General features: G+C 44.0%; 1 protein-coding gene across 3 annotated transcripts; it reads left to right on the top strand.

Annotated features, from left to right (window-relative positions):
* Positions 1-30,040: 30,040 nt before the first annotated feature.
* On the top strand, positions 30,041-139,876 carry epc1a (enhancer of polycomb homolog 1 a). 3 transcript variants are annotated; one of them, XM_084326659.1, is made up of 15 exons: positions 30,041-30,153; positions 32,862-32,915; positions 63,431-63,590; positions 66,538-66,683; positions 67,302-67,511; positions 68,269-68,417; positions 70,146-70,299; positions 73,468-73,626; positions 75,212-75,301; positions 75,592-75,740; positions 77,142-77,548; positions 123,737-123,858; positions 124,368-124,509; positions 135,740-136,121; positions 138,305-139,876. In XM_084326659.1, the coding sequence occupies exons 3-15, from the start codon at positions 63,491-63,493 to the stop codon at positions 138,375-138,377; spliced, it is 2,283 nt and encodes a 760-aa protein (XP_084182785.1). In that variant the 5' UTR covers positions 30,041-30,153; positions 32,862-32,915; positions 63,431-63,490; the 3' UTR covers positions 138,378-139,876. The 3 variants fall into 3 exon arrangements, with proteins under 3 accessions (XP_084182785.1, XP_084182784.1, XP_084182786.1); XM_084326658.1 differs by lacking the exons at positions 30,041-30,153; positions 32,862-32,915 and adding an exon at positions 55,190-55,595; XM_084326660.1 differs by lacking the exons at positions 30,041-30,153; positions 32,862-32,915 and adding an exon at positions 58,796-58,912.
* The last annotated feature ends 4,303 nt before the right edge of the window (positions 139,877-144,179 follow it).

The following is a 144,179-nucleotide window of genomic DNA, read 5'->3' as shown; positions in this document are numbered from 1 at the left end:
TAGTGTTATCAAGTGTTCTGGCCTAGAACACACGCTGAACATTATATGTGATGTCGGGGAATTGTGCATGTTAGATAGGCATGCCTAATCAATTGCTCCACATTGGACTGGGTCTTGAGGCTAGCTGGCTAAGCTAGGTAAACAGTAGCAGGGCCCGGATAGCTAACCCGGAAACCCACTACATTCAAGAACAGGATAAGCGGTCTGTGCTACCAGGGCCTGTACAGACTTCGAGAACAGGATAAGCGGTCTGTGCTACCAGGGCCTGTACAGATTTCGGGAACCAGATAGCAGTCTGTGCTACCAAGGCCTGTACAGACTTCCTCTGGCAGCGTGGGAGGCCCACCAGGACTTCACATTGCATCGTGCTCAATCTCCACTTTCTCCTTTCCCCCCACCTGAACACTGACTCCGGACCGTGAGTACTTTGGCTCATTAGAGCTGAAGATTAAATGGGATTGTGAGTTTCCCATCAATCAGGCCTGCAACGGGGGTTTTTGTTTGTTTGTTTTTGTTTATTAGATGCCGGCTTAGGTATATTAGTATATTGTATTATTGTACAGGATATTTCATTTGTAATTAGCTGTATCATTAATGCCATTTTGGATATAGGTTTTCATTTATATTTCCTTTTTTGATATTGAGCACATGGTGCCTTTGAGTTTGAACCTGAGTACAGAGTAACAGCTCTGTTATTTTGTTTTCCTTTTTTGATAGTGAGCACACGGTGCCTTTGAGAGACAATACTCTATTTATTAACTAACTAACATTTTCTTTATTCGGTAATGTGTATATATATACACACGGTGTATGTAATATATAACACTATGTTCAATACAGATTATTTTTATATTTAAAGTTAAGTGTCTGGCTTGATCATTTCTATTTCAAAGGTATTGATGTTATATACCAAACAGATATTCGTATATTTCTATTATTAGATTAGTAAGAGCTAGGTGTTACGAACCTAGGGCCCTGCCCTCTAAGTCAACTGGGGTAAAAGGGGCTACATGTTGTTAAAAGTTAACTATGACAGATTCTACTCTTTGCACACCAAAAAGCTAGGTGTCCTGCCATTGCCCTTGACCCAGGTGCTGGCATCACAACTGGAGTCGGTCCCTGGGCACCCCACTGGCTGCCTGCCCCACTGCTCCTAAATAGTTGGGATGGGTCAAAATGCAGAGGACGAATTTCCCCAAGGGGATTAATAAAGGTACAAATTAACTTAACTTAACTTCAGATGGATTTTGTGGTGGTACTATATAACATAAAAGTGCTTTTATGTTTTGGTAATGGGAAAACGATAGTACTACTGTACCACCAGTGACCTGGTTAAAATTGGATTATACTAGTATACTAACTGGTATTAGTATGGTGTTATTTAAGTACCATGGTGAGCCACACTAAAAACCAATACCCCACTATCATCTGGACAATTTAAAAACATGATCACCAACCTCCCTACCTCAGTATGTAACTTTTTAATTTAAAACATGATCACCAACCTCCCTACCTCAGTATGTAACTTTTTAATTTAAAACATGATCACCAACCTCCCTACCTCAGTGTGTAACTGTTTTTAATTAGATCTTTCTTAGTTTTCTTCTCTTTGTTTTTGTCCTATTTATACAAGTGTATTTTATCCCTTTTATATGTATTCAGAAGTGTTTGTATTTGTGATCTCGATGGCGTTGCGAATGAGGGTAAAACCTTGATGTCCTTTTTGAGAATAAATAAAGGTTTCAATCAATACTACCATGATACCTTTCTCCTAAACTGATTTGGTAAGGTCAAAGGTCATTATCTTGCTGTATAGTTTTCAATCTCCAGGCGAGAACATAGTAGATATGTTGGACAAACAACTGAGTCTGCAGAGAGTATGAAAAAAACATAATGTGTGTGTGTGTGTGTGTGTGTGTGTGTGTGTGTGTGGGCAGTATTGTTAAATGGAGGAGAGAGACTAAATGCACCCATGGTGCCTTAGTTTGCAGGCCCCATGGGTGCATTTAGTCCCCCCCTTAAATAGCGAGTCCGGGGATACCTGTTCCTCAGTGGAAAACAGAGGAGTTATGCCCTTTCTCTTTTCCTTAAAGAGATCATTTAGAGCTCAGCACAACTTAAACATGACAGACCCACTAGCGGCCGGTATTAGAGCAGGGGGAAGATCAAAGTGAGGGAGAGAAAGGCATTCTCCGGGCCCCGTCCATGGCGGGTGGGACAGCGCGGTAACTCCCCCAGAGAGGGGGAGACCGACCATGGCTTGGACTGACTTATATTTGATCAACTCCCCTTCCCTACCCAGTTTCCACATGGTTGAACACCTCGGGCACAACTGCAGCCTCTCATCCTGAAGGTAAAGTGCTCTTCCTCTTGTTCGAAAAAAAAAAAGCCACCTGCTTAGTTCATTTGGAGATTATTTTCCTCCGACCTCAATTACCACTTGGCTCCACCGCAATGATTTGAAATGGGGGGGAAAAGAAAGAATCCACATTTTCAGTCAGTAAATTGCTTTCTCTCTCTTCAGGATGAGTGTAGTATTATTAGCCGCCGTCCTATTATGGTGCAACGGGGACAATGCGGCCGGAACTCGAGGTAGGTCAATACTTTCCTCGTTGAGGATGCGATAAAAGTAAAGTGCCTCATTATTCTTCCCTATTCGTAAATTCTCATTTAGATCGTCCACTAGATTATACCAAGTTTGTTTTGATGCTGTTCCACGTTTTTCAAAACGACCACAATGTTAGAGTCGTTAGATTAACACGTGCCTTTCGGGGGCCTGCAATGCCAACGCGTACTCCACGCGCCACTTCGGTAGGCCTTCGCTATACAGCAGCAGGGCTGTGCCGTCGTCATATTGCTGAAATAAAACACGTAGGATCCAAATACTGTTGAATGAAATATTTATAGGATGGCTGTCGTAGTGGGTGGCCCCTGAGAGGCAGTGTTGGGTTTCTATTCCATTTCTAGACCATTCACATCACGAGTGCCACAGTCAAGGGGTCAGGAGCTGCCGGGAGTGCCTGGCATCCGGCCCACATTGTGCTTGGTGTACCGATGAGGTAAGAGCCCTTGCAAAATATGATCCTCCGCCTGAATGATTTCATTATTTTTCCAGTAACATTACATTTCCCCACACCCTCAATATGGAACGGAGAGATGAGGGAATTACTTAAACATGTACACGAGGTGGATTTCGGGGACTATATTGCTTCCCCTGTGTTAAGAGTTTTATAGAGGTGGGCCAGCACACTTGGGAACGTTGTGACACAGCCGGGGCACTGCTGGGGAGGGGCTGTCCCTCGGAACGCCTGGAGGACCCCAGGGGTTCCGCTGTTCTTTTGAAAAACCAGCAGGTCACCTCCCATCCAGCCCAGGACCAGCGGCCCCAGCCATGCCGGCATGTCGCCCAACTCCAGCCACAGACCGTGCAGCTGCACCTCAGACCAGATCATGTTTACTAAGGGGAGGTATAAATGCGGTGTAGTATCGTGATTATTATTATATATATTATTATATAATATTCATATTATATTATGCGTCATTACATTTTCTTTGGTAAATGGTAATTTATTATATAATTTATTCTATCCAAAGCGCTTTACAACTTATGCCTCACATTCACACATTCACACACTGACAGTGGGGTAGTGCGACCTACTCTTCGGGAGCAGTTAGGGGGTTAAGCTCTATGGGGAGGAGCTGGAATAGAACCAGGAACCTTCTGATTAATCAGACAACCGCTCTACCTCCTGAGCCACTTGTGTTTTATGGAGTAAAATGCATGACTTTGTCTTTTTTGTAGGTGAGCCGCAGACATTTGAGATGAGGTTCAAGCGTGTGGAGGACTATCCTAGTACCTGACCTGTACTACCTGATGGACCTGTCCTTCTCCATGGAGGACGACCTGCCCAACGTCAAGAGGCTCAGGGCCGACCTGATGGAAGAGATGAGGAATACTACCAGTGACTTCAGAATGGGTATGTCTGCCTGTAACAGCCTCTTCTCCTTCTTCTTTCTTCTTCTTCAAGATATTACCACCGTCATCATCACCAGCTTTCCTATCATATCACTCCTAAACTGGTCAAACTAGAGGTGGTGGCAGAGAGGAGGATGAGAAGGAAGCTGGCTGCTATCCTGTAGAACTCCTCCCACCCCCTTTATGAGGAGCTAGCCAAGATGAGGAGCACGTTCAGCCATAGACTCATACCCCCCCCCCCCCCCCCCGACACACAACCACAACTAACCGCCTCGGCCAGTCCTTCATACCAGCGGCCATCAGGCTCCACAACAGTGGGCAGTGACCGCTGCCAGCAGCCGGAGAACTAACAGCAGCAGAACTCGAGAACTACTAGGAATGTCTGATCACTGAGTTTGTCTGACTCTTACCACCTAAACTGCATGGACTACAACGTATAGGCTAACGTATGACGTATATCATGCCAGTTAGGGTACCTTGTGACCTTGTGTCAGTGTTGTAGTCGAGTCACTAAATCTTGAGTCCGAGTCGAGTCTCGAGCCCCCAGTGTTCGAGTCCAAATCCGAGTCACCAAAGAAGAGCCCGAGTCGAGTCGAACTATATTTATCAATTAACAAGTCTGAGTCCTCGTCTGCACCTTCCGAGTCCGAATGCAGTCAATGCTCGAGTCCAAGATCACACTAACATATTGTTTTTGGAGTCAAAGACATTGAAGTTAAATGATCTTGTGGAATTTAAAACGGCACAATTAATGTATAAAGCAAAAAGTCATGCACTTCCAAGAAACATTCAAGAATTGTTCTTTGATAGGGAGGGGGGTTATAATCTGAGGGGAGAACACAATTTAAAAGTGCTAAACGTACGCACTACCATGAGAAGACACTGCATCTCGATATGTGGAGTGAAACTGTGGAACAGTCTAAATGTGGTGCTAAAGCAATGTCCAAACATGAGACAATTCAAACTGATGTATAAGGAAATTATGTTCACAAGGTACAGGGATGAGGAAGGGACTTGATATTCACGGGTGTTTACATTTTTATTACATTTTTATTTAGTTTTCTATTTTATTTCTTTCATGTTTTACATATATAGTTTTTGTTTTTTGTTTTGCATATATATATTTTTTTTTTCTTCTTTTTTATGTTTTAAAATAGTACACTCATTTGAGTAGTGGAAAAGGGGTAGGATTAAATAAGTGTATACTTCTTCCTACTCCTTTTCGAACATGTAGATTGAGTTGTTTTGCTTTTGTTATTGTTTGTTTGTATTCATTGCATGTTCGAAATAAAGATTTCAAATACAAAAATAAAAAATAAAATCAAAATCAAGTCGAGTGAAAATAATAAAGGAATATCTTATATTATCTTAAACAAAGGATTCGGCGCATTCGTGGACAAGACTGTGATGCCGTACATCAGCACCACAGAGGACATGCTCCGGAACCCGTGTCCGACCCGGTCCCAGCCCCGGCGCTGCTCCCCTCCCTTCACCTACCACCACATCCTGGGCCTCAACGCCAATGGAAGCCTGTTCACGGAGCTGGTGGGGAGGCAGCGGATCTCCGGCAACTTGGACTCGCCGGAGGGAGGGCTGGACACCCTGATGCAGGCCGCTGTGTGTGAGGTAACATGACGACGCACAGCATGGGAGCAGGAGACGCTCTGTTGTTTTTACTCGGGTGAAACACAGGCTGGAGGAAGTGGAAGCATAGACAATGGTCACAATGGATGGTTGATTTCAAAATAGCTTGATATTATGTGAACAGGTGTTGTGCCGAATTCGGACTCCCTGCCAGAATCCAACTCCCCTTCGCGTGAACGCGCATACACTCTATTAGCCTACCCAGCATGTAATACGGCAATGACCAGTTTAGTTTAGTGGCCAGCTTTGGGCTGTTTGACTTGAATGTTTTCTTTACAATATGTGGCCATTGTTTTTAAATGTACACTTAGTATCATAAAAGAACATAACTCCACTGTACTCCTTGTGATATTGACTGTCCAAGGCTCTCAATTCACTGCCAATGACTTCCTTATTATATCTTGGAACGATGGTTTCATTATCGACTATAACCAAGTTCTGTTAATAGTGGTGACGCTCGGCGTCACTCATGCACTATCCTCGCATATGTGCACGCGCACTGAATAAAATTCCACAATGTACCTTTATCCCAGTATTCGTCTGACCACACCCCTCGTTAGCTTACCTTCATAAGCAGGTGTGTGGTCACCTGCTCTCCTCCTTCCCAAGCTTTCACCACAAGGTGAGATCAAGGGCTGCAGCGGCGTCGGACGCCGAGCGTCACCACTATTAACAGAACTTGGTTATAGTCATAACCTATCGTTCTGTATTCATAGTGGCTCCGCTCGGCGTCACTCATGCACAAGGGAGGCCGAGCGGGAGCCACCGGCCGACAAATACACCCCGCTGAAGGCCCCCCACAACCATCAGAACAGGGAGGGCCGAGCCCCCCCGACCCCCCCTAATGGAGGGCACCCCCCCTATTGGAGGTTTCCCGGGAGGGCGACGGACCCGACCGTGCGAAGAGGCACTCAAGCAACTCAACGCACAGGGTGAGCAGACCGTGGCCTGACCCCACGACTACACACACGCACAACCCGCATGCCACCCGGGAACGAACGGAGGGAACAACCTCGTTACTGCCCCCAGAATCACGGGGTCAAGGGCAAACCCAACCCCGTGGCAAGGCCATAGCAGCGAAGCGCGAAGGAAGGCCCAGACCCACCAAAGGGACTGGACCCCCTGGAACGGGGGCCCAGAGAAGTCCATGATGCCAGCATCAAGACCCCACCAGGTGGGCACTTAGTGACCCCGCCCCCCACATCGCCAGCGTATTCGGACAAAGGCCCCTCAGCCGAGCGGGCCCTGTCCCCCCAATAGTACACCGCCTGGCACACTGACCCTGCAGTACAGACAGTCAGCACGGCCGCAATAACAAGACTTACCACGGAAGCAGGCAGCGCACCGGGGAAAAAACCAGGCAACAGGCTGTTAACCCGAGCCTGGAGACTGCGGACGAGACAGGCGCCAGAGGGGACAGCTGAACACAGCCGCCCCGGCGGAAGGGGCGTATGCTGGCGTTGTCGTCACCATGACAAACCTCCCTCAAAGCGAAGGCTGACACAATTGGCAGATGTCACGAACGTGCAGGGGCACACTCAACCGGGCAACCCGGGAGTTGACACCGCACCGACACACCAGAGAACCAACCACCCAGGCATTACCCTATGCGGCGGTCGGTCCCATAACCCCTCAGGAAAAAAACTCCACAACGTACCTGCGGCACCACCGCAGTACCCGTGTTTCAGTTTCCAACAGGGTTATCCCGGGCCTACGGGTCAACGAAAACATTACTTCGGACCGGGCCCGGTGATATGGGGAGCACAGGGTCCCCCGAGGAGGTCAAAGACCACCCCAACAGGCCCCTCTTCGCCACGCGTAAGAGAAGAGCGAAAGAAATGGAGAACCAGCCCCAAACACCCCGTACTTGGTATTCCCAGGAGGTCACCCAACCAAGTACTAACCAAGACCAACCTGCGTGGCGGCCGAGATCTGACGAGATCGGGCGTGTACAGGTTGGCACGGCCGTAAGCCATTACGACAGTGTAGAATACAATGTACCCAACAAGGGCTCCATAGCGCTTAACCCTGTGACACCCGGACCGACCTGGCATTTTTCCCCCTGAAAAAAGCCCAAGTCCCTCAGGGTACCAGAACAGCAGATCTGCATCCCCGGCGGACAACGGGTGCAACTGATCCGGACCAGCGTGTCCAGAACCAGTCCCGTGCCCTAACCACGCTGATCTGCCAACTCCAGGAGAAGGGGCAGACATGCGTGTTGATCTTAGACATGAAAAGAAGGCGCCACCCAGACGTTCGGTGCAAACCGCGCCCGGCGGCCCACCCCCAGGGCGTGAAACCCTTCTACGTATGTTCAGATCCATTCTGTCATCATCCCCCGATATGAACGAGAATCCTTCGGCAACCACACAGGTCGTCGGAAGAGGAAAACCCCCATCCCAGTTGCTTTATAAAAACGCTGTTTTAACCCCAAGCAACCAAGGCGCGCCAGTCAGTTGCTTAATGTCCAACAGAACATCCCGAACTAGCACTATGTGTGCGTCGGGTATATCCACATCAATAAATAGGCTATTTAGACCTTTCATTGAATCCCCAAGGCGCCCAGGGGAACGACAAGAGGGGTGAGATGCAACCAACTCCAACTCTTTATAATAATAAAGAAGAAGCATCAACAGTATAAACCCAACTGCACAGCTGGGAGTAAAAACTGTTTACATTTTTACATCCAGTCACTCCTTTTGTCAAAGAGTATAGACCGAACTTCCCCAGAAGCCTTCCCACATGAGTCGCAGTTATGAAAAAGACATGTCAACTGTGAGTCACGTGACCAACTGACTCAAGTTTACACATAAAATCGAGCGTAGCAGACCCGTAAGCCCTACGCTCTAACCCGACACTTTAACACCACAAACCTTACGTAAAGATCTTAACTCATGGAAGCCGTCGCCATAGCAACGTATATGCTATGACGGGGGAAACCCTGTACACGACTCCTGTTTGTAATAGGAGTCGTGTCAGGAGTCTCTCCTCCTGGCCTTCTTGGAGGGGCCAGCAGTGGCGGCGGAGGCAGTGGTAGGCACGGCGGAGGGAGCTCGACGTCGTGGAAGCCTTCTGACTCCACCGGCAAAAACGGGAGGCGGAAAATGGGGCTGGAGCATGGACCGCTCCTCTGCCATCTCTCTGCACGTTGAGGTCATCAGCTGCAGGGCCTTCCCGAATAATCCAGCATCGGAGAGGTCGGCCGTCAGAAGAGGGGCTCTCTTCCTCTCCGGCACTCGAGCCTGCTCCAGCCAAAGGTGGCGCTGGGTCAGGGTGGCCAGGGCGCGCATCTTCCCCGAGGCTATGGCCTGCACCTGGGTAAGATGCAGGACAGCTCCTGCCGCCTGGGTGATCTGATCGCATTTTACCTCGGTCAGACCCGTGCCGCCCGTCATTATCCCCGATACAAATCTAGCCAGGTGCGCGATGTTAGAAGCCGCAGCCAGCGATTGTGTACCAGCGATAAATGACTGGTCACCCCAATATGCCAATCGCCTAGCCGATCTTCCATGGAGAACCGGCTTGCATAATGGTTCCCACACCACATCCGGACAGAGAGCGGCCATCGGCCTATCAAGCCGTGGCACGCCCTTTCTCATACCTTTGACCAACCCCGACACCCGCGTAACTGGTACATAGGCGGGGGTAAGTCCCATGATGTGAGACACCGCCTGGCCCTGACGAACATAGGCCCCCATTGAGGGGAAAAATGGGTAGACAACGTCCACCCCTCTCACCGGGCGACGCTGCCAGAGATCATCGGGGGCAGGAGCAGGCAATGGCTGCGGCAGCGGCACGCCGTTTGCAGTGGCAGCTACCGCCATGAGCTCGGGAAACAAAGCCTGCAGTTCCCCCTGCTGACTTTCCTCCACCGAACCCGCATCCCTCACATGCAGCAGGCTTCGACCAGTTGAGGAGCGACAGTCTGATGTGGCTGATAGCAGGGCATCCTGCCGAAGAGGCCGAGGTGGTTCCCCGACATCCTCGAACAAGGCGCCCCCAAGGTGACATTTCTCCCCCCTCCGGTGTTTCCTGGACAGGAAGGATTCTCGCCTCCACAGGGCCTTCAAACAAGAATCCGTCCGACTCTTCCATGAAATCCTCAGTTTCCATCGGACATGCAGAGACCGACGCATCCTCGCTGGTCTCCAGCAATTCCCCAAACCCAGGCCGTTCGCGTCTGCAGGCCACCATCTTGCGACGTGAACGGGCAGACGCGAAAAGCTTGCGTCGCAAATCCTCCAGAACCAAAAGAACCGTCCGCTCAACAACGGACGATTCCCTGGAACCAGAGGAACCAGAGTCGAGATCATGCCACCGCCGGGGCGACGGCACCGATGCATCGGCTCCTCGGAGAGGCAAACTATCCATCGGCTGTCTCCTGGGCTGGGTCGGCAACCACGAAAGTGGCAGCAGCCCCGCACCAGTACGCACGACAGAGGCGGGAATGGAGAACCTCTGGTGAAGAGTGGGTCTACTCTCCGAAGTAGACATTATGACTTAGCTTTTTCCTTTTGAATAGTTATGAGAGAAGAAAAAACTAAGCACAATGTAAACACGTCTCAACTCTTTTCAACTAACAACACGTCAAGTGGGATCTACCGAAGGCACTTCCTTGTGGTGAAAGCGAGAAGGAGGAGAGCAGGTGACCACACACCTGCTTATGAAGGTAAGCTAACGAGGGGTGTGGTCAGACGAATACTGGGATAAAGGTACATTGTGGAATTTTATTCAGTGCGTGTGCACATATGCGAGGATAGTGCATGAGTGACGCCGAGCGGAGCCACTATGAATACAGAACGGGGATGATATCATCCTGACTGCCAGGTCCTCCACAGCGGATCCCTGTGTGAATGCGATAACTTGAATAGAATCAGAATCTTTTCAAATTTACTGTGAACATTCATGAAGAACCCCTGTGATTCTAGTGTCCCCATTACCTTGCCTCTAGCGCCACCATGAGGTCATACTTTACATTTTCAAATGAGCATACTGTATCTCCTGACCTGTTAGTCATACCGTCATGCAAATGATATCCAGAAATGTGGCAACAAATAACAAATTAACTATTTGTTGGATCCAGGAAGTTTGCCATATTGGAAAAACACTTTTTTCCCTACTCCCCCTAGCTTTTTCACATGATTATCACCAAACTTGCTGTGTAGCATCTGGGTATTTTCTACAATATCTCTTTAATGAGTGTAGGCCAGGAGGGTCTATTTTATTTTGAACATTATTATTTACTAATAAAAACATAAACATGTGTCTTACATTCCTATTGCCATAGCCTACTTGGTAACCGTTTTATAAAAGCAATAGCGCACTTCAGGCCGTGGCATATGTTTTTTTTTTTTCTTTTTACAATTTTTTTACAATTTTTTTCCCTCCTCTTTTTCCGATTTTTCTCCCATCCCACTGTTAGTCGTTATGCCAATTCCCAAATCCCTTCCTGGTTGTTGCGCACCCCCCCTACTGTTGGTCCGGGAGGCCGGAGACTATCACATGCTATCCTCCGACACATGCGCAGCCAGCCGGCAGCCAGCCTGGCAGCTCAGATTCTCACCGGGAGAGTGTAACGTGTGGAAGGTCACACTACCTCCCTCCAGATCCTTCCTTCGCTGAGCAGGCGCCCCGACCGAACTGTAGGAGTATTTTTCTGTTTACAACGCCCAGGACCCACCCATCAGCTTTCCCACCCTCTAATACTGCCAATTGTATTAGTATGGACGACCAGCCAAACTGAAAACAATGTGGAGAGCTGGGATCGAACACGCGAACCCAACGTCTCCAGCATTAGTGGTGAGTGCCTTGCCCACTGCACCACCTGGCCGCCCATATGGTTATTATAATATCACAGCTAAGGGACGTACGTAGTTCAGCCAGACGCGAAGCGGATAACCATATACCATGGCCTACCATGGCTATTGCTTAAGTATACAATAGGTTCTCTCTTCTCCACTTCCAGGAGCAGATTGGCTGGAGAAACGTCACTCGTCTGCTGGTGTTCTCCACTGACGCCGGCTTCCACTTCGCCGGAGACAGCAAGCTGGGCGGCATCATCCTGCCCAACGACGGAAAATGTCACCTGGAGAACAACATTTACACTGGAGGAAATTCCCAGATATATTATTTATCTTGAGTTATCAGATAATTATCAGTAATTGTGCTGCCGCATGCTGGCATTCAAAAGAGAAATATCAAAGCTTGAATTCAGCTGAAGCAGCCATTACATTGTGCGCTTTCGGCCTCTGTTAGCTTACTGGTCGAAGCTGGAGCTGAAGAGCAGATAAATGCTTATCCTATGGCGTGTAGATATTGCGGTAGCGTGTAAAATTGATTCCCGTCCGCGATGCTAGCAATGGAACGGAGGCCCGGGCTTGCAGCAGACGGAAGTCAAAGGGAGTGATTTAAAGGTCGGCGCAAACAGTGCAGTTCTCCGAGGAAAAGGGGGATGCTGACAGGCAACACCCCGACCGGGATTCAGCTGGAGAGGTTGTGGCGAAATAATCCCAGCCGAGTCTTTCATCTCCTTAATCTGTGTGTGTGTGTGTGTGTGTGTGTGTGTGTGTGTGTGTGTGTGTGTGTGTGTGTGTGTGTGTGTGTGTGTGTGTGTGTGTGTGTGTGTGTGTGTGTGTGTGTGTGTGTGTGTGTGTGTGTGTGTGTGTGTGTGTGAATGTGCCCGCGATGTGTTACACATCCCGTCCAGCCTTTTTCTGTGTGTTTATCCAGTGTGTTTCCGCGTCTATGACCAATACTAGAGAGGCCCGGGAAGTCTGTGGTGGTGGGAGTGAATGTATATGGATTGTTGTTCATCTATTTCTGTGTGGATAAATGGCCACCCTGAAGGGCTGGGGGGGTGGATGTGTGTGGCAGACGTGCATGTTTCTGCCTTCTAAATGGTATTTATTTATCTCCTGAGGAGGAAATGGAATGTCAGTCGGCGAGAGTGATGGGGATGCGACAGGGGGAAAGAGATGGGAGGGGACGGAGGGAGGACAGAGATTGAGCTAGGAGGAGAAGAGCATGCATAAATGCTGATTGCATATCGTCTGTTTTGAGTTCTTTGCATTAGGGGACGCACTGATAACTTTTTCCACTGCCGATACCGAGTCCTAAATGTTGGGTGTCGTCCGATGTGAGGTCTGATCCTTTACATTTACATAATATGGACTTATATTGTTATGTTGGGGCCATTGGACAAAAGAGATGTCCAAAAGAGATTTGCTCTGATTTCTGACATGTTACAAATGGCTCTTGGTATCAGATTTGAGTGTTGTTAGTGGAAATTCTACAATACAGCTACAGATCCAGGATGCGTCTAGTTTTGTACCAACGGATTTCCAGTTTCGTGTTCTGCGATCTGATTGGCCACTGACGTTTCTGGTGCGATCTGATTGGCCACTGACGTTTCTGGTCATGTGACATGTGCGCCCAATCGCGTGACGCGCCCATTTCCGCCTCGAACAGCTGCAAACTACCTAACGCCTAGTTTATCACTGGTTAAAGGTCAACCTCCACGTTGTATTTTTGTTCAATAAACAATGTGGACTAGGCCAACAGTGGCTTTCATGAAGAAGGGGAAAAAAAAGTATTGAAATTGACCCAGTTTTAGTGTTTTTATCAAACATTTTGTCTGCCCAACACAATCACCACGCACGTGCATATTTTATTCAATGGTTCATAACGTGCGTGTGTAATCGTCACAACAGGTGCAGGACAACAGGGGGCTCACCAGGGGGCGCTGAGAGTCACACAGCTAGTGGCAGGCAGAGAGCCTTGCTACCATAGATATATGCTTGCTACTACTAGCCGAATGGAAATGTATCTGTTTCACCTCACTATTGCTCCGTGATTATAGCCATCCATCCATCTCTAAAGCTAACCACTATTTGTAAAAGCCACAACCACGTTACCATATTTGTAATAATGTAAATCATTGTGTCGTTGTACACATATTGTGTTTATAACATTAGTAGATAACATAGCTTAGCTTGGTAGCTATTGTGCTAACAACATATCCCGACATCCGGCTCGCTGGCCGGCATGAACGGCCGACCCAAAATGGTTCTCTCCTCTCTGTACACCCCGACCCGTCCCCACGGGTGCCCTGCCGGGGGGGCCCATGGACGCGACGGCGGCGGCAGCCGCAGGGCGCCCGAGCCCGCAAAGGCTAGTATTACACGATAGCTATGAGCTAACTAGCGCTGCGGGCTCCGCCGCCGCCGCCGTCGAGTCCACAAGCTCCTCCGCGGGGACGGGGGCACACAAAGAGGAGAGAACCACCCGCAGGGACGGCGGGCTATAGGCTAACGTCAGTGAGTGTAGTGGTCCCGACTGCGTGTAGCAGGGACGGCGGAGATATAGGCTAACTGTGATGCACCGAGTGAGCCACCATTGATCTAGTACTATGACCCGGACGGACATAAGGCATACGTTTCCTGAAGTGACGTCACGGCCGTGCTAGGTGCTAGCGTCTGATAAGCTTTTAGATTCGGCTCATTAATATGCACCTGTTGTCCTGTTGACCTGTTGTGACGTCGGCGTTTGATAAGCTTTTTTGATTTGCGCGTGCATGTTATTCGTGCGTGGACCTTTTTAACTCTTTCAGAGTGGCATTTCCGGTGTCAAATGGAAAAAAATAAATAATGAAATTATATACCAATGATGTAAACTACCCATAATTGATCAGTAGGGTTTAACCTGGAGGTTGGGCTTTAAGCTTAGGCGACTCTTTCGAAGTTGGTTAAGGTTAGAGTTTGGAATCAGGGCTGGTGTTCTATCGCCCTGCTCTAAGACAAACTCTAACCTTAACCAACTTTGAAAGAGTGCCTAAGCTTAAAGGATAACGCCAACATTTTGGGAAATTAGCTTATTTAACATCTTCCCTGGAGTTAGACAAGAAGATACATACCTTTTTTGTCTCTGTGCATGCATTAGGCTTAGGGAACAGACGCTCCGTTAGCATAGCTTAGCTTCATCACTGGAAGTGAGGTGGGACAGTACCCTGACGTTCCCTACAGGTTTTTTGATATTCTCATTCCTTCAAAGGATCTGAACCGATTGAAGTTTATGGATACCATGACTTAAAATCCTCTTACCTTGACGATTAAAAGCCTCCCCAATTTAGAAAACAGTAATCCAATGGCTGGTATTGATAATATACTACTACCTACTGGACGCTCTGAGCTTACCGGAGCTAACGCAGAACAGGATGTGTAAAGCAAATATAATGACTTCCTTTCTGGGGTTTTCAAAATAAAAGTGCAACGTTTATAGCAGCGGAAAGCGTTTATTTTGTACATTATCTAACGTTAACACGAACCTACAGTCCAGGAGCGTGTGCGGGGCAGGAGAGTCAGACAGGCAGGGGTCGATACATGGGTACGGAATAGTCAGCCAGACAGGGGTCAAAACGGGTACAGGGTAGTCAGCCAGGCAGAGATCAAAAGGGTGCAAGTCCTCATACCTTCCGGGAAAAGGCAAGGAGAGTTTGTCAGGCAGGCAGGGATCAGAGCACGTCTTGTCGAGAGCCAGAGAACAGGGTGAAGAGCCAGGAAGGACTGCAGGGAAGGAGGACAACAAGGGTTAGACACGGTCGAAGAACAATAGGCTAGAGAACATTACGAGAGAGCAAAATAACACGACTAACTGGGAAATAAAGTGTTGCCAAATTTCTATCAGCATGTGACTTGTTCCACCAGAGGCGGGAATATCCTAGACCAGTGGTTATCAAACTGTGGTACGCCTACCACTAGTGGTACTTGGTGGTACTGCTGGTGGTACTTGAAAACATTTACAAAAAAGCACCAATTTTTTATTTTCTTTTTTTTTGCAGTCAGGCCACTGAACTTAGAAGCAGGCCAGGCCAGTGTTTCTGGTTGCGGCGGTGCGATAGTTAGATAACCTAAGTGGGGAACAACCAGGAGATCACTGTGACAGAGAGTAATGCAGTCTAAACAGTCATAAATCTTTAATTCAACTTCAGCCCTGATCATAACCATTTATTTTTAGATTTTTTGTAATGTCAGATAAAAAATGAAATAGAATAGAATAGACTTTTAATTGTCATTGCACAGTATACAATGAAATTTCAGGGGAGCTCCCACAGACTGTAGTACATATATACATACATGAACACATAACACATATAACACTGTACATAACAGAATATTTTAAATAATAAAGTGCATAATGGGTGGTAATCAGAGATTATCAAGTGCAGTGGTAAGTGCATGGTGCACGTGAGGGGACAGTCAATGAGTATTTAACAGTCTAACTGCTTGGGGGAAAAAGCTGTTCTTAAATCTTGTACTCTTGGCATGTATGGACCGGTATCTCCTTCCTGAAGGAAGGAGTTGGAAGAGGTGATGTGCTGGGTGCGACTGGTCCTTGATGATACATTTGGAGCGGTGGAGGCAGCGGGAGGTGAAGACGGAGGTGATGTTTGGTAGAGGAGTCCCGACGATCCTGCCTGCCGCCTTCACCACCCTCTGTAGAGCCTCTTGCTCTGCCTTTGTGCAGCTGGAGAACCACACAGACACACCGTAGGTCAGCACACTCTCAACCGCACAATGGTAAAAGTTGACAAGGAGATTTCGTGGCAGGTCAGCCTGCTTCAGCTTCCTTAGATAGTATAGGCGTTGCTGGGCTTTCCCGTACTCCCACTTTTCTGCGTTGCTGGTACTCCCACTTTTCTGAAAAGAGTTGGTGTTAAATCTGACATTACAAAAAATCCATCAAAATCTGTGTTGGTGCTAATCATTGACACATGCCTAGCCTGTAATAATCCCCCCCAGAAAAATGTACTTTGCATTTAATATATTGAAAATATTTAACTTTTTGTGTTTTTTTTAACAATAATTTGTGATGCCATCACACAAACTGGCATTTCATTTCATTTCATTTCAAACCTTTATTTATACTCGTGAAAGCACTGAGGTTTCCCTCATTTACAGTGATGACGAGTTAACAAAGGACACAAATATCATAACAGTTAATAATTACAATGAATTACAATTACTACAATGATGGATTAAAAACAATTACATGATTCAGTACATAGGTCAAGTGCAATGCCTTTAAACTCCATGAATGACGGGAATGTTCCGAGCTTTAGAGTCTTTTGCAGGGTATTCCATGTGTATGGAGCATCGTAGGAGAAGGCAGATTTTCCAAGCTCAGACCGAACTCGAGGCACCCTGAGCACAAGCCGATCATTCGAACGAGTTTGGTAGGTGACAGCACTCCAGACCAACAAAGATGTAATATAAGGTGGAAGTTTGCCAATAATTGCTTTGTAGATAAAAAGATACCCATGATAACTACGTCGCAACGAGAGAGATGGCCAGCCTACCCTCTCATACAAAAGACAATGGTGAGTATCATATTTGTCACCCGTAATAAATCTTAGGGCGGAGTGGTAGGCAGAATCCAAAGGCCTTAATGTAGACGCAGACGCATGCCTGTAAATGACATCACCATAGTCCAATATTGACAAAAAAACAGCCTGTATAATTCTTTTCCTACAGAACATAGGAAAACTAGCGCGGTTACGGTACAAGAAACCAATCTTTTGCCGTAATTTTGTAGCTAGGTTATCTATATGGAATTTAAAAGAAAGTTTATCATCCAGCCATATACCAAGATATTTATACTCACTAACTCTTTCAATATACAAACCATTTGCTGTTGTTAGGTGTAGCATGTCATAATCTATAACCCTGGCTCTAGAAAACATCATAGACTTGGTTTTACTAGCATTAAGCACTAACTTGAGCTTAGCTAGAGCATTTTGGAGAGTGTCAAACGCAAGCTGCAGGTTCACAATAGCTTCCTGAACAGTATCCGCAATGCAGTAGACAACTGTATCATCCGCATAAAGATGAGCCTGACAACCTGCTAGTGCTGAAAGACTAGAAACAATATCATTAATATAGATTGTAAAGAGGACCGGCCCCAATACCGAACCCTGTGGTACACCCTTAGACAATGGCAGGAAATCAGATTGAAAGTTACCTGAATTCACAGATTGACACCTTGAAGATAAATAGTCCTGAAACCAAGCACAAGCGGCTTTATCCAGGCCAATGCTAGCTAGACTATTCAAAAGCAAGTGGATGGTCTACTGTATCAAACGCCTTTGAGAGGTCTACAAAGAGAACTGCACAATGCTTCCCATTGTCCAGGGCTGAAATAATGTCATTAGTGACCAAAGTAACAGCTGTAATAGTACTATGATTTGCTCTGAAACCTGATTGGTGAGTACTTAGCACTGAGCAACTTGAGAAAAAGGTTTTTAATTGGTTGTTTACCAAGGTCTCCAGTGCTTTGGCTAGGCATGATAGTTTGGAGATAGGACGATAGTTATCCATCTTATCCCTATCCCCCCCTTTATGCAAGGGGAGCACCTTGGCAGATTTCCACACTTGCGGGACTATGCCAGATGCAATAGAAAGGTTAAAGATGTGGGACAATGGCTCACAAATGACAGGGGCTGCCAGTTTTATAGAAAAATTGTCTAAATTGTCCACACCAGTAGAACACTTAGGGTCTATGGATTGCAAGATATTGAGAGTTTCACTAGATGAAAATGGCTGGAAGGAAAATGTAGGTACACACGAGGCATGATCGAAGATTGGGCTAGGGTCAGAGTCGACATCCAGTGGAGCCAGCCCAGTAGACAACCTGTCAAATAAGGACCCAGCCTCAATGAAGTGTTTATTGAAAGCAAGACAAATTTCCTGAGGATCCGAGATTTTACAATCAGCCACATTAATACACAATGGCAATGTAGCAGGGTTATTTTTTGACAGGTTTACTGCACCCCAGAATTTAGCTGGGTTAGAGTAGGAATTCGAGACTAAGTCTAAAAAGTAATCAGATTTAGCCTTCCTCACAGCTGCAGTAGTTCTATTTCTAAGTTGTCTGAAGGAAAGCCAGTCTTGCGTATCCCCAGTGCGTCTAGCTTTTTAAAGCTTTAAAGGGTAAACATTCAAAAATTTATTGAATATGTGTTTTATTTTATTTTTTACAATAATTTGTGATGCCCATCACAAACACTGGCATTTAAAGGGTAAAATTTCAAAGATTCCTGCACCAGAATGCAGGAAATTAAGTTTTTGTAACAAAATAATTGTGTGTGTGTGTGTGTGTGTGTGTGTGTGTGTGTGTGTGTGTGTGTGTGTGTGTGTGTGTGTGTGTGTGTGTGTGTGTGTGTGTGTGTGTGTGTGTGTGTGTGTGTGTGTGTGTGTGTGTGTGTGTGTGAGAGAATGACGGACAATTGCTTGCTGTGTGAGAGAGAGAGAGAGAGAGAGAGAGAGAGAGAGAGAGAGAGAGAGAGAGAGAGAGAGAGAATTAAGTACATTTGCTGAAATTCAGTTAATTTTCTCACTTGCTATGTGAGAATGTTAGTTATTATGTTCTCAATGCCCCTTGCATTGTATGAGTTGTGTGGAAGCGTTTGCTAGTTCTAGTGCTATCCCTTTGTACATTGTGGCTGTGTCTGACAAAAGTTAACAATAAATAATGGTATTAGGAATACATTTGCCTCCTGCGTGAACTGTCCATAGCTGAATAGACTGTATTTTAACGCCGGTCATATGGTGGTACTTGGAGAGCCAGCTACGTTCTCATGTGGTACTTGGTGTAAAAAGTTTGAGAACCACTGTCCTAGACCATTGCTACTCGCTATTTAAGAGCGGGTATAAGTCTTGGGTAGACAAATTCGTCCACGAAGCTCTGAAAGCGTGCACCTCAGCATACAACGCCGGGCTTGTGACAGGCAACATGAATGACCACAAGGTGGCGAGATACAACGTAAAGAGGACAGTAATAGAGGCAAAACGGCGCTACAGGGATAACATTTTACTTCAATATGAACAGGCTGACTCTAGAGGTATGTGGCAGGGCCTCAGAACGATGACAGATTACAAAGGCACCTCCCTCAAGCTGAACAGTGACATCCAATTGGCAAATTATCTCAATACCTTCTATGCGAGGTTTGAGGCTGTGAATAACAACACCAGCCTACAAACCACTGCAATGGAGGGGGGGGCACTGCCGATGGAGACTCAGTGTTCAGGATAACAGAACATGAGGTGAGGAGGACCTTTAAGAAAGTGAATATCAGGAAGGCAGCAGGACCGGACGGTATCCCGGCCGCATCCTAAAAGTCTGTGCCGACCAACTGGCCCCGGTATTCACTGACATATTTAACCTGTCCTTAGAACAGACTGTCATCCCCACCTGTCTGAAGAAGTCCACCATTATCCCTGTACCCAAAAAATCCAAGACCGCTTGCCTCAACGACTACCGCCCTGTAGCTCTCACCTCCATAGCCATGAAGTGCTTTGAGAAGCTAGTGAAGGGCTACATCTGTTCCTCCCTCCCCATCAACCTGGACCCCCTGCAATTTGCATACCGCCCCAACAGGTCCACGGAGGACGCCATAGCCCATGTGCTGCACACAGCAGCATCACACCTGGACAAGAGGAAGGGGAACTATGTGAGAATGCTATTCATCGACTACAGCTCAGCATTCAATACCATTGTCCCCTCCAAACTCATAGCCAAGCTCAGGGACCTGGGCTTGAACTATGACCTCTGCCAGTGGGTCTTGGACTTCCTGACGGGCAGACCCCAGGTGGTGAGAGCAGGCAACTGCACCTCCTCATCCATCACTCTCAACATAGGGGCCCCCCAGGGCTGTGTTCTGAGTCCCCTCCTCTACTCCCTGTACACTAGGGGTGGGAATCACCAGAGGCCTCACGATACGATACTATCACAATACTTGAGTCACGATACGATAGTATTGCGTTACTAAATATATTGCGATATGCTAAGTATTGCGATATTAATATTGCGATATATTGCGATTTATTACCTTTTTTCAACTGCAAAGTAAAACTTTAGACTCACCACATGCCTCCTCCGATACACGTAGAGTCGCTAGCCGCTTCTTTTCACCTGACGGCTAGGAGTTTCACTGGGAGAGCGTAACGCGTGCGGAGGTTCATGCTATCTCCCTGCTGAACAGGCGACCTGACCGACCAGTAGGAGTCGCTATTGCAACAACCAGGACTACCCCACCCGCTTCCCACCCACGAACACCCACCCGCTTCCCACCCGTGAACACTGCCAATTGTGTTTGTAGGGATGACTGACCAAGCCGGGGGTAACCTCAATCTCTTTTAATTGGATTGCCACTTCTGTTTGTTGGATTGTTTGATAGTATGTCAAAGACAATTACCCAAAGGTACAGATTTACATACTAATAACGAGGGGGGAAACATTTCAGTTTGGACCATTATTTCCTTGGCAGGGCCTGAAAAGCATCTTCCCGAAATGTGCTGTTGGAATGCTCTCCAATGACTCCAACAACATCCTGCAGATAACAGTCCAGGCGTATAATGTGAGTGAAGCTTAAGAGTCCCTTCCTTCCTACACGGGTCTTTAGCCTTATACGATTGAAGCGGCCGACATTAAAGGGTTAACTATGCTGCTGACCCCAGGCGCTGACCTCTGAGGTTGTTATGGAGAACAGCGAGCTGCCTCCGGGCTATCACATCTCCTACGTTTCACACTGCAAGGACGGCGAGCCCAGAGCCGGGGAGCAGGGGAGGAAGTGCTCCGACATCTCTATCGGTGATGAGGTTTGTGTGTGTGTGTGCGTGCGTGCGCGCACGCGTGTGTGTGTGTGTGTGTGTGCGTGTGCGTGTGTGTGCGTGCGTATACATTCCTGTGCGTCTGTTGGAGTGCATCACTCTGTGTGTGGTAAATTGTGTATTAGCATGTGGTTAACAGTCATCTCTGGTGAAATGAATAGCAATAATGATAATTATGATTGCCTCCTTAGTACTACAAAGGGTTTGTACTAAAGGCATATTTCTCTCCACACCTCCTTCCTAGGTGAGCTTTGACGTAACCATAACTGCACCACAGTGTGGGACTGGTTCATAGAAACCGCACAGTGTCATTATTAAGCCCCAAGGCTACAGTGATGAGCTGAAGGTTCTGCTGAGCCCTGTATGCGACTGTTCGTGTCAAAAGGACATGGTCCCACACAGCCCCTTGTGTAGCCATGGCAACGGAACTCTGGAGTGCGGAACCTGCAGGTGAATCATCCTGATGTCATCATCAACTATTCTAAGAAATCTTCCTCCTGGTTATTCAAATGTCCCCTTCACAGGTGTAAAGAGGGGCGAATTGGCACATTTTGTGAATGTGATCGAGAGGAGTCGAACTTGGCAGTTGGCTCACACCTCTGTCGCCGTGACAACACATCAGAACAGTGCAGCGGACACGGCGAGTGTGTTTGTGGGAAGTGCGTTTGTCACAAGAGCAGCCGAAAGACCAGTCATGCTTATTATGCGGGCCACACTGTGAATGCAATGATTTCCACTGTGATCCGTACCAGGGATTGCAATGTGGAGGTAGGCAGACCTCACACACACACACGCACTCTCATTGCATGGTCATATTATTGTTGTGATTTTATATGCTGTGTGATTTTATATGCTTTATTTAATTTTTTTCTGTATGTACACTCAACGTGACTGTAAATAAGGGAAATCTCAGTTGCCTTTCGAGTTAAAATAAAGGTTTGAAACAAAATATGATCAGTATGTTTAACATCTGACAGAAGTTGGGTGGTTGTAGAGGTAGGAAACGTGTGGTAATCTCTTTCAGTACACCTAAAATGGCTTCCTTAGAATATTGGTAATGGTGTCATGGCAGTGAGCATTGTTTTATGTGTGGACAGTGTATGACAGTAGCATCTGGGGCCCGTCATATGAAGGGACTGGATAAGGGATAGGTTGATAAACACATTTTTGGGTGAAAATGATGTATGACTATGTCTATTTTCTGTCAACGCTGTGAAGCACTTTGGACTGCAATTCTTGTATGAAATATGCTATACAAATAAAGTTTATAAGTCGGGGTTGTTCATCACACAGCTGCAACTGAATCTCATGCACCAAACCAACATTGATTTCCATGAAAAGTTCTATGGCAGCCATTTAGTGCCAAATTACCATTTGTGGAATGTACAGTACGTTTGAGTGGGAATGGATCAATTCAAGTTCAACAGACCTGCCCCAGCGCCTGCACCTTGCACAGGTACATGGAACATTCCAGTTCAATTAGTTCACAGTTCAAAGGGGTCACATGGTAAGCAAACAATACAGGTGCCTTTCTTTACTGCACATTTAAATTAGCATTCTATATTTTCAAAGGACCATACCAGTCTAAATTGGACTTCTCACCATTAGCAGAGATTGTCCCCGTCTTTGTGCATAGGTGTATATAAAGTGTATGTTTTGGTAGATCTCATCCTACCTTCCACACTGCCATTGATGTTGAAAAGGATTGAAAATATCCTCTGTGAAGCTTGAAAGTCGCCAGGCGTAGGTAATTGACCCGTGTGAAAATCACTGTCATTTATTTCCACTAATGTTACTGTATTACTCTACCACAAGCTACTCAGATTTGCGCAGCAACGAGGAGCACCCGGGAGTTAATAAGAAGCACACCCGACTGAATGAGGAAGTTTGCCATGTGGAAAAGGGAAGAAATGACACAATTGTTTTCAGAAGAAACAAATGTCAAGTCTCAAGTCAACAACAAAAGACCACAACCTATTCAGGCCTAGTTGTTGTGATGTCCTTCACTTTCAGATACTTTTGAGCTGCAGCCAGTGCAGTTAATTACCATAGTAATAAATGCCAATAACTGTTTTCCCCCCCCAACCAGATACATCCCTCTTGTTCCCCTCTTCCAAACTGTTTAACCTGACTAGGCTCCCTGTCCTCCACCTTCGGCACTGCCTCAGCATATGACATGATCAGTTACCCTGATGTTGTTCCCCTCAATCTCCTGGACTGTCCTTGGGCATTCAAGAGACCATCACCTCCAACATTCACAAATGTAACCATCTCTTCACACAACTCAGAATTGCATGCCACCCAGCTGCATCTAACGCACCTCGACACACGTTTCCTACACACTGAAGCCATGTGCCCAAATGTTTTGCACCTTCTGCATTGTAGTGGAAGGGGGAACAAAGGGTCTTTGAACTCTGAATCTGAACTCTCTCCTCTCCAGTGGTGGAAAGTAACTAAGTATTTTTACTCAAGTACTGTACTTAAGTACAGCTTTGAGCTACTAGTATTTTCATTTTAGGGAACTTTATACTTTTACTCCACTACATTTATCTGAACCCATCAGTTACTAGATACTTTGAAGAAAATTATTTTGCATAGAAAACATGGCAATAATGTATGAAGATTATATACTTGCACATTTGAAGCCTGTCAACCTAACGTAATCAGAGCAGCATAACTGGACCACATACCACTTTAACATCACCTTTAATCAGAGCAGCATAACTGGACCACATACCACTTTAACATCACCTTTAATCAGAGCAGTATAACTGGACCACATACCACTTTAACATCACCTTTAATCAGAGCAGCATAACTGGACCACATACCACTTTAACATAACCTTAAAAAAAGAGGTCAATGGATGGAGGCTTGAATGTTCTCAATCACTGGAATACACAAACGTCATGTAGAACGCATACCTTTACCTTAGGTGCTTAAAGGATAACTCCACTATTTTGGGAAATTAGCTTATTTAACATCTTCCCTGGAGTTAGACAAGAAGATGCATACCTTTTTTGTCTCTGTGCGTGCATTTTAGCTTTGGGAATAGATGCTCCGTTAGCATAGCTTAGCTTCATCACTGGAAGTGAGGCAGGACAGTAGCCTTACAGTGCCTTACAGTGTATTGCAAGGTCTGACATTGACCAAACTTGATATGCATGACCTTGGTGGGCTCTAGGTCAACTCCTGAAAAGGGGGTCAATGTCAGACTTTGCAATCAAAAGTTAGGGGGCTAATAACCCTTGCCATAATTTCAGTGCGCCCCTAACTTTTGATTGCAAGGTCTGACATTGACCCCCTTTTCAGGAGTTGACCTAGAGCCCACCAAGGTCATGCATATCAAGTTTGGTCAATGTCAGACCTTGCAATACACTGTAAGGCACTGTAAGGCTACTGTCCTGCCTCACTTCCAGTGATGAAGCTAAGCTATGCTAACGGAGCATCTATTCCCAAAGCTAAAATGCACGCACAGAGACAAAAAAGGTATGCATCTTCTTGTCTAACTCCAGGGAAGATGTTAAATAAGCTAATTTCCCAAAATAGTGGAGTTATCCTTTAAGTACATTCCACCACTGCTCCTCTCATCCTGCACTAGTACTTCTCTCGGTAATTCATCCCGTTCAAAACTCTGCAACACTGACGAGTTCTGCGCTCTCTGTCGATTATTGTTCCATGTCAGACTCCTCGCTTCACATGCGCTTCCGGGATTCCTGAACTTCTCAACATCCCAATCGACATCCCACACCTTTTCAACAGTGCTTTTCCACTTAAGGCAAGAGTCTGCCCCCGATGCTTCCCCAGCCTCGTTCATATCAATGTACAGTATGACTCTCTTGACACGTAGACACGCACTCTGCAATTATCAAACCACTCCTTGCAGTTCTCGTTTCTTTCACTTACTTTAACCTTTCACTACCACACTACAAGGGGTTAACCCGTGCACTACCACACTACAAAGGGTTACCCTTTCACTACCACACTACGAAGGGTTAACCATTTCACTACCCCACTACAAAGGGTTAACCCTTTCACTACCACACTACAAAGGGTTAACCCGTTCACTACCACACTACAAAGGGTTAACCCTTTCACTACCACACTGCAAATGGTTAACCCGTTCACTACCACACTATGAAGGGTTAACCCTTTCACTACCACACTACAAAGGGTTACCCCTTTCACTACCACACTACAGAAGGTGAACCCTTTCACTACCACACTACAAGGGGTTAACCCTTTCACTACCACACTACAGAAAGTTAACCCTTTCACTACCACACTACAAGGGGTTAACCCTTTCACTACCACACTACAGAAGGTTAACCTTTCACTACCACACTACAGAAAGTTAACCCTTTCACTACCACACTACAAGGGGTTAACACTTTCACTACCACACTACAGAAGGTTAACCCTTTCACTACCACACTACAAGGGGTTAACCCTTTCACTACCACACTACATGAGGTTAACCCTTTCACTACCACACTGCAAGGGGTTAACCCTTTCACGACCACACTACAGAAGGTTAGCCCTTTCACTACCACACTACAAGGGGTTAACCCTTTCACTACCACACTACATGAGGTTAACCCTTTCACTACCACACTACAATGGGTTAACCCTTTCACTACCACACTACAGAAGGTTAACCTTTCACTACCACACTACAGAAGGTTAACCCTTTCACTACCACACTACAAGGGGTTAACCCTTTCACTACCACACTACATGAGGTTAACCCTTTCACTACCACACAATGGGTTAACCCTTTCACTACCACACTACAGAAGGTTAACCTTTCACTACCGTCTGTAGTGTGGTAGTGAAAGGTAACCTTCTGTAGTTTGGTAGTGAAAGGGTTAACTTCCAGCCACTCCTGTACTTCAACAGAATCTCGTAGAACACCGTCCTCTTGAGTTGCCAACTGGTTTCACGCCAACCCGCATGCACTCATCTGTTTTATTATTTGATTGTTCATCAGCACTTTCTGAGTTGCTGTCACAATTATTCGTCTACCTTACTGCGTGATATTCCCCAGTGGGGCTGTCTTCCAGGCGTCTTGAGTTCCTTTCCTCTAACCAGTGGTGGACCTGAGCCCAACCAAACCCCACTAACCCATATGGTAAATGGACTGCATTTATAGAAGCTTTTATCGAAGGCGCTTTACAACTTATGCCTCACATTCAACCATTCACTCACATATTTACACACTGACAGTGGAGGCAACCATGCCTCCAGGAGCTGGAATCGAACCGGGAACCTTCTGATTACTAGATGATCGCTCTCCCTCCTGAGCCATTGTCGCCCCCTTATAACCATATAACCTTTCAATTCCTCTCTGTGATATGGATGGATCCCCAGCAATGGCTCTTTGCTCTATATTCAGGGCTTACTGTACTGACATCCAGACGTTTATCATAGATTTTTCAAAAACTTCTTCTGTTTCCTTCCCACTGTTCCACCCTCCAAAATCCTCCCTTCCGACGCACACTCCCCTGCCCTCTGAGCTACGTCCCCTGGCAGCTCTCTCACCTACTGTGTGAACCCTCACCGAATGTCTGGAGTTAGTGCATCTTTAAAGTACCGGCTTCCTTCCTGTAGGGAATGCGTCCTGTGCAGGGCCTTCTCACAGGGCTCGGCGGAGAGAGGCAGTGTGAGGTGAGATGTGCCCAATGTGAACCTCTCCTTAGTGCTGGAGCCTGGCACGTTAGCCCTGACCCCGCCCTCAGCCGGGCTCCACGCGTGTAGGGTGAGGGACTTAGAGGGCTGCTGGGTCCACTTCCTGCTTTGGAGAGTGGGACAGAGGAATGGCTCAGCCCTCATTCATGCATCTCTTAAACGAGGTAGGCAACACCCAAATACAGTACCCCACATACTGTATTTGATCACTAACACATCAATCAGTCAATCAATCAATCAATTGCTAAATGGAACATGTGTAACACTGATTAAATCAACTTCGGTGTACTGGTATGTCATCTGAAATACATGAGATTAGATTCAAATGTATTGTTGTCATTATACGAAAAGAAGTTTGGCATCCAACCAGAGTGCAAATGTAGCAGTAAAGTGCAAAAGCAATATACAAAAGTACAGGTGATTAAACTGGGTACAAAATATACAAATTAGTACTACTGAGTGTAGTGCTAATCAGATGTATGTACAGAGTTGTAGTATAATATGTACAGTGATACAGGTGTAAAGACAGTATGGTAGTAGTCATACTGTCTACGTAACTAGTAAGAGTAGGATATGTACAGATATACAGGAGATATAGTATCTACAGATATGTAAACGGTTATGTGCAGGTAAATACAGACAGGTGTGAATAGATATATATATGCAGTGAGAATAAATATACATATATGGTATATACAGCATTTGTATCATACAGAGCTAATTGTTATATGCAGGTGTATATAAGTAAGTATATAGAGGGGTTATATGCAGGTATGTTCAGACAAATAGATGTTCCCTCTTACAGCCACCTCCTCCCGTTCATGACATCCGTCTGTTACTCAGAGTGTCCAGCAGGCCCTGATGTGGTCCTGATCACCGTTGTGGTGTCGGCGTCCGTCGTGGTGCTGGGTGTGGCCTCCCTGCTGCTATGGAAACTAGTCACCAGCGTCCACGACTACAGGGAGTTTGCCCGCTTCCAGGGAGAGCTGCAGAAGAGATGCTGGAACAGGGTGAGTCTCGCTTCTGCACCCAAGACGCTCCTCCTTTTCAACACAGATCTATTAAAAAAAAAGATCTTAAAATGTCTGAGATCAATCCCGTGTGACGAGACCTGCTTTTGTCTCATTGCAGCGGGACAACCCGATCTACAAGAGTGCCGTCACAACTGTTGTCAACCCGAAGCATAAAGAGCAGTGACAAAGAGATGTGTACAGATCTGACCTTTTTTTCTTCTTCTTCTTTTCCTTCAATAAAGACTCCTGCTGTGCAACACAATGTCGACAATGAAACAACATCCTTTACCTGAACTGGACTCAGCAGTAGGTCTGAGTAGGATGTTGGTTGATGTCTGACTCGCTCAGTCGCTCTCCTTTTGATCTTCATGCTATTCTGGGCCTCCTTGTTTCCAACCCTTCCCTTACATACGTGCAGGGCCCAAACACACACACACAAATTCAAACTGCATACAACTGCCTCTTTCACAAGGTTAGTTGTCTCAGAATATGTCAAAATAGCATGCCCCTACCCCGACATCATTTTACCGCTCATCTGATAGAGTGTAATATTTTGTCAACCATCTTGGAAGAAATCTCCATATTCATGCCGACACGTGGTCGGATTGTCTTACTCAGGTCTAGGAAGGCTGGAGATAGCCAGGGTGAACGTTATGCATTATGTATTATGGCGCTAGTGGATCTCGCTCCGTGAGATGGGTCTCCACTGCCCTCTAGATGAGAAAAGAGGAAAATGTCATTCTCCTGGAAATGATAAGACAGCCTCTCAGTTTATACAGTTAATTACAGTAGTCATAGAAGAAGCACACAAAAGAACACCCAGTGCACCCACACCCACACCCCCTGGTGCTTTCACCGTCCATCACAATGCCTTTGAACCTATACAGTGAAGATCTAAGTGGGGAACACTGGATTTAGCCAAATACAACACCGATTTATATGGGGTTCTGAAGAAAGGATAACCTATTGGCTGTTCAATAGTGCATTGGACTGAATCATGTCCGCATAGGCACAAAGGAACAACGGGGCAGTCAAATCTAGATGGATATTATTTGGGTTTTTCTCACAGCCTACAAATGGCTGCTGCTGACCTTGCTTTGGGGAGTTTAGTAAAGCAGTATTAATCACAGCTATATGCCCGTCAATCTCCTCCACCCCCAATATCACTGGGCAGACGTGCGTATACAACTTGAGCAGCCGGTGGGTAGGTAATGGCGCATCAGAGAAGATGATTTAATGCCTCCTCCATGCAGCATTCTCTCTCATCTGTGTCTGATGAAAAATGTAGCAGACGGCGGCTTGTGCCGAGGGACGGAGATGTGGCCGGGGGGGGGGTAAGCCTTACATAACAAACACTGCAGCAGTTTTGTGTCCGTCTCATCAACTTCACCTGTGGCCAATGATGAGTGACTTGAATAAGCCTCCCCAGTTGTAATGTTTAATTTCTTGAATATTTGGAGACATGCATACTTTTCTCTTGCAATAAAGCATTTGTCCTGATACTAAGGAAACAATTGACTGTAGCCAACATAAAATGATCTGATGATGATTGATTGTTATTATTGTCTTCATCGTCATTATAATCATCAGTAGCAGCAGCACTTCACTGGAATTCTGTTGCTAGGGAACAGTTTGGACCCACATGTATTTCCTGTACAGTTATTGCATTAGGAAACATTGCAACAGGAAATAAACGTGGGTCTTATTTTGAATGTGATTGTTGTCACTTTGAAATGGTCTATAACAGAGACAGGAGACCTCTCTAATCTATTTATAGGGAGGGAGGAGGGCGGTGCTCTAACCCACCATCGCCACAGGTGATTGGTGGCATTCACCGTCCAATCACAAATCGTCTCCAAAGTAGCTCGGTGGTCAGTTTGAAGCTTCTTTTTTGTGTCGAAGTTAACGACGTAACTTAAACGAGCAAAGCGACCTAACTTTGTAACGAGGATAACATTTTGTATATACCCAAGACCGTTTGTTTTTTGATCAAGCGGTTCGACTTAACGCGTCGTTATTTTAAAGCAACATACAAGCGTTTCCCCTCAGAAACGTCCTAAATGTAGCTTAGCTAACTATCGATAGCCTTCGCTAGCATGACAACCAGACGAACTGCCATCATCACCACCACCACCATCACCCACCTCCCCTGTGGTTTTACTAGCAGCAGGTAAGTTACGATTCCCCGCAAACATTCCGTTTTCTCACTATTTTGTCTATCGGAGTTCACGTGGACTGGACGTCGTTTGATTCTCGAAACGTTTGTGGTCAGTCCGACTCCGAATCGAACTATTGGTCGCCCCTCTCTGTAAACTGTTAGCTCGCCGGGCTAATGGCGCAGGGTCAGGCTAATGGAGTGGGGTCCAGCAGCAGCGCCGGAGAATCCTCTCACTGGGCAAGCCTGTGGCAGCAACGAACCTACTTTCTTTCTATAGAAGCAGCTCGGAGATGTGCTGTTTTAAGTTAGCTGTGTTAAATTGGAATGATTGATTGATTGAACATTTTATTAATGTCCGCCTTGTTTCGAACTGGTTATGCTTAGCCTTAGGCCCTCTTTCGAAGTGTAGTTATGCTTAGAGTTTGGAATCAGGGCTGGTGGTATCGCCCTGCTCTAAAGATAAGGGATGTGATTTTTGGGTGGATATATTGATCAGATGGTTTGCAAACAAGGAAACTCACAATTGGGTTGAAAATAATGTTAGTGTCCTCTTACCGTGTGCCAATGAGACTGGCGGTGAAAGATCCCAGGTATACGACGCCGATCGCCTAGGTCCATTTCCGGTTTGTATGTCGCAATAAACGCCGAAATCATATCGATTATTACGTTTAGAAAGCGATCCATTATGTACATTTTGTCTGTCTGGAGCCTTGCAACGATATCTGACGGCCGGATGAATTTAATTGACGCACAGCAGCCATATCCTGTTTGCCAGTGTAACTCGCCCGACAATCCACCAGGCGGCGGTATTGAGCCGTCGTTGCCGTCACCTATAGGGTCCAGCTGGAGCGTCGCGGGTGTATATATGAATGCCATGGCGAAAAAATGAAATATTGATCTCAATAACACTGTACAGGGGCGCCCTCGTGGCGCATACCATAGTGCCTCTCGCACCTACGCGGCCGACCCGGTTTCGATCCCAGCTCCCGTCGTTATTTGTCGCATGTCCTCCCCACCTCTCCTCCTGTTAGCCCTCTCCTCTGTCGGTCCTGCGTGGCCAATAAAAGCTGTAAAAATGCTAAAAAAATTATATAAAAAAGAAAAATAACGCTGTACAGCGAGGTCTGGCGCTCAACGCATGGCGGTTAAATTGGAATGATTGATTGATTGAACATTTTATTAATGTCCGCCTTGTTTCGAACTGGTTATGCTTCGCCTTAGGCCCTCTTTCGAAGTTGGTTATGATTAGAGTTTGGAATCAGGGCTGGTGGTCTATCGCCCTGCTCTAAAGATCAGGGATGTGATTTTCCCGTTTTAACCGGATTTCCGGTTTTTCAGACCTAAAATCATGATAAAAAAAAATTAGTCAAAAAAAATATGTATGTTTTTATTATTTTTCCACCTGGGAAGTGAAACGCGAAAGCAACATTTTTCAGACCTGCTATTCTTGCATAACAGATTTTCATTGGCTATCGATAATGTTAGCAGTTTTGTTGAGTGGCGTGAGATGCTGTAAAGAGTAAAGACGTCAACACACTAGGAAACACACTAACACTGGATTGCTTTTGTAAAACTGACCAACCAGGGAAGGTTACTTGCAAGCAGTGCAGCAGTCTGCCACTCAACACTACTCAAGGAAGAGCAAGCATTGTCCAGTTAATGTGAAGCTCTGTAGAAACATCAAACTCTCAAGCATGAGGTACAGAAGCCAACCTAGACATAACCAAGAAGCTGAGATGGAGAAATGTCACCACCTTCATTCTCAAAATCGACCTGAGAGCAAAAGAGTCCATTAGTCCAACTGCAGCCCTTCGCAGTAGGCAAGACTTCGAGAGGAGGCGGTTACAGGTGTTGCACAATCTGGTTGCAAAGAAGAAAAGATAAGGTCCTAACGTTAGTGTTTGAGCCAGGATGACTTGGGAGGGGTCAAGATGACTCCTTTAAATTTTTTAGGGGGACACTGATATATTAGATTCATTTTCTTTGTCCCTTTCCTCTCCCACCTTCCTCTTCCCTGTGAACAGTTCAATATATACAAATAGAATTTGTTCATTCATTCAAATGGAGTGTTTATAAAAATTAAAAAAAAGAAAAGATCGTTTAGAAAATGTTCAGGTTTTTTTCTTAAGGCGCAATCAGATCCCTGAAAGAAACTAAGCATAACCGACTTCGAAAGAGGGCGGACATTAATACAATTTTCAATCAATCAATCAATCAATCATTCCAATAACACAGCTCACTTAAAACAGTGCACGTCCGAAAGTAGAAAGTAGGTTTGTGGCTGCCACAGGCTTGCCCAGTGAGAGGATTCTTCGGCGCTGCAGCTGGACCCTACTCGGCTAGTGTGTGTAGTCTAGCCGCGGTGGCGCTGTTTCCTGTGCAGACGGAGCTGTGCACGAGTTTTCAGCCAGAGCTTCAGACGAGTTTAATCTAAAAAAGAAAAAACAGCAACGTTCCTCTTTGCTGCTTTTAGTTTGGATAGAGCCCCTAGACTCGGCAGTTTTGAATTCGAGCCCTTATCTTTCTATGTGTTGTTGACTTGTTATTATTATGTGTTGTACACTCGTTGTTGCAGCAGCAACAACAACAACAACTTGAGACTGCTAAATACCCTACTACCCACTTTTCTTTTGGAATAGCCGTAATATGCATTTAGTTGGGGTTTAAGTTTGTTTACTTATTCGTGCCTAACGTTAATTAATGTCTTCATTGTTTTACAGACCTCCTCAGTGCCCCGCGGTGGTAGAAGATGTCGCCCAGCACCATGCTCACAGGTTATTTGGATTTCTATATTTGTTCGCCTACTACGGCTAAATATTTTAAGCTTGGATATTATTGGGAGTGGTCAATGTAAATGTGCCGATCACCGTGACTGGGGTCACTTGATAGAAAAAAGTAATGTGCATGTGTAAATCTGTATGCGCAGAAAACTATGTGCATGGTCATTTAACCAGTGCCCTCGGATTCATAATAGGTACTGTAACTGAGGGGTTACAATACCCTGACTGTATTAAAGATTGTGATATATTAAACCACTACTAGTTATGTACTTTAATTACTGGCCATACAGTACATGAATATATATGGTGAACACCCACACAAGAATACGGCATTGACACATAAAGTTCTATTGGAGGGTTATTTATTATTATTAAGCAACGTTAGGTTACAGATTGAGAATTAGGCTCGCGCTTGTATGGCGAAGAACATACGTAAAGTCAGTCAAGAGCATAAGTCAATGAGAATAGTATGAATACTATGATGGGTCTAAGCTGACGCCACCTGTGGTATAGCAATTATATGGGCCACACCGGTACCAGCTGGAGACACTGGGGGGTTCCCTCCGGGGTGTAAGGCCGGTAGGGGTAGAGGAATGTTGGGGTACAAAGTCTGGGTCAACGAGGAATAACGAGGCTCCAGATACAGGAGCCGGTGCATGTACTCCCTTGATCAGCAGACAAAGCAACAGTTGTAATCCAATATGCTCGATAGCATTGACGACAGCTAGCCAGCCCCTTCCAAGAGGCGGGCCCGAGTGATGATCCTCACGGGGGTAAATCCCAAACGACAGTGGAATCAACGGTGCTCTTCTCCAGTGGTCACGGTCCCAAAGCAATATAATCCAACCAGAAATGGTTCTGCAATCGCCGGTGTAGATTCTCCTGTGTACATATCCAACGGTTCTCGCCTAGGACTCCTCGGGTGTGGGCACGGATTTAGGCCGCACAGCCTGGATAAGTGCACTAGCTAAATACACAACGAACCGGTGGTAATGCTGGTCACTGAAGAACTGTAGCCGCACGATACACTATAAATGATCGACTATTACTTCACATTAGATTAAGTCGAACTCAACGTTACTGCGTTAAACTCTGACACTTTAGCATTCTATTCGCACGCGGTTCTCAATGCTCTATTTAGATGCAAGGTTGCTCACTTCACTGCACGTTGACTCGTGGTGAAGGCATTAAGGTTTTGGTAAGACTACTGCTGTTTACACCTGCGCCGTATTTATACGTAAGGTGAATATCTAGTGCCAACCTCAGTTCTTGTCTCGTATTACTGCGCAGACTCTGGGCATGTACCGACATGCCCGGAGTTGCCTTTGAACTTGCCGTTGGGGGCTTGGTCGTTGGCGCCTGGGGTCGCTGTCCAATAGGAGAGCGAATATTACTCTGGTTTGTACACAGGTAAAGGGATATTCCGTGTATATATACAAACAATATACAAGGTATATCAAAACAATAAATATATATATTCAGTTTAATCTGACCCTTTGCAACAGGTACCATTATAATAGGTACGAATCCATGCCCTGGGATTTTAATACTATACCCTCAAATTCATAAACCGTTCCCTCAGATGTTCAATTGTTGAATTTTACAAGAGCAAAATTACAAATGTTTTGTTGGGTGACGTGACTACTTAATTATCTCCTTCTCCACACATGACAAGTGATAGTTTGATCACAACACAAACCGCCAGTCTCCTGGCATTGATAATCGCCCGTCTCTCCACTCATCACAATCCCAATTAGCACTTTGACTGCCATGAAACGTCTTTTCACGTCATTGCTGGCCATGCTCAAGTTGCCGGGGGACGCTGTACAGCGTCCTTATATCAATATTTCAAAAATCTGCGATCGGATTCATATGTCCCCTCCGCTGGCCTGAGATCCACCAGCAGGACCCACTGAGCTCTCTGGCGGTTCAGGAGCGCCATCTGGTGGCCGATCGGCGCAATCGCCAAACAGGATGTTGAATAGAGGTTGTCCTAGACGACCGTAGTACTTCCGGCGCTCGCTATAGGTCCCGCGACTCTGGCTCGTCACACTACACAGTGATCGATTGCCAATAACTCGATAAACAACATGATTTGGACGTATATACCATTATACAAGCTGGAGATGGACCGGGTAAATTTACATCCCATAATGATAAGATTTCAACTCGACGATGATCGCCCAACGGCGCGCGGAGACTGGGGTGAGTTTCAGCGTGTAACGTTACCGTCTTCGATACTAACTGCTATTATCAACATTTGACCCACATTAGATGATTGGTATAACGCTGCCCACGGAATTATAAACGCCCCCTAGCCCATCCGGTCAACATCAGATGACGTGTAGTAACTTCTAGAAGTACGTCTAGTTGGAATTTTTTATATCGCGCTGATTGCCATAAAACTGTATTGCATCATCAATATAATGCATTTGGGGCTATAGATCACGTTCTGGAGAAAGCTGCAGAAAGAGATGAAAACATACTTATACATTAGACCATACTTTACTATGAATATGTGAATGAAAAAGTTTAACGTTGCTACACAATGAACAATACATATAGGACTTTGAATGGGCCCTAATAATGGCAATGTAGCAATAGAATTTAAAAAGTTATAGCCATGCAAAGAAGGGGTACTTCTCCATAGACAAATAGAGCCGGCAACCTATGGTATATCATTAATTTAACCCAAGGCAACCAAAGTGTTAGACATCCCAATACCCCCCCCCCATAAAAAAAGATTTTGGTCACATATTATTAAAAGCATCATACTTAAGTGCTATAAGGACATTAGGGATGGGTACCTTTCACATTTAAACCGGTACCGGTACCTGTGAATCGATACCGGTACCCAACGGTACCTTTTTTCGGTACTTTAGTCTCAAGAAAATCCAAACTTCAAATAACTACAATTTCGACAGTTTTCGGCTTGTCATTGCTCCAACTGCTTTGTTGTTGAATCAAGTAAAATCCTAGGTAAGCATATATTGTGCGTGTGAACGTTGACACGAAAAGAAAAAAGTAAAAAAAAAAAATGTATAAAAAATATTTTTTTTTCTTTTCTTTTTCTTTTTTTTTCGGTTTCTCACTTGATTCGATACTCGGTAGTACCGACGTGTTTCGGTTCGGTACCTCAAAAGTATCGAATTCGGTACCCATCCCTAAAGGACATTCACAATTAATCATAATGTGTTACAAGCATGGATGCATCTATGGTTTCATGGATGCATCTGTTTTTTACACGAACAGATAGAACCACAATGACATCGTCGCCCATTGTGTTGTCTCACAGTATTTTAGCTAAAAGTAGCTTATTTTCAACACACGTCCTTGGAGCAGGATGATACATGTGTGGTTAGGTGCCCATTCTTGTCCAACAAGGTGAGACTGAGCATGTCGACCCCTGCCCCGTGTCGAGAGGTGCTCTCCCCCTGGAGCGGTGTACTCGAGGCTGTCCGCCGACGGTGCGGGCTCCCGAATGTATCTGCGCTAAACCGCCAGTCTCCTGGCATTGATAATCGCTCCTCTCTCTCCCCTCTCATCACAATCCTAATTAAACATTCCAAACCATATCCTGGTGGCACATGTCTTACGGTGTAAAGCCAGCTCACTCCCAAGCAAAACACGTGTTATTTTTAATGTGCTGTTTACCGCGCCTCATTGCCCAGTCACTCCGTGCCAAATGCTGCGTAATGGATGTGATGAAGTAGCCCGGTTTACTAAAAGCTCTAATTTATCAAATATATAAAGTGTTTCGATTTGTGTGATGTTTCCAATTCCCTCCCCTCCCTCCAATTTTCCTGGTGGCTCATGCGTACCGTAATCATGTCACCATGTATGCTTCTTTGACCTAGGTGTTCACTTGAGGCTGTGCTACAGTACCAGCTGGATTTCTTGTAACGCCCTTGATGAACTTGTAACCCAGCAACACCTTTTGTCACAGACACATTCTTCCGTCCATTAGCTTAACGGACAAAATAAGCGCTATTCATACAATTGTCAATACACTTGTTTTAATAATTAAGCAACCATCAGCCCTGCCCTTATGCCTGCAATCGCAGCACCAAAATCTCGCAGTGTAGCACTCCCTCTCGTTCATTATTGTTTGAATAAATCCTCCCAGTGTAGCACTCCCTCTCGTTCATTATTGTTAGGGCTGACCTTCGAAGCTTTTTTTGGCAATCGAAGCTTCGGGGCCGAGCTTCGATTTTTAATTCGAAGCTTCAGGGATCCTTTTTTTTTTTTTTTTTTTTATCTTATGTTGTGGGACTTGTACAGCACTTTGGTAAACGTTGTTGTTTTTAAATGTGCTCTATAAATAAAGTGGATTGGATTAATTAATTAAGTAGCCCCTTTCGTGACTGTGACGCAGCCAATAAGGTTTCACTCGGCTGTGTGATTTAATTCAAGGTGGATCGCTGTTGTCGTTTGAACAACTTCAGATTTCATGGGAACTACCAATCCCCCAAATCAAGAATGTTTAAGATGAATGAAGTAAGATTTTGATTATTTGAAATATGGCCTGTGTAGACTAAACTATGCACAGAATTACCGGTATGTCAGTCTACAAGGTCCGGATTCTACATGGTCCGGCAATGTAGACCTTATAGACTCTACTACAGACCAATTATCAGTTAATGTTCATGCATTTTTAAGAAGGGCTACTTCCACAAAAAAACAAAGAACTCACAAACATCTCAGTAGCACCTTATCTAAATGTTCTATTTCATATATGGAGATTCATATTTATTTATGTATTGCATGCATTTCTACTTTTTATTTCCTATTTTGTTTATTCATCCCAGTATCTTTCTTTCTTATGTGTGGAATTCTACAAGGCATGTAGGTGTATATGTGTTTGAGGATGATATCCTTCAAACAGGCAATAGTGATGATATAATTTGGGCAGTGCTGAGCTGGGTTACTTTCCTCCAGTGTATTTGTCCCCCGGCCCCACCCAATGGCCCCATGCACACACGCACACACACACGCACACACACACACATCGAAGTAAAAAAAAATAATAATAATATATACACAGATTTGTAATTCGAGGGTATGTTTTACAAATCCAAGGGTACAGGTTTGTAATTCGAGGGTATGTTTTACAAATCTGAGGGTACGGATTTATGACTCGAGTCTAGGGGTGGGACGATACATCGATCCAGATCGATACATCGATGTAATTATCAACAATCGAATCGGATCGATGCGATGTAATAAGATCGATTCATATCGATACTCTTATTTTGAAAATCCTGTGGCGAGTCTCATATCCGCCCAAGAACAACAGCAGTAGCTCCGTGTGTGTAGATGTTACAGCATAGCATTCTCCCTTTCTGTGTGTGTGTGTGTGCGCGCGTCTTTGGAAAGACCAGATGAGGTCAGAGGAGTTTGATGTTTAAATGTTATTTAAACATAAACAATATAATACATAATAAATGTAGGCCTATACATGATCATGCAACATCAACAAATTGTTGTAGGAACGGTTTGGGAGAGGGAGGTTGTGAGTTTTGAGTTCCAAAAAATGTAGCTTAAAGTTTAAAGCTCAATATATAAAAAACGTGGCACTTTACAGTGAACAGGAGGTCTATTTGTATTAAAAACAATAGATTGATTTTCCTTTAAATGTCTGGAAGAGCTCAAAAATACAAATGTCAAATGATATTTTCATTACCTTTTTTTTGTTGATCTAAATGTTACTGATTGTGTTAAATGGGCATATGATATCATCTCATATCGATCGCAGGCACCTGAATCTAATCGTATTGTATCGTGAGAGACTTTGTGATATCGGCAAATATCGTATCGTTGTCCAAAGAATCGATATCGTATCGTATCATGATGAAACTGGTGATTCCCACCCCTACTCGAGTCTAGGGTACGGTTTATAAAATCCGAGGGCATGGATTCGTAATATGATACTGATTATTTATTAGTCCCTTAGGTGGGCTCTGTAAACATTTGTTTTCAATGGCACTACAGATATTTTTTTTATCTTATTAGTTATTACCCATGCTCCAGTGTTTAAACTTCCCATTTAAACAACATGTTCCAACCAGTGGTGCAGTCGTAATATGGGAACTGTTCAAACGCCATGTGCACTCCTGTGCACGTGCGCGCGCATACATGTTCCCTCGGTTGCGCACAGAACAGATGATTATTATGCATAAATGTTTTAAATGTAATTGTAGTTACAATTTCTTTAATTGAATTAACTTAAACTAGAAAAGTAAATACAAACTAAATTAACAATGTAACTTAGAGTTAGTTTACAGAAGGACAGTTTCCTTCAGAGACTGAAGCACAACTTAATGTCTCATCCTTCCAGTCGGGACCACAGATCAAGCAACCCCCCACCAGCTCTTCTCGTTGTTATGCTATCGGTATCCTATTATTATGCAAAATCTAGGTGATAAGTGCCGGCCGGAGCGACGAGTCCAGTGACAATTGTGAACGCATTTTTGTGTGCGTGCGTGCACATCCGCGCGCACTTCTGCCTCAGTGATTTACTACAACGCCGTGTAACCGTGTGTGTGCACGACTGCATCGCTGGTTCCAACTAGGGCTATCAAAGACGAATTTGGAATGAATCCAAAGTCAAATGGAATTGGTTTGATGGAACATTCACATTATCTAGATCAGGGGTGTCAAACTCATTTTCACAGAGGGCCACATCAGCATTATGGTTGCCCTCAAAGGGCCAAAGACCGTATAAATGTTAATGTAATGTAAAATAAATGTAGCTACTCATTTACATATTGTTAAACATGTTGTTTCTGTATTTATTACTTATTCAAGTTATACATATTGCATATGCATTTGCATAGATGTAAAAATATGTTAGCTTGTGTTATTTTAACATAATTTTCGTTTATCAGAACCCCATATTACTCCATTAATCAATGATCAAACCATTCAAGTAAATAACAAAGAAGAAGATCATCAAATACAAGCTATGACATTAAGTTTGTTCAAAAACTTTTTGTCAGTCAAGAGGGGCAGAACTAACAACTGAGCTGCAAAGAACATGTGGGACAGATGTAGCAGATGTTACAAAAACAAATGGCTGCACACAACCTTGCAGAGGCCATACATCCAACTAATGGAAGATAGTTTAATTAACTTTAATTAACAGATTGCAGAATGGGTACAGTACAGTACAGCTCAATACACACAATTGTTAAGGGGATGCAGACCAGAGAAAGACTTTCGACTTGTTTACATCAGGGTCCACCATTTTCAATTCGTAATGAAATTGCTATTATGTGTCTGCATGAACACACAACTGTAACTGTACTAAAAAATAACAAAATAAGGGTTGTCTCAGTTCACAACTATATTGGTAAAGTTTTGGGTGGGACTTGTTTGCGTCCCTACAGCTTCTTATTCTTTGAATTGAGCGAGATGCTCGGTTATGTCACACAGCCAGTTTGCATCCGACAGTTCAGACAATATTTCTTCAACCCTTTGTTAGGGATGCACGATAATTATGACGTCATCCCGATAAACTCGATAACGTTATTGATAGCTCCGATAACATATAATACATTTTTTGGTTAAAAGAAATCCGGTGTGGGTGGATTTGGATGAAGGGCGCTTGTTTTTATTATAGCCTCCTCCCGTTTTGCCAGTACTGTGGTAAAACTGATAGCGTGTGGTTTAGGAACAGGGAGTTTTTCACAAATCGAGCGCTCCCTTTCTTGGCTGGCAGGGCTGTACACTGCGATGATATCATCGCGAATTGCCCCTTTAATTGGCCGTTGCGATTGGTAAATATTATCTGGGGGCGGGCTTGCGAGTAGTGCTTTCAAGCCTTGGATTCGCATTTCACTCCTAAATTATCCAAGGCGTGTGATGACGCCACTCACGCGAGCTGAGCAGTGAGCACTCAGCAGGTATGATCAGCGAGAACAATCGACTGAGCACTCACTCTGATAGGGCAAGTGTACCGGTGGAATAAGTCCCCGCGTCGGCAAAATGTCAGGCTGAACTCGCGATGCATCTTGTTGTAGCGTCTTTGCATCATCAAAAACCGATGCATTGATATAATTTCCTCTCATCCACTTGTCAGCAGTGCACTGTGACTGCACACACACACAGCAGATACTATTGCTTCGCTACTACATATAAGGCGAGAGCCGCGTCACAGTTATCAACAAACAGTGGAAGTCGAGGAGACATGAATAGAATTGCTCAACATGCTAACGCCAGTAGCCTCTGGCTAACGCCAGTTAGCCGTTCAGCTAACGCTAAACTAGTGTCTTCTAACTAAAGTGACTCTGCAACACCAGTACCATTAGTGAGGAGGGGGGGGTATATTGAAGACGCTTGACAACAGGGGTTCAAAGATAACTTCACATTTATTGGTTATTCATTTCTTAATTATATCGCTTCATGCAATCCATCCAGGCTGGCTGCCTCCGTGTTGTTGACATAATGGAGCTACGGTCGTCGGAAAGTATAGACGACGCATCCTAGTGACCTAGTCTAGTGTGTGACATCATCAACTGTCGACGACAGCTCAGACGGGGACTCTCTCTCTCTCTCTCTCTCTCTCTCTCTCTCTCTCTCTCGATATAGATATAGATATAGATATAGATATAGATATAGATATAGATATAGATATAGATATGTATATATCTATCTATAATGGCTTTATTGGCATGACGTACTTCTACATGTTGCCAAAGCAATATTAAACATGGATTACAAACAGATATAAGTACATACAAAATATCATTGTAAAATATAGTATATACAAAAATGTTCATCATAAAATAGAACATAAAATATTACGGCATATCTCTCTCTCTCTCGTGTGTTTTTAGCTAAAGTGGATAGAAAAGACAGTTTATGCAAAAGTCTTCTTAGGCACCCAAGAGTTTTTATATAAATTGTCTTACAGTAGATTATTATTTTTAATAATAATATAAGCTGCATATAAGGAATACAACCAAATCCTCTGTCATACCATAAAATTGTATTATTTATTATTATTATTATTTTGCATCGTGTTGAATCGCATCGTATCGCCCCGAATCGCATTATGTTGAATCAAATCGTATCGAATCGTATCGTATCTCAACAGGGGGTGAATCATATCGCATCGCCCGGTGCTTCAAATGTATCGATAATGTATCGTATCGTTGGCACCGTATCGAGATGCACATCGCATCGGCCTCAGTGAGGAGATGCACATCCCTACAGTATAGGGCCCAGCTGCAGCTCCGGAGAATCCTGGCCGTAGCTGGAGGCTACTCAGTCAGTACACACAGACAGTGGAGCTGGTTGCATATAGCGAGCATTTAGACTTGTTGCGTGGTGGCGATGTCTCGCAGATAATACAACTACAAGTATGATTATATAATATATATATTTTATTAAAAAAAAATTATATACAAAATTTGCCCCTAAAAAATATTTTTTGCCCCTAAATTTCTCATTTAGGGGCAAGTGTGCCCCTAGTGAAAAAGCTTAGCGTACAGCCCTGGGCTGTGACGTAGTCACGTTACATTCGGAGACAGACAGTCGATCTGCCAATTACGTCCCACGGCTTGCACCCACCTCTTCTTCTTACCACCAATCAGAAGCTCTCGTTTGTTTATTTACCTCCGGATTGTCAGCCATTACTCTACTCGGAGCTAACGTTATCTCCCCGCCAGCCACATTGACAAGTACGAGCGCTTATACATTACTGGCAAATGTCTTGTTGCACTTGTGGCAACGAGTGTTGTCAGCATCGACTTTAGTAAAATAGACCCAGACTTTTGAACATTTCGTTCTCTCCGCCATTATGAGAGCAGAGCTGTCTGTACTGAGTCGGCAGCGCAGCACCCGTGTGTGTGAGTGAGTGTGTGTGTGAGTGTGTGTGTGTGTGTGGGAGGGAGCCCGCTCGCAGGCAGAGACAGAGGCAGGAGAGATAATAGACAACGGCCAACAAGATTAGTTTGCGACGTTTAAATTCCAAAAAAAAAAACTCCATAATTTCTCGAGTACCGATAGCAGTACCGATGACGTCGGAGCTTATAAATACTAAAAAAGAAAAAAAAAAATTGATAAAAAAAAATATATATATACAGTTAAAACAAATATTATAATACAATAAATATCGGGTATCGGTATCGGCTTGAGGAGCATAAAGTTATCGGTATCGGTGTCAAAAAATCAATATCGTGCATCCCTACCCTTTGTTACCTATTCCGCCTGGATCTTTTTTGTATTTTGGGCTCTAAAATTGTCAAAGAATGTCTGAGGAGTAAGTGCTTTTGGCTTTTTTCCTTTGTTACTTCATCAATACCTCAGATGTTCAACATACATGTATGTGTAATAACTAAGGCTGTCAAAGTTAAAGCTTTATTAACGCATTAACCCACAATTATTTTAACACCGCTATTTTTGAACCCAAGATTAATGTTTAAAAAAAAACTTTTTCAGAGCTCTTGGGGGGCCACTTCAAATGACGTGGCGGGCCACATTTGGCCCGCGGGCCATGAGTTTGACACTTATGATCTAGATCCTCTCTTATGTGCTCTTGTCCCCCCCTGCAGCCTTGTGCCAAAAAAAGGGCTGCCAAAAAAAGGGCTGCCGCGGTATTGATTTTTTCCTTGCCGCACAAATTTGCGAAATATTTCCTACCGCCGCGGTTACCACAAAAAAAAATATTAAAAAAAAAGTTTGAATGCATTTTTTTTTTAAGTAGTAGTAGTATACTCTTTATAGCATATAGCCTGCCTCTAGTCTAAATGTCTATCTTTAGAGGATGACTTTGCAGCATGAATATTGTTTGGGATTCGGCAAGCACGCATTCGTTATTGAAAGTGAAACACGGATTCGAAGTCTTCCCTCTGGTCGTGCGCCGTTCACTCGGTGTCGCGGGCAGCGGTGGTAGTGCCCGGCGGTTACCCCCCCGACCCTTTCTTCTTCTTATTATTATAAAGTTACTACTTATGATTAACAAAGGCATTTGATGTGTGTTCTATTATGATATGTGTGTAGTGTTCTGATAACGACTATTGGTGAAGCGATGTCGAGATTCATTTGGTTTGGCAGCGGGAGCTAGATTTGCGAGAAGCATGCAACTGCAGAGCAGCAGAGCTGACAGTTGTGCGCGCACAGTGCAATACTCCAATTCAGCCATTGGCAATTCAGCTGTTGGGTGGGTGGCGCTGCTGAGCGGTCTCCAGACCGGACCTGAGAGCGCCGCTGGCTCTATGGCTCTGCAGTTGCATACTATTGGTATGTTCTTCATTGGGAGGCGGAGATATAATAGTCATCACACAACGTTTATATTTCACGATAATGTTGCTGTCTCTCTCTGCCAAATTTCTCAGTTCTTCGCTTAATTTAATTAATACAAATGTCCAATATAACGGAATTCGTTAGCTCATAAAAATTTGATTATAACACACTGCTGTATTTAATGTCGGGCCGACTGCCGCGCATTGCTTTGGTTGAGAGTATTATTATAAATAACAGCGGTGATGCGGTATTCAGCTAAACTCTGCGGTGGGCGTGATGTAATCGCGGCAGCTCTAGCCAAAACGTATATGTTTTTTAAACTTTCTAGAAAATGATATAACAAAGATAGCCTGCATGCAGAATATTACTTAACACATTTTACTTAATCCACTACAGACAGGGGTTGGGAGGCAGACCAGCCCCTAGCAAACGGTACAAGCTACAAATAAATATGAATGCATTGATTTTTGGTGAAGTGATGTTAAGATTGATCAAATAATCGCTAATTTAACCTTCCATTTATTAATAATGGTCGATTACGCCTGTCTGGAAAGTTCTGTGTCCATACTAGTATACGTTTTGGGTTGGAAAGTTTTAAGTCTCACATCAATCTGTGCTTTGCCTACAGCAGGTGCATATTGGCTCTCTCTATTGGGCAGGGGAGAGGTACCCTATGGAGCTGGGCAGCACACAAGGCGCCTTATGACTATTACACCTTCCAAATGAAAGGAACCTTAGAACTTTAAAGGAACACAAACATGTTTTATAACCGCCAATTTGCAAGTTGTAATCTATAGATTAACCGACTACCGGCAGGGCTCCAGACTAACTTTTTTCACCACCGTCCCAGAACCGTCCCGAAATACAATTTTAACCGTCCCAAAGTGAATGTAACCATCCCAAAAATCGAATGTCGTTTCTTTACTTTGGTTTTGTCGTCTATAGTTGTTATTGCCATAAGAAACACCATTCAGAGAAGGGGAGAATACATTGATTTAGTCAACTCAAAAGGCTCCCAGGTGGAAAGATTTCACAAGAATAATTATGATTAAAAAATAAATAAATATATATATATATAAAGAAAAGTGTTTAACAAGGTGCTAGTATAGGGATATTTGGTCACGGTGCTGTTATAGTCAACCAATTGGAGCCATGTTGATTATTCCTTCCATAGGAAAATATATTTAAATGTATTTGTATTTTATTTCGTTTTAGTTTTTTTGGTTATTACAAATGTGTGTGTTTATGGTTGAAAATGTTAGAGATAAATAAAGATCAAATCAAATCTAACTGAATCCCTCTTCTAACAAGAAAGAAAAACGTAGTTTAGCTTTAAACTATATAATGTCATTGTGTCCAGAGATTCCACCTTTGATAACTAAAGTAATGACACTTGACTAGTAATGAAACATGTCCCTTAGATCGCGCTGTCCTCCTGGTCGATATTGATAACTGCTGCTAAAATAAAATAAAATAAGTCCCGAGTCGAGACTCCGTGCTGCTTCCAACGAATCCCAATAGTATGCAACTGCAGAGCCGCAGAGCCAGGGGCGCTTTCAGATCCGGTCACAGGCCCGCTCAACAGCGCCCCCCACCCAACGGCTGAATTGCCAATGGCTGAATTGGAGTATTGCACTGTATAGTATTGCATGCTATTCGCAAATCCAGCATGAGCCAGCTCCTGCTGCAGCCGTCGTTATCAGAACACTACACACATATCATAATGTTTACAGCAAACTGTAGTTGATCACCAGGTATGTTTTATTAACGTAGAATATATATGCGCGCACTGACAGTCGGCTAATTGACATTTCCTGTGAACAAAATAAAATCCTCTCCGTCCCGTTTGCGTCCCAAAAAAGATTTCTGTTCGTCCCAAATCAATATTTGATCGTCCCCGGGACGACGGGACATCGTTAGTCTCGAGCCCTGACTACCGGTAGTCATTAGTTGCATCCCTACTCGACATCTGAGAAGCACTTTTTGGAAAATATTTGCACTTCAGCCGAATGTCACTTCTAGACTTTGCAAAGAGCAACAAAGTATAAATAAAGGCTAATATGAGGATCCATGTTCAAGTCATAGCTTACAATTACAGGTTACAGCTTGCCCAGCTGCAAACCAAGTTGGGACGGGCATCTGCAGCTTATAAAACACGATTCTTTTCTGCTTCGGATGAAAAGCATTGCATAATCTTTGTTGATATGTTTACTCTGTCAGTGAGTTTAGAGATAACTGCCTGTTAGGGTTGCTGCGGTGATGTGGAATTTCCCATGACTAATAAACTCCTGACAACACCGGTTACACCAGATATTTTACAAAATGCAGCCCAATATCTGTAGAGACTAGAGCTTACTATGATCTGTAACGTTATGTGGCTACATTGCTCCGCTGTGTCTGTCCATCTACATCTGTTTTTAATACATTTTCAATTGGACAGACTGAGTTGAAGTTGGGTTCTAATTTAGAAATAAACCAACAGATGGTAATACCTTCCGTCACTTTTCGATCTGTTCATTGACTGATGGATCAATGTAACGTATTGATCACATACTACTGCGTAAACATACTGTTGCTGGTCTGAACTGGTCCTCTGAGCTTGTCTCCAATCGAGCTTTCACTACTGTGGGGTTTAATCCAAAATATTTCCAAACCCTCCGCTCGTGTCATCTCCGAGAGCCTTCTTTCTCTCCTTCGTGTGAAGTTAAAAGTAAAACTACTCAAGTGAAAGTGAAATAAAAAAAATAGCTGTGGTCTACACAGACACGTTCAGTTTATGTTTTTATTTTAATGTGGGCACTGATATAAAAAAAATTACTAAAAGGGTTTATTTATATATATATAGTTCCTTAGTACAAATATGTTAGTTCATTCGTACAAAAATTTACTTAATTGGTTTATTTATATATATATATCAGTGCCCACATTCAAATAAAAAGTAACTCGGACTACCGCAGCACAGCATATATTGCCAGTTTGTTGCAAAATGCACAACCTATTGATTATTTCCTGTTGGCAGGCCTACTAATGTTGCTGTCATAGCAGATAAAACACACTATTACCTTGTTAGTTCTAAACGCTCCATGCCCTGCTTTCTTGTGGCAATATGTACATTTTATCTTTTAATATTATAATGTTTGAATTTGCCCCATTTGATTACATGTCTAGTCGAATGGTATTCTCGTGGGACAGTTGACAGCCCTAACTCCAGACGACTTTCACAAGACGGAACAGAGTGGTGTGAGTTGTCCTCTAGTCTACAGGCTACGGTGTCATAGAGGTCAAGCGGTTTATTTGTTTCAGGTGCTGATAGATGGCTTTATAAACGAGAAGGGCACTCGAATAGACGCCTTTATTACCTGCGTGCGAGCGGGGAAAGCCGGCAAGCACTTCTGTCCCCCACCTCAACATCGATTTCAATGGACAATGGTGGAAATTAATTCAAATAAAATACTTGTCATCTAGCGATTTGAAAACGATTTAGAGAATTATTCAGGTCCTTGCCCTTCTGTCAACCTATGTGCAATGTTTTAACCAAATTGGATCTGAACTGTATAGGAACTATGGCTGCTGCAGACATACAGGGCGATCACAATACTCTATATGAGTGCTGATGGAAGCTGGCTGTGTGCAGTGCGCTCTGGGGTTCAACATAAATACTCCCCCCCCCCCCCCCCCCCCCCCCCCCCCCCCCCCCTCCTCCATGTATGCTGGACCTCTGTCTCAACATTTGCATCGAGGCTCCACATTGTCAGGGTTTGTATGTCCTAGATATTGTAAATGCTAATTACAACAAGGGGCTTTTAATCCACTCACTTGTTTGCCAGGAAAAATGCTGCTTGCTCGTCATTCAGTGTCATAAAACAGTAGGAAGCCTAGCCAACTGGTGTTATAAATATTATTCTAATCGCGGCTATCCTACACAAAAGAGAATGGCACAACTGCCTCATGTTTTGGGGCAATTAAACACCATATCAACCTATTTTTATTGGCCAATTGACATAACATTGCCCACTAATATATTCCTGGCATACCCTCATAGATGCACACACTACAACCCCATTAATATACAGGGAGGGGGAAATGTTTGAAGTAGAGTTGTCCTTTCATCTGTCGAAGAATCATCTGGTCTCCCAACCATCAATTTGTCAAAAGATAATTTCCTATGTTTTCCCCATAAAATGGATTAGTCTGTTGGCTAATTTCCAAACCTTTTTGGTACCAGAGAGGTAGCTAGAGACAACATAACAGAAAGACTTAAGTATAAGTACATGAGCACATTTGTATGAAAACACATGTAGGCTTTATATCAGATGTGGGGAGGGGGGGTGCTTGCCGTGACGTGACACGACTCCCACAGCTGGACAGCAGATTAATTAAGCCATTTTAATTTGTTGGAACACTGAAGTGTGGACACGCTAAATGATAGCTTGTATAGTGCCATTTGAAGACGAAACGAGGTAAGGTCAATTAACAGGACTCCGAAATGAATGAGCAGCAATCGTTAATTGTGGCATGCTGCAGACATTCACAATGCAGGACTCTGGCTTCCAGTGAAACCTTTTGCTGTTGTTTTTTCGGCTCTGTACTCCAGCATGGATTTGAAATTAAACAATAGCTATGAGGTTAAAGTGCAGACTTTCAGCTTTAATTTGATGGTGTACCTTTTGGGAATACGGTGCAAAAGGGTGCTTGGTTTTGGAAAAGATTACCATCAGAGATGTGCGTAGTACCAAATAGGCTGTCTTGTTTCCAGCATATTTATGGGACCTCCCTGCTTTTTACCTTTTTTATTATGAATCTAAGCACATTAATCTCTCTTATGTCGTAAAGTATTGATATGCATCAGACCCATAATTTGTGAAATTACGTTGTCTTTCGAACAAAGCTGAGGCCTTGCAATACATTTGAATGAGACTTAATTGGATTTAGGTGTACAGTCAGACCCTCCGGGTTTCTGCGATTGCAAGAATTAACGCATATGCAACCGATCCTGGCAATATTTCGGACGGCTTGCTAATTTAGTCAATCCTGGCAATATTTCTACATAAAATGGTCAGGCTGATCGCAATATTCTGGTTCGCCCGCAATATTTCTGCATAAAATGGTCAGGCTGCTCGCAATATTCTGGTTTGCCCGCAATATTTTTGCATAAATAGTCAAGCTGCTCGCAATTATCTGTTTCTGGTTCTGGTTCTCATTACCAGTTTAATTTTCCTAAACAAAAATCAAAAGCTTTTTCATGGACTAAATTTCACAATTTACTGCAATTATCTCGCAATAAAACACTGATGTTGCAAATGGCATGCAGGATGTTATATGTTATGTTACAATAAATACGGTCAATAGCACTTAGAATCTGAATATATGCTATGAGTAAGTAAAGTATGCTATGAGTAAGTAAAGTATGCTGTATACATAAGGTACCCTAACTGGCATGATATAAGTCATACATTATACATTGTAGTCTATGCATTTTACAGACACACTTGGTGATCAGACACTCCTAGTAGTTCTCAGGTATTGCTGTCATTAGTTCTCTGGGTTGCTGGCAGTGGTCCCTGTCAGGGTTGCAGTCGTAATATCAGAAGTGCCTGTACTCCGTTTAAATGACGCCACACGCTAGGGATGGGTACCGAATTCGGTACTTTTGAGGTACCGAACCGAAACACGTCGGTACTACCGAGTATCGAATCAAGTGAGAAAGAGAAACCGAATTTTTTTTTTCATGTCAACGTTCACACGCACAATATATGCTTACCTAGGATTTGACTTGATTCAACAACAAAGCAGTCGGAGCAATGACAAGCCGAAAACTGTCGAAATTGTAGTTATTTGAAGTTTTGATTTTTTTTTTACGACTGAGGTAGGTAAATTACATTTCTTGAGACTAAAGTACTGAAAAAAGGTACCGTTGGGTACTGGTATCGATTCACAGGTACCGGTATCGGTTCAAATGTGAAAGGTACCCATCCCTACCACACGCGCATACATGTTCCCTCGCGTGCACACAGAACAGATGATTATTATGCACAGTAGGAAACATGTTTGTATAGGAAATTACTAGTTTTAGTTTAGTTTTTGTAAATATTGCCTTGAGGATGTAGCCTTCAATATATAAAGAAATTATATTGTCAAACAAACAATGTTTTAAATGTAATTGTAGATACAATATTGTAGTTACAATTTCTTTAATTGAATTAACTGAAACTAGAAAAGTAAATACAAACTAAATTAACAATGTAACTTACAGTTTACAGAAGGACAGTTTCCTTCTGAAGCACAAGAAATGTCTCATCCTTCCAGTCGGGACCATTGTCACACTGAGAGGTTCCACAGCTCAAGCAAACCCCCACCAATTGGTACAGGGCTTGTATTTTGGTTTTGCACTTCTCGTTCTTTGTTATGCTATTGTTATGCAAAGACTAGGTGATAGCTGAGTACCGATACTTGGCGCACGGATGACTAGTTGAGTGAAAGTTGTGAACGCATTTTTGTGTGCGCGCGTGCACATCTGTGCCCGTACTTCTGCTCAGAAAAGTGCTGGGAAGGCGTGGTACCGCGTGGCATGACCACTGCACCCCTGCTCCCTGCCGACTGTTGTGGAGCCTGATGGCCGCTGGTACAAAGGACTGGCCGAGGCGGTTAGTGGTGTGTCTGCAGGCCGGGTATGAGTGTGGCTGAACGTGCTTCTCATCTTGGCTAATGGGGGGTGGCAGGGGTTCTCTGACCAGCCTTCCTCACCAGCTTGTTCAGTTTGTTGGTGTCCCTTGAGATGATGTAGCCCCCCCAGCATACAACAGCAAAGAAGAGGATGCTGGCTACTACAGACTGGTCAAATGACTGCAGCAGTCTATTGCACACATTGAAGGACCTGAGTCTCCTCAGGAAGAACAGGCTGCTCTGTCCCTTCCTAATAGCTATTGGAGACAAGACAATAGTATGGGATAGTTGAGTGTTATTGTAACTGAGGGGTACAATTCCCTGACTGTATTGTTAGATATGGTATTTAATACCACTACCTCTTGTACTTTAACTTCTGGCCATCCAGTACATGATATAAGTATGATGAACACTTTCCCACCTGATGAAACGAATCCACACAAATGTACAAATCGAAGGTTTAATATAGCAAAAGGTATATACAACGTTCACTTGTTTACACTTATGATTTGAAATATGCACTTTTATGGCAAATGAGTATTCGTAGGTAAATCAACATTGAATGTCCAATCTCTGGTTACGCAGGGAGTAAGTATACAACCTGGATATTTAGGAAACTATAGCGATGGTACTTAAATGATTATAGCTGGATACACTAAGGGGGGGGGGGGGGTCCCGCTGGTTGTAAGACAGTAGGAGGGGGGGGTTAGAGAAGCCGCTGGCGGTATCCCATCTGGCCGACGGTGTCTTGGGAGAATTCAAAGTCTTGAACACGGTGCCCACAGAACCTCGGTCCGCAGACGAACACAGCTGGACCTTCTGGTGGACGGTAGCTGCCGGTCCACAACGGAGAGACGTGAGGCGACCTCACTGGTGTAGAGCGCCGTCTCACCTGGAGTCCTCTCCGGGGGGTAGTTCCAACACTCCGCAGTGTTGGCCTTTATCCATGGAATAATCAAAGCATAATCCAAGCCGTGGAAGGCTCGCCGTCGTCCGGGTAGAGTAATCCAATATACAGGTCCAGTCGCCCTGGCCCGGAGCTCCTCGGATGCAAGCACCACTAGGGGTCTGCCCAGCCTGCATAAGCGTCCAGATAACGTCAGGAACGATGGGGGTACTGATAACTTTAGAACTCTAACCGAACGATGCACCATACATAAATAGACTATTATTAGCTTAATAGAATACGTCCAACTCGACGGTATAGTGCCAAACTATGACTATTCAACTATTAATCTACACGATATCTCAATGCCTATTCTGGGGCCAAGTAGGCCTTACTACACCACACGTGCGTCGTGGGGAGGCTTCGCGTCTGTCACTCTGTTGGAGGGTAAAGAACTGGACTAAAAGAAAATTCTACTTTACTTGCGCCATATATATATGCGCTATGAACAAATAGTACCATTCGTATTTCGCCCGACATATTCCTGCGCGGAACCGGGGCTTGCCACGACATGTTGGGCGGCACGATTGAACTTGGACCTAGGGGTATGGCAACCTGGCGCCAGGTTCTCGTCCAATGGTAGAATGAAACTATTATGGGCTGTTTAGTAGACTAAAGGGATATTCAGTGCATATTGTACAAGGAATATACAGGGGATATCAAACGATATACAAATACAATTAAATATATATATATAAATAAATATATATATTCGGTTTAATCTGATCCTTCACAACAGTTATGTTGTCCAGTCAAAGAAAATAGAAATCATCACCCCTCTGTCACTATATGTGAAACTACAGAATCAATTTGACTTTTTCCTGTCCAATTTTACTATGGAAGTCAATAAAGGAATTAGTATGTGTTCTGTTTTTGTTTTGGTCAGAGAAAGCACAAGGCAAGGTTTTAGCGCTTTCCATTTTTCTGAGATAAAAAGCTGCCGGAGAACAACACCAACCTGTCAAGCACACTCTGCTAATGAAATGAATGAATAATGACTAGAGACGGTAATAACACGGCAGGGACATGGGACGTTACAATAGGACAATTGGAACAGTTCAATAATTTTCTTGTTCTGATTTGGACAACGCAGCTTTTAAATTCACAGCTTTTCGAGACTGAGTTTCTGTTCACGGTCCCTCACTAGTTCAAAGTCAGTGCAACTCAACCACAGCAGAATGGTCTCTTTTTATCTCTCTCTTGTGTCTTGCACTCTTCTCAGCTGCAGCCCATTGCTTGTCCCCGACAGGGTCTAGATTATATCTATTGTTGATATTATCTATAAAATCTAATATTATTTAACATGCTAGATATCTGCTGGGCATCTGAGACCCATCGGCAAGTCACTCGGGTTTGCGTCTTGGAACAATTCACACATGGCGATTGAGCGCCGACACGAATGTGCAGAGCGAACACAGGGGCTTTATGTTGGCCATCTCCTTTTTGGACTGGTGGTGAGTGCAAATCGGGGCTAAAATCCTGTAGTGTGAACTTTGCATTAGTGGCCCCAGGTTAATGGGCAATCTTTAAGTATAAGTCTTTATTTGTCAGATTAACACACATGCACTGAGTCGCTGACGAAATGTTCTCTGCACTTCCCATTTATTGTCCCCTCTAATCAATATCTGCGTTTACATGGACCCTAATATTCCACTAATGATTGGAAATACAGCTAACTGCTGTCTAACTCATTGCAAGGTTTTGCAATCGGAAAGAAGACTATTTTGATTGAACAGACAACACCCAGACAACACGGCCCCCAGGGTGCTGAAAGGCATCCAGCTGGCAGCGCCATTCCAATACCTCTTCAACCTCTCCCTGAAGAGACTGAAGAGGGTGCCCCAGCTCTGAAAGACTCCCTTCATTGTCCCGGTGCCCAAGAAGGGATGCCTGTGATCTCTGCAAGGCCAACACACCAAATTGGAACTATTGAGAGGTACATAGATTACGTAGAGGGCCCATCTAACTTCATTCCAATGCAGAACTGGATTATTTGCAGGTTGCAGCAATAGTATATAGCTGCAGAGCGGTGCTCTCAGGACCGGCGAGCACGAGCGCAGCGCTCTCAGGGCCGGCGCCGGCGAGCACGAGCGGCGCTCTCAGGACCGCGTCCCAGTGCCACCCACCCAATGGCTGAGAGTATTGCACTGTGCACTGTATTGCACTGTGCACTACAAACAGGCCAGAGGACAGGACTGTACAAACTACTTCGAAGTGGTTATGCTTTGGCCCTCTTTTGAAGTGGGTTATGCTTAGAGTTATGGTTAGGGTTAGGTCTTAGCGGAAAAAATCACGCCTCACAGCAGGGCCGTCAGAGCGCCGGTCCTCAGAGCGCTGGTCCTGAGAGCACCGCTCTGCAGCTGCAGGCCCAGCTGCCCCACCACACACACACACTTTTGCATGTAATTCTTAGTATTATTTCATGTCACCATAACAAATGTATTTGGAGGCGATGTGAACCAAAAGCCCCTTAGAAAGATACTGACCCGAAGTCTTGATAATAATTTGATATCTGTTTCATCTCTTAGTCTAGCACAACGACTGGAAGGGGTATTTCCCAAAACAGTATTTTCTCTTTTTTTTTTATCTTTAAAGAGTGTTCCAAGGACCGAATTTTCCCCTTTGTAAATTCAGTTAATGAAAATATAGGTAGCTATATTTATTTGACTTCATCTGCGTTTAAAATGTCCCTACTCAAACTTCATACTGTACCCTTTTAAACCTCTAACCATCCCTTTTGTATTTTATTGAACCCATTTTTTCCCCCGTTTACCGGAAAGCAGAAACGGTCTAGTGACTGCAATGATGAATTGTAGTTGAATCATGATTTTGTTTTACCCCTTATTTTCGAGCAGTCTATGTTTATACCACAGGGTGGCAACATTTTCAAACAGTTCAGTCTAATTGACTGTAGGCCTGCACATGACCAACAATTTTACTACTTTTGATTGAATTGTAATTCAGACAAACATCAGGGCTCCAGATTCAGTGAGTTCACTTCTAAGGTACTGAAAATAAATGGGGCCACGGCATACTTAACATTTTGATTATGTATGCCTGGCTCTTTTAACAATGATATTGACATCCCATCATCACGTATGCATTTATGCATTGCTTGTTGGTTTACCCGCATAGCCAATGGACCAAAATCTACAAATTTGTAATGTAGTTTTTATTTCATTCTCTCTTGTCAGCATCAACTTTGTACATCATGCATGTTGTCAGCATCCAGAGTTCACACACACCTTTACCACAATCTTGCCTCCTCCGTTGATGCCCCCTCCCTTTCACCACCCCCCCCCCCCTCGAGAGCCGTACGAGCGCGCACGCGCGCGACACCGTGTGGGAATGGTTGTTGTGCGATCGAGGGGGTTGGGCCGCTAGGAACGAGCGGAGAGCTGCAAGAGTTTGTAATGTCCGCCATGTTGGCCATGGCGTATTGAACCGGAGAGGAACAGCGGAGTCTAGGGGAAAAAGAGACCGACCGAGAGAGACCGAGACCCGGGCCTGCCCGGCGCCGTTAGCACCGCTGCAGACCTACCCAGCTATCTATCGACCGGCCGGCTCCTAGAGGACGTTAACAGATCCATCCATGAGAGCTCGAAACGTAACTGTTGTTGTTCTTAGCAGATCGGATAGATTTATGCTGCATCTTATAATATAAAATGAGTAAATTGTCGTTTCGGGCTCGGGCGCTGGACGCTACCAAGCCTCTGCCAGTCTTCCGCTGCGAGGACTTGCCCGACCTGCACGAATATGCCTCCATCAACCGGGCGGTGCCGCAAATGCCAACTGGGATGGAGAAGGAGGAGGAATCGGTATGTTTTTTTCCTATGCTGCTTCACTTGAGATGGATCATTTTTTACATTATTCTCATATTGAGTGGCGCCACAGTCTCGCCTGCGCCAGCTTGTGCAAAATGGCCGCCATAGCTGCTTTTTTTGTGCACACGACGGATCGGTGCGAATAGCCCATATCGCCCCTTCATTCTTCCGTTAATGTTGTCGCAAGGATCCGGCCATTTGATATTTGTTTCATAAGCCGTGTTGTGCTCATTCGTATCGCTTGAAATTGCACCCGAAAGCACAAAGGGAGTCACGTGACCCGCGTCTCACCCACCATTTTGTTGACTTTTTTCTCGGTAAAGACAACTGGGGATGGGCCTTGGAAGTGGTGCGTTTGCCGTGAACCAACGCACGGGGGCGACACTGAGTCCCGGCAGGGTTTGACAGCTCGCCGCTGCGAGATGACAGCTCCGGGACCGCCATGTGTCCCGTTACGTAGGAGCTGACGTTCTGTAGAATTAACGTTTGCCGCCCGGTGCAAAGAAAACATTGGTATTATTCGTGTTACTTAAAATTGTAACGCATCTTAGGCGGACCTCTCTTGGTCCCTGTTTGTAAACGAGCTACTACTGCAGTGTATTTGAAAGGCCTTTTTGGAAGCTTGTATTGTTCAAGATGCCATGGCCATAACTACCTGTGCTATCATGCTCGTGACACAATTTTACATGTCTCACCTATTCCCGGTTCAGGGATTTTAACCCAGAGGACAGCCTATAATACATAATGACAGACACTGATACCTGCATCGCCACTTTAATTAGCCTGCTAGTTTTATTTCTGATCGTTGGGGTAGTGCCCAGAATGTGGTCAAGTATTTGCATGTGAATGGTGTGTAATAATCGATTTGGGTCTTAAGTTGGCCATTTGAACTCAAACGTATGGTCCAGTCTCTTTTAATAGTTGTTGCGCCTCGTTTTCTGCAGCAGGCCAGGATTGTGTTGCTCCCATTCAAATTATAATTCTCAATTTTAGACGTGATTTGTGTAGCAAAGGACGAGTCGGCAAAAAACAACCAGAACATAGCAACACGGCTCCTCATGTCCGATATAGCCTGGTCAAATCTGTGGTCGACTTGGCATGCACACAGGTCCCTGCTGCTGCTGCTGCTGCTGCTGCTCTCTCTCACACGGGGAGGAAACACACTGGACAGGACAGTGAAGTCAGCAGAATTCCTCCCTTCCCGCTCTTTTGCCAACGCCCCCCCCCCATCCCCTCCAGTGACTGTACATAGCTTATACACACAGTGTTACATAACACAGTGACAGGAGAGATAAAGAGGGCAGTTTTACTACAGGGCTGTGTGGCTTAGCTCCCTGACCCACATTCACTAGACTGTAGCCGTACCAGACAAGCGGAACGACCACATGCCTGCCCGCTCGACATGTCCACCCGAGCTATAGAAAACATGCTTGTTCAATGATATGCGTTTTATTGCATATTGCTTTGATACTTTAGTTTCATTCAGTTATTTATTGAGCCTTTAATATTCATTCAGAACACTTGACAGATAGTGTTTTATTGCATATTGTTTTGATACTTTAGTATCAACTAAATGTATTGAGCATTTTTTTATATTCATTCAGAACACTTGACAGATTGTGAACAACTTTGTTAAACGCATGGTACAAAGCCTTTCACCCTGCCGGTGTTCAGTTTGACTGTAACGCTCCGGCGGCGTCTTCCAGATGCAGCCTACATCTACCGACTGGAGCACACTGCCTCCCTCAGTCCTCCTCTGATCGGCACAGACCCAAACACCTGCTGGAGGCCACACTTTGGTTGCCATGGCAACTTTTATTCGAGTCATCTGTTCTTCTAGGGAACATTTAAATGGAAGGGAATGCATGGTGGTGTGAAAAATGGATTTTCTTCTTTCTTTTTTGTCTGTGGCTATGAAGTAGCCATGATGCGAGGCTCAGACCGCTCTATATAGAGGGCTTTTCATTGGCTTTTAGAGATTCTACACTCTTTAACTAGCCATGTTGTGTGTGTACTATGATCAAAATGGTACCAGAATAACCGTTTCCTATCTCCTTGTGCCTTTCACAAAAGCCGTTTTATCCCCCCCACACCCCCATTATCCTAAGCAGAGGAAGTCCTGGGCTCTGTGACCCGTGGTTCTGAATCTTGCAGATGTGAATGCTTCAGGATGTCCTCAGGTCAGAGCCAGTTCAGGGTAGTCTGTTGAATACCGACAAACTTTTAAAGTCTTCCAGATAAATGTGCCTGGGCCTAATTGGTTTCTTATGCATGTTCCGAATTGACACAGACCAGAGTTCAACAGTGCGTTACGAGAGCGTGTGGTGCCCTCGGCTGGTGGTATTGCGGTAGGCGGCGTATGACGGGTTACACATGTGCGCACAGCTGCACGCACACCATGTGGCCTCAGGTTAAACATACAGCTCATAGTTTTACTTTTGTTTGCTTAATGCAGTCATATCTGATAGGGGTGTCACGTTTGGCATTATCGCATTGCTGAAGCAATAAACTAATGTCCCCGTGTTGCTCGGTGTCTAATGTCTCTGGGTGTGGGTTTACTGGGTTATCTTTCCTAATGTCCTTGAAGTTGTTCAGATTTTTTATTTGAACAAATCAAATGAGCCACAGCCTCACACCAACAAAGCACACGTTTTGTCAGTTTAACCTACAGTGCTGTGTGATGTATTGCTCTTCTGTAGGACTCTTGTAATCCAGACACTCACCGGACACCGCCGGAGTCCTCACGGACCAAAAATGACGTGTTAGCGGACCTCTGCCTACCTCCACACAGGCATCAATTAACTCATAAAAGGGCTGTAGTGTGTGTGTGTGCCATGTTCTTTGAAACTTGTGCGACAACCTTAACTCTTTAATACTTAATAATTCAAAGGGGTTTAAAATGAAAACCCCAACTATTTTTCGTGGGTTCGAGGCAGTATCAAATCGTTACTCTGACTGTGACCACGCGGGCGATCAAAAGATCCCTTCCCGCCATGTCCACATCGCTCCCGTCGAGGCAGTAGACTCAGCTTTTTTTTATAATTCAACAGCATTGGGGTTGAGTAGCTTTCACCGGGGGGCAGATGGCTTGGTCCCTGCACACACCCTAAGGCCATTTACGCCGGCTCACAGCCCTGCCACCGCGGTCCTCGTGGCCCCGGGGTCCTCCGAGGTGGGAACCGTGCCTGCGCTACTTGAATCACTCGTTAGCAGCGGGTCGGGACCCAGTCGCAATTTGTGTTGGGATTGGACCATCTGCCGCATCAACACCGAAGAGCAGAGCCGCTGAATCATGACGCCGACACAGTGGAGTGAGTCACCGGCGGTTGTGCCCATTTCTATGGCCATGAGTGTTTTTTTCTTTTTGTTTTGGGGAAATTGCCAGCAAATTATGCACTAGTTTTTTCTTTTAATGCCTGTGTAAAATCTGTAATTCTCTATCAAGCCTGAAGTCTAATATCTGGCTAATGAGATTTTGGGTTTGTAGTTTGATCTGGATCCTTCACATAAAGTGGCCCAGAATTAATGTTTTTATTCTCTGCTCGACTCACTTGACTTCAAGGGTTCTGCTAGAAAATAATTGGTGCTGGTCGCCTGGTCCACATGTCGAGAAATGGGATACATTGTGGTCAAATATCTGCATTTATTGAACGTCATAACCGATGCTTAATACTTTTTGTCCGTCAAAAAGGTCAGTTACCATTTGTAATAATTAACAACTCATTACTGCAGCAGCACTCTCCACTCATGGAGCGGCGGATTTCTTGATGGGGGGGGGAAAGGTGTTTTCGTGCAGCCAGGACAGCGGCAGTGTTTGGGTCCATGTAGCACAAGCTAGCCACAACTTAAGCATGTCGGTCCGTATCAATAGTATAGTATATTATCAATGCTATGTGACATATTGTTGGCACAATTTGAAAATGCACAAACGCAAACCATTGTTTTTATCTTTTAGATAACGCTATGGTAGCTGTATTCCAACACAACAAATGTTTTGTGGTAACGTTTTAGCACTTTTTGTGGACGTACATTACTTGGTGATACAATAATTATTTTCACAGGAGGTTGTGACTGGATAAATATGTTGGACTTCACACAGATTTTCCCGGTAAAAAGCCAGGAAACCCTTGACTTACTGTTGTCTTAAATTCAGCCACAGCAGGCCCATTATGCAAACATGCACTTATTTCATTGTAAGTTGCTCTGAATAAAGTAGGGATGCACCACTGGTATTGGATATCAAGCTGATAATACACCCCCATAGTAATGTATATAGTTCATGTAGCTCCTAGGTCTGCGTATCATCTTGAGTAACTGGGTCATGTTTTTTGGAATGAGACATTGCTTTTGAGTTTTACAAAAGTATTTTTGGTGCCTTGAGCGCCACAAGCAGTGTGCCACGGATCGATGGCAGATATCTCCAAAACTAAGTGGGTCACGTCAAAATTATCTGGATGGATAGAAAGCACTCTAGGTAGGGGGGGGGGGGGGAGTACGTTTTTCAGAAATCAAAGGGAGCTTGTTTGAATGGATTTCTAAATTATTAGGGCATAGAATAGGGCTGGGCGATATGGAAAAAAATCATATCGCGATAACGATATGATAATTTTATTTTATTTCTCGATATCGATAATTATCGAATTGTTATAAGTATAAAAAAAATTAAATTTTTTTTTTTTTTTTTAAACAACATATGTATGTTTATTTTGCAGCAATTCTTTGTCGTTGCCGCCATCTTTAGTGTTACAGCCCCTCACACTCCAGTTCTCAGGCTGCAGCTGGTTTAAAAGCTAAAGTAAACCGGCTTCTCTGCTGGCTGTGGCTCCAGAGGAGTTGAACAGTTCTGGCTCTGCTAGTTTATTTTCGATCTTTTGGCGCTTTTTTGGTGGACAAACCACCGCACATGTGCACTGTGACTCGTGACTGGAGTCTAGTTCTGCTAGCACACATAGCCTACTGTGTACAGACGGTTTCAAAATGTATTTTAAATTAGAAAGCAAACAAAATAAATGGACAAGAGAAAAAGAAATCTGAATTTGGTCAGTATTGTCATTTGGACAAGCAAAGCCATTACTTTAAGTTGCAGGCAAGAAAGACAAGTCTGTCCACTGTCTCTGGTTTTAAAACTGCCCTGTTGCAGGTAAAAAAAAAAAAAAAAAAAACGATTTTTCGATTTTCTTTTTAATTTCGATATTCGATATCGATTATTAAAATATATCGCGATATTTATCGTTATCGTTATATCGCCCAGCCCTAGCATAGAATCATACCTGCTCTAACCTGGCATAGAATCATACCGGCTTTAACCTGGCATAGAATCATACCGGCTCTAACCTGGCATAGAATCATACCGGCTTTAACCTGGCATAGAATGTACCGGCTCTACCCTGGCATAGAATCATACCGGCTTTAACCTGGCATAGGGCTGGGCGATATGGCCAAAAATTATATCACGATAACGATATGATAATGTTATCATATCACTCGATATCGATAATTATCGATATTGTTATACGTATTTAAACTTTTTTTAAATAATTTAACAGATGTATGTTTATTTTGCAGCAATTTTGTCGTTGCCGCCATCTTTAGTGTTACAGCCCCTCACGCTCCAGTTCTCAGGCTGCAACTGGTTTGAAAGCGAAAGTAAACGGGCTTCTCTGCTGGCTGTGGCTCCAGGGGAGTTGAATAGTTCTGGCTCTGCTAGTTTCTTTTCTATCTTTTGGCGCTTTTTTGATGGACAAACCACCATGGAGTGCACCGTGACTTGCGACTGGAGACTAGCTCTGCTAGCACACATAGCCTACTGTGTACAGACTGTTTCAAACTGTATTTTAAATTAGAAAGCAAACAAAATAAATGGACAAGAGAAAAAGAAATCTCAATTTGGTCAGTATTGTCATTTGGACAAGCAAAGCCATTACTTTAAGTTGCAGGCAAGAAAGACAACTCTGGTTGTCTCTGGTTTTAGAACTACCCTGTTGCAGGTCACAAAAAAAATGTATATATTTTTTTTATTATCGAACGATATAGATTATTAAAATATATCGTGCAAATTATCGTTTATCGCCCCGCCCTAACCTGGCATAGAAGGAATCATACCAGCTTTAACCTGGCATAGAATCACACCAGCTTTAACCTGGCTCAAGCTGTGGCGAAAGGGCCTGGAAATGGCCCCTTTGATTTGTCTGCAAATTCACAATAATGAGGTGGCTATTAATAATAATAATAATGGATTGGATTTATATAGCGCTCTTCGTGACACCCCAGTGACCCCAGAGCGCTTACAGAGTCCATTATTCGTTCATACAGTCATACCGGTGGTGGTAAGCTACAATTGCAGCCAGAGCTGCCCTGAGGCAGACTCACGGAAACGTGGCGAATAATCATCGCCTACGGCCCCTCCGACCACCACCAACATTCATTCACATGCATACACATTCATACGAGGCAAGTAGGTTAAGTGTCTTGCCCAAGGACACAACGGCAGTGGGATGGACATGGGCTTGAGCGGGATTCGAACCACCAACCCTTCGATCATTGGACGACCCCCTCTACCCCTGAGCCACGCCGCCCCACAATGGTCACATCTTCAACCTAACCAACTTTGGCCACGTGCTACTGAAGCTCCAGAGTAAAATCACTATTCTCGCCCAATATTTCGGCAATTATTCAGTATCTGTGTAGCCGCCTAACGGAGTCGTAAGCCAAGCGGTGGAGCGTTTCTTATCAATGCAAGCCGGGGAATGTTGGATCTCTTAACAGAGAAAAGTTGATGACACTTCATTTTGGTCCACTGTGACCCCGAGCTAATAGTGTAAGTTCATACTGATGAGGATTGGGTTTTGATTTGAGAGTACGGATTTGTGCGTGAATGTGGACTCGGGAACGCGTTGTTTGGGTAAGTATGTTATGGTTAAGCGTATGGAAGATGAACATATGAGGGTCCGGATATCTTTTCTTAGAACGCGGGACGTTCGTATGGATAATTGTCAGAGTTATGAATGCCGGGAGTGTATGGTTGGTAAACCGTTCCAGTTCGACTGATTGTGTGTGCGTATTGGCTTTGGTGATTAGCTACAGGGGTTTAATGGCTTCAGCTGGGTTTTAATTATAAGTTAATCAATGCAGATTCAATTCTGTGCATCTGTATGTGTACTGTCGTGAGTTTGTGAGTCACGTTGGTCTCATTTTAGCGGCCTCCGTTATGTTATTTGTTCCGTATGTTTATATGTGTGTGTGCGCTGTGCAGTTTGTTTACATTGGTAACACGGGTTGCTACGGAATTTAGGTTTGAGGTTGAAGAAAGTCCACGTTCAGGTTGAAAGAACAGCCCTAATGTCAAAGCGTTTCAATATAAGCACCTTGTATCAGTCTTAAAATTATGTTGTGGATGTAAATTAACGTGTACTTGCTTATGTAGAAACAATGCATAAGATAAGATAACGAGTCCTTTTCATTATAACGTCTTGCAACTATGGTTATGATTAAAATATCAAGTATTTACTCCTGGAAAATCTTTAATATGTATGGTGATAACGAGTATTATTGTTAACTTAGCTCAACATTAAAGATAAAATTAATTGGTTGTAAAATATCTAAAAGGGTAACTGAAATTGATTAAAATACAAAAATAAATTAAAACAATACGGTAGTTAATCACATCTTGCTACATCAGTCTCATTTACATCATGTCTAGTTTCGACAGTTGAAATTGAATGCCCATTGTCAATTTCAATCTCACTGGTTTATCGTTATCCACAAGAGAATATCTGAATACCCATGTTATTAATGTATCTCTCTCTCTCTTTCTCCTTCCTCCCTCCCAGGAGCACCATCTCCAGCGGGCCATCTCGGCACAGCAGGTTTACGGCGAGAAACGGGACAACATGGTCATCCCCGTCCCCGAGGCAGAAAGCAACATCGCCTACTACGAGTCCCTCTACCCCGGGGAGTTCAAGATGCCAAAGCAGCTTATTCACATACAGCGTGAGTAGTCAGCTGTGTTTTGGCTGTTGCAAAACCTAGGCTGTCTGGTCCGTGTCCGTTGGGTTTTGAATCCTCCCGTTCCCCTGGCACCCGTTTGAACTTTGTGTATTTGTGAAGGTGGGAGGTGTTAATTTGCAAACACAATTTACGGGCAAAGTGTGCATGCTTGTGTGTGTCTGAGAGAGAGATGAGTAAGTGATTGTGGCAGCCCCTGGGGTGTGTTGATAGCAGCTGTGTGGTCCCAGAGGTGTCCTTCTGTCTGAAAGCATTTGAACAAACTCGTGGTGGGGGGGGGGGGGGGCTGCAGGCATTATTGAGAGTAGTGGAATGAGGACGGGAGGAGGGTCACTCCATCAGTGTGAACACGCAGCTTGTTCAAAATTCTGCAGCCAGTAATGCCGGGATCAAACCATCTTTTTTGTCTTTCACGATGGTCACTCACTACCGCATCAGATTTGGTTATTGCAGCATCGTAAAATCTCGTCGCGCCTTGGCCGATTTGTCCCAGACTAATCCAATATGAATTTCACCAGGGATCGGGAGGAAGGGTTTTGTTTTGGAATTTCTTTTCAGGAATAGTCACAGAAATGGTCACTAGAAGAGGGGGGGGGAAAGGCAAAATAATTAGAACATACGGGAGAACGTTATCGTCGTGGGATGTCCCAGATCCCTCATCTTTCTTTGATTATGTCGCACTACAAGGTAGGGCTGGGCGATAAAACGATAACTACCGCGATAAATTATTTCATCAAAATAAACATGAAACGTGGTCGAAAAGTTTCGATATATCGATTTTCCAAGCTTGGATATGAGCACACGCACTAACAACCAATCAGTGAAGGAGATGGCCGAGAGCGAAGGAGACCCGCGCTGCACCTCTGGGTAGAGCGGTAGTAAACAAGGCTGGCTAGGATAATTAGCTTGCACGGCGCTATTTTATAGTTTACGTGCTGAGTTGGTGTGTGGCGTGAATTCTGATGCCACGGTTATAGTAGTGTGGGGTATACGGTGGACGTTGTTGCAATGTATTGGGGCGGAGCAGAGTATTTTAGGGATATTTAGTACATTGGAAACATGGCTGGCTAGGATAATTAGCTTGCACGGCGCTATTTTATAGTTTGGCTGGCTAGGATAATTAGCTTGCACGTAGGGCTGGGCGATATGACGATATTATATAAATATCGGGTACAGTTCATTAACGATACACTTTTTCAACGTATCGTGGATATCGTGATGTTTTGCCCAAGAGGATTGTGTCGCGTCAATCTGTCCACACGTTACTCGTTCATATCTCAGCCCGTGCTGAGATATGCCCATTCCGCGGTCTGTTAATAAAGTTTTCAATCAGACAGATGTATGGAAAGGCTTTTATTATAACATTCGTTGTAGTAAAATCATTATGCCTCATTTAGTCATCGTGTTGAGCACTGGTCTCCTACTCGACGGCCGCGGGGAGCTAACGTTAGTAGCTTTGTTGACGTTGTTCAGCCACAGGACATTCAGGAAGTAAAAAACTAGGAGCTTGCCGATTGGTGCTAAGAACAGCAGGGCGGGTGCAAGCGCTGTGACGTAATTGGCAGACTCGACTGTCAATCAAAATGATATGTTTCCGTCAGAATGAATGAGTGAAGACTTTGTTAAAGGGTTGCAGAATGGGTACAATACAGTACAGGAGGATGAAGACCAGAAAAAGACTTTCGACTTTTTTACATAAGGGTCCTCCATTTTCAATTCATCAAAACATTTAGAGACATACATATATACAGTAGTTTCATTAAAATGCTATTGATTGATTGATTGATTGATTGATTTAAAACTTTATTAACATATTGCAGAATGGGTACAGTACAGCTCAATACATACAATTGTTAAGGGGATGCAGACCAGAGAAAGACTTTAGTCTTGTTTACATCAGGGTCCCCCATTTTCAATTCATCATATTTCATATCTAAATCATATAATATCTCATTGCTAAATATATGCAATATATAATCTAATAATCTAAATCTAATATATAATATAAAAATGCTAAATGCATGGGTATTTTATTTTGTCTTTAATGTTAGCTTGCAAAATCAAATACTGTCTTGGTAAGCCTCATAATGAATTGTTTGGGGTAAAAAAGAAAAACATCGTGATGTGTATCGTGTATCGCCGAAAGGTCAGAAAATATCGTGATATCATATTTAGGCCATATCGCCCAGCCCTACTTGCACGGCGCTATTTTATAGTTTACGTGCCGAGTTGGTGTGTGGCGTGAATTCTGATGCCACGGTTATAGTAGTGTGTGGTATACGGTGGACGTTGTTGTAATGTATTGGGGCGGAACAGAGTATTTTAGGTATATTTAGTACATTGGAAACATGGCTGGCTAGGATAATTAGCTTGCACGGCGCTGTTTTATAGTTTGGCTGGCTAGGATAATTAGCTTGCACGGCGCTATTTTATAGTTTACGTGCCGAGTTGGTGTGTGGCGTGAATTCTGATGCCACGGTTATAGTAGTGTGTGGTATACGGTGGACGTCGTTGCAATGTATTGGGGCGGAACAGATTATTTTAGGGATATTTAGTACATTGTCATGGGATACACTGCTTGCTCTGGCTAACTGCTAACGTGCGCCGACTGATGACGACATCAACTCGAGACATTCGCAGTAGCAAAACAAGTCTATTAATAGCCCGTCCATCGGCGCCGGGCATAAGAAGTTAATTAAACTTGACAGACATTATATCGACGATAATTATCGATATAGAGTTATATGAAAATAATTTTATAATTTTATCGCGATAACGTTTTTGGCCATATCGCCCAGCCCTACTACAAGGGATAAAGACGTTTTTGCATAATGTTTTGTTGGGTTTGTGCAAATCCATTACTGATTCCTGACACTTCATGCAGTATTTGTGTATTGATAATCTCAAGTGAGCCTTCTTTTCTACCTCCCAGCTTTCAGCTTGGATACGGAGCAGCCGGACTTTGACCTTGAGTCTGAGGATGAGACGTTTGTGAATAAGCTGAAGAAAAAGATGGAGATCACCGCCCTGCAGTTTGAGGAGATGATCGACCGTCTGGAGAAGGGCAGCGGACAGCAGGTACTTCACACATCCTCACATGAAATAAACCCTTTTATCCACTCGTCTGGTACTGATTATAAACCCTGATATCCACTCGTTGGGTACTGATTATAAACCCTGATATCCACTCCTTTGGTACTGATTATAAACCCTTTTATCCACTCCTTTGGTGCTGATGATGTCCTTCCTGTGTAGCCACTGCTGCAGAAGTCCATATGCCCAGTAGTTTGTTACTGACAATGTCCTGGCTCTGTTGCCCTTGCTGCAGAAGTCCATATGTCCAGTAGTTTGTTACTGACCAAGTCCTGGCTCTGTTGCCCTTGCTGCAGAAGTCCATATGTCCAGTAGTTTGTTACTGACCACGTCCTGGCTCTGTTGCCCTTGCTGTAGAAGTCCATATGGCTCTGTTGCCCTTGCTGTAGAAGTCCATATGGCTCTGTTGCCCTTGCTGTAGAAGTCCATATGGCTCTGTTGCCCTTGCTGTAGAATAGGTTGGTACTGACTATGTCCTGGCTCTGTTGCCCTTGCTGTAGAAGACCCATATGCCCAGTAGGTTGGTACTGACTATTTCCTGGCTCTGTTGCCCTTGCTGTAGAATAGGTTGGTACTGACTATGTCCTGGCTCTGTTGCCGTAGCTGGTTAGCCTCCAGGAGGCGAAGCTGCTACTGAAGGAGGACGACGAGCTGATCAAGGAGGTCTTTGACTACTGGAGCCGCCGGAGGAAAGGATGCAAGAGCGGCTGCTGCCTCATCCCCAACGTCAAGCAGGAGAAGAGGGACGGCTCCAGCACCAGTGACCCCTACGTGGCCTTCCGCCGACGGACGGAGAAGATGCAGACCAGGAAGGTATGTCAATGCCAACGCAACATTGTGTTATATGCCAACACAATGGCAAAGAAGTTCAGTCGTGTTTGTGAAGCCGATGTTGCGCTGATGCCTCTCTGTGGTGAAGTCTCAAATGCATAGGGCTGCATGATAAATTGCAGTTTTTAAGTTTTAATCTTCAATTTCAAATTCACATACGTTTCCTCTTGGTGTTGCTTAGGGAGAAACCCTGTCACTAGTGACCACAGCAGTGTAGGAATTACATTCACCTACTACGCTGCTATACTGTGCTGATTCTTGTACATAAATACCACCTAAACCACCATAACCTGCACCAACTACAACGTATGACTTATATCGTGCCAGTTGGGGTACTTTGTGTATATGGTCTACTTCACTCTTACTCATAGTATATATTCAGATTATAATTCTTTATTGCCTTTTGTTAAGTAGGGCATACAGACCCTCATCTGCACCTTTATTTACACTGTTTATTTCTATCATATTATAATGTTAATTATATTGTTTACACCGTTTCTTTTCCCCCTCATATTCAGATAAAATGTATTGCCTATATTTATGTCTCTATTACCCTGCCCATACCTGTACCCCCCCCCCCCCCCCCCCCCCATGCTGTGATGTTGCTTGAATTTCCCCAAGGGGATCAAAAAGGGATATCTTATCTTACCTAAGCAGGGCCACACGGTTTGCACAAAATAACTTGTGATCACTTTGTCAAGCTTTGCTTCTCTAACCGTGGCTGTGATCCCGTCCTCAGAACCGTAAGAACGACGAGGCGTCGTACGAGAAGATGCTGAAGCTCCGGAGGGACCTGAGCCGAGCCGTCACCATCCTGGAGATGATCAAGAGGAGGGAGAAGAGCAAGCGAGAGCTGCTGCACCTCACACTGGAGATCGTGGAGAAGAGGTGAGGTCCTTATTACAGGGTTTCTGCAGGGTTATTGATAAGTCTGGAATGCGCAAGAATTTAAATTGCTGTGCAAGTTATTATTTTCTTTGCTAGTATGGTCCTGAAATTTGTATTACATTTTGTGCTAAGTGGTATTAGCACTAAATTTAACTTGCGACTGGATGAGAAGGTTACTGTGATTGCTGCTGTTGTTGGATTTCAGGCTGATTGCACATACCAGGCCTGACGCCAGTGTATGGCAGCCATTGAGCCTGCGTAGCCCAAGGTTGGGTGCTACCAGTGGTGGTGAAGGAGGCAATTTCCACCCTACATTGTGGGGAGCACTTTGAGTATCTAGAAAATCACTATATAAATGCAATGATCATTCATTCAGGCCGTTGCTTAGCTGTGGCTTACTTACCTAACCCTATACGGTTGGCAAAACGTGTGCTTATTCGTCCACAGCCCAAGGACACCGCCTCTATGGTGGATATTATCTGAGAAAGCCGACCATTGTATCCTTTATGGAGTCGGGCTCCGCTGCACATGTTAATTGGGGGCCTCAGTCTGTACACTGTTTTGCATTCATTATCAATTTAAGTTATCCTTATTTGTGCAGTAAGGTCGAAAAGAAATTGGCTTGTTGACTTTCACTGCCCATTTCAAACGTGCGTCTGTAGACGATGCGTCGGGTGTGTTGTTATTATTTATTTATTTTTCTAGATGTAGTCTACCTTGAATTGTTCTCTCCCCCCATGGGGCCCCGGCGATCCATCTAAACATGACATCCGAACGGAATGGATTTCCTCTGAAAGTAGCTGTCAGTGAGAGCTTTAAATTGGAGCCCTCTCCTTGAAGTGCTTTTGATTTGTAGTGACATTTCAATTTCCTCCTGTTCTCGTGCCGGTTTCTGCTTTGCACATCGCCACCAGTTTCTACTCTCTCTTGGCGATGGATAAACGGCTCCTGTGCTGATCTTCATGATACCATGCTGTAGAGGAGAGTAGGGCTGGGCAATTAATCGGAAAAAAATCGATCTCGATTCATAGACCTATGCAATCTCATTTCTAAATAATGACTTATTTTATTTTTATAATGGGCGCTCCAGGGCCCATTTCATGTATGCACGAGGAGACATAATAATGATAATCTAGCGTTGATTTCAGGAAGATTCGATAATCAGGCGAAAAATGACTAAACACTAAAACGCTATTATCGCGTCTTTTTCCTAGAATTACTCAGAAGCACCCAAACTATATTCAAAACGGAAATGTACGGATGAAAAAATAATCAGTTTTTTGCACGTTGACTGGAAGCAACTCACTGACAATCGACAGCGTTATTAGACCCATAGCTATAATATAAAATATAGGTTTAGCTCTATAAACAAGGTGAGCGTTTACATGGGGTTAATGGACGGCAAGGCCAGATGCACTTCCCGGAAGGGGCGTGGCACTCAATGTGTTAAGAGTGCAATAAATGATTTTATTGAAAAAATAAGAATCGTGTGAGAGAATTGTGATCTCAATTCTTAGAGGGAAAAATCGTGTTCACATTTTAGCAAGAATCGCCCAGCCCTAGAGGAGAGTCCCAGGTGGCCTTCATTTGACCAAAACCTTCTGTATAATGTCTCCTATAAGGCAGATAATTTCATAAATATGCCCTTTCTCTCTCTCTCCCCCTCTCTTTCCCTCTCTCTCCCTCCCTCCCCCTCATCTCTTCCCTGTCCTGCCTCAAATCTCTCAGGAACACGATGCCAGACTTTGGCAGTGAGGTGATGGCGGAGGCTCTGGCCCAGCGGGCGCTGGTCAAGCCTGTCTACACCATCCCCATCATTCCCCTGTCCAGCAACAACCAGTACAGACACCAGGACCACCTGGACATGAAGGACTACAAGAAGGTGAGACCATGCTGCGCTACAACACCGAGACCGACACAATCAACAGGGCGCTATATGGCAGAGTAGGGCCATCACTTTTCGGAGTTTGAATTGTATTGAGTTTGTATCGAGTACTGTGCAGATGAAGCTTGCTTCATTAACAATTTAGTAATCCGCTTTCCAGAGTCCCAGAATCACATTTAAAGTACCGTACTTTTCGGACTATAAGCCGCGGCTTTTCCCCCCATTTTTCGACCCTGCGGCTTATATAACGGTGCGGCTTATGTGACTCGACGTGACCAAACCCGAAAATGTTAAAATCAAAATATTGCTTTTTTGACTGTATTGAAATGTTATTTATCTGTTCCCTAATTATTTGCTAAACTTAATACAACTTGTAAATGAGTTAATTCTTGTTATTTGTCCGACAGTATTGTGTCCCAATGCTAATTACATATGGTAATTAAACATTAAAACACCTGCGGCTTATAGTCCAGTGCGGCTTATATATGTACACATCATTCAATTTAGCTGCTGCGGCTTATAGTCAGGTGCGGCTTATAGTGCGAAAAGTACGGTAGTGTATTCCAACAGATGGCATCTTACGCTGCCTGGCTGCTGAATCACGTTGGAACGTGAGACGTATGTTTATGGGGAAACCGTGACCTTTCCCTCTAGGGCCACGCTTTCAGTTTTAAAATTGGTGTACTTCATCATGACCCGTCGGTCGTAGTCCCAAAATCTGCTGTGAATATTCGAGTCCCAGAATCACATTTAAAGTAGTGTATTCTAACCGATGGAACAGCACGCTGCCTGGCTGCTGCACACTGGAACTATTGCATGCCATAGGGCTACATTAGAGGGATCACAATGGAGGAAACTAGCCAGCCAAGTCGTGCTGCTGAACGGACCATCTCAACAACGCAGTAGGCCTGTTCCCCACTAAGGATTTGTATAGTCGACTTTGATTGACCAAAATTTGCAGATAGTCGACTGGTAGAATGCACATTTTTGGATCATTCCATTTGGGCTGTGGGGTGGTACTTAATGTCTGAAGGAGTCGACTGAAGGCTTCTTGTCCTCTGCGAAAGCATGCAATTGGTCCACTGATGGATACATCTTGATATTTGTCTAGTGTGTTCATTAGACGAGTGAAATCCTCTTTCTGTGCCCTTTTTCTTATGCAATTAGCCTCTCTGGTATGCACGCCATTAGTGTTAGCCGCGATTCTAGGCTTCTTTGCTTTTGGAAAGAATGATAAATAAAAAAAAATCGACTAGTCGAGGTCAGCCCTACAACGCAGTAAAGTATACTATTAGTATCTGTTGATCCCCCATTGCTCTTTCGAATGGCGACTAGTGGCCGCAAACCACTTTGGAGTGTCTACCGATGCAGCCTACATATGAAGCATCTCTCTCTGGTGCCTGTCCAGAGGCAATACGCAATTACAACTATCCAAACCCATGACAATAATTGTTTTGGGATTGGGAAGGGAGGGGGTATATAATAAGAGGATTCTGATTGCATAAAAGGTCCATATACCTTCTTTTTTTTATCCACTTTTTCTCCTTTTTTCTATTTTTCTCCCATCCCATTTCCACTGTGCCAATTCTCCCCTCCCCTGTCTTGAACGTTGCTCGCATATGCCCCCCACTGGCCGGTTGTAGGGAGGATGGAAGCCTTGCATCACGTCACGTGTCCCCTCCGATACACGAGGAGGCAGCCTGTCACATCTTTTCACCTGCCAGCGCGGACTCTCATTGGCGAGGTGTAACGTGTGGGAGGCTCACACTACCCCCGCCATTTCCTGTCTCTGCTGTGCAGGCGTCCCCAACCGACCTGTAGGAGTCGCTGTCCACAACGTCCAGATTACCACCCATCGACTTCCACCCGCTACCTCTGCCAATTAAGTTAGTATGACGGCTGGCCCAAGCCGGAGGCAACGCCAACAGCCGGAGTCGAGCCCGGTGTCTCTTGCGTTGGTGACGAGCGCAATGTCCGCTGCGCCACCCAGCCGCCGTCCATATACCTTTTTATAACTTTTGAATTCGTTCAAACTTTATTTTTGGGGAAAAGTGACAGCTCTATGGCCGGGAGACCCACACACAGCTGTCACTGATGCTCGTTATCACTACATAATGACAGCTGTTTCACAGAGGGGTGGCGGGGGTGCTCACTTCCTCAGAACTCGGAGCAGTTTTAAGAGGGCAGTGTTTGAGATTGGTCCATTGTGATTCTACCACCCATAGGCGAAGGACTAAAATGTGGGATATCCCAGCAAACGCGCAACATGATTTCAACTTTGAAAAATGCGGTGAAACTGTCATACCCCCCCCCTTTCACTGGCGATATCGGATATCACTCCGGGGTCCATAAAGAACAGGCCTGTACGTTAGCTGCTGCCGCCGTCACTGTGTCTGATCAAGTGTCACACAGAGGGGGTCATGCACGTGCGCCTCTGCATGGAAAACCGAGGACGTGGGCAAAGGACAACCTAGTGCTCAACCCCACCGAACTATTCGGACAGTAATTTGTCCTTCATGCTCGCCCCTTGGTTCGCGGCCCGAGTCGCCATATGTCTCTGCAGTGGAGCGGCTCATTATGGGGCTGGTGGCTTTAGCTAACTACCGTGTCATTTCCACCCTGTTATAACTTTATTAACTCCCAGCCCTTGTCCCAACTCCCAAACCTGCGGCGGGGCAGCTACCCTTCCCCCATCATCTCCCCTGGGCCCCCCCTCTCCTTTATTTGACGCTCTACCAGCTGGTTTACTCTCTCTTCCTTCCATTGATTTGACACACACACATATACACACACACCACTCAGTCACTGTGGCTTTGCCCCCTAGGGCTAAGGGTTGAATAGCAGTTTACTAACCCCAGTAGTGTTGGAGTGCATTCAGTCCAGGCAGGCATTGGCTCATTAGGGAGGCTGGGCTGGGGGGGTGGGGGGGAGGGGAGGGAGAGTAGCCATCTGCCATGGCAGTGGCATCTGGCGCGTGCCTCCATCTGCATATCAATGACTCTTTACTCACTGTTCTTCCTACACACATACTCTCACCCCGTGCCCCCAGTACCAACTACACAGGAACCACTCCGGGGCTTGAAATGCCTTTTTCATTGTTGCAACGCTGTGGAGTAAACACACATCTATCTCTCCCTCTCCTTCCCCTCCCTCCCTCCCTTCCAGCCGGAGAAGACCGAGGTGGTCCGAACGAAGAGGAAATACGAGAAGAAGCCCAAGGTCCCCCCACTGTCTGCTCCGCAGCACTTGGGCCCCTCCGTGTTCAACCCCAAGGACCTGAACCAGTACGACTTCCCCAGCTCAGACGACGAGCCCTTCTCTCAGGTACGACTTCCCCAGCTCAGACGACGAGCCCTTCTCTCGGGTACGACTTCCCCAGCTCAGACGACGAGCCCTTCTCTCAGGTACGACTTCCCCAGCTCAGACGACGAGCCCTTCTCTCAGGTACGACTTCCCCAGCTCAGACGACGAGCCCTTCTCTCAGGTAGAGACTCGGATGACAAGCCCTTCTCTCAGGTAGAAACACTCAGACGACGAGCCCTTCTCTCAGGTAGAAACACTCAGACGACGAGCCCTTCTCTCAGGTAGAAACACAGGGTCACTTCCCCAGCTCAGACTGCGAACCCTTCTCTCAGGTAGAGACTCAGGGTCACTTCCCCAGCTCAGACGACGAACCCTTCTCTCAGGTAGAGACACAGGGTCACTTCCCCAGCTCAGACGACGAACCCTTCTCTCAGGTAGAGACACAGGGTCACTTCCCCAGCTCAGACGATGAACCCTTCTCTCAGGTAGAGACACAGGGTCACTTCCCCAGCTCAGACGACGAACCCTTCTCTCAGGTAGAGACACAGGGTCACTTCCCCAGCTCAGACGACGAACCCTTCTCTCAGGTAGAGACACAGGGTCACTTCCCCAGCTCAGACGACGAACCCTTCTCTCAGGTAGAGACACAGGGTCACTTCCCCAGCTCAGACGACGAACCCTTCTCTCAGGTAGAGACACAGGGTCACTTCCCCAGCTCAGACGACGAGCCCTTCTCTCAGGTAGAGACACAGGGTCACTTCCCCAGCTCAGACGACGAGCCCTTCTCTCAGGTAGAGACTCAGGGTCACTTCCCCAGCGCAGATGACGAACCCTTCTCTCAGGTAGAAACACAGGGTCACTGCGTCATTGCCAGGGCCTGAGGGCCGTCCCGGTGGCCAGTTTTTGTGGTCTGTGCTATAATAATGAATAAAACACCCCAACTCCCACACCTTGTGTCCAACTGACTCGAGACACACCGACGTGCTCTACAGCTCTGCCTCTGGGCCCACCATGTCTGCTGTATTGAATTGCTGGCATTTCATGCAAAAGAGTTCTTTCCCCTAATGGTTCTTTCAATTGTCCTATCGACACCAACGTTGTCAAGATGGCATAAGGAGCTTGAGATACACAAACGGAAGTAAAGAATAATTATATTAATAGATGGTCAGAACAAACTTATGTTTATGGTGAACCCGTGACCTTTCCCTCTAGGGCCGCGCTTTCGGTTTTCAAATGTGGCAATAAAGGAATCTTGTATCTTGTATTTATCTTTCTGCCTGCATAGTACCTCATCTGTTCCATCTATGTTGTTCTTAGTATTGTTTATCTTTCTGCCTGCATAGTACCTCATCTGTTCCATCTATGTTGTTCTTGGTATTGTTTATATTTCTGCCTGCATAGTACCTCATCTGTTCCATCTATGTTGTTCTTGGTATTGTTTATCTTTGTGCCTGCATAGTACCTCATCTGTTCCATCTATGTTGTTCTTGGTATTGTTTATATTTCTGCCTGCATAGTACCTCATCTGTTCCCTCTGTTATTCTTGGTATTGTTTATCTTTCGGCCAGTGTAGTATCTCATCTGTCCCCTCTGTGTTGTTGTTTAGATCCTTTCCGGTTCCTCTGAGGCAGAGGAGGAGAATGACCCAGATGGCTGCTATGCGTTCCGGAGGAAGGCCGGCTGTCAGTACTACGCGGTGAGTGCCCTCCTGTGACTCTGCACACTGCTATTTATAGAGCCCAGGGCCGGCTGGCCAGTCTGACCGGCCCAGGCTGTTACTCTTCCGCGCTCGGCTGGTTCAGATCAATGCAATGACGGATACTCCCTTTCTTCCTCCTTTTCTCTCACTTCCTCTCTCCCTCTCTCTCTCTCTCTTCCATACTTTCCTCCATGCTTTTTTTTCCTCCTCTTTTTGTCAACACTCCGCTCATCTCTCGTCACATTGTCCTCCTCTTATCTCTCGATTGCTCATTCCCCCCCTCCCAGTCTCGCCTGGACCAGAGCGGCAACTGGCCCTGGGTGAGCGCATCGGAGGGCGGGCTGGGCGACCCGCGCTTCCGCTACTGTCTCACCTCATTGACCGTGCCACGACGCTGCCTAGGCTTGGCACGGCGCCGCATGGGCAGAGGGGGCAGGTGAGTTCACGGGCTCTCTCTCTCTCTCTCTCTCTCTCTCTCTCTCTCTCTCTCTCTCTCTGATGTATAGAAACTATATAGAGACTTAGGGCGGCTGGGTGGCGCAGCAAGAGACACCGGGTTCGACTCCGGCTGTCTGCGTTTCCTCCAGCTTGGGCCGGCCGTCATACTAACTCATTGGCAGAGTTAGCGGGTGGAAGTCGATGGGTGGTAATCTGGACGTTGTGGACAGCGACTCCTAGAGGTCGGTTGGGGGACGCCTGCACAGCAGAGACAGGAAATGGCGGGGGTAGTGTGAGCCTCCCACACATTACACCTCGCCAATGAGAGTCCGCGCTGGCAGGTGAAAAGATGTGACAGGCTGCCTTCACGTGTATCGGAGGGGACACGTGATGCAAGGCTTCTATCCTCCCTACAACCGACCAGTGGGGGGCATATGCGAGCAACGTTCAAGACAGGGGAGGGAGGGGGCGGCTAGGTGGTGCAGTGGGCAAGGCGCTCACCACCAATGTAGGAGACGCTGGGTTCGAGCCCAGCTCTCCGCATTGCTATCAGCTTGGCTGGTCGTTCATACTAATACAATTGGCAGTATTAGGGGGTGGGAAGCTGATGGGTGGGGATCGGACGTTGTGGACCGACTCCTACAGGTCGGTTGGTGCGCCTGCGCAGGAGAATCAGGAAGCGACGGGGGCGGCCTGCCCTCCAAACGCAGACCCCCGACGCTGAGAGATCGCGCTGTGCAGGTGAGAAGATGCGACTGCTGCTTCCTCGAGTACCGGAGGGGACACGTGATGTAAGGCTTAGTCCACATTGCAGCCGGCTTGTGGGAGGCATGGCCTAACAACGTTCGATACAGGGGAGGGTAGAATTGGACGATACGAAATTGGGATGGGAGAAAAATAGAAAAATGGGAGAAAAAGTAGAGAAAAAAAAGACAGGGGAGGGAGAATTGGCACGAGAGGTAAAATTGGGATGGGGAGAAAAATCACAGAAAAAGGAGAAAAAAGTGAAAAAAACTAAATAAACTATATAGAGACTCGACCCACCCCACCTCTATACCCACTCAGACGGGGACGGTTGTGCGCACTGCCTGTTATATTAACGGAAATTACATTGTAGATTGAATAAAGCGCGTTGTGACTTGAGGCGAGCGCCTCGGTGCCGCAGTTGTTTGTTGAGATGAAATTGGTCAGCCGGTGTGTTTTGCGCAGCCAGGCACACATGAGATTGGACTCACTGGGCCTCCCGGGAGCCCGTATTAGAATACTGTCTGCACCAGATGACATGGAGTTATTGTTATCTTATCAAGTGTACCACCTCCAGCCTGCCTCACGGAGTCGTGTAGAGAAAATGACTTGTGTCCCTATACGTGTTTGTAACGCTTCATGGGTTGTGTTACAGGGTCCTGCTGGACAGAGCGCACACGGACCTGGACAGCGTCTTTCACAGTCTGGACTCGGACCCGGAGCCCGAGCCCCTCGCCTCGTCGTCTCCCAGCTCTCCGCTCCGCGGCTCGAACGCCAGTACCTCAGAAACCAATACCTCGGACCCGATCGGCGCCCAGCTTCCTTCCTCCTCCTCCTCCTCGTCGCCGTCCGTGGACGTCGGTCGGATTCTGTTGAACATTAAGTCATGCCGCTGGAGGCACTTTAGACCACGGACGCTGTCCCAGCACCCCTCGGGTGGAGGAGACGTGTCCCGCAGAGGTTTCAGGGGATTTAACCGCACAACGTCGGGACTAACTCGGACCCCCGGCTCGGGGGCCAACTCTCAGGGCCGCAGTGGACCTGCGGCCGCGCCCGTAAAAGGTGAGTCAGTGCTCCATGGGAGGCTTAAAAGTTATCCAGGTCGTACCTTTCAGAAAGCAGCCGGTTGAAAATCCGGAGGAGACGGGGCCGTTTGCTGCGACCTCGTCTGAGCACTGTCTCTCTCCTCTCTCCTTGGCACCCCTTCTAAAGCTTCCTGTTTTGAAAGCTGAATTGAGTAGTCTTCACAGAATGTGTGTGTACCGGCGGCGTGTGTGGCCTTTTTACAACGCATCCGCTTTCCGGCGCTCTGATTGGCCAGGTCATGTGACATGTGCGCCCAATAGCGTGTTTGCCCATTTCCGCGTCGAACAGCCTGCAAACTACCTGCCGTTCTATCGCCATGCTCTAAGACAAACTCTAACCTTAACCAACTTCGAAAGAGTGCCTAAGCTTAACCGGCGAAAGAACTTGCCGTCACGCTCTAAGACAAACTCTAACCGTAACCAACTTCGAAGAGTGCCTAAGCTTAAAGGATAACTCCACTATTTTGGGAAATTAGCTTATTTAACATCTTCCCTGGAGTTAGACAAGAAGATACATACCTTTTTTGTCTCTGTGCGTGCATTTTAGCTTTGGGAATAGATGCTCCGTTAGCATAGCTTAGCTTCATCACTGGAAGTGAGGCAGGACAGTAGCCTTACAGTGCCTTACAGTGTATTGCAAGGTCTGACATTGACCAAACTTGATATGCATGACCTTGGTGGGCTCTAGGTCAACTCCTGAAAAGGGGGTCAATGTCAGACTTTGCAATCAAAAGTTAGGGGGCTAATAACCCTTGCCATAATTTCAGTGCGCCCCTAACTTTTGATTGCAAGGTCTGACATTGACCCCCTTTTCAGGAGTTGACCTAGAGCCCACCAAGGTCATGCATATCAAGTTTGGTCAATGTCAGACCTTGCAATACACTGTAAGGCACTGTAAGGCTACTGTCCTGCCTCACTTCCAGTGATGAAGCTAAGCTATGCTAACGGAGCATCTATTCCCAAAGCTAAAATGCACGCACAGAGACAAAAAAGGTATGCATCTTCTTGTCTAACTCCAGGGAAGATGTTAAATAAGCTAATTTCCCAAAATAGTGGAGTTATCCTTTAACCAGTGTAGAAACTTGCCGTCCCACGATTGGCACTCATGTCACATGACCTGGCCAATCAGAGCGCAAAACGGGAACCCGGAAACGCGGATGCGTTGTAAAAAGGCTTCAAGCGTACCGGCGGGGAGGACCTAATTGGAAAATGTCTCCATGCATGAAATGATGTGAGCTGCCATTGTTTCATTGATTTTGCGCATGCTTGCATGTGCCTCATTCGAAGAAGGTGAGACAATTTTTGACTTTTAAGAAGCCATCCGAGGCCACCATGTCTCCCATTCCAATGGGGGCATTTCAGAATGCGGGGTGGCTCTCCTTCAGACTGAGCCCCCCCTCCCCATGCTGCTGCTAAATCAAACGAGCCCTCTGCATTCAGACCCACTTTCCTTATTAGAATACATTAATTCCCGTTCTCGCGGCTTGGGGGAGTCGATTAGAAATGGTGTTGTATAAATGGATTCATGAGCGCTCCAGGACTGAGTCGGTGGCTGTTGTGTCAGTGCAGAATATTAACAAGAAGCTGAGCGGAAAAGTCTAGCTTGTTTTGCAATGACAAAACATTCTGCGCCAAGAACGAGTTAACTCGTTATTGCCCGCCAATCGAATAACGGCAATAACGAGTTCACTCGTTTTTATGATCGTTATTTCTTTTATTAGCTATCAGGGCTGTACAGTGCGAGATATATATTGCACGTGCTACAGCAACATCGGTCTGTGCGATAAATGGATTTACTTCAGGCAGGCATTCTCCCTTCTTTGTGTGTGTGTGCGTTTGGAAAGATCAGATGAAGTCAGAGTATATTATATTGATAGTAAATGTACTGAGGGTGGGCAGATAATGTTGATATTTAAACATAAAAAATACAATACATAATAAATGTGTTCATGATCATCATGCAACATAAAACAATTGCAGGAACGGTTTGGGAGATGAAGGGGTTTTAGGTTGCGTGTTGTGAGTTCCAAAAAAATATACTTAATCGGGGCTCTACGCTAACCTTTTTCACTAGGGGCACAGGTGCTCCTAAATGAGAAAAGTTAGGAGCACACAAAGAAATTTAGGAGCACCCAAAAATATTTAGGAGCAGTGAAAATATTTCAAGTAAAAGATTTTTTTTTTTTTTTTTTTTTTTTTTTTTTTTTTTAATGTATATTTATACTGTGCGTGCATGTGTGTAAATTAGCTCTTGCTACAACCCTGCATGTTTACATTTTGTATTTTGTACTTGATGTTCATTAACATGTGCTGTCCCTATCAAATAAACTATCAAATCAAACTACTGCTACAAAAGTAACAGTCACTTAACTTTAGCTTTTGCCCCTTTTATGCATACAATGCCTATGTTTTGGCTAGTGTTGCTCTTCTAGATAAATAATCCTTTCAGGGTTGCCTATTGAAATACTGTACACCTCCACTATTGAAATACTGTACACCTCCAGTACAGAAACATTGTTTTTGAGTTTGCGTGTCAGGTAGACCATTGATTGACAGTCGAGTCTGCCAATTACGTCACACCGCTTGCACTCCGGCCGTCCGGTGCTGCAGCTGGACCCTATTGCCCACCTCTGCTGTTCATAACGCTAGCCAAGTTAGCTGTACACACTAGGCATGGGCGGTATGACGGTATTAATGTATACCGGGGTATTTAGAGATACCGACGGTATTGAAAATCAATACCGTCAAAATCACAGATCCATTTCAGTTTATATTACAGTGAAACGTTGTTTTAATAGTGGTTGGTTGTAGTGCACTGCACACACGCGCCAGCAGACGGCGAGACCAGTCCTCGAGTCACTAGTGGAGCGAGGCAGCTGGTTCTCTATACACAGGAGGAGTACACAGGAGTCGAGACACGCTTACCGTTGCTGCGGGCTAACTGGCTGTTCTGAGAGCTAACTGTTGTGTATGTGTATCACAACGGTGGTCACGCTTTACGGTAATGTTGCGACAGTGCTGTGAAAATACCGTAAAACGTTGTGGTAACGACTCGAGTGTGTGTTGTTGTGGACTGGTGGAACAAGCAAATAAACGGTAAAACGTTACGTCGCAGTCCGGTGCGTTTTTGAATACACAATACTAACGTTACTAGTACTAGGGTGTTGCGGGGCTCCTGGCTACCATTCTGAGAGCTAATGATAGTAGCACTCGGATGCTGCGGGCTAGCTGGCCATCTCCGCGACTTGTTTACTTGGTAACACGGGTTGCCACGGGTTGCCCCCCCCCCCCCCCGCTGATGAAAATGAAAGTCATACCGTTCAATACCGTACACCGCGGTATTATATAATCAAGGTATAACGGTATGAAAAAAGTGATACCGCCCAAGCCTAGTACACACACAGTGGGCCAGTTACTTTGGTGTAGGGGTGTAACAATGCATCGATCCTAAGGGGGAAATTCAACTGCATCGATTTGAAAATGTTAGAATCGATTAACGCAATTTGAATGTGTACACAGTGTTATGTTGTTATCATGTCCGTTACAGTCAACACAACGGCATACGCTACTGCATCAACGTTATGATTAACAAAGCAAGGCATTCGTTTTGTTGCATTAACGTTATATTACTATTGCTAAATCTAGGTGTTCTAAAATATATTTGTATTTGATAAGACTAGGGATGGGAATTGATAGGATTTTATCGATACGATTCCATTATCGATTCTGCTTATCGATTCGATTCTTTATCGATTCCCTTATCGATACCTGATCAATTTATAATTTAAATAAATAAATTGGAAATGCAACAGAACTACATTTAGTCATTTAGCTGACGCTTTTATCCAAAGCGACTTACAAGTTCTGTACGACAAGCCATCAGGAAGGGCACAACTCTATCAGCTGAGCAACAATGTTCATCAAAGTGTTGAGTGCTACAGTGTAGGTTAGTTTATTAGGACAAGTGCATGACAGTACGGTTAGTTAGGGTTAGATATATTTTTTTTTATTCAGATAATGGTTGAAGAAGTGCGTCTTTAGTCGACGGCGAAAGATTGGACGTGATTCGGCTGTCCTAACTGGGGTGGGTAGTTCATTCCACCATTGTGGGGCAAGGACTGAGAATAGGCGACTTTTCTTTGATGACCCTCCCGGAGCTCGGATAGGAGTAGGTCTGAGGCGGCCAGAAGATGCAGAGCGTCGGGTTTTAACTGGTTAGAATAACAACATGCAACTTGACATTTCTGATTGTCATTTATTGTTGAGCCCCCATGTCAGAAAAATACAAAAACTGTAAAAAATAAAACATTAACTATAGCCTACACTTAAATAAAATAATGTATTTGAGATTCTCTTAAAATGTATTTATTTTTTTATTATTATTATTATTACGAATTTAATCTATTGAATAACAGGTTGTTATTCCTCTGACTTCTGTCTCTCACTCACACTCTCTCTCTCACACACACACACACACACACACACACACACACACACACACACACACACACACACACACACACACACACACACACACACACACAGAGAGAGAGCTCCCTCCCCGGGCCCCTGTCCTTTAAAGTATTGGCTTGTGTTGCTACACGGACACATTTGTATGTTGCACCACTCTTCCTGGCTTACAGAGACTAGTAAACAAGCACTCACGTCTCTCAATATATGTGAACTAAAGAGTACAAGGTTTACACAACAGCCCCCACCTGCTGTTTTATTGTATTTGTACCTGTACTATCCGCTGTCAGCTGTTTATCTCTCTTTGTGAGCTTGATTAAATAGCGTTAGCTCACGTTAGCTCCGCGGCTAATTTTAGCTCACACTGATCTAAATCAATGACTAGATTCTAAAGCATTCAAGTAGTTTTCACTGCACATAGAAGTAGCCAAACAGCGGGAGCATTTCGGGAGCATATTACCAAAACCCAGGCAATTTCGAGCCCTTAAGGAATCAAATAGAGTCTGCCATGGCTACATGCTAACGTAACGTTATTGCGCAACTGTAGGCAGCGATAAGGGAATCGAAAGTCACAGGAGCCACACGGTTCCAGGCATCGGCCAATTAGGAACCGGTTCCCAACGGAACTGGTATATCCCTAGATAAGACTAGAAGTTACATGTCTCGGGGAAACTCTTGCATATCGCAATGGTGGCGTTTCAGGAAGTAAACAAGCCAAATGAGAGCTTCCGATTGGTCATTTGCTTTCTTTCTCATGAAACCAGTCACGTCACTCTACTGTGATTGGACCGTTGGCTTGAGTGCAATGTGGGACTTGTAGTTTTTTAACAATCTTGCGGCGGAGGAAAAAAAAGACGAGAGGCTATAATCTGTACTCGCACAGCGTGCGCGTAATTGATTTTTACGGTTCGCACACACATATTTTTAGGGGCATATGCGAGCAATTTGGTCGCACTGTAGAGCCCTGTTAATTAAAGTTTAAAGTAGGGATGCACCGAATGGGAAATTCTTGGCCGAAACCGATGCCGGAAACCGAATGCCGAAAATGATTAATATAAATATATATGTTTCTTTTTTTTTCCAGCTACCTGATTATGGCAAAAGACGTGATTATGGCAAAACTTAACTTAAATAATATTAATAATCACTATTATGGGCCCATAAAACATTTATTCAGCACTTTTGAATGCATACATTAATTCCAGACTGACTGCTGAAAGATTGTACAATTTAAACATTTTCTCTTTGCATACAACAAAATGTGCATTAAAGTCAAGTGCATTTTCTTTTCTCTGTAGGATAACTACAACAAAGTGCATTCAGAACAAAACCAAGGTGCTTTAAAACTGCATAACGATCTGCATAAAGACACACACACAGGACTGTTGTATTTACTACATCTCCCATGACTCTTAGCGGGGGATGACATGGCTTACGAGAGACGGGTCAACGAGGAATGGAAGCGTTAGCTAGCTTAACGCTAACGTTAGTTAAAAAAAATTAAACCGTGACAGGCATATAGTAATGGCGAGGATATAAAGCGTGTTAAAGACTCATTTATTGGATGCGTTGCTCGCGGTCGCGGAGTTTACATAGAAACAGCGCAACTCCCAAGAGGAGTTAGTTATCACAGGCTGCAGAATGCAGGAAGAGTTGCCAAGCTGCTCACGTTACACGTTTTGATTACGTCATCACAACAACACTTTCGGTTACGAACGTTACGTATCCCTGTTCTTTGACATTCTGTGATATATTTTCGGTGCTAAAACCCTTTCGGCCGAAAGAGCTGTTTTAACCATTTTCGGCCGATAATATCCGGTGGCCGAATGTTGGGTGCATCCCTAGTTTAAAGCTCAATATATCAAAACTACGAGGGCCCCGCTACGAGGGCCATTTCATGTATGCACAAGGAGACATAATGATGATGCTCAAGCGTTGATTTCAGGATTAGATAATCAGCCGAAAAATTACAACGTGATAACTGGATTACACTAAAATGCCTTTTTCTCGTCTTTTCCTGGAATTACTCAGAATAGTGATGCACGATATAATATCGGCCGATATGGCAGTTTTTTTTTTACACATCGGTATCGGCCCGATATCAAGATTGGGCAGATATTTAAAAAATATATATATATTTTTTTTAATACATGTTTTGGCCTTAAATAGTTTCAAAATATCAGTAATTTCTGAAAATAAGTTACAAAAGTAGAAAAAAAAGTATGCGTTTTTGGAAAATAGCTCTTTATCTGATTATCATAAAAAAGTGTTTTCTATACAGAGATATCGACATTGGTAAATATGGTTATCGGCCAGAACAGCAATATTAATATCGGTATCGGCTAGGCTTGGGCGGTATGACGGTATTAAGGTATACCGGGGTATTTAGAAATACCGACGGTATTGATTTTCAATACCGTCCGTCACCGTCAAAATCACAGATGCACTTCAGTTTCTATAACAGTGAAACGGGAGTTTTGAGTGTAGTGCACACACGCGCCAGCAGAGGGCGATACCGCTCTAGTGGAGCGAGTGGGTCACAACGGTGTTCACGTTTTACGGTAATGTTGCGACAGTGCTGTGAAAATACCGTAAAGCGTTGTGGCGAGAGTTGGTGTGTTGTTGTGGAATAACTGGTGGAGCAAGCAAATAATCCGTCTCTTATTATATGTGAGCTAAAGAGTACAAGGTTTACACAACAGCCCCCACCCGCATTTTTATTGTATTTGTACCGTCCTGTACTATCCGCTGTCAGCTGTTTATCTCTCTCTGTGAGCTACTGAGCTTGAATAACTAGCGTTAGCTCACGTTAACTAGCGTTAGCTCTGCGGCTAATCTTAGATTACCCTGAACTAAATCAATGACTAGGTTATAAAGCATTCGAGTAGTTTTCACTGCACATAGAAGTAGGCAAACAACGGGAGCATTTCGGGAGCTGTCGTACAGAACTTGTAAGTCGATTTGGATAAAAGCGTCAGCTAAATGACTAAATGTAAATGTAAATGTATATCACCAAAACCCAGGCAATTTCTAGCTCTTAAGGAATCAAATAGTCTGCCATGGCTAGATGCTAACGCTAAAACGGTGCAGGCTTCTACCGGTGCGGGACTATCATTCTGAGAGCTGACAATGATTTGTTTACTTGGTAACAACGGGTCCCCCCCCCCCCCGCTGATGAAAATGAAAGTCATACCATCAAATACCGTGCACCGGGGTATTATATCATAAAGGTTTGCCGGTGTCAAGTTCAAGTTCTTTAATAGTTGTCATACAGAAGTACAGAATACTTTCATACAAAATGCTTCTTACTGTTACGCTCCAGAGACTGTGCTAGACAAGATAGTATATAATAACATAATATAGCATGAATTTAGAAGAAGAAAAATGAGGTCACAGTGTTCGGTATAGACATATGTACAATGTTCTGAGTTACCATATAATATACAATACACAATACTATGCAGTGTACTAATGTACAGTACTATCTAGTGCAAAGCAGAAATGGGATGAGGTACAATTTTAGGTACAATTTACAGTAAGGTGTACGAGTTGTAGTGCAATCCTTCATCCATAAATATAAAGTGTGGGGAGTGGGTGCTACAGTGTGTTTGTTTAAAGTGGGTGTGTGCTATAAAGTGTGTGGAGTGGGTGCTACAGTGTGTTTGTTTAAAGTGAGTGTGTGCGTGTGGATGTGTGTGCTATGTGCGTTTGGTGGTTGTTGTTGTGTAGTGTTCATTCATTGTTCGTTTAGCAGCCTGATGGCCTGGGGATAGAAGCTTCTTCTGAGTCTTTCTGTGCTCGCCTTGAGACTCCGGTATCGCTTGCCTGACCGCAGCAGTTCAAAGAGGCAGTTGTTCGGGTGACTGGAGTCTTTAATGATTCTCTTAGCCTTGCCCTTGCAACGCTTGTAGTAAATGTTCTGGAGGGTGGGGAGCCCCCCTCCAATTGTGCGTTCGGCTGAACGTGTCACTCTTTGTAGTCTGCTTCGGTCTTGTGCAGTGCTATTCCCAAACCAGGAGGTGATGTTGCCGGTCAAGATGCTCTCTATTGTACATGAGTAGAAGTTCTTAAGGATCTTCTGGCTGACTTGGAACTTCCTTAGGCGCCTGAGGAAGTAGAGGCGTTGTCGTGCCTTCTTCACAACACTGTCAATGTGTGTGGTCCATGTCAAGTCCTCGGATATGTAGGCTCCGAGGTACTTAAAGCTGTTGACTCTCTCAACCGGTGCCCCGTCGATGCTGAGGGGGCTGTAGTCCTTGACCCCGACCTCCTGAAGTCCACAATCATCTCCTTTGTTTTGCTGACGTTCAGGGAGAGGCTGTTTTCCTGGCACCATCCCGCCAGGACCTTGACCTCTTCCAGGTAGGCCCTCTCGTCGTTGGCAGAGATCAGGCCCACCACCACTGTGTCGTCAGCAAATTTGATGATTGTATTGCTACTCCGCTGAGCCACACAGTCGTGTGTGTACAGGGAGTAGAGGAGGGGACTCAGAACACAGCCCTGGGGGGCCCCTATGTTGAGGGTGATGGATGAGGAGGTGCAGTTGCCTGCTCTCACCACCTGGGGTCTGCCAGTCAGGAAGTCCAAGACCCACTGGCAGAGGTCATAGCCCAAGCCCAGGTCCCTGAGCTTGGCTATGAGTATGGAGGGGACTATGGTATTGAATGCCGAGCTGTAGTCGATGAATAGCATTCTCACATAGTTCCCCTGCCTCTTGTCCAGGTGTGATGCTGCTGTGTGCAGCACATGGGATATGGCGTCCTCCGTGGACCTGTTGGGGCGGTATGCAAATTGCAGGGGGTCCATGTTGATGGGGAGGGAGGAGCAGATGTAGCCCTTTACTAGCTTCTCAAAGCACTTCATGGCTATGGAGGTGAGAGCTACAGGGCGGTAGTCGTTGAGGCAAGCAGGCTTGGATTTTTTGGGTACAGGGATAATAGTGGACTTCTTCAGGCAGGTGGGGATGACAGCCTGTTCTAAGGACAGGTTAAATATGTCAGTGAATACTGTGGCCAGTTGGTCGGCACAGACTTTTAGGACGCGGCCGGGGATGCCGTCCGGACCTGCTGCCTTCCTGATATTCACTTTTTTAAAGGTCCGCCTCACCTCATGCTCTGTTACCCTGAACACTGCGCCTCCATCAGCAGCCGACCCCCCCCCCCCCCATTGCCGAGGCTTGTGAGCTGGTGTTGTTATTACCAGCATCAAACCTTGCATAGAAGGTATTGAGGTCATTTGCTAAGGAGATGTCACTGTTCAGTTTGAGGGAGGCGCCTTTGTAGTCTGTCATCGTTTTGAGCCCCTGCCACATAGCTCTAGAGTCAGCTTGTTCAAACTGGAGTTCAATTTTATCCCTGTAGCGCCGTTTGGCCTCTGACACTGTCCTCCTTACGTTGTATCGCGCCACCTTGTGGTCATTCATGTTGCCTGCCACTAGGCCGTCGTTGTATGCTTTGGTGCGCTCTCTCAGAGCTTCACGGACGGATTTGTCTACCCAGGGTTTTTGATTTGGGTAAACTTTCATTTTCGTAGTGGGGATTGTTTCTTTCACCCTAGTACAAACATAGTCCAGCACTGTCTCCGTGTAGACATTAATGTTATCTGTGTCGCGGAACACATTCCAGTCTGTGTAGTGAAACACTGACCGGATCGTCTCCTCTGACGTCAAATCCCATTTCTGCACCTCTCGCGAGACTACGGGAGTACTTTTAATTCTCTGTTTGTACTTTGGTGAAAGAAAGATGGACGCGTGATCTGATTTACCAAAGCCACTATCAGAATGAGCCTTGTAGCCACCTTTAAATTGCGTGTAACAGTGATCTAGGATGTTACCGCCTCTGGTGTTGCAAGTCACATGCTGATAGAAGTCAGGCAATACCTTTCTCAGATTGGCGCTATTGAAATCTCCCAGCACTAAAATGGCGGCGTTAACATTCGCCACTTGTATTCTATTTACCTCGTCGTGGAGTCTGGAGAGCGCAACCTTGTTGCTGGCTTGCGGTGGAATATACACTCCGATCAGGACGATCGCCGTTAACTCCCTCGGGAGGAAGAAAGGACGACACTTGATGGTTATATATTCCAGTTCTGGGGAGCAGTGGTTGGATAATTCCTTCACGTTAGTTGGATCGCTCCAATTTTTGTTAAACATGAAGGCAATACCTCCTCCACGTTGTTTACCGGACTCTGATGTCCGATCCTTGCGATGGATAAAGAAGTGATCTGCTGGTTGAATTGCGTGGTCTGGAACCTCCGGTGTGAGCCATGTTTCGGTGAAGCAGAGGACGTTGCAGTCCCTAACGTCTCTTTGATATTGAATCCTTGCTCGGATGTCATCCAGTTTATTGTCAATTGATTGTACATTGGCTAGCAATATACTGGGCAGTGGTGTACGGTGGCGTCTGGATCTCAGCCTGTTACGGATCCCAGCCCTCTTTCCTCGTCGTCTGGGTCCTCTTTTCCTGGGATCTAGGAACAAAGGATCTGGTCCTAATCTCCGGAGAATTTCTTCAGGCCATTGATGCGGTTCGGAAAGCTGGTCCAGTGAGTAATCCAGTTGGTAAGTTTCCCGTAATCCAATGTCTATGAGTGACTGACGGTCATATACATTAAATGCACCAACAGTTGGTACTAGGCCTGCCACGATAACACATTTTGCTGGGCGATTAATTGCCCCCGAAAATATCGCGATAAGCGATATTATTGCGACCGGTTAGAGAAATTTTTTTTGAGACATTTATTTCCCCAAACTTTTATTTTGAAGCCCACCGCTCCGTCTTTTCCGGTGTTTTAGACTTTTCCCCGGCGCTGCACCTGGACCCTAGTCAGCAGCCCTCACTCATGCGATGTAAACCAGGGACTCGAATACGCATGTTGTTGTTGTTGTAGGATATTGATGCCAAGAGCTATCTGTAGCTACTGCTGGATGGCGTTGGGACAACGCCTCAGTGAACTATTTAGTTTACTGCGACATTTCGTAGTGACTAGTTACCTAGCCAACGGAGGTATTATGCACTGGACTATTGCTGGAGGATTTGTTGATGTCGGGAGCTATCCGTAGCTAGCCGGCTGGATAACGTTACACAATGCCTCGTGTATTAAACTAAGTGAATAGTTGACTGGGTCATTTTGTAACGGTAGCTAACGTTATCTCACGAAGGTCCCACACTGACTAGACTAACGTCACGGTGAGGCAATAGCCTCTGTTTACATGCAGGCATTAGCAGCAGCAGCAGTGCTAACTAACGTTACATGGTTACAGAAACAGAAACAGGTGGGGAGGGGTAGGAGCAGCAGCAGCAGTGCGCGGTGCGCGCTGCATGTCTGTGCTGAGACAGCGAGTGAGAACTCCGCTAAAGAATTGGATCATGATTTTCGGTTTTCACATGACTATTTGATAGCCCGTCACACGGCGCTCAGACGTCTCAGTGGGAGGCGCCAAACGTAAAAACTGAGCAGGAGCAACACTATTGAGTAATGTAGTTAAGCTATGTGGCGTTGCCCCACGGAGCTCCTGTGCTCTCTGCTCTGTAGTAAAGCCAGCGGCCCGCCTCCCAACACGGACAGTGACTGACGAGGGGCACTGGTTCCGCCTCATTAAAACAAACGCGCAAATAGCAATTAATCGCGCCCGTCAAAATCATTGCATTAATTTTAATTATCGCGGCAATTAATCGATTTATTGCTTATCGCGGCAGGCCTAGTTGGTACGAACAAAACTCTAAAAACTATAAATATTAACAAAAGTAAACAGTCTCGACGGAGCGAACAGAAAGGCAGCCGGTCGGAGCAGCGCCATCTCTCTCTGTGAAAAAAAGGATACCGTCCAAGCCTAGTATCGGCCACAATTTTCACATCGGTGCATCACTAAGAATCACCCAAACCATACCATACCATAATACAAAGCGGTATAAAACGGAAATGTACGGATGAAAAAACACATGTTGACCAGAAGCAACTCACTGGCAGTCGATGGCGTTATTAGATTCATAGCTATAATATAAAATAGTTTTAGGACTCAAGGTTGGCATTCTAAAACTAGATCCATTGAATAAAGACCTGTTCAGCGCCCCCTGCTGATGGCGGGCATTGTGTTAACTATGAAATCTGTTGGCCAGATCCAAGATGCCTAATCCATAGTTTCTAGTTTGTTTTGTGTGGTACCAACAATGGCTTTCTTGTTAGGGAAACGGTTAATTGCTCCGTTTTATAATGACATGACTGTGAGAACGGAATATAATTTCTGTTGCGCAAGAGGTGAACAAATGACACTTGCTCTTGTTGAAAACGAGAGCTGTATTGAAATTACCATTGTGCTTTGCCAATTCATAACAAATGCTCATATCGGACATAGTTAGAGCCATATGAAATCCGTTTAATTTTTTTCCAAATTCCATTTTATTTTTTTTTCAAATTCCGTTTTTTCCTTTTTAATATTTCAGAATTCTGTATTTTGCTTTGTACGCTCATTTTACCATCAGAAATAGTGTCTAATAAGTGGGAATGAATAAATGTCCACAATTTAATAAGATATAACAGTCCATTTAATAGGGCTGTCTTAAATACTTCGAAGCTTCGTTCGATGAGCATGGGATTCGAATATGAAAATAAAATTTGATTATTAAAAAAGAAATGAAAAAATTATATATATTTTTGCTAAATCAACTCTGCCTCTCTTTGTTAACTACAACAAGCAATGCTGTTTGTTATTTAAGATGAGGTCGGACTCGGCACTGACAGATTTGTGTTCATTGTGCTGCTTTTATAAAGCCTCAAATGACTGCTTACAATATTTCATGAAAGCAAAGTGTTTTGTTTGTCTAAGATTTAAAAAGGTTTAAACTTTACAGCACTGACAAAGTTGAACAAAGTGCTGTACAAGTCCCACAACATAAAAAGTAAAAAAAAAAGTAAAAAAAAAAAAAAGTTAATTTTTTTTTAATATATATTTGATTCCATTTTTATTGCTCAATTCCGCGATTCCGTGATCGCGGATTCCATATGGCTCTAGACATAGTCAAAGTCAAAGAACACCCACTGCTGCCTTTACTCACACACCGCTCTCTCTCAGCTTTCTCCTAGCTCTTTCTCAGCTTTCTCTCTTAGCTCTATCTCAGCTCTATCTCAGCTTTCTCTCTTAGCTCTATCTCTTGGCTTTCTCTCTTAGCTCTATCTCTCGGCTTTCTCTCTTAGCTCTATCGCTCAGCTCTCTTAGCTCTATCTCTCCGCTCTCTCTTAGCTCTATCTCTCAGCTTTCTCTCTTAGCTCTATCTCTCAGCTTTCTCTCTTGGCTCTATCTCTTAGCTATATCTCCTCTTTATCTTAGCTCTCTCTCTTGGCCATATCTCTCAGCTCTCTTCCTTAAGCTCTCTTAGCTCTCTTTGTTAGCTCTATCTCTCTCTCGGCTCTCTGTTAGCTCTCTCTTAGCTCTATCTCATCTTTCTCTCTTAGCTTTCAGCTATGGGAGCACACTAACCTGACAGATTGTTCATGATTGTTCATTATCAGCATCAGCTATGCGAGCATACTAACTACTACCTGACAGATTGTTCATTGTCAGCTATGGGAGCATACTAACTACCTGACATTAGGGCTGTAGTCAACCAAAGAAAACCTTGGTCCCCCAAAACCGAAAATAATTTACGATTGGTCAAGGGTTAGGTTGTGTTAAACAAAAAAAAAAGTTTTTTCTGGATTAAGAAAATGGCCACAGTGCACTGGATTTACTCTACTTGGTGTCCTAAATGAATTATATTAACTATAATTAAATATAAAAAGCTATTTGCCGTGTATTGGATAATTATTTTTAACAAACAGCAGCAGTCTTTCAAGTGTATTTAAATGTATGTGCTTGTTTGTCAGGTCTATGTACAGAGATCAGTACAGTACAGGTAGTGCAGGAATACTTGCATGATTGACAGCCTTTATGGTGGTTGTATTCCATTGGATGGATGTCCTTTTCTGTACAGTTGCACATTGATGTACTCCACCCAGTAGGTATGGGAGTTTTCCGTTATTTGTCATGTTTTCAAACTCTCTTTGGGTGTTTGCAATTCATGGGAAGTATGTCTCTGATATCTTGGTACAGTGGGCAGGTTGTTAGAAAGTGTAGCTCAGTTTCCACCTCTGCTCTGGCATGGCTGTTTTTGAGAGGAGAGGCTCCGATTGAATCCGGGACACAGACATGATGTCAATGTGACACTGGCTCTGTTCATGGTCACGAATGGATTCCAGCTTCATTGATTTATTTATTTATTGATTGATTTATTGATGACAAACGTGTTGTTTCTGTTTTTTCTTTTTGACATACTTGCGGCACACAGAACAACTCATCACTACAGCCCAGCATCATAATGTAGCCAGCCAGTCTCCTGAAACACCGCTCCAAACTTCCACTCCTCTCGAAACTTTCTTTTGTTAGGTGGTCCCGCTCTCGCTGCCACGGTGGGTTTTGTTTTTAGCGGTCGGCTTACTCCAAGTTCAAGTTTCTTTATTATTTGTCATTAGTGATGCACCGATGTGAAAATTGTGGCCGATAACCGATATTAATATTGCTGTTCTGGCCGATACCGATATTTACCCATGTCGATATCTCTGTATAGAAAACACTTTTTTATGATAATCAAATAAAGAGCTATTTTCCAAAACGCATACTTTTTTTACTTTTGTAACTTATTTTCAGAAATTACTGATATTTTGAAACTTTAAGGCCAAAACATGTATACAATTTTTTTTTTTATGTATTTTTTTTTTTTTTTTTTTTTTTTTTTTTTTTTATATATCGGCCCTATCTTGATATCGGACCGATACCGATGTGTAAAAAAACTGCCATATCGGCCGATATTATATCGGCGGCCGATATATCGTGCATCACTATTTGTCATACAGAATAAGTTGCATGAAATGTTTCTTTCTGTTTTGCTCCCGAGAGTGCTAGATAATAACAAGTATTAGTACATTTTCTTTTTTTTAACAAGTGTAAACAACAATTGTTCAGTATACCTCTATATACAGTATGTACATCTGGTACAAAAATGGTGAGGTTTAGCTTGTGGTGCCACCTTGTGGTGGTGAGGTGCAATAAGGAATGAGAGATGTGCAATTCCCTTAGCAATAATATAAATATAAAGTGGGTGCTACAGTGTGTTGTTTATTTAAAGTGAGTGTGTGTGTGCTGTGGGTGTGTTGATGGCCTGTTATTGTTCATTGTTCAATCATTGTTCATTGAGCAATCATTGTTTATGAGCATCCTGATGGCCTGGGGATAGAAGCTAGGCTTGGGCGGTATGACGGTATTACGGTAGGGCTGCACGATTTTGGGAAATAATCTAATTGCGATTATTCTGACAGATATTGCGATTGCGATTTGCGATGCGATTATAACATATTTAAAAAAAAAAATTACAAGAAGAATGTTGCTGCTTTCTGTAGTCGGGTCCCAACTGCAAAATTACTGTATTACCCTGTATTATACACTTTTACTATCATGTAGACTATTCTGCTTTGTGTTGACATGTGATGTATTGTATACATGCACATTTATTATGTTCTTGTGTGATGTATCGCACATTTTATTGCTGTGTGATGTATTGCAAATGTTATTGCTGTCATCTTGGCCAGGTCTACCTTGCAAAGGAGATCGTGTATCTCAATGGGACTTCCTGGTTAAAAAAAAAAAAAAAAATGTTTTTTTAATTGCAGGCTTGGCGATTTGATAATTGCATCATTCCAAATCGCGATTTCGATTAAAAAACGATTAATCGTGCAGCCCTATATTACGGTATATCAGGATATTTCGAAATCCCGCCGGTATGATTCTCAATACATGACGTCAGACTGTGCGCCAAATCTGTAGTGCACAGCACGCGCCAGCAGAGGGCAGGGCAGTCTATCTGTCCCTCTCTCAGTCAGAGCTCAGCAGAGCCACACGCGTGTTCCTGTTTTGAAATGGACTTGGTTTGGGTAAGTTATGTTATGTTGCTGGGATATAAGATATGATGGGATATAAGATATGAATGCTGGGAGTGTATGTTTGGTAAACCGTTCCAGTTCGACTGTGTGTGTGCGTATTGGCTTCGCGATTCACTACATGGGTTTAACGACTTAAGCTGGGTTTTGATTATCACTTAATCAATGCATAATACATTTTATGCATCTGTATGTGTAGTTGTGTACTACTGTCGTGAGTTTGTGACTCACATTGGTCTAATTTCAGCCTCCGTTATACGCTATTTGTTCCGTATGACTCGTTTTATATCTGTTTCAAACGTGCGCACTGTTTTTTTTTTTACTTACTTACTGGCAACACGGGTTGCTATGGAATTTAGGTTAGAGGTTGAAGAAAGTGCACTTTTAGGTTGAAAGAATGTCAACATATTTCAATATAAGCGTTATGTATATTGTTAAGCCCAACCCCCCCCCCCCCCCCCCCCCCCGCTGGTGAAAATGAAAGTCATACAGTCATAATACTCATACCGGGTATGATGTCAGCAAGGTATGACTGTATAAAAAAAATGATACCACCCAAGCCTAATAGAAGCTCCTTCTGAGTCTCTGTGCTTGCCATGAGACTCCGGTATCGCTTGCCTGACCACAGCAGTTCAAAGAGGCAGTTGTTTGGGTGGAGTCTTTGATTATTCTCTTAGTCTTGCCCATGCACCGCTTGTTGTAAATGCCTTGGAGAGTGGGAAGCCCCCCTCCAATTGTGCGTTTGGCTGAACGGGCCACTCTGTAGTCTGCTGCGGTCTTGTGCAGTGCTATTCCCAAACCAGTATTTTATTTTTAAAAATAACCACTTCCGTCTGTGCCTCACTCCAACAACAACTTTGTTCCGACGGCTCGTATCTTAACACTTTAATCGCCATGGGTTAAATTCATAATTTACCATCCCTCGCCAGCTCTATTTGTCTATGGAGAAGTTCCCCTTCTTTGCAGGGCTATAACTTTTTTAATTCTATTGCTACATTGCCATTATTATGGCCCATTCAATGTCCTATATGTATTGTTCAGGGTGTAGCAACGTTAAACTTTTTCATTCAAATATTCATACTAAAATATGGTCTAAAGTATAAGTATGTTTTTATCGTTTTCTACAGCTTTCTTCAGAACGTGATTTATAGCCCTAAATGCATTATATTGATGATCAAATACAGTTTGGTAGGAATCTGTGTGAGATAAAAAGTTTCAACTGGACGTGGTTCTAGAAGTTTCTACGCATCATCTGATGATGACCGGATGGGCGGGGGATTGTTTATAATTCCGTGGGCAGCGTTAGATGATTCATCCAGAGTGGGTCATATGTTCATCAGATCAGTTAGTATAGAATACGTTAGAAAATAACGCTGAATCTTACCGTGGCTTCCTCTCGCCGCTGGCAGATGAGCGTGGAACAGATTTTTTTCTATTATGGGATGTAGAAATGCCCGATCCATTTCCAGGTTGTATAATAGTATATACGTCCAAATAACGTTGTTTATTGAGTTAGGGCGAGCAATCTATTATCCAGTGTTTCAAGATGGAGTCGCGGGAGCTATAGCGAGTGACCGGACCACATTTGGATGAGTACTACCGGTTCAACGGTTAATATCCGGTTGTCGATCTGCCGATCGGCCACCAGATGGCGCTCTTGAACCGCTAGAGAGTTGAGAGGAGATCAGCACTGTGTCTCAGGGCTCCGGAAAGGAAATATGATTTCGATGACAGATTTTTGAAATATTGACATCAAAGACGAGTTACGGCGTCTTCGGCAGAATGAGCATGGCTCGGAATGACGTGAAAACTCGTTCCCGGCGATCATAGTGTTAATGTTAGCAAGCTAAAGCTAAAGGGCTGCACTCTAACGTTACATAGCTTAATTAACGTGCATAACATAGCTGTGTAACATTAAGCAACTTGTGTTCCGCTGGGAAAGCATCAGCATCACTGCGAGGATGCAAAGCATGTTGGATGTATTGGACGCGTTGCGGGGGGGGGGGGAAAGGCAGGGACTTAGGCCATGGTTACACTGGGGAAAAACAGCAACGTTGTATTTTCGAATGATTACGTGTGCATGTCCAAGTTAAAAGGAAACGCCGCTTTGGCAGGAAAACGTGTTTTCCTAGCGACAACGCTGACGGGGTGTTTTCGTTTTGACAACAGTGCCATGTAATTTGCGCAGATCAGATACGGAGCCGTTCATGCCCATGCGCAGTAGAGCCCGACGCCAAATTCTCCCCTAGCTGGACCTCGACTCCGTCCATTAGTCCAAACATCAGAACTATTTCTGGGAGTCACTTGCAATATCGTGCTATAATTAATATAATTTGCTGTCTGTCTCCCGTCACCATATGGGGAGGCTATACAGGATATCAGCTGCGTCCTCCTCAGATTGCCTGTAGCTGCAGGCTAAACAAAGCTCATGTCATGTGTTAAGTTATTGTTATAAGGAGCCCAGCCCAGTCCAAACTACAACAGTCTGCATACCCTTAACAATTGTGTGTATTGAGCCGTATTGTATTTAGGGGTGGGACGATACATCGATCCAGATCGATATCGATCTATTATCAATAATCAAATAGGATCGATGCAACGTAAAAAGATCGATTCATATTGCGATACTCTTATTTTGAAAATCCCATGTGTCGTATCCGCTCGGCTCGGATCAACAGCACACAGCAGTAGCGTCTAGAGCGTCACTAGAGCAAGACTAGTGTGCCTATTCTGTGACCCAAAACATGTCCCTGCTGTTTTATTCCGCAACGGGTCCAATGCATCTAACCTGCTTTGCAATCCTCGCCACTCCATTATGCCCACGTCGCGTTAAAGATTGAAGATAACGTTACGTTAGCGTAAGCTAACAAGCTAACCCAGAGCCATAGGCAGAGAGAAGTGGGGACTGGGAAGGAGGGTGCATTCTCGGGATAGCCCCACTAACAGGATCTGGCCGGTACTGCACCTTCGGACTCCCAATATGCCTTTTCCAGCCAAAATACAGCTCTGTGACAGTGAATAGGATATTAACACTTTGAGCGCCACGCCGGGTTTTCCTTTTTACCGGCTGAATGCCACCATCGGCGCCAATGTTAACGTTAATATCGCCTAATCTATGTTTTAAATTATGGCTATGTGTCTAATCTGCCCATCGCATTATCAAAGACTATTTTCCAGTCAGTGCTGTCAAGGCAGATTGTTTTTTTATCGCGGCATTTCCGTTTCAGAGCATTTAGAAAAGCACCCGTTTTCAGATAAAAAAACAGCCCATTCTGGAGCATTCTATGAAAATCGCCTTTTACTGGAATATTCCACAACATTGATATTCGTCTGCCTTTTTATGAATCGTTTTCAAATAAAGGCTAGATGATCAATATTATACGTGCACGCAAGCACATTCGAGCCGCGCACGAATAATCGCCCCGTTGATTTCCTCATGGACTTTTACAGTGAAACCGAAAGAAGACATTTCACAAAACGGCTTATAACTTCATCAAACTTACTCTGATTATCCTAACACTGATAACATAGAGTCCTTACCTGACATCAGATGGTATCCAACTGGTATATTCCAATTCCTGATCACCATTCGAAAAAATCGATACGTGTATGGATCCAACGCGATACAGTAGAACTCCATGATCAGCGGGGATCTGAGGTTCCAGAATGAACTGTGGTAACCCCGGCTGGATCAGTGGACTGGAAAATGTGGAGTACCGGATTTTTTTCCCCATTCATTTTCATTGAGTCCATTCCAAAATCACTTATGTCATCTGGGAGACGACAGGGGGCGCTTTTTTCCACAATGATCGCCGGCGCCGCTCGGCTATACTCGGGTAGGCTCGGGTGATGCAATATGATTTCAGATCGCTAAAAAAAAAAAGAAATCCGAGAAATCTCGTGAGTGGCTTTCAACCACCTATAAAAAAACACGAGAAATCTCGTGAGTGGCATGGAAAGAGTTAATATCGAAAAAGAAAAAGAAAAATGAACCAAAAACAGTGAACAGGTCTATTTGTATTAAAAACAAGATTGTTTTTCATTTAAATGTCTGGAAGAGCTCAAAAATAAAAATGTCAAATGATATTTCCATTGCCTTTTTTTTTGTTGATTTAAATGTTACTGATTGTGTTAAATGGGCATATAATATCGTCTCATATCGATCGCAGGCACCTGAATCATATCGTATCGTGGCAGACTGTGTGATATCGAATAATATCGTATCGTTGTCCAAAGACTCTGTATCGTATCGTGATGAAACTGGTGATTCCCACCCCTAATTGTATTGTACCCATTCTGCAATCTGTTGAATAAAGTTTTCATCCATTTCTACTAGCGTTAACGTTACTACGTTAATAGCCTCGATGCTAACTATATACATGGAGAATGCCATTCACATTAGCATGTAGCTAACAACATCGGAGATCTTTTTGTGAGACTAAACTATCCGCTCTTGGTGGTAAATTGTGTTGATGTTGGTTTTGTTTCATCAACAAATGAGAGGCAGAACACACAGTGAATGTATCCGTTTTTGTTTATTGCTGAAAAATAAATGCTACGTTGCTAAAATGGCTCACGTGAGGTATTTAAAGATGGTGGACTGTTGTTTTTTAGCAGGAAGTGTAGTGGCGCGTTCAACCTTTCTGATTGGTTGAAAATGGCCTTCATGTTTGAACTACATCGCCACCTACTGCTTTGGCATTGTACTACATGTACATAACTCAGTGCTCGGGAGACAAAACGACGTCTAACTTGCCTGCCATTACGTAGCGTTCTGAAAAACGAAACTGAAACGAATAGTTTTGGCCCTAATGTAACCGCAGCCTTAGTTATTTCCTGGTCGCAAAATGCGCACTCTGGTTATGCTGCCTGTAACATCTACACACGCTGTTGCTGGGCTGCCGGAGCTCCGGGAGCTGCGCTTGTGCGGAAATGAGACCTTTCACATGATTTTCAAAATAAGAGTATCGATATGAACCGAACATCTATCGCACGGGTGCTATTGCAGTATATTCATTCATCGCACAGACCGATTTTTCGGTAGCATGTGCAACATATATGTCGCACTGTACAGCCCTGGGGAGTATACTAACTTCCTGGCAGATTGTTCATTGTCGGCTATGGGAGTATACTAGTGGTGGGGGAAAATATCGATACAGTATAGTATCGCGATACTTTGCGTGGCGATACTGTATCGATACAAGGATGCCAAGTATCGATATTTTATAATAAAAAATATATTATAAAAAGATTTGTATAAGGAAGTTGCATTGTTCATTTCAATACCTGTAATGGTACACGCACGTGTGCATTCAGTTAAGTTTAGGGATGGGTATCGTTAGGATTTTATCGATACTACTACTCTTATCGATACTGCTTAACGGTTCGGTACTTTATCGATACTCTTATCGGTTCTTTTTGAAAAAAAGACAATTAATTAAGAACAGAATCGACATTGCTTTATTATTTATACAACTTTATAAATAAGTATTATAAATAAATATAATTTATGCAGGGAGGGGTATATTTGCAGTTGAGAGCATTGGTCATCTCCCTACAGTAAAGATTAGAAATGATTTAATTATTGTAAATTTGTGTGGAGTGGTGGGAATAGCTGCTTCAATAATAACTTATATTATAACAACAACAACAAACAAGTTAGACAACTATGTATACAAAAAAAACGATATACACTGAATGATTAGTTGTTACCTAAAGCCCTTGGACTCCACTGTAGAGAAGGGGTGCAGGCCTTTGACAACAAACTTTGTCACAGCCCTGTGACACTCGTTCACCCTATCCTCTGTCATCCTTCCTCTAGCTGCTAGGGTGAAGGGACTTTGGGTGGTGGAGGTAGAGGGAGGATGTGTGGTGGCCCTGGGCTCACTGGCCTGGGACACATTGGTGGCTGACGCCTCAGCTTGACTATCTATAAAACGTTTTTAGATTGTAGTATTTGTAGCTAAACAATTATTTTGTTTATTAGCCTATTTGTAATAATTCGTTATTAGCCTAGGAAACTCCGTATCTTTGCTTACCGGCTGCAGTGGACGTGGATGCAGATGGACCACTGCGCGCAAGGCAGTCGAATACGGCGCATTTCTGCACACTAATATCGTGTTTTGCCAACAAATGTTTTGATAGGTTGCTCGTATTGCCACCCTTACTGGCAAATGTTTTGTTGCACTTGTGGCAACGTGCGTTGTCGGCATTGACCCTTGTAAAGTATATCCAAACTTTAGAACGCTTCGCTCTATCCGCCATCACGACTCAGTGCATGCAGAGGCAGAGCTGTCTGTGTGCAGCGCGCTTCAGCACGGGCGTCGGGGACAGCACTTTCATTAAGGAGTACCCGTATGTGTAGCACTACTAGCGAGCGACTCGCGAGGAGTGTGTGTAATAATGACTCGCTGCGGCTCGCTTCTCATGCAGAGACAGAGAGAGGAGAGATCGTTTGCAACTTTTAAATAATAATAATAATAATTTCTCTAGAGTATCGATAGCAGTACCGAGGACGTCGGAGCTTATAAATACTCCGGTATTTTCTAATATAGTACCGGTTCCCGTTTAAAACCGGGGTCCGGGGGGCATCCCTAGTTAAGTTGGAATATGACTAATACAAACAGTTCAGTTTGTCAGGTACATGCAACACAGATTAGTGTTGACATCGGTCTGCTTGAGAAAATCCCATTTGCTGCTATAAAAATGATTGAAGTGAGATGAACAGACTGAAAACTTTTTTAGATAAACATGTTGACAAACCTACTTTGCAGTTAGGAAAAGGTAATAAATTGCAATATTAATATCGCAATACTATCATATCGTGACTTAAGTATCGTGATAATATCGTATCGTGAGCCAGGGTTTAAAAAAAAAATCCAGGACTTTTTTTGCCCCCCTTAATTGATTTTCGGGGGCTTTTTTTGTATTTCGGGGGCACAGCATTTTTATGATAATTAACAAAGATTATAAATAATTGTCGACAACTTTTTCATGCACCGAGTGGGGCTACTAGGGGGCTGCTATCGTATCAACATGCCGTGACGTGTAGCTTGCTAGCCGGCATGATGATGTGTGCAGTGCTTTGCCCCACAGGTCTGAGAAGAGGACCTGCACATTTTACTCGTTCCCCAAACTCTTTTACATGGCCCGATTTAAAATGGTTCACGGCAGTAGCCATAATGCTAACGTTAGCCGGGTAACGTTAGCCAGAGCCATATAGCCAGTAGTACTATGACCCGGACGGGCATAAGTTGCCTCGAGTGACGTCACGGCCCTGCTAGCGTCTGATAAGCTTTTTCATTTGCTCCGTGCATGTTATTCGTGCATGTACCTTTTTAACCCTTTCTGAGTGGCATTTCCGGCGTCAAATGGAAAAAAAATTATAATGAAATTAGATACCCATAATTGAAGAGTAGGGTTTAACCTGCAAGTTGGCCTTTAACACTTTCGCGGCCACTGGGGCCCGTCTAATATAATGGTTGAGGACCAGCTTTTGTAAACAAACGTGTGGCTTTTTGTACAGCTAAATCTATACTTTATAGCAGGGGTGGCCAACCAGTCAGAGACTAAGAGCCACAAAAATGACTGTGGTACCACAAAGAGCCACACCATATACCAGCGTTTCTCAACTTTTTTTTCAGTCACGGCACCCTTCATGTGTTTATAGGTCTCACCCTCTGGCCTCTGAAGTTGCTAATGTCTTTTTTATTTGGGCCTCACAGGGTTAAAAGTACCCTGTGAGACCCACGGTTGCAAAATTACAAAATCACTTTTAGCCATTTAAAAAAAAGTGTTTATTTAAAAAATGTTAAGCACATGTATAGTCAATTGTCCTGTTGTTCAGCCTCACAATGCTATTTGATAGTAAATGTGTTTATATGTCCCACCCTCTGGCCTCTGAAGTTGCTAATGTCTTTTTAATTTGGGCCTCACACGGTTAACCTCTTAAGGCGAGACACTACAGGTGAATAGGGTACAAAATTTAACTAATAGATATCACAATGAAACTTCCCCAGTTGATTACTTATATTAAGACAAGACTTTTTTGTATTACAAGTTTTCTGAAATGGTATGTTTAAATATGCAAATGAGGCATGATCTACTTAAATATGCACTAATTTGCATATAATTCCAGGACAGAAATCTGAACATTGGATAAAGCCATTTTCAAAATTATAGTTTCATTTTGTTGACATATTAGAGCCAAAGGTTATTACAGAGGGGATTTTGGATATCTCTTTTTATCACTCCATAAATCAGAAAATACTCTTCAGTCCATTTTTATGGTAAAATTCCATATTTCGCCATGTTTTTAGGAATAAAATGTGATATAAATCAGGGTATGAATGCGATATCAACAAACCCTTCTGTAAATACCTTCAGAACAGTTTGTTATGTACATATAAACTAAGAAAAAATATATTGCAAGTTTTCTGAATTTTATGTTTATATATGCAAATGAGGCACTTCACCATTAAATATGTGCACATTTATGGATGCAATAAGGCAAAATGAAGTAAAATAAACAACTAAATGTGTGCTATTGACGTTTTATTGTCACTAGTTTCATAGAAGACATGTTTAGGAAGCAAAATATAACAATCTCAAAATCAACAAAAAAAGTATATTTGCCTATTCACCTGCAGTGTCTCACCTTAAGCCCGATATATACAGTAAAAGTGTATTTTCAGCATTACGTTTGTTTACCAATTATTTTAACTGTTATTAGTGAAATATAAAAATATATAAATCTCAGGGCATTGAGTCGGAAACCGGCGCATATTGACAGGAGGAAGTGGCACAGCCAAAAGTGAGTGTAGTCTTTTGAAGGAAGAGACTCAGGGCTTTCGAATTTTGAAAAACGACCCTACCCAGCTAGGGATGGGAATTGATAGGATTTTATCGATACGATTCCATTATCGATTCTGCTCATCGATTCGATTCTTTACCGATTCCCTTATCGATACCTGATCACTTTATAATTTAAATAAATTAATTGGAAATGCAACAGAACTAAGCTGGTTAGAATAACAACATGCAACTTGACATTTCTGATTGTCATTTATTGTTGAGCCCCCATGTCAGAAAAATACAAAAACTGTACAAAAATAAAACATTAACTATAGCCTACACTTAAATAAAATAATGTATTTGAGATTCTCTTAAACATTTTTTTTTTTTATTCTTAAACTAATTTAATCTATTGAATAACGACATGTTGAATGTAACTACAGTTCAATATCTTAAACTAATTGAATCTATTGAACCGCAGTTGCATTCAACAGGTCGTTATTCCTCTTGACTTCTGTCTCACACACACACACACACACACACACACACACACACACAGCACTCCCTCCCCGGGCCCCTGTCCTGTAAGGTATTGGCTTGTGTTGCTACACGGACACATTTGTATGTTGCACCACGGTACTGCCTGGCAAACTGACTAGTAAACAACAACTCTGTCTCTTATTATATGTGAACTAAAGAGTACAAGGTTTAACCAACAGCCCCCACCCGCTGTTTTATTGTATTTGTACCTGTACTAACTGCTGTCAGCTGTTTATCTCTCTCTCTGTGAGCTTGATTAGCTAGCGTTAGCTCACGTTAGCTAGCGTCAGCTCCGCGGCTAATATTACCTTACCTTGAACTAAATCAATGACTAGGTTCTAAAGCATTCAAGTAGTTTTCACTGCACATAGAAGTAGCCAAACAGCAGGAGCATTTCGGGAGCATATGACCAAAACCCAGGCAATTTCGAGCCCTTAAGGAATCAAATAAGTCTGCCATGGCTACATGCTAACGCTAATGTTATTGTTTTGAAAACCTGGCACTGATAAGGGAATCGAAAGTCAGGGGAGGCACGCGATTCCAGGCATCGGACAATTAGGAACGGTTTTCGATTCCCATCCCTATACCCAGCTCACACCAGCCCCTGTCAATCATCTGACTTCTGGATTTACTTTTTTATTTCTCTTATTTTTTGGGATTATCTCTCACAAACCTGAACGTTATTGCCATAAAACAGAACGCAGTTAGTTTCTCTACCTTTCTGTGAACGTCTTGCAAAAAACGGTGTTGCAATACGATGAAAAATGGTGGAGAAATTTACATTATAAAAAAGATGGCAGAATTCAGTACTGTATCTACAAAACCTTCTGTTTAATCTGCCAAGCATATTTCTTACCAGCCAAAAAAATATATATATTAAAAAAAATCTGTAAATTTCAAGTAGATGGGGTATTATGTTGAAGAATACACTTAAATAAGAGGCCAGAGTAAAATTTTAAGCAAATTATTTTAATATATTCATTGATGATTGATTAATCAATACATTTCAATTCAATCTTAAGCTTAAATTGTAACCTACTGTTAAACATCATCAGACTCCTCACTCTACCCTCTTTGCAGGATTTAACGGAACATAATAAAATGTGAAGGTTTTATAAACCTAACTTAAACCTCCTCAATCATGTCCTCATCAGAGTCCACAATCATTGATTTACTACCGATGACAAACGTGTTGTTTCTGTTTTTCTTTTTGACTTTGACTGAGAAAATAATAATCACACACAAATGGATAATGGCTTATAGCAGACTTAATGATTTTTAGAATATTTCAGATAATGAAATGAAATGTTTATCAACTATCCAGTTAGTATTTATACTGTAACGTTTGGCTTTAAATCATATTGAACGTAGAGAGAGAGAGAGAGCGATGAATGAAAATGGGGGACCCTGATGTAAACAAGACGAAAGTCTTTCTCTGGTCTGCATCCCCTTAACAATTGTATGTATTGAGCTGTACTGTACCCATTCTGCAATCTGTTAATCGAGAGAGAGACCCCCAGTATGGTTCTGCGGGGCTGCAGCTTGATACTATTGGGAGAGAGAGCCCCCGTCTGAGTCGCGTAGTTGATGATGTCACTAGGCTTGGGCGGTATCCTTATTTTCAAACCGGCAAACCTTTATGTTATAATACCCCGGTGCACGGTATTTGACGGTATGACTTTCATTTTCATCCGCGGGGGGGGGGGGGGTTACGTGTTACCAAGTAAACAAATCGTCAGCTCTCAGAACGGTAGTCCCGCACCGGTAGAAGACTGCACCGTTTTAGCGTTAGCATCTAGCCTATAGCCATGGCAGACTATTTGATTCCTTAAGGGCTAGAAATTGCCTGGGTTTTGGTCATATGCTCCCGAAATGCTCCCGTTGTTTGGCTACTTCTATGTGCAGTGAAAACTACTCGAATGCTTTATAACCTAGTCATTGATTTAGTTCAGGGTAATCTAAGATTAGCCGCAGAGCTAACGCTACTTAACGTGAGCTAACGCTAGTTATTCAAGCTCAGTAGCTCACAGAGAGAGATAAACAGCTGACAGCGGATAGTACAGGACGGTACAAATACAATAAAAAGGCGGTGGGGGCTGTTGTGTAAACCTTGTACTCTTTAGTTCACATATAATAATTTAGTTCACATATAATACGAGACGGATTGCGCCACAACAACACTGCTCTCGTCACAACGCTTTACGGTATTTTCACAGCACTGTCGCAACATTACCGTAAAACGTGAACACCGTTGTGACCCACTCGCTCCACTAGAGCGGTCTCGCCCTCTGCTGGCGCGTGTGTGCACTACACTCAGTGTGTGCACTACACTCAACTCCGTTTCACTGTTATAGAAACTGAAGCGCATCTGTGATTTTGACGGTGACGGACGGTATTGAAAATCAATACCGTAGGTATTTCTAAATACCCTGGTATACCTTAATACCGTCATACCGCCCAAGCCTAGATGTCACACACACTAGACTAGGATGTCAACACACAGAGCCTGAATGCATGAAGCGATATAATTAAGAAACGAATACCCAATAAATGTGAAGTTATCTTTGAACCCCTGTTGTCAAGCCTCGTTAATATAACTCCTTTCCTCACTAATGGAACTGGTTTTGTGGACTCACTGACGGTGCTTTGAGCGTTTCCAGGGTTAGCAGCTAATGCTAATTAGCTTAGCTTAGTCAGCTCATGGTCTGTCTATAATGAAATGATAGGAAAAGCTCTGCGAAACGTTCTTTTGTTAGGTGGTCCCGCTCTCGCTGCCGCGGTGGGTTTTCTTTTTAGCGGCCGGCTTACTCTCATAGTAACACATTATTTGTAACCCATTTAAAGTTATTAAGCTAACGTTAGCTCCCTACAGTGCAAGCAGGCGCCACGGGCAGTCAGGACAGAAGAGTAGTGGATGTGTCATCGATAAACAAGCCACAAATTAGGCCTGTCGTAAGACCAAAACACACAGCAGTTTTAATAATTTTACATTACTATTTTGTGACCCGCCACATGGCAGTGGCACTCGCCAAACCTAAAATCTGGTTGCCAATGGCGGGTGGCGGGCTCTAATTTTGGGCCCTGCTCACAGCCAATATTCTCACCTGTTATGAAACAGGTAGAGCAGACATACGTATTAGGGGTGGACGGTATACGGTATAAACGGTATGAATTTGCTCTACGGTATGGATTTTGACTATACCGTGTAACCGGTAGTGCAGCTCTAAAATAGCAATGACGTCATGTAACCACAGCGCGACTATTTCACTCGAATTTGCCCCTAAAAATAGATCGAATTAGTCATAGATAATAGATATGTGCGAACTGGAAAAAGTTATTTAGGAGGCTTCGCGCAGTGGGCGTGCCAGCCCCTACCGCACGCATGTAAACACGGGTCTAGTAGTCTAGTGGGACGCGACACGGGAGGACGGCGGCGTCTCCCTGAGCTAACGTTAGCTTAGCTACCGTTACAAAATGAGCCAGTCAACTATTCACTTTTAGTTTAATACATGATGAGGCGTGTGTGCTACCTGTTAGCTGTTAGCTCACGTTAACGCAAGTTAGTTCACCGTTCAAAACTAAATGTCCCATTGAACTAAATAATTCACTGAGGCGTTGTATTAACGTTATATATCCGGCTAGCAGTAGCTACAGATAGCTCCTGATATCAATGTCTTATAACACTGATTCGATGCGTATTCGAGCTGAGGGCTTGCTGAGCACAGTTAAGTAACGTTATACCAATACAATAGGGTCCAGGTGCAGCGCCGGGGAATCCTGGCCGTAGCTCTGCTCGAGGCTACTCGAGTATAGGTCCAGGTGCAGCTCCGGAGAATCCTGGCCGTAGCTGGAGGCTACTAGAGTACACACAGACAGTGGAGCTTGTTGCGTGGTGGCGATGTCTCGCAGATAATACAAGTACAAGTCTAATTATATAATATATATATTTTATAAAAAAAAAAAAAAATTATATAAAATTAAATTACATTTTTTTTAATCAAAAACGATGATACCGTGATATATACCGTTACCGTCTATGCTTCAAATTATACCGTGATATACATTTTAGACCATACCGTCCACCCCTAATACGTATGATTTGACTTGGGGGACCAGTGTCTGCTTTGGTCGACTCTCCCGTCTGCGTCTACGTGTGCCCTCTTGATAGTCACCAGCCACTTTTTCCTCCATAATGCCTCAACTGGTATTATATAAAACTTGAATTTTTTGATTTTGTTATTGGTACAAAACGTCACACAGCAGCTCTTTGGTATTTTGATTCACTGAAGAAAATTACACTTGATTATGTTTAATTTGCTGCTTTCCGATCCGTTTTCTGCACTAAATGAAGCGTAAACAATGTACCGGGAGTTCATTTTTCCCCCACGCCATAATTGCGTAGCAACAACAGACAGGAAGTTGACTTCGAGAATAGACTAACATCTGTGATTTAAATGTGTCCTTACCTTAGACTCAGGGGTTGTACTATGGTTGGATGCAGTTCCCTGTTGGTCAGTCTGTCTGTTCTCCATCTTCTTCTCCTGTTTAATGTTATCCTCTTCAAAATGCGCAGCATGTTTGCAAGTGCTCCCTTGACTGAGATGATGGCCAGTGCCGCGGGAACTTTTATTAAACATTCTGATATTTTCGTGGGTCTCGTGCCACTGTCAACTAAGCGAGCACTCAGAAAACATGCACCGTTTGCCAGTGACAGTGATATGCTCACTGACAGTCAAGTCAGCACAGTTGACATTGTCCAAGTAAAAAGAAAAATCCTCTTCGTACCGACTGCGTCCCGGGGAGGATTTCTGTTCGTCCCAAATACATATTTTATCGTCCCCGGGACGATGGCACAGTGTTAGTCTCGAGCCCTGCTGTTCATAGTGCCATTTTTACCAAACAAAATGTACATATTTTGCAGAAATGAAAACAACACAATTAAATTAACATAAATAAATAAATAAATTGTTTACCAGTTAAATTGCATATTTACTAGTGGTGTAACGGTACACGTATCCGTACTGAACCGTTTCAGTACAGGACCTTCGGTTCAGTACGGCTGTGTACCGAATGCAACGGTACATTAACCACCAACAGAACGCGTGTGCAGAACTTTTATTTGTTTTGCATTTTATTCAAAACTCCCAAGGTCACCCCTTCCCAAAATATAACTTGTGCAATGTTTGTTCAGCCCACGCACAACACTGAGAGATTACCTGTAATTTAGCATAGCCTCATTATCATAGTGTGGCGAACGCACGCACACACACACCCTCTCTCTCTCAGTGCGTGAGGAGTATTGGTGAGAAGGGGCTGTCTCTCGGAGATCAAATTAATGATAGTTTGCGGTAGGGATGCCCCGATCACGTTTTTTGATACCGATCGTCGTGAGCCATATCGGCCAATACCGATCGTTTTTGATTAAAAGAAATTAAAACTTATTATATATATATATTTTTTATAAAATATATATATTATATAATTAGACTTGTACTTGTATTATCTGCGAGATCGCCACCACGCAACAAGCTCCACTGTCTGTGTGTACTCTAGTAGCCTCCAGCTACGGCCAGGATTCTCCGGAGCTGCAGCTGGACCTATACTCGAGTAGCCTCGAGTTACGGCCAGGATTCTCCGGCGCTGCACCTGGACCCTATTGGTATAACGTTACTTAACACTCTTTCAGTGCCACTCACGAGATTTCTCGGGTTTTTTTATAGGTGGTTGCGTGCCACTCACGAGATTTCTCGGAATTATTATTATTATTATTTTTTTGCGATCTGAAAAATTATTGCATCACCCGAGCCTACCCGAGTATAGCCGAGCTGCGCCGGTGATCACTGTGGAAAAAAGCGCCTCCTGTCGTCTCCCAGATGACATAAGTGATTTTGGAATGGACTCAATGAAAATGAATGGGGAAAAAAATCCGGTACTCCACATTTTCCAGTTCACTGATCCAGCCGGGGTTACCACAGTTCATTCTGGAGCCTCAGATCCCCGCGGATCATGGAGATCTACAGTGTCGCGTTGGATCCATACACGTATTGATTTTTTCGAATGGTGATCAGGAATTGGAATATACCAGTTGGATACCATCTGATGTCAGGTAAGGACTCTATGTTATCAGTGGTAGGATAATCGGAGTAAGTTTGATGAAGTTATAAGCCGTTTTGTGAAATGTCTTCTTTCGGTTTCACTGTAAAAGTCTGTGAGGAAATCAACGGAGCGATTATCAGTGCGCGGCCGTAATGTGCTTGCATGCACGTATAATATTGATCATCTAGCGTTTATTTGAAAACGATTCATAAAAAGGCCGACGAATATCAACGTTGTGGAATATTCCACTAAAAGACGATTTTCATAGAATGCTCCAGAATGAGCTGTTTTTTATATCAAAACGGGGGCTTTTCTAACTGCTCTGAAACGGAAACGACGCGATAAAAAAACAATCTGCCTTCACAGCACTGACTGGAAAATAGTCTTTGATAATGCGATGGGCAGATTAGACACATAGCCATAATTTAAAACATAGATTAGCCATAATTTAAAACATAGATTAGGCGATATTAACGTTAACATTGGCGCCGATGGTGGCATTCAAGCGGTAAAACGGAAAACCAGGCGTGGCACTGAAAGAGTTAACTGTGCTCAGCAAGCCCTCAGCTCGAATATGCATCGAATCAGTGTTATAAGACATTGATATCAGGAGCTATCTGTAGCTACTGCTAGCCGGATATATAACGTTAATACAACGCCTCAGTGAATTATTTAGTTCAATGGGACATTTCGTTTTGAACAGTGAACTAACTTGCGCTAGCGTGAGCTAACAGCTAACAGGTATCATACACATCTACTAGACTTGATGGAGCGTTTGTTGATGTCAGGAGCCATCGGTAGCTGGCCGGCTAGATACCGTTCGGTTAGACAATGCCTCATCATGTATTAAACTAAAAGTGAATAGTTGACTGGGTCATTTTGTAACGGTAGCTAAGCTAACGTTAGCTCAGGGAGACGCCGACCTCCCGTGTCCCGTCTCACTAGCAGCGTTTCCGTTAGCCGGTAATTACCGGTTTTTGACCGGCAAAATATGTTGAAGTCCGACTATTTAAATATCTCCGGTCTTAATGTCCGGTGAAAATAATTCCTCTAAGCACAATTTTATTATTTGAATTGTATTAAAATCGGCTAAAATTAAATAGCCTATGCGATGAATGAAACAATAATTCTATTTTCAGTTTCATTGTTGCTTCACTCTGATAGGATGGCGCCGCGCAAATGTGAAACTTAACTTTTTTTTTTTTTTGAGCCTGCACGCTCTGGCCATCATAACGACAAACAGGTACACGAGGAAGAGAGAGAGATGGCGAAACAAGCTAAGCTTAGTAAATATTTCATGAAACCAAGCACAAGCAGGTCTAATAATGACAACGAAGATGAGTCTTCTGAACTTGAAGTCACAGAGACCGCTGACGCTGATGCCGTGGTGGCACCCGCGGAAAAGAAACAAAAATGTCGAGCGTACTTTTACTATTAATTTATTGATTGAACCACAAAGAGCATCCCCAGTCTGCTGCTACCGTTGCGAGCCTCGCCTGTTCCAATGGGGATCTATTAAAGTCGAACCAGCAACTAAAGTCACTGTTCTCGCAGCCGTCGCAGGTACAAAACGGATAGTCACAACGAGAGACGGGGTGAGTGAGTGTTGACATTTTTAATCATATGCAACTGTTGGTTGACTGCCGTGTCACATAGTAATGCATATTATTGATTATAACTAAATGTAGGCTATAACCTATAATGAAATTAACAAATGCGTTACGCGCACGTGGCTCGTCCTCTCTGCATAACGAGGCAATGTGATGATCAACTACAGTTTGCTGTGTGTGAAGTTGAACATTATGATATGTGTGACGTGTCTGATACAACGAGGTGAAGCGATGTCGACTCGAGATTCATTTGGGAGTGCGTGTGACAGAGCTGCTGCAGCGGGAGCCTGCAGGGCGGGAGCTTGATGCTGGTAGCGTATCGCACTAACTTGAGAGGCGAGAGATAGTAATTTGATTCTGCAAATCAATTTCTCATTCTTCGCTTGATGTAATTAATACACATGTCCAATTATAACGGAATTCGTTAGCTCATAAAAATGTGATTATAATAGACTGCTGTTTAAAACTCTGACCGGAATTTCTTGAATATGTCCGGTGATAGAAATATTGCAGGACACTCAGACCGGCACGAATATGTTCTAACGGAAACGCTGCTCACTAGACTAGAAGACCCGTGTTTACATGCGTGCGGGAGGGGCTGGAGGGATGAGCAGACGCCGCACCACCCGGTGTCTGAGACAGAACTAGATCGGCTTTGACGATTGGCGAAAATAAAGCATTATCACCGATCGCATATTTATACTGATTATCGGCCGATCGATCGGGGCATCCCTAGTTTGCGGCATATAGAACGGACATTCATACACAGCAACGCGCCTCCAAACAAGGTGTGATAAACATGAATTGATATATTTTCCTTGGCATGAAACAGGAAATAGTATTTAGGGACCTGCATGACTCTTCTTTCTCTATTCAATAACGTTTTACCCTGAGGGATGGTGGTCGCGGTTGTTGTTTTATTCAGTTCAATGACGTTGCGTGTCTCCTATCCGTCATGCAGCGCATTCAGGCCCATGCCCACAATCTAATACAGGGGTCTCAAACTCAATTTACCTGGGGGCCGCTGGAGGTAGAGTCTGGGTGAGGCTGGGCCGCATCAAATATTCCACAAAAAAAGGGTTTCAAGTATTCCAAAAAAAAGTACAACTGATCCAATCTTCTCAATCTTTAGCAATAACATTTCAGAACATGAACAGTTCTTCAGAACATGAACGGTTCTGCAGAACATAGGCTTCTCAGTGGTGTCAGTGGTCTCATCCACAGCTATGGAAATGCACTGTGCATTTTTTTTTATTCTATCACAAAGCTGTTTAATCTAATCACTAGCCAGTATTTCAGTTATTCTGGTTGCTGTGCGATCTGAGGGGGATTTGCTTTTGTTTGCCTTCAAACATGGTCTCCATCACTTCAGTCATACATTATTTTATTATGTATGCATCAGAGAGAATGGCTTCTTGCCACTGAGTGAGGACTTGGTTGCTTTTTCTCGTTAGATTTAACAATAATTCTGCTTGCAGCTTGATATGATGATTTCGTTCCATTTATTTTTGTGGTTCTTAGCACTGAATTTTGAGGAAAGGTTGCATTAAAATTAGAGTTGTTCCGATACCAGTGCAGTGCGGCTCAATACACACAATTGTTGGGGGGATGCAGACCAGAGAAGTACTTTCGTCTTGTTTACATCAGGGTCCCCCATTTTCAATTCATCAGGACATCCGTTTAGTTTGCATGCTTGCTGCTGTAAAATGTCTATAAATATATCTATCTATGAAAAGGCATATGAATTGAAGACCACACTATGAATTGAAAATGGGGGACCCTGATGTAAACAAGACTAAAGTCTTTCTCTGGTCTGCATCCCCTTAACAATTGTGTGTATTGAGCCATACTGTATTGTACCCATTCTGCAATCTGTTAAATAAAGTTTCCATTCATTCACCAGTATTGGAAATTCTAGCCTCCGATCGCATGACGTCATTTATCTCCTGCGGAGAGTGATGATTATAAAATCAACGTGTTTTAAAGTGTGATGCTGTTTGTCATTTTAGCAGCAGATACACTTTCTTAAATTCCATTGTCCCCGACAGAGCGTGTGACGGGGAGCTCGGACAGGATGTGTTTCACTTGCTGGTGTTATTATACTGTAGCATTAACAGCTGAAAAGCTAGCTAGTTGGAACAACATCCGCTTTAACGTTACATCAAATCAGATGATGGCCTGTCCTTTCTCCAGGACCTGACACTGGCCGACTATCAACAATAATGCACCCACGGTGAATCGTATTTAAGTCAAGTAGCTACTGACTAGCGTTAGCTGACTAACGTTATCAAATGGCAATGCGGGGAGACGAGCTAGGTCAGCTAGCTTAGCTTGCTAACGGTACCTTGGCTAAAGTTGGTGCTATTCATAATCCAGCAATAATGGCTGCAGACCTGCAATTAAAGTACAGTAAGTTCCAAGTGCCAAAGGATAAGAGTCTGAGGCGGAGTCTCAAAAGAGAATGTTTAATATTTATTTTGCTTCGAAAATCACAACATGATAACGTTACTACTAGCCAGAGCCTCTGCGACTGCTATTAGCTTACAGACTGGGTGTAGCGAGTGCAACACCGTCTAACGTCCGTGCGGATCATTGGATCTGCAGTGCCGCAGCCCCATAATCGTCCAACTCTCGCGCAACGACTCGGCAAACAGTTGCGCGCGGGCCGCATTAACACTACACTTTGTCAAGTAGGGGGCCGCAAAATATCATCGGGCCGTGAGTTTGAGACCCCTGATCTAATATATATTTTCTTTAAAAAATAATTAACAAGTAGATTATTCATTGACAGCCCTACTTAACAGTTACTGCATCACCCCTGAGTGGAACATGGAAAGACAAACAAATAAACTTAAACTTTCCCCCACTGTACCGAAAACCCGTACCGAACCGTGACTTCAAAACCGAGGTACGTACCGAACCGTGGTTGTGTACCGTTACACCCCTAATATTTACTGAGGTTAGTACTAGTTGCAGCTCTAGTCACAAGTGTTTTTATAGTCCTGGATAACATGGGAAGGTCATGCATTTTGAAAACTTTAAAAGTTAGGGGGATTATACATACGTACCGGTATACATTTTTTATCCATGTCTTTCTTTTTCTTCTTTTCAAGAAGTGGGGCTATCCGTCCCAAATGGAAGATAGTTACAGTCCATCTCTGAGCTTGAGAGAACACCTGAGGCAAATCAGTAAGAACTCGTTAACTGGTCAAACCTGCTAATGCTGTTAACTTAACTAGCAGGCAACCAACCTGACGACACGGCTTGCAGTGGCTGCCACTCACGCTTGATCCCTATATCTACTATCCGAACCATTCATGAACCACTCTGGTATTCTGTTTTCTGTTCCAAAGCGATCCCCCTGCAAGCATGTACACGAAAAAGCTGTTTGACTGTGATGAGTGGCAGCGAACACAAGTTGCCCTGCCAGCTAGCTTGTTGCAATAACACTGGCTGGGGCCTGGCCAGAGTCTGCTCCGGACGACACTACTGCGTATCAGCCTTCATCCAGGAAACATTGTCTGTCTCCATCAGCTATGTTCAGCCTGGCTGGGGCTAGCCATGGTCTAGCAGGGTATGGTCGGGTTTGTGTCTCCAGGTTTGCATATCCAACTCTCCTGGTTGCTAAGCAACCTTTCCAAAATTCACACCACCAGCTGTGGTTATCGCAAGTGAAACTGATGTTACAATAATCCCAGCCAGCTTTGGGATGTGAAAGGTGTCTGTCTCAGCCGGGATCCAGCCGGGGTTTGGCCCGGTTCTAAAGACTAATGGAGACGCTTGCTGTGCGCCAGACAGGCCACAGCACGGCTAAACCCTGGCTAGTGGAGACGAGGCATAAAAATGAGTTTATAAGCCAGTAGTTCTCGCACATTCTGCTGCTAGTTAGCAAACACTGCTCTCTGTACCCTCCTCCGTCTCCCACACAAACGAGCCTCGAGTCACAATGTTATTATTGGCTGTTATGATTGTGATTGTGTATGCAAAATGTAATCATGAGACGTCCACAAAACCAGATCCAAACAATAGTACTAAGAAGCTAAGAAAAGTGCTGCTCTTGTTAGTTAAAGGGGAACTATTTTACTATTTCTTTCACTATTTGGGCACTTTTACACTTCCTGTGAGTCTATGGAACACCTGTAATATATATATATATTTTTTTATTCATTGTTTTGTATTTCTAATCAAGTCCTCAAAAACAGCATTTTTCTACCTCAAGATCTCGAGCTGTTTTGAGCCTGGGCTCCTAAACCACTGCGCCGTGCCGGCGCCGCCTGAACATTAACATGCAGCGGTGTCTTTCTGACATCACATATCGCGCACATTTTCAAATGACTCAGTTCAGTGAGGGTGAATATTGTGAGAGGAGAATTGGAAGAATGCGCCAATATGAGAATTTTGAGACATAGATCATATTAATATAAGTTCACATAGCTAGGAAACAATGCTAAACACTCAAAAAGGCAATTTATAAGATAGTTCCCCTTTAAGAAGAGGGAAAAAAGAGAGAAATGTGAATGCAAATTTCCTTCCTTTTTCATAGGAGATGATGGTGTACATCAGGGGTCTCAAACGTGCGGGCCAATTGCGGCCCGCTGGATGATATTTTGCGGCCCCCTACTTGACATCAAAGTTTAGTGTTAGTGCGGCCCGCGTGCAACTGTTTGCAGAGTCGTTGTGCGAGTTGGATGTTTTTAGGGCTGTCTTAAATACTTCGAAGCTTCAAAGCTTCGTTCGATGGCACAAGCTTCGAACATAAAAAGAAAATCGAAGTAAAAAAAAAAAAAAAAATGTACTTCGATTTGTGTGTGCGTGCGTGTGTGAGAACTACCCATCCCAGTTAGGACAGCCGAATCCCGTCCAATCTTTCGCCGTCGACTAAAGACTCACTTCTTCAACCATTATCTGAAATGATTAAAAAAAAGAAAAATTAACCGTGACTAACCTTACTGTCATGCACTTTTCCTAATAAACTAACCTACACTGTAACACGCAACACTTTGATAACATTGTTACTCAGCTGATAGAGTTGTACCCTTCTTGCTGTCTTGTCGTACAGAACTTGTAAGTCGCTTTGGATAAAAGCGTCAGCTAAATGACTAAATGTAAGTGTGTGTGTGTGTGTGTGTGTGTGCGCGCGCGCGCATGGGGCCATTGGGTGGGGCCGGGGGACAAATACACTGGAGGAAAGTAACCCAGCTCAGCACTGCCCAAATTATATCATCACTATTGCCTGTTTGAAGGATATCATCCTCAAATACATATACACCTACATGCCTTGTAGAATTCCACACATAAGAAAGAAAGATACTGGGATGAATAAACAAAATAGGAAATACAATTTAGATAAGGTGCTACTGAGATGTTTTGGTGAGTTCTTTGTTTTTTTGTGGAAGTTGCCCTTCTTAAAAATGCATGAACATTCACTGATAATTGGTCTGTAGTGGAGTCTACAAGGTCTACATTGCCGGACCATGTAGAATCCGGACATAATTCTGTGCATAGTTTAGTCTACACAGGCCATATTTCAAATAATCAAAATCTTACTTCATGCATCTTAAACATTCTTGATTTGGGGGATTGGTAGTTCCCATGAAATCTGAAGTTGTTCAAACGACAACAGCGATCCACCTTGAATTAAATCACACAGCCGAGTGAAACCTTGTTGGCTCAGTCACGAAAGGGGCTACTTAATTAATTAATCCAACCCACTTTATTTATAGAGCACATTTAAAAACAACAACGTTTATGAAAGTGCTGTACAAGTCCCACAACATAAGATAAAAAAATAATTCGAAGCTTCGAATTAAAATCGAAGCTCGGCCCCGAAGCTTCGATTGCCAAAAAAAGCTTCGAAGGTCAGCCCTAGATGTTTTATTTATTTTATCACTTGTAGGCTACCATAGCGCAGGCTCATGACAGCAACGTTACATTAGTGACTTGGTTGAAACGTGATTCCGGAGTGATACCAAGTGGAAGGAAAATATATCCAGTGCGTATGGCAGGCAGGCATTCTCTAAATTCTCCGCTGTCTCCTCTGCAAGCAGTGCTCTGTCTGTCTGTCTGGCTACTCTGGTCCAATCACATTCAGCGTCCCGTCAGCGTTCCCCCGTTAGGATTTTATCGATACTACTACTCTTATCGATACTGCTTAACGGTTCTGTACTTTATCGATACTCTTATCGGTTCTTTTTTATTATTTTGCAAGGAGAAAAAAAGGAATTAATTAAGAACAGAATCGACCTGCGCGGTCAGGTGGCGTAGCGGCCAGCGTTTCCGTTAGCCGGTAATTACCGGTTTTTGACCGGCAAAATCTGTTGAAGTCCGACTTATTTAATATCTCCGGTCTTAATGTCCGGTGAAAATAATTCCCTGAGTCTAAGCACAATTTGATTATTTGAATTGTATTAAAATAGGCTAAAATTAAATAGCCTATGCGATGAACGAAACGATCATTACATTTGTTTCCTCGTTGCTTCTAATAATGACAACGACGTTGTCGGCGAGAGCTTAGTGCTGGGTGTGCGAGTGCATGTGAAGCTGCAGAGCCAGAGAGGCAACGGCACAATGCAGTATTCCATCAGTACTCCAATTCGGCCATTTTCAGCCAATGTTGGGTGGGGGGCGCTGTTGTGCGGTTCCCAGAAAAGAGCCAATAACAGCTAAATCAGCTTCTCTGCAGCGCCATACTCTTTGCAAATAAGTCGTTGCGAGGTGGAGAGAGTCGTCACGCAAACCACGATAATGTTGCCGTCTCTCTGCTTTCTTAGTTCTTCGCTTGATATAATTAATACAAATGTCCAATATAACGGAATTCGTTAGCTCATAAAAATGTGATTATAACAGACTGCTGTTTAGTGTCGGACCGACTGCCCACATACGCGGTCTATTTTAGTTCAAGTCAGCAGCAGCACGGAGTATCGAGGGACTTATTTTATTTGGAATATATTAATTAATGACTGTATACGCAAAAGTAGCCTAGTTTTAAGTAATAATATTATAAATCTACATGCCTTGAGGATGACATTCTTTATTCTAAACTATGACCGGAATTAATCTCATTTGTCCGGTAGATTGAAATCTTGCAGGTCACGGAGACCGACAACAATTTTTTCTAACGGAAACCCTGGTAGCGGCGATTGCGTTCGTCACCAACACCGGAGACGCTGGATTGGATCGTCTGTTCGAATCCAGCTCACAGCTTCGGCGTTGTCACCAGCTTGGCTGGCCGTTCACACTAATGCAATTGGCTGTATTAGAGGGTGGGAAAGCTGGCGGGGTGGGTCCGGGTCGTTGTAAACAGTGACTCCTACAGTTCGGTCGGGGCGCCTGCTCAGCGCGGATAGGATCTAAGGGGGGTAGTGTGATCCTTCCACACGTTGCATGCTTTCCACACGTTACACGCTCTGTGAGAGACGGGGAGCGAAATTAACTTTTTGACTCACCGGCCAGTGGCGGGTAGATGGGAAGAATCTACCCGCCAAGCATATTTCTTACCTGCCAACTTTTTTTTGATAAAATTTTTTTTATTATTATTTTATATAATTTTTTTTTTTACTAAAATATATATATTATATAATCATACTTGTGATCGCCACCTCGCTGTCTGCAAACAGCTCCACTGTCTGTGTGTATACTCGAGTGGCCTCCAGCTCCAGCAAGGATTCTCCGGGGGTGCAGTTGGACCCTAAACGCTACATTCAGCATGCAAAAGGATTCTCCTGAGCTACAGCTGGACCCTATTCAGCAGCCCTCACTCATGCGATGTAAACCAGGGACTCGAATACGCATGTTGTTGTTGTAGGACATTGATGCCAGGAGCTATCTGTAGCTACTGCTGGATGGCGTTGGGACAACGCCTCAGTGAACTATTTAGTTTACTGCGACATTTCGTAGTGACTAGTTACCTAGCCAACGGAGGTATTATGCACTGGACTATTGCTGGAGGATTTGTTGATGTCTGGAGCTATCGGTAGCTAGCCGGCTGGATAACGTTACACAATGCCTCATGTATTAAACTAAGTGAATAGTTGACTGGGTCATTTTGTAACGGTAGCTAACGTTATCTCACGAAGGTCCCACACTGACTAGACTAACGTCACGGTGACTCGGAGGCAATAGCCTCTGTTTACATGCAGGCATACAGGGGTAGGAGCAGCAGCAGCAGTGCTAACTAACGGCACAGTGACTCGGAGGCAATAGCCTCTGTTTACATGCAGGCATACAGGGGTAGGAGCAGCAGCAGCAGTGCTAACTAACGTCACGTGACTCGGAGGCAATAGCCTCTGTTTACATGCAGGCATACAGGGGTAGGAGCAGCAGCAGCAGTGCTAACTAACGTCACGGTGACTCGGAGGCAATAGCCTCTGTTTACATGCAGGCATACAGAAACAGGTGGGGAGGGGGTAGCAGCAGTGCGCGGTGCACGCTTCATGTCTGTGCTGAGACAGCGAGTGAGAACTCTGCTAAAGAATTGGATCATGATTTTCGGTTTTCACATGACTATTTGATTGCCCGCCACACGGCGCTCAGACGTCTCAGTGGGATGCGCCAAACGTAGAAACTGAGCGCAAATGGCGGGTGGCGCTCTCTAGTTTCGGCCCCTGGTGAGAGACTAACCCCCTGCTCGGTTGCTAACTTGCTATTGTTTGCGACAGTCTGCCGTGAACATGGGAAATAATTGCGACAGCTCTGCTGTAAACACTGGGAATAACCTCGGTTGCTATGCCCACACGCACCCACTGCAACCGGGATGTGCGCAAAACTTCACCCTGTACTCCGGTTTTCAAAGACCGTGGTTGCAGTGTCGCAAAACCCCAGTTGTGTGTGCCCGAACAGTGCAACTGTGCACATACAATCATGGTTACATTAAATCCACCGCTCGTTTGGACGGGGCCTAATAAAGGGCTAGTTAAGTTGAATCAGGTGTGCTGGTGGTGGAATTTAACAAATACATTGAACGGCTGGGGTGCTTCGAGGAGAGGATTGGGAAGCACTAGTCTAGTAAATTTTATGTTTTGAGCACAAAGTTCATCATAGATCTAGCCTATTATTTTGCTCTCAAAGTGCACCAGATTGATGCATTTAACTTAAAAAAAAATCAGGGGGGGGCATGCCCCCGGACACCCCTAGAGGGGCCGATGTTCACCAACCACAGTCTCAATACATACCTAAGTAAATGGAATATTGCTCCACTTCTACAAGGTCATTTGCATATTCTTGGTATCTATGGACCTCAGTGAATGTATTCCCAGTGTCAGAAATATTGTGTCTATTACTAGGTTTGCTTCAATTGTGATGAAACAAGAATATTAATTATGATTTTTCTTTGCATCTTTGACAGTGAATAACACCATGCTAAAAATGACCAGACATGAAAACTGCCTGCCACTGATCTCATTCAGTACCTTCTTGAGATCATGTGTAAAAAAAAATCTAAGGAAATGAATAAAGGGAAAATTATTAAACAGAATGTTTTGTAGGCACAGTACTGAATTCTCCCATTCGGACCATGCAATATATAGCCAATTCACACATTTATGAATTGTGCCAAATCTTATATTTCAAATGCCCGAGTTCAATTTGGATTTAGTATCACCAGGCGTGCATAAGAACAGTAGCTTTTTTATTTTTGCCAGGGTGCCACCATTTTTAAACAAATTTCAAATCAAATAAAAATAGGGAAGAGAAACTAGCTGCGCTTCAATATATGCCAATAACATTACGTTTTGTGGTTTATTATCCTGAGTAATAAGAGATATTAAAGAAATTCATACAGAAGTCATTTGCTTGAAACCACCCCATAGAGGCCTTTGGGAAGTGTCGTTCGGCAAAATTCCAACGCTCATCGAAAGCTCTCGGTGTCTTCAAAATGGCATAAAGAAAAACTACAATTCCTGACATTGAACATTCTACTTTCGCGAACTAAACAGCAAAACTAAAATCTATCTAATAACACTTTAATCTATTGGTAAACTAACGTATTGATGATAATGTGCATTATAACTACTGTTGTGACATGGTTATGATGTTTATACTTGAATACGTTTGAAAAATAAAATGATACTTTTGTCAAACAGTCTGGAGAGATTGATTTATGACTGTCATTTTGGGACAGAATCTGTATCGGATCGGTATCGGCCGATACTCAAGGCTGTGATATCGGTATCGAACATCCATACTTTTAATATACTTTCAATATATAGGCCAACAAAGAATAGTCTTTGAACCTGGGCTAACAAAGTCACAGAATTAGATTGTATGTGACATGTTTAGGAGCCTATGGACTCTGTTGTGTCAGCCGAGCCCACACAAGCGACCGGGGCTGTGAGAAAAGAAAAGACAGCCTAATCCTTAGTAGAGTGTCGCGATTCTATTTTCAACAACACTATATTGGTTCTCGAACACACTATTGATTTCTAACTAATAGATTACACACAGCTAAGAACCGAACAGATCCTCATGTTACGACTCGGATCCCATTATTGCAATAGTGTATCAACAGATGGCCCTCCAGTGTGATGACATGAGCAGTGCAGCACTCTCATGTCCACTTACTTGCACCCGTCCTGGTGGTGCTTGGAGCACACCTGCCACCACGTGTGCTTGACGACCCCTTACTAGTTAGGTGCAAGTGGACATTGGGGGCCCTGCCGTGTGCGAGCCGTTTGTTAATTAGTCTATTCTCAGTATTTGCTCACTTTCAGCTCAGCACCTGCCCAACTTGGTTTGGATGTGCTTGCATACTCCTAATTGTATAAACGGTGCAGCAGCCACAGTCTTGACTTTTGCATGATGAAAATATGCAATATAATGCTGCTAATAGCGACGCTGTATAATCACTGTGACCAGGGAGCGAAATTTATTTTTTGACTCACCGGCCAGTGGCGGGTAGATGGGAAGAATCTACCCACCAAGCATATTTCTTACCCGCCAACTATTTTTTGATAAAACATTTTTTTATTATTATTTTATATAATTTTTTTTTTTTTAATAAAATATATATATTATATAATCATACTTGTGATTGTGTTATCTGCGAGACATCGCCACCTCGCTGTCTGCAAACAGCTCCACTGTCTGTGTGTATACTCGAGTGGCCTCCAGCTCCAGCAAGGATTCTCCGGGGGTGCAGCTGGACCCTAAACGCTACGTTAACGCTACACTGTATGGTCTTCTCTCACATTGAATATTGCCTTCTAAACTGGTCATTTACTGGGGCCACAGCCATGAAACCCATAGAACAACTCTACAACAGAGCATTGAAGGTATATGACAGGAAACAGTACTCATACCACCACTGTAAAATCCTGGATAAGCATCAAATTTTAAATTTTGAAAACCTCAGACGTTATAAAAGTTCCTGCTTTGTATATAAATGCCTGCACAGATTAGCCCCTCCCCCTCTCAAGGAGTTTATCCACGAGAAAAGGAACACTGGATTAGCCACTAGATCAAACACCAGAGGGGATTGTGAGGTCCATTTTAGAAAGACCGCCTTCAGCAAAAATTGTCTATCGATAAAGGGAAGTGGAACATGGAACAGCCTTCCGGTCCCCTTAAGGGAATGTCCCACCCTGTCCACCTTTAAGGGCCAACTCAGGAAATGGCTGTTAGACAGCCAAATATGCACTCATTAGGGATGTTAGTGATGTTGTACTGACTGAATGTCATGTTAGTGTGGTCATGTCAGTGATGTCAGTTTTTATGAATGAACGTTGTATGGTCCGTTTTGTGTTTGTTTTATGTTAGGACTACGGGTGGAAATTAGCCCTGTGCTATTCCCGGCATATTTACGTCCTTATCATGCTGTGATGTTATGCATACACATGTAAATGATGTTCATTAATTTGCATTGTCCTTAATAAACAAATCTTAAATCTTAAATCTTACGTTCAGAATCAGCATGCAAAATAATTCTCCGGCGCTGCACCTGGACCCTAGTCAGCAGCCCTCACTCATGCGATGTAAACCAGGGACTCGAATACGCATGTTGTTGTTGTAGCTTGTAGGACATTGATGCCAGGAGCTTTCTGTAGCTACTGCTGGATGGCGTTGGGACAACGCCTCAGTGAACTATTTAGTTTACTGCGACATTTCGTAGTGACTAGTTACCTAGCCAACGGAACGGAGGTATTATGCACTGGACTATTGTTGATGGATTTGTTGATGTCGGGAGCTATCCGTAGCTAGCCGGCTGGATAACGTTACACAATGCCTCAAAGTCATGTATTAAACTAAGTGAATAGTTGACTGGGTCATTTTGTAACGGTAGCTAACGTTATCTCACGAAGGTCCCACACTGACTAGACTAACATCACGGTGAGGCAATAGCCTCTGTTTACATGCAACAGGTGGGGAGGGGGTAGCAGCAGCAGCAGCAGTGCGCGGTGCGCGCTTCATGTGTGCTGAGACAGCGAGTGAGAACTCCGCTAAAGAATTGGATCATGATTTTCGGTTTTCACATGACTATTTGATTGCCCGTCACACGGCGCTCAGACGTCTCAGTGGGAGGCGCCAAACGTAAAAACTGAGCGCAAATGGCGGGTGGCGCTCTCTAGTTTCGGTCCCTGACTGTGACCCCCTGTATTTTGATATGCATTGTATCGCCAGTATTCTGTGTTCTTACTGATACAGAAACTATGTCCGTATCTTGATTGTGACCCGTGTGTGTCGTGTCCTGTCCTCAGTGTTCACAGCGGAGCAGTACCAGCAGCACCAAGAGCAGCTGGCTCTCATGCAGAAACAGCAGCTGGAGCAGATCCAACAGCAGCAACAGGCCAACGACACAGCTTCCACGCCCAACACACGGGTAAGGACTGAGGGAGGGAGGGAGGGAGGGAGGGAGGGAGAAGGGCTCACAATGCTGTCGTCAGCATCTGCTTTATAATCCGACAAGCGGTCCTCAGAGTTGTGATGTGACTGGGCAGCAGGCTAGATGTGACTGGACAGAAAACGGGCGAAGAGTATTGCTCGTCTGTTGGTTTGTTTTGGAAATATAATCCTCCTCGCGGACCAGGTGTGGTTGTCTCTATGCCTCTCTTTCCAAAACATGCAGTCATCATCATGCCAGGAACGCTGGCTAATGAAAGCCGTGTTTAACTAACTCGGTCTCCCAATATGTCCATCTCAAAGTGGATCAGGCTCAGGAAGCAACACGTCTGTAGGCGATTGACACAAACAATATCCCTCAAAACTGAATGAATCCTCAGTTGGCACCAACACCACTGTGCGCTGTAGTTTTACACCTTTGAACAGTGAATTTGGCGCTACAGTGCGATGTTAAGTTGTCTTTGTTTCTCTCTCCTGCACGTCCCCCAGGCTCTGGTGGCGAAGACACTGGACCAGGCCAGCGCCCAGTTTGCTGCCTCTGCCCTGGTCACCACAGATCAGCTGCTGGCCTTCAAGTCCAAGGAGGAGCTGGCTCTGGGAAGTGGGGTCAACGGGGTCGTTCCGGGCACAGGTGAGTTAGTTGACTAGCTGCTTTCACTTTGTTTTTACTAACTAAATTAACCAGGGCCACTTCCTGGTCGCTTGTGCCTAAGAATTAAAGATAAAAGACTGAACATAGAGATTAAAATACCTTTCCCAAATTGATACAATAACACATTAACGATGCTGTGAGTGGGATTTATTTTGTTAAATTAAGTGTTAACCCCTTATGCCCAATCGGCCCGGTACCGGGTTGAGAATTATTTCACGTCATAAAAAGATCAATACAGTCCGTATTAATTAAATGTTGCGTTTCTTTTTCAAATGTAGCCAATAGTAAAGACCCTAACCCTATCAAAACAGCAGTCAATTTGTGTATTTTCAGCACTACGTTTGTTTACCAATGATTTTAAGTGTTATTAGCTAAATATGAGCATGTAAAAAATCTCTGCCCATTGCATCGAAACCGGGTGATTTAGACGCAAGGAAATTACAGTTATGAAATCATTGTAGTCCTAAGAAAGAAGAGACCCAGGGGAGCTCCAGTAGCTCACCACGTACCGCGAGTGCTATTTCAGCGCCGTGGACAACCGCGCTCGCGCGGATCTGGGGCTGAGCGCGTTCGAATCCCGGACGGCAGCCGTGCCTTTCCCAGAGTGTCTTTCCCCCCCATCTGAACCCTTTCAGCCTGCTCTGTCGGTCGAACTTGACCAAGTATGAATGCGAAGAAAAAGCGATAAACGCTAAAAGAACTGGTCAAAGTTTAAAAAAAATAAAAATAAAAAGAAGAGACCCAGGGCTTAACATATATTGTTTCTTTACCTTTCTGTGAACGTCTAGGGGGAAAAACGCATTGCAATCTGGTGAAAATGGCGGAGCTATGGACATTATACAAAAGTAACTGTACTTATAGTAGATTTCATTCACCTTTGCTGCCATTTAACAGGTGCCTGGTTGTATTAAATCCAGATTTAACTCTGCCATTCAGGGCTCTACAGTGCGACCATATTGCTCGCATTTGCCCCTAGAAATATGTGTGTGCGAACCGGAATTACAGCCTCAGTCGTGCTTTTTTCTCTCCGCTGATAATCGTTAAAAAACGACAAGTCCCACATTCCACTCAAGCCAACGGTCCAATCACAGTAGAGTGACGTGACTGGTTTCAAGGGAAATAAAGGAAATTACCAATCGGAAGCTCTCATTTGCTTTTTTACTTCCTGAAAGTCCGCCATTGCAATATGCGAGAGTTTTCCGAGACAGTAACATTAAATTAATGTAACTTATTCTAGTCTTACCAATAGCAATAGATTTTTAGAACACCTAGATTTATTGATAGCAATAGTAATATAACGTTAATGCAACAAAACGAATGCCTTGCTTTGTTAATCATAACGTTGATGCAGTAGCGTATGTCGTTGTGTTGGCTGTAATGGACATGAGAATAACATAACACTGTGTATAGGCCTGCCACGATAACACATTTTGCTGGGCGATTAATTGCCCCCGAAAATATCGCGATAAGCGATGTTATTGCGACCGGTTAGAGAATTTTTTTTGAGACATTTATTTCCCAAAACTTTTATTTTGAAGCCCACCGCTCCGTCTTTTCCGGTGTTTTAGACTTTTATTTTGAAGCCCACCGACCGGACCGGAAGTATTGTTGTGATTATCCTAAGCAGAAACTATGAGCCGACAACTTGTCTCGTCCGGTTCTGTTTTTGAGCTAATGATAAAACCAATTGTTGGTGAACAACTAACTTTAGGTTAGTTTTAACGTTAGCTACTAACGTTAGATGCAGCTACTACAGGCAATCAACGATGAGGAGGAAGCGTCAAAGCAGTATATAATAGAATAGCTGTGGTGCGTAAGCACTGCAGCACGACTCGAAACTACCGGAGTGTTATAATAAATTAATTCATGTTTAACTTGTCCCCGTGTCCAGTCCTTTGACTAGCCCCACCCGTTCATTGTAAACAATGATGCATGTAATTGTTTTAACGTTATTCTGTGTTGTACTTGTAGCTATGCTATACGTTGTATTTCGTTTGTTAGCTATTTAGCTAATGTTGTTAGCATGGAATGAGAATCAAAGCTCTATCTTTCATCTTTATTTAGCAGTCCAGTTTCTCCGGGCAGTAGCGAGTAACTACTTGGGTCCAGGGGAGGAAACTAACTTTTTGGCTTACCAGCCAACTGGCGAGTATCTGATTTTTTTTACCAGACAAACTGATTTTTTACCAGCCAAAAAAAATCGCTAATTGTGATAATTACTTCTTTGTATGTCTTCGTCTAAATTGATTTTCAATCATAGTAAAAATCACACCGTGTCTCTACTCTTTAAAATATTTATTAGCATAAAACATTAATAACAGTCTCTACTCTTCACAATATTAGCATACAACATGTATTAATCACACTGTCTCTACTCTTCAAAATATTAGGATATCACATATTAACATGAAAGAGGGAACTATTCTGGACTGGGTTGGGCTGAACTAGGCAGTGAAAGATGCTGGGTTGGGCTGGTCTAGGTTGGACTGAGTTGGGCAGTGAAAGAACCAAGCATTTCACTGTAATGTAATAGCTAAATAAAACAACTTGACTTGTTACATTTGCACTCTGGTTGGATACCAAACGTATTCTGGTTGTACTGTACTTGTGCTGTATGATGACAATACATTGGAACCGAATCTCATGACAAGTTGACAACGCTAGGGGTTCAGCAGGTGTATTCTGAATGCCAAGTATGACAACATCACCGTTGTGAAGGGCATATGGGCGAGTGGTGATATGGGGTGAAACCCGGTAATAATAAAATGTCACTCGGCTGCATTTAAGCAAAGCCGCTCAGTATAGTCCACTATGTTGAATGCGCGTTATGGTAGCTTGATGCTAGGTAGCTAGCCGGCTAATGCTGGTTAGCCTCACGTCCACTTGTCATTCTCATCCGACTCGAAGGAGAACGTCGTGTGCTGTTGTTCGTCCCCATGTCAGACCGCACTGATATCCGAAAGCGACGACTCTACATGCAATTATTTTCATCCACAATGTGTTTTTGTCTAAGTGTGTCTACGTTGTCAAGCCGGTGACAGGAGTTTGTAGGTCTGCGCGCAGTGGTCTGTCCACTTCCCCTAGATGCGCGACATCTTCTAGAAAACGAGTGTTCATTGGAGGAGCTTAGAGCGCATCTGTACAACGATGATGTTCATTGGTTATGGTCGGATTATTATGAGGCACAAATGGGAAGAATCAAGGGGGAGTCAGATTTCGGCTTGTGCCAGTGAGCGAATCAGAAGATTGCAGAATGATTTTTTTGTTTTGTTTTGTAATTACTAGTACTCGCCAGACTGGCGAGTGCTCTTCATGAATCACTCGCCAAACGTAAAAAATACTCGCATTTGGCGAGTAAAGTGGCCTAATTTCCTCCCCTGCTTGGGTCTAAAAATAGCTAACGTTACACTACAAATAATGCTACTTGGTTAAAAGGAGCAACACTATTGAGAAATGTAGTTAAGCTATGTGACGTTGCCCCACGGAGCTCCCGTGCTGTACTCTAGTAACGTCAGCGGCCCGCCTCCCAACACGGACAGTGACTGACAAGGGGCACTGGTTCCGCCTCATTAAAACAAACGCGCAAATAGCAATTAATCGCGCCCGTCAAAATCATTGCATTCATTTTAATTATCGCAGCAATTAATCGATTTATTGCTTATCGCGGCAGGCCTAACTGTGTACATATTAAAATTGCGATAATCGATTCTAACATTTTCAAATAGATGCAGTTGAATTTTCCCCTTAGGATCGATGCATTGCAATGCATTGTTACACCCCTACACCAAAGTCACTGGCCCACTGTGCGTCTGTATGTGTGTGTGCTAACTTGGCTAGCGTTATCAACAGCAGAGGTGGGTGCAAGCGGTGTGACGTAATTGGCAGAATCGACTGTCAATCAATGGTCTACCTGACACGCAAACTCATAAACTGTTTCTGTACTGGAGGTGTACAGTATTTCAATAGGCAACCCTTAAAGGATTATTTTTCTAGAAGAGCAACACTAGCCAAAACATAGGCATTGTATGCATAAAAGGGGCTAAAGTTAAGTGACTGTTACTTTTGTAGCAGTAGTTTGATAGGGACAGCACATGTTAATGAACATCAAGTACAAAATACAAAATGTTAACATGCAGGGTTGTAGCAAGAGCTAATTTACACCAGGAGACAGCTAAACTCTTTCAATAAATAAATAGCCTGCTTAGGGTAAAAGCATTGTGACAATCAATGATAAAAACAAGAAACAAGTTACATAAACTAAATCAGATTAAAAATGATCACAGTTCTGGTTTGCCTTAACACATTCCCTGCCATGATGACTTATATCCATCAATATAGCCAGTCTGCCACCCAGCGTTTCCGTTAGCCGGTAATTACCGGTATTTGACTGGCAAAATCTGTTGAAGTCCGACAAATTTAATCTCTCCGGTCATAGTGTCCGGTGAAAATAGTTCCCTCTGGGCACAGTTTGATTATTTGAATTGTATTTGGATGGGCTGGAGTTGGGTGGCCTATGCGATGAACGAAACAATCATTGCGTTTGTTGTCGTTGCATCGCCAAGCAGCCGGTCTGGTAATGACGACGCTGTGTCAGTGAGAGCTTGCTGCTGGATTTGCGGAAGGCATGCAGCTGCAGACCCACAGAACCCACCAGCTTTGCTGGCACAGTGCGGTCCCCAGACCTGGAAAGCTGCTCTGCGGGTCTGCAGCTGGATGCTTCTTGCAAACTAACTGCGGCCGGCTCGCGCTGATATTGTTGGACCGGCTGCTTGGTGGAGCAACGATGAAACGAATGTAATGAATCGTTCGTCGCATGGGCTATTTAATTTTGGCCTGTTTTGGTACGGTTCGGGTGGTCAAGTTGTGCTTGGAGGGAGTTGTTTTCACCGGACATTATGACCAGCACCAAGTCGTTGGGAGGTGGAGATATACATCACGCAAACCCACGATAATGTTGCCGTCTCTCTGCCAAATTTCTCAGTTCTTCGCTTGATATAATTAATACAAATGTCCAATATAACGGAATTTGTTAGCTCATAAAAATGTGATTATAACAGACTGCTGTTTAGTGTCGGACCGACTGCCCACATACACGGTCTATTTTATTTCAAGTCAGCAGCAGCACGGAGTATCGAGGGACTTATTTTATTTGGAATATATTAATGACTGTATACGCAAAAGTAGTCTAGTTTTAAGTAATAATATTATAAATCTACATGACATTCTTTATATAGCCTGCCTATCAATTGTTTTAAAGCTCAATAAACTATGACCGGAATTAATCTCATTTGTCCGGTAGATTGAAATCTTGCAGGTCACGGAGACCGGCAACAATTTTTTCTAACGGAAACCCTGCTGCCACCACTCTAAGCCTATGGAGATGTTCACCTTCTTTGCAGGGCTATAACTTTTTAAATTGTATTGCTAAATTGACATTACTATGGCCCATTCAACATCGATTATCTATCGTTCAGGATGTAGGAACGTTATACTTTTTCATTCATACAAAAATACCTTCTAGAATATAAGAGTTTTTATCGTTTTCTGCAGTAATTCCTAGAACGTGAGCTATAGGCCTAAACGCATATATAGATTATCGATTGCCGTCTATTCCCTAGACACGCTATATTAAAAAATTCAACTGTACATTATCGTATACGTTATGCGTCATCATGCGCGGATGGAAAGGGGGGGGGGGGGGGGGGGCGTTTATAATTCCGTGATCGTCAGTAAATGCTTTATGTAGTATGGGTGATATATTGATCAGATCGGTTTGTGGTGAAATGAATAGACAATTGGGCTGAAAATGACGTCAGCGTCCTCTTACCGTTCGCCGACGAGACTGGAGGAAAAAGATCCCACTTATTTGACGTCGATCTCCTAGATCCATTTACATTTAGTCATTTAGCTGACGCTTTTATCCAAAGCGACTTACAAGTTCTGTACGACAAGCCATCAGGAAGGGCACAACTCTATCAGCTGAGCAACAATGTTCATCAAAGTGTTGAGTGCTACAGTGTAGGTTAGTTTATTAGGACAAGTGCATGACAGTACGGTTAGTTAGGGTTAGATTTTTTTTTTTTTTAATTCAGATAATGGTTGAAGAAGTGCGTCTTTAGTCGACGGCGAAAGATTGGATGTGATTCGGCTGTCCTAACTGGGGTGGGTAGTTCATTCCACCATTGTGGGGCAAGGACTGAGAATAGGCGACTTCTCTTTGATGACCCTCCCGGAGCTTGGATAGGAGTAGGTCTGAGGCGGCCAGAAGATGCAGAGCGTAGGGGTCTTGAGGGTGTGTAGTTAGAGACCATTGACCGGAGGTAGGCGGGAGCGGTTCCCTTTGCCGCACGGTATGCTAGGTCGAGGGCCTTGAAGCGGATTCGTGCAGCAATGGGGAGCCAGTGCAGGTCCCTAAGAAGTGGGGTGACATGGGCCGACTTCGGTAGGTTTGAGATCAGGCGGGCCGCTGCGTTCTGAATGAGTTGAAGAGGCTTAGTGGCAGTGGCCGGGAGGCCAGCGAGCAGTGCATTGCAGTAGTCGAGGCGGGAGATGACTGTTGATTGGACGAGGAGTTGGGTGGCTTCTTTTGTCAGGAAGGGGCGGATCCTTCTGACGTTGCTCAGGAGGAATCGGCAGGTTCTGGTCGTCGCTGCGATGTGAGCAGAGAAGTTCAACTGGTCGTCGAGGACAACACCAAGGTTCTTGGCGGTCGGGGACGCAGTCACAGCTGCATTCTCGACTGTGATTGAAAGGTCGGTTAGGGGGGAGGATTTGGCCGGCAGGTGGAGCAATTCTGTTTTGCTTAGGTTCAGTTTGAGGTGGTTGGACGTCATCCAGGCTGAGATGTCGGACAGACAGGCCGAGATCCGCTCAGAGACGTGGATATCTGAGGGAGGGAAGGAGAGGAAGAGTTGAGTATCGTCGGCATAACAATGGTAGGAGAAGCCATGAGACGTGATAATGTTACCCAGTGATTTAGTGTAGAGGGAGAAGAGAAGGGGTCCTAAAACCGAGCCCTGGGGGACACCCGTCCGCAGGGGGCGGGTGGCCGACAGGGTCCCTCTCCATGACACTTGGTAGGAGCGGTCATTGAGGTATGATGACAGCCATGTCAGCGCAGAGCCAGCCACTCCCATTCCTGCGAGGGCCGCAAGGAGGATCTGGTGGTTGACTGTGTCGAAGGCTGCAGATAGATCTAGGAGAATCAGGACAGAGGAGAGGCCTTTCGCTTTTGCTAAGTGAAGTGCCTCTGTGACCGCAATGAGGGCTGTCTCTGTGGAGTGACCAGTCCTGAAGCCTGACTGATTAGGGCATTTCCGGTTTGTATGGCACAATAAACGCCCAAATCATATCGATTATTGAGTTATGGCAGCGATCCATATGCACGCCAGTGTATGTCTGGAGCGTCGCAACAATATGTGACTGCCGGACGGATTTCCCAGATGCACCGAGATCACTTCCGGTTGTAACTCGCCCGATCATCCACCAGGCGGCGGTATTGAGGCGTTGCAATATTGTGCAGAGTCCCACTGTATCACCAGAGGCTGGGTGGGTGAATTATGAATGCCATGGCGAAAAAATGAAATATTATCTCAATATCGCTGTACAGCGTGGTTTGGCAGAATAACGCTGTACAACGTGAACGGCGGTGGATGTGTTAAGATGCAGTTTAAGATGAGTCTTGAACATGGAGTATGTGGGGCACTCTCTAATCACAACTGGTAGGCTATTCCAGTAGTTACCACCAGGGGAGGAAATTAGGCCACTTTACTCGCCAATTGCGAGTATTTTTTACGTTTGGCGAGTAATTCATGAAGAGCACTCGCCAGTCTGGCGAGTACTAGTAATTACAAAACAAAACAAAAAAATCATTCTGCAATCTGCTGATTCGCTCACTGACACAAACCGAACTCTGACTCCCCCCTTGATTCCTCCCATTTGCGCCACATAATAATCAGACCATAACCAATGAACATCATCGTTGTACAGATGCGCTCTAAGCTCCTCCAATGAACACTCGTTTTCTAGAAGATGACGCCCATCTAGGGGAAGTGGACATACCACTGCGCGCAGACCTACTAACTCCTGCCACCGGCAGCCGGCTTGACAACGTAGACAAACTTACAAAAACACATGAGTGGATGAAAATAATTGCATGTAGAGTCGTCGCTTTCGGATATCGGTGCGGTCTGACATGGGGGCGAACAACAGCACGCGACGCGTCTCCTTCGAGTCGGATGAGAATGACAGTCAACCAGCATTAGCCGGCTAGCTACCTAGCATGTAACAAGCTACCATAACGCGCATTCAACATAGTGGACGACTATACTGAGCGGCTTTGCTTAAATGCAGCCGAGTGACATTTTATTATTACCGGGTTTCCCAGCATATCACCACTCGCCCATATGCCCTTCACAACGGTGATGTTGTCATATTTGGCATTCAGAACACACCTGCTGAACCCCTAGCGTTGTCGATTCGGTTCCAATGTATTGTCATCTTACAGCACAAGTACAGTACAACCAGAATACATTTGGCATACAACCAGAGTGCAAATGTAACAAGTCAAGTTCAAGTTGTTTTATTTAGCTATTACATTACAGTGAAATGCTTGGTTCTTTCACTGCCCAACCCAGTATTGATTGATTGATTGAAAACTTTATTAACAGATTGCAGAATGGGTACAATACAGTACAGCTCAATACACACAATTGTTAAGGGGATGCAGACCAGAGAAGGACTTTAGTCTTGTTTACATCAGGGTCCCCCATTTCAGTCCTGTTTGCTTAATGCCTTGTCCACTTCCTCCACACTCCAATATGTTATGATGAATTAAAAATGGGGGACCCTGATGTAAACAAGACGAAAGTCTTTCTCTGGTCTGCATCCCCTTAACAATTGTATGTATTGAACTGTACTGTACCCATTCTGCAATCTGTTAAGAAACTTTTCAATCAATCAATCCCTTCAACCCTGCTCCTGTCAAACCTGCTCTTTCCATTCCCTCCATCATGTCCCCCCTTTCTGATGAATATTTCCTGCACTTAAGAGTCAGACACACATTCCTAGTAGTTGAGCTGTGATGAATGAAAACTTTATTTAACAGATTGCAGAATGGGTACAGTACAGTACGGCTCAATACATGCAATTGTTAAGGGGATGCAGACCAGAGAAAGACTTTCGTCTTGTTTACATCAGGGTCCCCCATTTTCAATTCATTTTAAATTCATCATTCAGTATAACCTAGACCAGCCCAACCCAGCATCTTTCACTGCCCAGTTCAGCCCAACCCAGTCCAGAATAGTTCCCTCTTTCATGTTAATATGTGATTTAATGATGTAATATTTTGAAGAGTAGAGACAGTGTGATTAATTTACTATGATTGAAAAATCAATTTAGACGAAGACGTACAAAGAAGTAATTATCACAATTAGCGATTTTTTTTGTCTGGTAAAAAATCTATTTGGCTGGTAAAAAAAATCAGATACCCGCCAGTTGGCTGGTAAGCCAAAAAGTTAGTTTCCTCCCCTGGTTACCACCTTTAACAGAGAACACAGTTTTAGCAAAGGTAGTATACGGAAAAGGCACCTTACAGTAGGGCTGGGCGATATAACGATAAATATCGCGATATATTTTAATCGATATCGGGAAAAAAAAAATATATATATATTTTTTTTTGTGACCTGCAACAGGGCAGTTTTAAAACCAGAGACCGTGGACAGACTTGTCTTTCTTGCCTGCAACTTAAAGTAATGGCTTTGCTTGTCCAAATGACAATACTGACCAAATTGAGATTTCTTTTTCTCTTGTCCATTTATTTTGTTTGCTTTCTAATTTAAAATACAGTTTGAAACAGTCTGTACACAGTAGGCTATGTGTGCTAGCAGAGCTAGACTCCAGTCACGAGTCACGGTGCACATGTGCGGTGGTTTGTCCACCAAAAAAGCGCCAAAAGATAGAAAAGAAACTAGCAGAGCCAGAACTGTTCAACTCCCCTGGAGCCACAGCCAGCAGAGAAGCTGGTTTACTTTCGCTTTTAAACCAGCTGCAGCCTGAGAACTGGAGTGTGAGGGGATGTAACACTAAAGATGGCGGCAACGACAAAGAATTGCTGCAAAATAAACATCTGTTGTTTAAAAAAATATATATATTCGACTTCCGGAGAGTCAGCATTGCCTTGGCTCGGGCTGATCGCTATACTAACTCGTTTGGCTGAGTTAGGGGGAGGGGAGCCGTGGGTGGGTCCTGGGCGTTGTGGACAGCGACCCCTACAGTTCGGTCGGCGCGCCTGCTCAGCGAAGGTAGGATCTGGTGAGAGGTAGTGCGGCCTCCCACACGTTACACTCTCCCAGTGAGAATCTGCACGGCCAGGCTGGCTGCACATGCGTCGGAGGAAAGCATGTGACAGTCTCCGGCCTCTCGGACCAACAGTAGGGGAAAGTGCGCAAACAACCAGGAAGGGCGTTGGGAATTGGCATAACGACTAACAGTGGGATGGGAGAAAAAATCGGAAAAGGAGGAGGTGGAAAAAGATCATCAAAAAAATAATAAAAAATTAAATTATATAAAATAATAATAATAATTTACTTATAACAATTTTGATAATTATCGAGTGATATGATAACATTATCTTATCGTGATATGATTTTTTTTGCCATATCGCCCAGCCCTACCTTACAGTCCCCTCTACTGATGGCCCTGGTGGTAATGCCAGTGTCTCCTTTTTGTTCAATGTCACTGCCTTTTTTTATTAGGCCTAGTTGTTGGCTACAACTTTGCCACAGTAGGCATTAATCACTTAATAGTTCAAATGTCTGTGTCCCATTCTCGTTTGCACACGCAGATACGCACACAGTGGGCCAGTGACTTTGGTGGTATGTGCTATTGCACAGATGTGTGTCCCGTTCCCGTTTGCACATGCACGCACAGTACAAATATACATTTATTTTTGAAAAAATAAATAAACTCTGTTACCGTACTTGAAATATTTTCACTGTGCTCCTAAATTTCTTTGTGTGCTCCTATTTTATTTTATTTAGGAGCACATGTGCTCATTGGGAAACATTTTAGCGTAGAGCCCTGCCATTGGAAAAGGGAGATCTCCAATCAGTAGAACAAAAAGATTCCACTTACAGCTTCTCTTCTTGAACGTGCAACTGTCCGGCATTGGTCTCATTGTAACTAGAGTCTGCTTTGATCCGTTTCCCAGGCGTCTTCAAGGGCTTGCACTTCTCCAGCGCCACCTCGGCCCCTCGCCACGCCAACCAGTCTGCGCCCGCCGCGGCCCCCCTGTTCCTCCAGCCCTCCTCCAACTCAACCACTCCTTCGCCCGCCTCCACCAACGCCCCCAGCGCCCACGCTGCAGCACTGGGGCTCTTGGGCTGCAGTGCTGCCAACTCCGCCCCCACCACCACTCAGGTCCTGATCGGGAACAACATCCGTCTGAGCGTGCCGTCGGCCGCCAGCCTGGCTGGACGCCACATCCCCCGGACCCTAGGCGCCGTGCCGCCCTCTGCCTTAAAGCTGGCTGCCACCACCACCCTTCAAATGCCCAAGGTCTCCGGAGCGTCAGCCATGGACATGGGCCCGAGGTGAGCCTGCGCACTGCCTCTTGATTCACTGCAATTGGGAGGTCTCAGGTAGTTGTTTATATACACCTGTCACTTGACTGATGCCAGTGACAAGGACCCAGCAAGCTAACTTTTCTAACAATAACTTTGCCTATTACTAACGGTGAATATGATCTCTCTTGACAAAGGCTGGCTTGCTAGCCAATCATCTCTGTCCCCAAATCAATAACTTGTCTCACATGATGTGTGGTAGCTATATCACTAGTCAGTCGTAGCCTCAAGTATAGTCATTGTTGCAAGTTGAATTGCAAGGAAACGGGATGTGCCGTGACGGATGAAGGGATTTTGCAAATCCAGGAATAAAAACAATCGGCCCCAAAAGAATAATACTGTGTGCGTAATCGCAGACTAACTACGCATTGTGCAAAACAATGAATGACGCTTTGACGCCAGAGCGCACTCCGCGGAATGTAGCAAGGTGTAGCGCATCCTACCTGGTCAGCAGAGACACTATACCAGAGGTAGTCTTAACACTTTGATCACCGGGGTTAAATTCATAATTTACCATCCCTCGCCAGCCCTATTTAACATGGAGAAGTTCCCCTTCTTTGCAGGGCTATAACTTTTTAAATTTTATTGCTAAATTGACATTATTATGGCCCATTCAACGTCCTATATCTATTGTTCAGGGTGTAGCAACGTTATACTTTTTCATTCACATATTCATACTAAAATACGGTCTAAAGTATAAGTATGTTTTTATCGTTTTCTGCAGCTTTCTCCAGAACTTGATTTATAGCCCTAAATGCATTATATTGATGATCAAATACAGTTTGGTAGGAATCTGTGTGAGATAAAAAATGTCAACTGTACGTGCTTCTAGGAGTTACTACGTATGATCTGATGTTGACCGGATGGGGGGGGGGGGTTATAATTCCGTGGGCAACGTTATATCATTCATCTAGTGTGGGTGATATGATCATTAGAGCAGTTAGTATCCAAGATGTTAACAAATAACGCTGAAACTCACCGTAGCTTCCTCGTAGCGTTGGGAGATGAGCGTGGAACAGAATTATTTCTATTATGGGATGTTGAAATATCCGATCCATTTCCATGTTGTATAATAGTATATACGTCCAAATCATGTTGTTTATCGAGTTATTGGTAACGGATCACTATCCGTTGTGATCAGTTCGAGTCCTGGGACTATTAGCGAGTGATCGGACCGAATTGAAATGAGCACCAGCTAGGGCTGCACGATTTTGGGAAATAATCTAATTGCGATTATTCTGACAGATATTGCGATTGCGATTTGCGATGCGATTATAACATATTTAAAAACAAATTTACAAGAAGAATGTTGCTGCTTTCTGTAGTCGGGTCCCAACTGCAAAATTACTGTATTACCCTGTATTATACACTTTTACTATCATGTAGACTATTCTGCTTTGTGTTTACATGTGATGTATTGTATACATGCACATTTATTATGTTCTTGTGTGATGTATCGCACATTTTATTGCTGTGTGATGTATTGCAAATGTTATTGCTGTCATCTTGGCCAGGTCTACCTTGCAAAGGAGATCGTGTATCTCAATGGGACTTCCTGGTTAAAAAAAATAAAAATAAAAAAAATTAATTGCAGGCTTGGCGATTTGATAATTGCATCATTCCAAATCGCGATTTCGATAAAAAAAACGATTAATCGTGCAGCCCACCAGCTTCCACTTCCTGTTTCTTCCCTGGGCGATCCGCCGATCGGCCACCAGATGGCGCTCTTTAACCGTTAGAGAGTTGAGAGGGGCTCACCAGTACATCTCATGTCTCCGGGGGAGAAATATGATTTCGATCACAGATTTTTGAAATATTGATATCAAATACGCTGTCCAGCGTCTTCGGCAGAATAAGCATGGCGGGGAAAGACGCTGAACAGCGTCTTCGGCGATTAAAGTGTTAATATACTGTTGTCAACTGTGTACATGTGATGCTGAGACAGTGGAACAACAAGCTCATTAATTTTGAACCGTGATGAGGCTCTAGCCATGCAGTATATAGACTAATGTATCAACACCCCCCTCCTAACAGTACATTGCCTTTGATCACCACCTTGATATGTGCTTAGAATTAACTAGCTTTCTCCCTTTCACCTGTGCTATAATATTAATAATGATGATGATGATCATGTGGCTCTTTCTTTCCCATAGGGATAACCACGACCAAGACAAGCCAGCTCTGAACAGTCTAGCAGACAACACAGTGGCCATGGAGGTGACGTAATGGCGGCAGGTGTTCTACGGTCCACTCTTTAGGTGCTGTGCATCGTAGCATTGGGAATGATGCAAAAAGGGACGGCAGGACTCCACACAAGACGGACAGAATGACCGCGCTCCATGGTAACTGTGGGGACATCTCTCATGCTTTTTAAACTTTTTTTTTTTTTACGGTTATGAGTAAAGAAAAAATATTGACATCTGTAAAATATGAATATGGCAAAATTAGTATCTGTACAGTAACTACATATTTGTAATATCCTCCTTGTATATACGTTACTTGAATACAGAACTGTCCATTGTGATGTTTTGCACTTGGGAGTCCAACTTAAAAAAGAGAGAAAAATCAGTTGTATGAGTTGTATAGAGACGCGTTTTTAATGACATCACTGCATGGTGCGGAGCCTGCTGTTTTATCTATTTATTGTGCTGTGTTTACAGTTTTTCTTCTTTTTTTTTTCTTTTTTCCCCATTTTTCTTTTTCCGGTTTGTTATGTTTTTTATTTGTACACTGTACCTTCATTGGTTCCTGTGCTGTAGTAAATGTTAGGTAGCTACGGACTCCTGGGTATTTTGTATATCGTGAACACAAAAGAGCAGGTTCCATCTATTTTCCGGGGACCCTGTGCTTCTCTGTGGATCATGTGGGATTCAGTGGTGACATACATACAGACTCTTTGAGACCTGGGGAGCCAGGGGAGGTGGTGGTGGTGTTGATGATGGAGGTGTTGGTGGGTGGCTTGGGTTCTTCCCTTTCCATCATCCCAACACAAGTAACAAAACAGGGATGAAGTCTCTTCCCAGAAGCCTCTGCTGCTTCTGATTCAAAGCACTATTTTTGTTGTTGTAGTACTTTTTCTTTTGTTTATGGTTTTTGATAAATATCAATGCTGCTTTTGTATTTTTTTTAAGGGGCAGTTCCTCACTTTCATTCAGTGGGCCCTGTTTTCTTCTTTTTTTATTTATTTTTTTTACCCCACCATCTTTTTGTAAAACAAAAAATGTAGTTATTTTTGTATTTTCTCCTGTTCTTGTGGTAAATTCAATTGTAAGCTTCTTGTATTGAAAGACTTCATTCTTTTGTTACTTGTTCACACATAGGTGACAATTTAAGGGAGGAGATTAGCAGTACCTGCTGTACGTGTATCATCATTCCATTTTTTTAACAAAAAATAAAATTAAAAAGCTATCAAAGGGTGAGTGAGGGAGGGGGGGGGCGCTGCTTTTCCCCCCTCTCTCTCCCCCCTCTTATTTGACAAAAGATTCTCCAGACGGCTGCAAGGCCAAAAACCACAAGTATTGGGTGCCTTCCTTTTGGGAATGATGTCCTCTCTTCTGTGAAGAGTTTAAAAAAAAAAGACACAAAGACTGTGCTACTTAGTAGCGCCTCTGGTCTGTGTCTGAATCTTCTCTTGTCCCCCACCTGGAGGCTGAAAAAGAATTTGAAAAAAGAAAGAAAAGAAGAAAAAAATGTGACGGAACTCTCACGAAAATAATGACAATAAAGCCCAGGGCATTAAATGTGAATTGTTTTTGGCTTCGGTTTCTTTCTTTGTGTGGTTGAATGCTTGTGTGTGATGCAACGTTTTGACACCAAAGTCTATGAAGTATAAGTGCACTTTATATCTAGGCCTGTGCGATATGGAAGATAACAATATCACAATTAGATTCGATTTCTTTATGTATATCATGATATCCGTATGTGAAATCACGGGTGTTGTGTAATCTAGTTGATCTTGAACGCGTTGAACTGTGGTAACGCGACGTGTGACATAAAGTCGAAGCTGCAATTTTCAAAACTACGCTCCCTCAAATATTTCATTTCAGGGGCGGCTAGGTGGTGTAGTGGGCAAGGCACTCGCCACCAACGCAGGAGACGCTGGGTTCGAGCCCAGCTCTCGGCGTTGCTACCAGCTTGGCTGGTCGCTCATACTAACACAATTGGCAGTGTTAGGGGTGGGAAAGCTGGTGGGTGGGTCCTGGTTGTTGTAAACAGTGACTCCTACAGTTCGGTCGGGGCCCCTGCACAGCGAGGGAAGGATCTGGAGGGAGGTAGTGTGACCTTCCACACGTTACACTCTCTCAGTGAGAGTGCGCTGCCAGGCTGGCTGCACATGTGTCGGAGGAAAGCATGTGACAGACATTTGAATCGAATCTCATTTTGAAATCGCTACCTGTTGAGTGGATCACCATGGTGCAATGCGCTCACCTCCGAAGCTGTCTGACTGTCGTGTCCATAGGCAGCGTAGCGATTTCAAAATGAGATTAGATTCAAATGTATTGTAATTATACAACACAATACATACATGCAACAACCAGGAAGGGGGTTGGGAATTGGCATACCGACTAACAGTGGGATGGGAGAAAAATCGGAAAAAAGATAATAAAAAAAATTAAATTAAAAATATTTCATTTCAGAACTTGTGAGAAATTGCAGTGTCAAAACATTTGCTCGTTATGATCAATTCAGATAACAGAATTGTGTATCACGATATCTCATTGAAAGATGATAAATTATATTGATTTATCCCAGCCCTTGTATCTGTGTTTAGGTCATGATGGCGCAATACATAAGGATCTCCAAACTATATAAAAAATAATTTAAAAGCCTCATAAGAGTCACAAGTTCAAGTGGGAGCCGTTTAATTGGTTAGTCGTGTTTACAGCAAGTGTAGGTCACAGTGGGAGTATTTCTGTGGCTGCAGGGGCGGCTGGGCCAGTGGTGGAGTCAATTAGGCGCAACACATCAGACGCTGCTCTCGGGGTGTTCGCCTTCTTACATCAGAATGCTGCAATAACATGTGTGCATACTGCTCCTAGGGACATCCTCACCATGGCAACTCGGCTGTAAAGACGGCGACTGCTCGTCCGAGCTGAAAGTACTCTGCATCTTTTCCCATTAAACCCCTGTGCTCGAACCGAGCCAGTTGCAATGGCAACTCTCCTTGCGTCCCTGGTTTTCAGACAGTGTATTTTTCTGCCGGAGAGGAATGCACACGAGAGGAATGCTCAGAGAGATGGGGGGTGGCGGGGTTTAAAGCGTGACTGAAGTGGACGCATGGAAAATGAGATGCAGCTGTTGGGGGGGGGGGGGGGGGGGTAGAACCACTGGATCAGATGTCCTCGACGGGGCTGTGATTGGTGGGGTTCTCGGCCAAAGCCGTTAACCCCCTCCGCCCGCTCGGCTCAGACAACAGGTGCTGCGTCCCAGAGGCGGTGGCTCAGACGTTGTTGACTGACAGTCTGCTGCTGCTGTGTCTGCCTGTATGACGGCTCTTTCACAGCAATGAAAGAGAAAACATCACACCAGGTTATCATTTTATACAGATCCGCTGTCCCACCATGATCACATCACCGGGAGATCCGCTGTCCCAGCATGATCCCATCACCGCATGGCCACCACAACCCAACCCAACGTGTAGACAGATGATCACTGGCAGTGAGAGCCAGCATATCACCAGGGTTATCAAGTGGGCACCTCCCTTCACTGGTGTTTTCCCAAGTTAGGCCCACGACACCTCGGGAAGGCTCAGCAGTTAGTTCCAACGTCCCAGAACCACTAACTACGCATTGTGCAAAACAATTGATGGCTTTTTGACACCAGAGAGCACTCCGCTGAATGTAGCGAGGTGTAGCGCATCCTACCTGGTCAGCAGAGACACTATACCAGAGGTAGTATACTGTTGTCAAGTCTGTGGTACATGTGATGGTGAGGCAATGGAACAAGCCCATTCATTTTGAACCGTGATGAGGCTCTAGCCATGCAGTATATAGAAAATGAATCCCGTATATCACATTCAAAAACAGAATCGCAAAGTGTTGTGATATTAAATAAGAAACCGGGAAACAATCAAAACAATAAGCAGCACATAAGTCAAATGAAAGCCAAACTTCTTGGGCAAATCGAGTCTTTAAGAATGGAGGGGACCTTTAATTTCACCTCATTCCAATGCGCTGTAGTTGGGTATGATTTGAATTCATTCGTCCCTGCCTCACAATAATTGTATTTAAAAGGACACTGAACTGAATCCACCAAGGCCAGCAATCTTCCCCTGCTGCCTTTCACACAGGCCTTTAGAGTGAAGTCGGTACACACTGCTTTTTCATTCCCCTGGACGCGTGTAGCTTTATGCCAAGCAAGCAGTGCAAAAATTTACCGTAGTGGCATGCAGTAATGCGCCTTTCATTTTCGCGGAAATAGGCTGTCTATTGCCATTCTCTTTGACAAACTCTAACCTTAACCAGCTCCTTAACAGCGCCTAAACTTAACCGTTCTAACCTTAACCAACTCCGAAACAATGCCTAACCTTAACCTTAACCATAGAAATTATATTGCCATTCTCTTTGACAAACTCTAACCTTAACCAGCTCCTTAACAGCGCCTAAACTTAACCGTTCTAACCTTAACCAACTCCGAAACAATGCCTAACCTTAATCGGCGAAAGAATACACGTTAAAAAAAAATCACGTTAAAAAATATTTTCGATGGGATTCGAACTCGCCAGCAAACAAGCCATAGGATCCACAGCCATGTGTCCTAGCCAATTGAGCTATTTGTTGGATACTGAATAAGGGGCGGTGACTTATATATATTGAGCTCCGCTCGTGTCGCATGCGCGGGCACCTCGCGCGAGCACGCCGGCGCACGCACGCACGCGAGCACGCCGCCGCCGGTGCACGCACGGTAGCATTTGTCTGAAAAGAAGGGCGCTTTACCGCACTAGCGTGCGGTGACGAATGCGGAAGCATTTTTGCACTGCTTGCTTGGCATTAACGTACAGGCCCCCTGGACGCCTTGATTTCAGCCAGTCTTTTAAGCACAGCCGTGGTAGAGAGCCCAAAGCAGCATGGATTGCTTCTGCAAACTTTGAGAGATTGTCGAGGAGGAGTCGGGAGTGACTTGACCTGAAGCTGCAGTAGGGGAGGGTTAATTGGTGCAGCATGTCTGGGTGATAACTCTGTCCTATGTCACACAAAAGGACACTTTAAGAAAATAACTTATTGTGATTATTGCATAGTATAGTTAGTAATAGCATAGGGATATAGAAGTAAAACTATAATATATATCTTAATATAATATATCAAATATCATCGTATAGTAGTGTACATAGGACCCAGTGCCTTTAAGTAGTAGCTCAACATTGTATTGCAATTATCTCAGGATTGATTAACATGTCTATTTGATCAGGTTTATTCTACTTATTTTATTATTATTTACTATTGTATTCTTGCACAATCAAAGCGGGCATGGCCAACCACATTTCACTGTATGCCCTGGTATGTATGTGATAAATAAACCTCTTGAATCACAGTGATACTCCAACTGGAGACAGAGAGCACATGGATTCGCTAGCATTGGACAGTGTTCGGGATATATTATAATGTTATTTAATTTTTTTTAAGAATTTTGCAATTACTTGAATAAACATACATGTACAATAAAATTTAAAGACAACAATTACTTGAACAAACAAATTGGAGACACCAATTATTCAAACAAATGTACAGTGAAGACACATGACCCGCTATACCCACCCCTTATCCCTCCCTACCACCCCTGTAATCAAGAGCAAACTCGGAAAAGAGAAAGAAAAAAAAATATTCATACTTGTAGAGAAACAATTCTATATATACATATATATATATATATATATATATATATATATATATATATATATATATATATATATATATATATATATATATATATATATAAAGGGGATCCGTTATATAGGCGTTGGTTGTGAACTAAATAAATAAACCATTAATCAGGTTTAATATCAAAAAGTAAATCCCTTTAATTAACCAT

Source organism: Notolepis coatsorum, assembly GCF_963971535.1.
Source record: "Notolepis coatsorum genome assembly, chromosome: 12".
NCBI lineage: Eukaryota > Metazoa > Chordata > Actinopteri > Aulopiformes > Paralepididae > Notolepis > Notolepis coatsorum.
Note: the sequence above shows the minus strand (reverse complement) of the source record. Positions and strands in the feature narration are given on the sequence as shown.

Coding starts and splice junctions, on each gene's coding strand:
- epc1a (XM_084326658.1), top strand. CDS start 55,443: ATGAGTAAATTGTCGTTTCGGGCTCGGGCGCTGGACGCTACCAAGCCT. Junction 67,512..68,268: donor AGAAGATGCAGACCAGGAAG/GTATGTCAATGC, acceptor TCCCGTCCTCAG/AACCGTAAGAACGACGAGGC. Junction 75,741..77,141: donor CGCATGGGCAGAGGGGGCAG/GTGAGTTCACGG, acceptor GTTGTGTTACAG/GGTCCTGCTGGACAGAGCGC.